The sequence below is a fragment of the Lynx canadensis genome, chromosome D1 (genome assembly GCF_007474595.2).
Source record: "Lynx canadensis isolate LIC74 chromosome D1, mLynCan4.pri.v2, whole genome shotgun sequence".
Classification (NCBI taxonomy): domain Eukaryota; kingdom Metazoa; phylum Chordata; class Mammalia; order Carnivora; family Felidae; genus Lynx; species Lynx canadensis.
The window spans coordinates 30,996,815-31,121,414 of NC_044312.2; the positions used below are offsets into that span (position 1 = coordinate 30,996,815).

Here is a 124,600-nt window from a genome sequence, read left to right on the forward strand (position 1 = left end):
GAAGTTAAGCTTTCACTTTTTGCCGATGACATGATATTATACATGGAAAACTCGAGAGACTCCACCAAAAGTCTGCTAGAACTGATACATGACTTCAGCAAAGTCGCAGGATACAAAATTAATGTACAGAAATCAGGTGCATTTTTATACACTCATAATGAAGCAACAGAAAGACAAATAAAGAAACTGATCCCATTCACAACTGCACCAAGAATCATAAAATATCTAGGAATAAACAAAGATGTAAAAGATCTGTATGCTGAAAACTATAGAAATTTTATGAAGGAATTTGAAGAAGAGACAAAGAAATGGAAAAACATTCCGTGCTCATGGATTGGAAGAATAAATATTGTTAAAGTGCCAGTACTACCCAAAGCTATCTACACATTCAATGCAATCCCAATCAAAATTGCACCAGCATTCTCTTCGAAGCCAGAACAAGCAATCCTAAAATTATATGGAACCACAAAAGGCCCCGAATAGCCAACGTAATATTGAAGAAGAAGACCAACGCGGGAGGCATCACAATCCCAGACTTTAGTCTCTACTACAAAGCTGTAATCATCAAGGCAGCATGGTATTGGCACAAAAACAGACACATCGACCAATGGAATAGAATAGAGAGACTCCAGAAATGTATGACCCACAAATGTATGACCAACTAATCTTTGACAAAGCAGGAAAGAATATCCAATGGAAAAATGTCTCTTTAACAAATGGTGCTAGGAGAATTGGACAACAACATGCAGAAGGATGAACCTAGACCACTTTCTTACACCATTCACATAAACAAACTCAAAATGGATAAAGGACCTGAATGTGAGACAGGAAACCATCAAAACCCTAGAGGAGAAAGCAGGAAAAAAACTCTCTGACCTCAGCCGCAGCAATTTCTTACTTGACACATCCCCAAAGGCAAGGGAATTAAAAGCAACAATGAACTTTTGGGACCTCATGAAGATAAAAAGCTTCCTCACTGCAAAGGAAACAATCAACAAAACTAAAAGGCAACCAACGGAATGGGAAAAGATATTTGCAAATGACATGTCGGACAAAAAGCTAGTATCCAAAATCTATAAAGGACTCACCAAACTCCACACCCGAAAAACAAAGAATCCAGTGAAGAAATGGACAGAAAACATGAATAGACACTTCTCTAAAGAAGACATCCAGATGGCCAACAGGCACATGAAAAGATGCTCAACGTCACTCCTCATCAGGGAAATACAAATCAAAACCACACTGAGATACCACCTCACGCCAGTCAGAGTGGCTAAAATGAACAAATCAGGTGACTATTGATGCTGGCGAGGGTGTGGAGATATGGGAACCCTCTTGCACTGTTGGTGGGAATGCAAATTGGTGCAGCCACTCTGGAAAACAATGTGGAGGTTTCTCAAAAAATTAAAACTAGATCTACCCTGTGACCCTGCAATAGCACTGCTAGGAATTTACCCAAGGGATACTGGAGTGCTGATGCATAGGAGCACTTGTACCCCAATGTTTATATCAGCACTTTCAACAATAGCCAAATTATGGAAAGAGCCTAAATGTCCATCAACTGATGAATGGTAAAAAAGTTGTGGTTTATATACACAATGGAATACTACGTGGCAACGAGAAAGAATGAAATATGGCCTTTTGTAGCAACGTGGATGGTACTGGAGAGTGTTATGCTAAGTGAAATAAGTCATACAGAGAAAGACAGATACCATATGTTTTCACTCTTCTGTGGATCCTAAGAAACTTAACAGAAGACCATGGGGGAGGGGCAGGGGGAAAAGTTAGAGAGGGAGGGAGCCAAACCGTAAGAGACTCTTAAAAACTGAGAATAAACTGAGGGTTGATGGGGAGTGGGAGGGAGGGGATGGTAATGGGCATTGAGGAGGGCACCTGTTGGGATGAGCACTGAGTGTTGTATGGAAACCAATTTGACAATAAATTTCATATTAAAAAATAATAAAATATAAAATAAAATAAATAAAATACAGTAAAGTAAGATAGACACAAATAGGTGTCAATGCTAATGTTTTGAGTCTGCACTAGGTACCTTTCAGCACCATGTTACTAGGAGGCCAGCATAAGAGCAATTTGGTCTCAGAGGGCTTCAGAGAAGATGAATATACCCCTGAAATAACTGATCCTAGAATCATTCTCATCCAGATTTCTTCTTTAGAGAAATAGCAAAATATTATTGTAAGGAACCTGAATTAAAACTTTCTGTACTGATTCGTACCTTTATCATGTTAAAGAATTTACACACTATTTCTAGTTTTCTGAAAGTATTAACTTTTTTGAAAGTATTATTAATTGTTTGTGTATTGACTGATTTTCTGCATGTATTGAGGTGATTAAATGACATTTATCCTTTGATTTTTTTAAAGATTATTTATTTATTTTGAGAGAGAGAGAGACAGAGAATCCCAAGCAGGCTGTATGCCACCAGAGCAGAGCCCAATACATGGCTCAATCCCACAAACTGTGAGATCATGACTTGAGCCAAAATCAAGAGTTGGAGGCTTAACTGACTGAACAACCCAGGCACCTCTCTTTTTATCTGTTAATGTGGTTAATCACATAGATTTTTCCCCATGCTGCAAATGAACAGTTACTTTGCTCAGATAAACCCTACTTACTATGTTTTAGCTTGGATTTGCTATATGTACTTAGAATTTTTGCATCTGTATTTATTAGCCATTTAGTATTATTTCATTTCATTATTATTATTTTATTATTATTCAGTATTATTTCATGGTATCATTTACTATGATTTTCTTTCTTTTCTTACATTCCCTTTGTTTGGTTGATTTGCCACACAAAATGGACTTGGTATATTTCCACCTTCTTCTATTGTCTGGAACCACTTGTATGAGATACAGGTAATTTATTTTGTAAACATCTGTAACCCTGTTTAGGCTCATAGTCTTGCAGCCTCAGAAACAGAAATTGGTTCACAGGGCATTTATCAGGAGTGCTTGGGATCAATACCTACCCTCACTCATGCGTAGGCAGTAGTGGAAAACTGCAAGACATCTGTCCTCCCAGAACATAGATAAAAACAGGGAATATTTGCTTCCTGTGTGTGGTCTGGCTCCAAAAATCTCCAAATGTTGATGTGTAGCACACCCAATTTCATTCACTTCTAAATACTTAAAAATATGTATTCTGATTAGTTTTTTAATGCATGGATTATTTTAAGGTATGATTTTCATTTCTAAATGCATGGTTTTTTAATATATTTTTAAAATATAAATAAAAGTTTATTGTACAAAATTAAAGTCTTCAAAGTATTCAAAGTATTTCAAAGTTCATTAAGGCTAAAAAAACTAGGTATTTTTTTAATATCATCCACACAAATTCACTTTCACTCCCCTTCAACTATTAAAATGGCCTGACCAAATGTCATCAAAACAAACACTATAAATTCCACCAAATCCTTTAAAGACAACTATCCAATAGGTTATATCTTGGCATAGGTAATCTTCACGGCATGGGATGGTATTTTTAAATGCCTGAAAGACAGGGAAGTTTCAGCTTTTCTATTGTTTTCAAATTCATCAAAAGCGTGTCATGCCTCCCAGGTACCAAACAATATCTATGACATGGCCAAGTTGAAAAAACAGGGCATATAGGAATCTCTTCAATTCTTTTTTAATCTTGTCGTTGATATTGTTGATATAAACCATATGATTTGGTCTGACATCCATGTTTTGGGTTAAACTGTTCAAATAACCTGAGGCCTACACTGGGTTTGGTTTTTAATCTTTTTTTTTTTTAATTTTATTTATTTATTTTTTTTTTGAGAGAGAGAACATGAGCAAGGGAGGGGCAGAGAGAGGGGGATAGAGGACCAGAAGTGGGCTCTGCACTGACAGCAGTGAGCCCAGTTTGAGGCCTGAGCTCAAGAACCTTGAGATAATGACGTGAGTCAAAGTCAGGTATTCAACTGAGCCACCCAGGTGCCCTGCTTTTTTAATGGTTTTGATGGTGATTTCCAATTCAGTGTTTGTGTGTGGAAAATACTTCTCATAAAATGTCAGTTAAAATTTTCTAACACTTCTTTGGAACCTAACATATATTCAAATGTGGAAAATAATTTGTATGTGTTTGTTGTACTTTTAAGAGACTCTATAATAATCTATTGGCTTAAGTTTAGTAAAAATGTTATTCAATGTATTTATTTTTGGTCTTCTTGCGAGTGTTTTCAGAGAAGTATATATATTAAAGTCCCCTGTATAACACTGAAGTTGTCAATTTATCTTTGTAGTTATGTTACTTTATACTTTATGTATTTTGAGATTACATTGTTAAATTTACACATGATCAGGATCGTTAGATTTTATTTGCAGATTTCTTTTCCTCATTTAACTACTCTTATTCCTTAATGTTATTAAATCCTTTTATCTTAAACCCTATTGTGTCACTTATTAAGTGTTACTATAACCACTATTTTGGGGATTTTATCTATAGCTATAACTATTTATTTATATATTTTTTCCTGAGATCAGTGAATTATGTCTGCTCTAACCTTAAATTTTTGTTCCCCTTTGCATAGCTTAACACCCTTACATCCAAGTCCCATACATGATCCCCAGACTCCTGTTTAAACAAATTGGTTTCATTTGTTTTCAATCCAAACAAAATCCTAACACTCTTTATAGGCCATTTCCTCCTGGACCAGGCCTTGTATTCTGCTAGTGGGCCATGGTGAAATGGGGGATGGCTGGCTTAAGGGAAGGTTGGAAGGATTTGTTCTCAGCCCCATCTGTGTCTGCTGGTACATGACTGAGTCCACTCTCACTGCACCAGTCTTCAACAAATTCTTTCTGATTTTCTTCCCTTTCCCTGAGTTGTACATTCAAAGCTTTTATGTTGTCTTTTCTCCACTTTTCTTGAGCAGTGTACACACCCTACCTACTTCACAGTTTTTGTAACCACCATTGTTGCCATGGGAACCAGTGCCCAGCCTCTTGATCTCCTAGTGCCTGTCTTCCACCTGCACTCCACCCATGCCTGTCATGGTGACAATTTGCATAGTTATGCCACCCACCAACTCCACCAAGAAGGTTATCTTTGTGTTTACTAAACGTCTTTGTAATTAGTCCCCAAACCTCATTTTAAAGATCTATTTTCTGGGGCCACTTCTTGTATCAATTACTCTACCAGTTAGGTTTTCAGCAGGGAAGAGGAGGTACACTCAGAAGGGGTAACTGAGGTAACGGGTGAAGTTAAAGAAAACCAGTGAGGGATAATGAAGCACTTTGGGGCTTGCCTTCAGCAGGAAATAGGAAAACCACTTCCACACCTACACCTGAGGACCAAAGGGAGTGAACTACTACCAGAGCTGGCAAAATATGCAGTTGGGTCAAATCACTCTCTCTGTAGTCTGACCCTGCGCCTCCTGTAATTCCTGGATTTAACCATGCTAAACTTGGGGCTCCCACAGATTTCTCCCTTCTTTTGTGAGGTTAGGCCCTCACCATGGCCATTCTAAGTGGTTATGCTCTTTTATAGAATCCCATTTGTTTTTGTTTCCATGATATTCCTATTTTTTTAAACTCTGAGCTTTTTCCCCCTTGATTTTGAGTTTAGTTACTGTACACTTATTGAAAATAACATCTGTCTTCTCATTCATTTCCACTGTTGATCCTAGGAGGAAGACTGCAGGAAATGTCCATATAGCTAGTTTGAAACTAGAACTCTATGTACATTCCAATAATGTCAAAATTTTCAAGTTTACAATCTCTTATCCATAATTTTGCCATTCAAAAAATTATGTAAAACTTTTTTTTTTCACTAACCAATTTGGCAGCAAATCTTGACTCAATGTGAGTTAATATGACAAAATTTACAAAATTAATTAACAAAACCTTTTATGAATTGACCTGACACTTTTTAATCGTCTTTATTTATCCTCCTTAATATGAATGTTCAGATGTTTCACTGGAGAAATATTAACATATTTTATACAACTGATATAGATTTATTCTGTTAAAATACTCTTTTTCTATTATTTCATCTTGGTGCAGGTGGGGGAGTTGAGCTGGTACTCTTGGTACTTTGTGGATTCAGCTCCAGGCTCTCCCACTTTGGGCAAGTTGTTCATGCAAAGCCTTCATTCTTCAGATAGAAAATGGCGGCCATATTTTCACTGGTATCAGTTGGTTACTGTGAAGCAAAAGTGAGATAACAGCACATTTTGTCTATTATTTAGCACAATGCCTGAAGCACAGTGAGCTCTCGAAATTTAGAAGCTATTACTGTTATAATGATCTTGTTCATTTTAGCAAGCAACTCATACATGAATGGGACTGTACTGTGCATACTGTTCTGTAATTTGCTTTTTAAACTAAACACTATGTTGTCAACGTGTTTCCATGTCATTAATTTGATCTTTGTGTTTTAATGGTTTTATAGGGCAATCTCTACTTCCCCCTACAATGCATTCTGTCTGCTACCACCTAAAAGTGCTTGCTGAAATATGAATTTGAGTACATGTATCTCTGTTCCAAACCTTAACTGACTCCTCTTTCCCTAAAGTGTCAAGTCTAAACTCCTAGCATAGTCTGAACACTGCTTCTGTAGCCTCAATTGCCAGGCCCATCACCTTTTACGTTCTGCTTTAGGAATTCCAAAGACCTGTATTTCTCTACTTCTGATGTGTTATGGCCTAAAAGTCCTTCCACATTTATACACCTGGAGAATTTCTCACCCTTCAAGAGCCTATTCAGGTGAATAAACCCTTTCCTGACAGAATGAATCCCTTTCTCCTTGTAATGCCTTATGCAGGGCTCTCTCCATTGTGGTGCTTAACTTATGGCCTTGACACTTGAACTTCTCTTTACATGATTACCACCTCCTCAAGTCTAAAATGGCCTGAGAATAGGAAACATATGATTGGTCTTTGAGTCTAGCACACAGTATCACCCAGGAGACACACACACATATTTTTGAACAAATTTAAAAAAAATGATTATTTCTATACTTTGCACATACTTCTCTAATTCTATATTTCAGAAAGTAAGGTGATATTTTTGGAAACATATCTATTTCCTCTGGTTAAAGGTACTCTGTGGAGGATTATGCCAGATCTCATTTGTTACTGCTTCCTCATTGTCTTGTACACTACCTGACACAACAATAGTGGGAAAGTGGGAAATAGTACTAAATTTAACCATGAGAAGACACATCTCAGAGAATTAAGTAAATTATCTGAAGTCATGCATTTAGCCAGTTGAGGAGCTGAGGTTAAAGTTCTGGTCTTCACATTCTGTGGATATACTTTTTCTTCTCTTTGAAAATATCCTTTCTTTAGTTCCCATCTCCTTGCTGACCAGTTGATGTGCTTCTCCTATACCCACTAGAGGTATTCAGTTCTTTAGGGATCCTCATGTAGCTTTTAGTATCAAAGAGGACTTTGTTTGTCTTTAGTCAACATAAATTTGTCTATCAGGTTGCTTGCAGGGGTTCATTTTTTGTAGTAGTCACATCAAGGAGCTTTGGTAACATCTCTGTACTCATTCAGTAAGTAGACAAAGAACATAATCTAAAGTCTTATACTGGGTTTATTCTCACCAGAGAGTCTGACTTCCACATGGTCAGGACTGCTGTGCAGGTTGCCAGATTGCTTGTAAAGAAAACAGTAGGGAATATGAGTCTTCTTTAGTTTTCTCTTTCTTTGTTTTCTCTGGATATATTTAAAGTAGGGGGGGCCTGGAATTAAGGGATGGCCAGGGGAGAGTCTCCTCCATATTCATTTGCTTCCTTTCTATAAGCCAGGAACCTTGCACCTGGGCTCTCTTTATCACAATCCCTGAGCATTTTCTATTCCCGCTCACTCTTTATTTTACAGCCCACACACTTCCAGCATCCTTTAGATTTAGTCTCTGTTATCTATCCCCACCTCACCTCACTGAAACCTGAGATCAGTTTTACTTGTCTATATCCCCATATCCTGATTTATTTTGCCCCTTGGCTGTATCATACATCACTTTCTTTTTTAACCAAAGGGAACTTTCCAGACCCCGTCCTAGAGCTGTTCTACTTGAAAGGCCTCTTGGCAGAAAATCAGACTTCTCTTTTTCATTTATCAGTGTTTTTAGGATCAATTATTTGGGTCCTTCCATGGATCAGAGTGATTTGTCTCTAGCTGGAACTGTTTCCAATCTACCATGGATTAAGACTCTTTCTTAGAGTTACTGGACAGGAAGCTACTTCATCAAGAACAGCCATTGGATATTTTCTTGACTTTGGGTATCCCTTTCCTATATTATTGGAAAGCCGGTTTATGGATCATACTTAAAACATAACCATTCAGCTTTTCAGTAACAGCTTCTGTTCCTGAAAGCTGTTCCCACCCTGGCCACAAACTCTCTGATGGGTTTCCCTAGGCTACACTCTCCACTTCTGATAATATGGATGTCAGTCCCATTTGTGGGTAGAGCTGCAGGTGTGTACTGGTTCCTACTGAGTTAAGTTTGGATTTTAAAAAGCACTAACTTCAGATCACAGAATTAGCTATAGAGATATGTGAAATTAGAGTTATTTGTTTTATAGATATTTTTATTAATTTCACCCTCCCTCATAAAATTAGAGTGCACATTTATTTTGGTGTTGAAAGATTGCTGCAAAGCCAAGACAACATTGGCAACTCAGTTCTAATAGCATTCATATTAAGTCATGCATGTTTTTTTCCCCAGTAGAAGTGTAGTTGGCATAATTTGACTAAAGCAGTTTCACAAAGACCAATGACATGCTGTCTTTTTATCTCAAAGGATGGCCAGTCCTGTCCTCTCTGCCTCCTGCTACCAAAACTCATTCCCAAGCCTCCAGAGGCTTTCCTCCTTCTGAGCCTGTACTCCACACCTCAGGCTAGCATTTCTTTCATATTAGGAAGATCCAAACCTCCTCCTGTAGCTGCCTAATTTATTTATGTAATCAACAAGCACTTACTGAGGGTTTGCTATATGCCAGGAAGTTTTTAGGTGTTAAGATCCAACAGTGAACTGGACACTCACAGTCTCTGCCCTCATAGAGCAGAAATTTGTGGTGTTAAAAATGATACAACAGGCCCCAAATGGAGTCACTTGTGCTAAGCCCATGTCACCAAACTAAAACTTAATACCCAACCTAATTGTAGTTTCAACCTCTCGCAGGAAGGTAATCTTACACCAGTAAATCTGGAATTTCCTGGTCAACACTACTGAAATAATTCAGTTGACAAACCGCTTCCATTCCCAAAAGAAAGATGAGATACTCTGCTCTTTCCTTGTCCCTGCCCCTTTATGTCTATAAAAGTCTCCTGTTGTGTTCAGCACTTTGCGTTCCTTTTCATTTGCTAGATGAGATGCTGCCTGATTCATGAAAAAAGCCAATGAAATCTTGAAATTTATTCAGTTGAATTTTGCTTCTTGAGATAGCATGGCTTTATTGAAATGTTTTAGTAGAACGTTGGAAGATCCTAGAATCCTATATTCTCACCAATGTGAGCGCTGTAAATGACATATTCCTGAATTTAGTTGGCATGATATCGAACCAAGGAAAGTTTTAATATGATTATCTAGTGGTACTAGTAAACTAATATAATTTAAGTTGGAGGCTAAATAATTTGGGCATATTATGCTTATTTATGTTTCTCTGGCTTCCCTTTATGTCTGGACATACTCCAAGTCTATCTCCATTCAGCTGAGTTGGAAAGGGCCAATATATTTAGTGGTCTCACTTAAAAGTCCTCACACCACCAGTAGCAAGGAATATGAAAGTTCTGGCATTAAGACACAGTCAATGTATGCCACACAATTCCTCTACCAGGCTACAATGTCATTCTTTCTCAAAAACCATTTTAAGATACAGTAGAATGCTAGTTTCTATAACAACTAAAATGATATTTTTAAACTTCAATCCAAACTCTGCATATGATAAAATTTAAAGTTTTAAAAATTGCTGTTCAAGTTTGTTAATGACATAAATAGATTTGGTTTTCTACCCACAGAATTTAGATCAGAGAATTTATTCTCTACCAATTTTAAGATTCAATAGAAAGGAGAGATTGTTGTTTGTTATCAGTCCTCCATTTTTGGGGTTGAAGAAATCAGTTGGTTGTCAACAAATGTGCATACAATAAAATTCACAGAGTCCGTGCTTGACTTAGACCAAATGCAATGACTTTCCTCACTTAAAAGAATGTTGTCCAGAGCCATCTTAAGAATAATGAATACTCATTGAATTTCCCCTCCATGGTTGCTTTTGGGCCACTTTTTGAACATTATCTTATTAGAGCAACTATTGTTTACTTATTTGTACTTTTTTCACAGTCCTCTCCTACCCACACTTTTCATGTAACATTTTTAGTTAAAATGATCAGTTGCCTTGAGACTTGCTACTTCTGATTAAAAAAGGCAAAAGAACACAATCAAAATAAATGTTCAAATATGTATTCAGTGGCACTCATAAAAATTCACCTTTTTATTTATGTTAAAAGCAAAAAATGATCAGACTGGTAAATTTGAGGAGATTTATGGGAGGCTTTATTTTGATGAAAATCCAAACCATAAAATTATTAGAGAAATGCAAAGTAAAAGAGAAAGCTAAAAATATGTAAAATAGCAAGATCATAGGACTTGGGCTACATCTAAAGAACTGTCCATCTGGAAAGAACAGAGAGGAGGATTAGTGGGATGGTGACCTCAGAGACACTGTCTAAATAAAATCTTTTGTTAAATGTAGTTTTGGATTTTAGGACATAACATTTCAGGTAAGTGATAGGTAACCAAACTTAAGTTTGTCTGTCTGATGTGCAGCAAAGCCGATCACTGAGAGATGGAATATGCAGCAAGGAAAGGGTTTATGCTAGAGGCAGCCAAATGAAGAGACATGAGACTAATCCACATCTGGCTCCTCAACTTAGGTTAGAACAAGTTTTTAATAATCGTAGGGGTTGGGGGGTGCCTGGATGGCTCAGTTTAAGCATCTGACTCTTGATTTTGACTGATGGTTGTGAGATTGAGCATCACCTTGGGCTCCACGCTCAATGTGAAGCCTTCTTGGGATTCTCTCTCTCTGCCCTTCCTCCCCTCTCAAAATAAATAAGTAAACATTTAAACAAAAATAACCATAAGGGTTGGGATTACATACATATTGATGAAAGGGTGGAGAAATTTATGATTATCCATGAGGAAAGATGGAGCATGTGCATTGAACAAAGACATATGTAACATACTGTGTGTTCACTATGGGGTGAAGACCTAGCATTTACATGAGGCAAATTTGGTCCCTGACATCATAATGGAATCTTTCAGACACAAAGAGGAACTATGTGCAAGTTCCCAGATCCAGTATAAACAGAATGGAATCCTGAGCTCCTTGTCTCCAGTAGGGAGTGCAGGGCTTTCCTTGTTCACAGGCTAGAACCATATCAGTGACCTTGATTTGTCTCAGCCCAAGCATCTGTGGAGACAGCTAGTGCATTAGTTGGTGGGCTAATTTTAACATGCCCTACTTCATAAACCATGACATGGGGTGTTAAAAGATAAACTGAGTCATAATAAAACTTTTAAAGTTTATTTGAGCAAAAATAAATTCAAATTGGGCAGTATTCAATCTTGCAGAGAAAAAGAAGCTCTGAGGAGCCATACAAAATGGAAGACTTTTAATAGCTTGAAAGGAGAGGGTTTAAGGAAATTATACTGGCAAAAGAGTGGCTTGCTTTGTGTAAACGTACTTTCCTTTAGGGGTTTGCAGTGGGTGTATCAGGCAGATTACATCACTAGTGTTGATCAGATGATTCCTAATTGACTGCTTTAAGATTCCATTTCTGGGAGAGCTGAACCTGTAAGTAAGTCTTGGTTTGGGAACATAAAGCTTAGCTTAAGTGACTCCATTTGAGGTCTGTTGTCTTGTTGGATATCTTTTAGTTTCAAAGAACATGTAAATGTGCATTTTTCTCTTTCATTTCCTTGTCAGTTTAAGATTATTTCCAAGAGGATGAGGGGAGAACCACAGGCTTTGCTTTACCATTTAAACAATGGAAATTCTCCTTATTTTATTTGTTAATCCAATCTTTGCAATAGCTCTTTTCTTTTAGCATTTAAATTGACTTAAGGATTTGTCAAGTTCTTGGGGTGCCAGGGTGGCTTAAGTGTCTGACTCTTGATTTTGGCTCAGGTCATCTCATGGTCGTGGGATCAAGCCCCATGTTGGGCTCTGCACTGAGCATGGAGCCTGCTTGGAATTCTCTTTCTCCCTCTCTCTACCTTTCCCCCGCTTCTCAAAATAAATAAATAAACATTAACAAAAAGGATTTGGCAAGTTCTTGGGAAAGACCATGAGAAACCTCTTTCTGAACAATTTCATGTATAAAAATGAGTATCTTTTTAATGTTATCAGATAGAAATGTTATCAGATAGGATATCAAGATTTGATTTTTAACTGCAATAGGTTTTATTTTGAGTGAATTCTTCATTTAAGGAACTCAGATTCTGGAAGGGGGGCAGGATAAAAAGCATATTTAAAACAGGCTTTCTGCTTTCAAAGGGTTTATAATTTAATGGGGAAGTTATAAGACATTCAGCTACAATGTTAGCTCATGATTTATACAAGTTAGAGGGAGAAAGCATTTCAGACTGGAAGGATTTGAAACAACAGGATTCATGAAAGAGGTGTAGATTTAAGTTGGGTCTACAAATAAATAGGTCTGAAGTGAATGAGAAAAGTGGATCCCAGCCAAAATAGGGGCGGGAGAAGAGTCAAAATGTGTGTTTGGGGAGGCTCCTTATTTTTCAGCTTAAGGTGGTCTGGGGAAGTATGGTGAAGAAAGTCAAATAAAATTGAAAAGGTATGCTGAGCTTGAATTTAGAGGGTCATAAATGCCAGGCTAAGAAGTTTGAAATTTTACTTGATCAGCAAAATACACAAGATGTTTTTAAACAGTAGATATATTGAGGGTAATGCATTCACAGGAGAATTTGAAGGGGCAGTAACTAACACAACCAGAAGGTGATGGTAGTAGTCAAATGTGTAGTAATTGGAGTCTGAACATGACTGCAGGTGAGAATGGGCAGATGCGAGGGACCAGAGGGCTGTACTTAAAATGACCTCCAGTGTGACTATCTCTGGGAGTTCATATGCTAAGAGATCTTACACAGTCTTACACAGGATTAAGGGACTCACTGGATGTCATTTCTTTCATGGCTTCCCTCCTCTTTCAAGACATTTGGTGAAATTGTAGCATTAAAAAATTATTTATTTAAATTCATGTTAGTTAACATACAGTGTAGTATTGGCTTTAGGAGTAGAACCCAGTGATTCATCACTTACATATAACACCCAGTGCTCATCACAACAAGTGCCCTCCTTAGTACCTATCATCAATTCAGCACATCCCCCCACCCAGCTCCCCTCCAGCAACCCTCAGTTTGTTCTCTGTATTTAAGAGTCTCTTATGGTTTGCCTCCCTCTCTGTTTTTATCTCATTCTTCCCTCCTTTCCCCTATGTTCATCTGTTTTCTTAAATTCCACATATGAGTGAAATCATATGATACTGCCTTTCTCTGACTGATCTCAATTTGTTCCAAAAAATAGAAATGGAAGGAAAGGTTCCAAATGCATTCTATGAAGTCAGAATTACTTTGATTCCAAAACCAGACAAAGACCCCAATAAAAAGGACAACTACAAGCCAATTACCCCGATGAGCATGGTTGTAAAAAATCTCAACAAGATACTAGTAAATCCAATTCAACAGTACATTAAAAGAATTATTCACTACGATAAAGTGGGGTTTATTCCTGGGATGGAGAGCTGGTTCAATATTCAGAAATCAATTAACATGATGCAGCACATTAATAAAAGAAAGGGTAAGAACCATATGATCCTTTCAATAGATACAGAAAAAGAAAGCATTTGACAAAATACACATACTTTCTTGATAAAAACCCTCAAGAAAGTAGGGATAGAAGGAACATACCTCAACATCCTAAAGGCCATATATGAAAGGCCCACAGCTAATATCATTCTCAATGGGGAAAAACTGAGAGCTTTCCCCCTGAGCTCAGGAACACGACAGGGCTGTCCACTCTCACCACTGTTGTTCAACATACTGGAAGTCCTAGCCTCAGCAATCAGACAACAAAAAGAAATAAAAGGCATCCAAATTGGCAAAAAAGAAGTCAAACACTCACTCTTCACAGATAACATGATATTTTAGATGGAAAACCTGAAAGGCTCCACCAAAAAACTGCTAGAACTGCTACATTAATTCAGTATGGTTGCAGGATATAAAATCAACGTACAGAAATAAACTGCATTTCTATACACCAATAATGAAGCAACAGAAAGAAAAATCAAGGAATTGATCCCATTTACAATTGTACCAAAAGCCATAAGATACCTAGGAATAAACTTAACCAAAGAGGTAAAGCATCTGTATGCTGAAAACTATGGAAAACTTATGAAAGAAATTGAAGAAGACACAAAGAAATGGAAAAACATCTCATGCTCATGGATTGTAAGAACAAATGTTAAAATGTTGATACTACCCAAAGCAATCTACACATTCAATGAAATCCCTACCATAATAACACCAGCATTCTTCACAGAGCTAGAAAAATCAGTTCTAAAATTTGTAGGGAACCAGAAAAGACCTTGAATAGCCAAAGCAATCCTGAAAAAGAAAACCAAAGTTGGAAGCATCACAATTCCGGACATCAAGCTGTATTACAAAGCTGTTATCATCAAGACAGTATGGCACTGGCACAAAAACAGATACATAGATCAATGAAACAGAATAGAGAACCCAGAAATGGACCCACAAATATATGGGCAACTAATCTTTGACAAAGCAGGAAAGAGTATCCAATGGAAAAAAGACAGTCTCTTCAGCAAATGGTGCTGGGAAAGTTGGGCAGCAGTATGCAGAAGAATGAATCTGGACCACTTTCTTATGCCTTACACAAAAATAAATTCAAAATGGATGAAAGGCCTAAATGTGAGACAGGAATCCACCAAAATTCTAGAAAAGAAAACAAGAAGCTACCTCTTTGACCTTGGCTGCAGAAACTTCTTACTAGACATGTCTCTGGAGGCAAAGGAAATAAAAACAGAAATGAACTATTGGGACCTCACCATGATAAAAAGCTTCTGCACAGTGAAGGAAACAATCAACAAACTAAAAGGCAACCAACAGAATGAGAGAAGATATTTGCAAATGACACATCAAATACAGGGCTGGTATCCAAAATTGATAAAGAACTTATCAAACTCAACACCCCAAAATCAAATAGTCCAGTGAAGAAATGGGCAGAAGACATGAATAGACATTTTTTCCAAAGACAACATCTAGATGGCTAACAGACAGGTGAAAAGATGCTCAACATCACTCATTATCAGGGAAATACAATTCACAACCATAATGAAATACCACCTCATACCTGTCAGGATGGCAAAAATTAACAACACAGGAAACAAGAGATGTTGGCGAGGATGTGGAGAAAGGAGAACACTTTTGCACTGCTGGTGGGAATGCAAACTGGTGCAGCCCCTCTGGAAATCAATATGGAGATTCCTCAAAAAGGTAAAAATAGGATTACGCTATGACTCAGCAATTGCACTACTAGGTATTTATCCAAAGGATACAAAAATGTTGACTCAAAGGGGTACATGCATCCCAATGTTTATTTATAGCAATGCTATCAACAATAGTAAAATTATGGAAAAAGCCCAAATGCTCATCAACTGATTAATGGATAAAGATGTGGTGTGTGTGTGTGTGTGTGTGTGTGTGTGTGTGTGTGTGATGGAATATTACTAGGTGATAGAAAAGAATGAAATCTTACCATTTACAACAATGCGGTTGGAACCAGAGTGTATTATGCTTAGAAAAATGAGTCAGAGAAATTGTAGCGTTATTAAATGGCAATTTCTCACAAATACTTTCAATATCATTTTCTGAAAAAGTTCCCAAATGGTGTCTACAGCTGACAAGGATGTGACGCTTACTGCAGAACACCAGAAAGATTTGAGCTATTGTCTGTCATTTTCCAGCTATGCACAGAAACAAAAAATAAAATGCTGGTCAACAAACTTTTACTGAAGGATGTCTTCATGTGACTGGAACCATACTAAGTTCTGGGGGCACACACGACCAGAAGACAAACTTTACTCTCCCAGGAGCTCATTGTTCTAGGAGGGTGGACGGACACAAACACACAGTTCCAATGTAATGGCAGAAACAAAGATAGAAATGTATTGGGTGATACAAGAAATGTTTCCAATAACTAGATAGTGACTCGAATTGGATTTTTTAAAAATTTCTCTTCAGCTCTTCGAACTGAATTCTATTTTAGTATGACTAAATTGGGTAACATCAGATTGCTTTAATAATAAAACATGAGATTTTTCAAGCCTTCTCTTATTCTAATAAAGCTTTCCATGTTCACCATAATTTATTTTGTAGATCTGTTAGTTTAGAAGCATTTTATGATCCGTTTTACTAGTCACATAGTTACACTTTCATTTTAAATACATTCATGTTTTTCCTAAAGCACTTTACTGTGGTTTATGTCACTTGGTTTGTACAAGGCAGTGCTTTGTTTGTGGGTGCCAATTCATAGATAGCAGCTGAGCCAAATCCAGCTGAACGGCATTGAATTGTGGGCACTAGTGCAGCCTGAGACCAAACTTCACTACTAATAAGGCCATTTAGATCCCAGCTGTCACCAGCCTGCTGTGTGACTTTATACAAGTCACTGAAACCTCTGTGCCCCAGCGTCCTCATTTGATAAAGCAGGGATCATGATGGTACTTGCTTTATGAGAGTGTGAGAGTTAAGATACAATAAACGTGAAGTACTTAGAATAGTGTCTGGCACATGTGAGTACTTGGTAAATGCTAGCTCTTGTTAACAGAGAAAAAAATGTGATGAAAATGAATCACTTTCAGACAAAGCTTTTAGTATTCTTACAGATAATTCCCAGTGGATCTGATTATCGTCTTCAAGGAGAGCAGCCTGCTGAAGAGGTACTCCATCAGGGAGACAGTAATTCTTCCTGCATTCTTCTATTGTTTAAAGACCTGGCACTTTTCCGTACTTGAACCTGCACTGGAGCAGGGCATGAAGCCCTTTGCATCTCTGCCTGACCACAATGACTGACTTCAAGTCAGAGGGGAAAATACTCTTGATAGAACCTTTTAACCAAGGATTCTTACCTAGAACTTTTCATGATTTTCCATTCCTTAACTAATAAATGCATCTAGCAGATTTAGTAAAAGACACATTTGTGTGACACTAAATCAGAGGCAGCAGTCAAGATAGGCTGCCTGCCACTGGAAACCTTGTTTGGAGACTCCTGAATCTGATTATTAGCCCACTGAGGGACAGTGCTAGAGTTGTCTACTGCATTTCCCCTTTCTAGGAGCTACCCTGGGTGATGGCAGCATATCCATTTATTTATATCTAAATTTGTTGGAGTGGTTATCAATTTACTTGAAGCTTGAATGTCTATAAGGAGAAAATTTAAAACTAAGTTCTTAATATTCTCACTAGTAAAAATATGTCTGTCATCTATCCCTCTGTCTGTCTTTCTCTATTAACTACATATCATCCATCATAGGTGATATTAATTACTGGGGAACTCCTGAGTCTATTTGAATCCAAAAGCTCAAATGAGTGCTTTTGACTTCCTATAATAAACATCTTAAAACTTAAGTAAGCAAATAGTTTTCTAAAACAAGCATGGTTTATAAGGAAAAGTGGCTAAATTTTCACTTTTACAAATTTTGCTGCTTTTCATTAACTATCAGTAAACCTAGTGTCTTAGTCTGCTCAGGCTGTCTTAACAAAATACCATATACCAGGTGGTTTAAGCAATAGACACATTTCTTACAGTTCTGGAGGCTGTAAATGCAAGATTAGGATGCCAGTATGGTTGGGTCTGATGAAAATTCTCCTCCTGGATCTCAGAGAGTCACCTTCTTGATGTATCCTCCCATGGCCAATACATAGCAAGCTCTGTGGTCTCTTCTTGTAGGGCCACTAATCTCATCATGAGGTCCTCACCCTCATGACCTCATCTAAACCTAATTACCTTCCAAAGGCCCCACCTCATAATACCATCACTTTGGAGGTTAGAACGTTAATATAGGAATTTGGAGAGGACAAAATTCAGCACCTAGGAGGATAGACAACAGATTTTGCATGATTTAGTCTTTTTTTTTTAATATATGAAATTTATTGTCAAATTGGTTTCCATACAACACCCAGTGCTCATCCCAAAAGGTGCCCTCCTCAATACCCATCCCCCACCCTCCCCTCCCTCCCACCCCCCATCAACCCTCAGTTTGTTCTCAGTTTTTTTTTTTTGTTTTTTTTTTTAAATTTTTTTTTTCAACGTTTATTTATTTTTGGGACAGAGAGAGACAGAGCATGAACGGGGGAGGGGCAGAGAGAGAGGGAGACAGAATCGGAAGCAGGCTCCAGGCTCTGAGCCATCAGCCCAGAGCCTGACGCGGGGCTCGAACTCACGGACCGAGATCGTGACCTGGCTGAAGTCGGACGCTTAACCGACTGTGCCACCCAGGCGCCCCTGTTCTCAGTTTTTAACAGTCTCTTATGCTTTGGCTCTCTCCCACTCTAACCTCTTTTTTTTTTCCTTCCCCTCCCCCATGGGTTTCTGTTAAGTTTCTCAAGATCCTATAAGAGTGAAACCATATGGTATCTGTCTTTCTCTGTATGGCTTATTTCACTTAGCATCACACTCTCCAGTTCCATTCACGTTGCTACAAAAGGCCATATTTCATTCTTTCTCATTGCCACGTAGTATTCCATTGTGTATATAAACCACAATTTCTTTATCCATTCATCAGTTGATGGACATTTAGGCTCTTTCCATAATTTGGCTATTGTTGAGAGTGCTGCTATAAACATTGGGGTACAAGTGCCCCTATGCATCAGGACTCCTGTATCCCTTGGATAAATTCCTAGCAGTGCTATTGCTGGGTCATAGGGTAGGTCTATTTTTAATTTTCTGAGGAACCTCCACACTGGTATCCAGAGTGGCTGCACCAATTTGCATTCCCACCAACAGTGCAAGAGGGTTCCCGTTTCTCCACATCCTCTCCAGCATCTATAGTCTCCTGATTTATTCATTTTGGCTACTCTGACTGGCGTGAGGTGACATCTGAGTGTGGTTTTGATTTGTATTTCCCTGATAAGGAGCGACGTTGAACATCTTTTCATGTGCCTGTTGGCCATCTGGATGTCTTCTTTACAGAAGTGTCTATTCATGTTTTCTGCCCATTTCTTCACTGGGTTATTTGTTTTTCGGGTGTGGAGTTTGGTGAGCTCTTTATAGATTTTAGATACTAGCCCTTTGTCTGATATGTCATTTGCAAATATCTTTTCCCATTCCGTTGGTTGCCTTTTAGTTTTGTTGGTTGTTTCCTTTGCTGTGCAGAAGCTTTTTATCTTCACAAGGTCCCAGTAATTCACTTTTGCTTTTAATTCCCTTGCCTTTGGGGATGTGTCGAGTAAGAGATTGCTACGGCTGAGGTCAGAGAGGTCTTTTCCTGCTTTCTCCTCTAAGGTTTTGATGGTTTCCTGTCTCACATTCAGGTCCTTTATCCATTTTGAGTTTATTTTTGTAAATGGTGTGAGAAAGTGGTCTAGTTTCAACCTTCTGCATGTTGCTGTCCAGTTCTCCCAGCACCATTTGTTAGAGACTGTCTTTTTTCCATTGGATGTTCTTTCCTGCTTTGTCAAAGATGAGTTGGCCATACGTTTGTGGGTCTAGTTCTGGGGTTTCTATTCTATTCCATTGGTCTATGTGTCTGTTTTTGTGCCAATACCATGCTGTCTTGATGATTACAACTTTGTAGTAGAGGCTAAAGTCTGGGATTGTGATGCCTCCTGTTTTGGTCTTCTTCTTCAAAATTCCTTTGGCTATTCGGGGCCTTTTGTGGTTCCATATGAATTTTAGGATTGCTTGTTCTAGTTTCGAGAAGAATGCTGGTGCAATTTTGATTGGGATTGCATTGAATGTGTAGATAGCTTTGGGTAGTATTGACATTTTGACAATATTTATTCTTCCAATCCATGAGCAGGGAATGTCTTTCCATTTCTTTAAATCTTCTTCAATTACCTTCATAAGTTTTCTATAGTTTTCAGCATACAGATCTTTTACATCTTTGGTTAGATTTATTCCTAGGTATTTTATGCTTCTTGGTGCAATTGTGAATGGGATCAGTTTCTTTATTTGTCTTTCTGTTGCTTCATTGTTAGTGTATAAGAATGCAACTGATTTCTGTACATTGATTTTGTATCCTGCAACTTTGCTGAATTCATGTATCAGTTCTAGCAGACTTTTGGTGGAGTCTATCGGGTTTTCCATGTATAATATCATGTCATCTGCAAAAAGCGAAAGCTTGACTTCATCTTTGCCAATTTTGATGCTTTTGATTTCCTTTTGTTGTCTGATTGCTGATGCTAGAACTTCCAGCACTATGTTAAACAACAGCAGTGAGAGTGGGCATCCCTGTCGTGTTCCTGATCTCAGGGAAAAAGCTCTCAGTTTTTCCCCGTTGAGGATGATGTTAGCTGTGGGCTTTTCATAAATGGCTTTTATGATGTGTAAGTATGTTCCTTCTATCCCGACTTTCTCAAGGGTTTTTATTAAGAAAGGTGCTGGATTTTGTCAAAGGCCTTTTCTGCATCGATTGACAGGATCATATGGTTCTTATCTTTTCTTTTATTAATGTGATGTATCACGTTGATTGATTTGCGGATGTTGAACCAGCCCTGCATCCCAGGAATGAATCCCACTTGATCATGGTGAATAATTCTTTTTATATGACGTTGAATTCGATTTGCTAGTATCTTATTGAGAATTTTTGCATCCATATTCATCAGGGATATTGGCCTGTAGTTCTCTTTTTTTACTGGGTCTCTGTCTGGTTTAGGAATCAAAGTAATACTGGCTTCATAGAATGAGTCTGGAAGTTTTCCTTCCCTTTCTATTTTTTGGAACAGCTTGAGAAGGATAGGTATTATCTCTGCTTTAAATGTCTGGTAGAACTCCCCTGGAAGCCATCTGGTCCTGGACTCTTATTTGTTGGGAGATTTTTGATAACCGATTCAATTTCTTTGCTGGTCTGTTCAAGCTTTCTCTTTCCTCCTGATTGAGTTTTGGAAGAGTGTGGGTGTTTAGGAATTTGTCCATTTCTTCCAGGTAGTCCAATTTGTTGGCATATAATTTTTCATAGTATTCCCTGATAATTGTTTGTATCTTTGAGGGATTGGTTGTAATAATTCCATTTTCATTCATAATTTTATCTATTTGGGTCATCTCCCTTTTCTTTTTGAGAAGCCTGGCTAGAGGGTTGTCAATTTTGCTTATTTTTTCAAAAAACCAACTCTTGGTTTCGTTGATCTGCTCTACAGTTTTTTTAGATTCCTTATTGTTTATTTCTGCTCTGATCTTTATTATTTCTCTTCTTCTGCTGGGTTTAGGCTGCCTTTGCTGTTCTGCTTCTATTTCCTTTAGGTGTGCTGTTAGATTTTGTATTTGGGATTTTTCTTGTTTCTTGAGATAGGCCTGGATTGCGATGTATTTTCCTCTCAGGACTGCCTTCGCTGCATCCCAAAGCGTCTGGATTGTTGTATTTTCATTTTCGTTTGTTTACATGTATTTTTTAATTTCTTCTCTAATTGCCTGCTTGACCCACTCATTCTTTAGTAGGGTGTTCTTTAACCTCCATGCTTTTGGAGGTTTTCCAGACTTTTTTCTGTGGTTGATTTCAAGCTTCATAGCATTGTGGTCTGAAAGTATGCATGGTATGATCTCCATTCTTGTATAGTTATGAAGGGCTGTTTTGTGACCCAGTATATGATCTATCTTGGAGAATGTTCCATGTGCACTCGAGAAGAAAGTATATTCAGTTGCTTTGGGATGCAGAGTTCTAGATATATTTGTCAGTGCATCTGATCCAATGTATCATTCAGGGCCCTTGTTTCTTTATTGACCATGTGTCTAGATGATCTATCCATTTTTGTAAGTGGAGTGTTAAAGTCCCCAGCAATTACCACATTCTTATCAATAAGGTTGCTTATGTTTATGAGTAATTGTTTTATATATTTGGGGGCTCCCGTATTTGGCGCATAGACATTTATAATTGTTAGCTCTTCCTGATGGATAGACCTTGTAATTATTATATACTGCCCTTCTTCATCTCTTGTTACAGCCTTTAATTTAAAGTCTAGTTTGTCTGATATAAGTATGGCTACTCCAGGTTTCTTTTGGCTTCCAGTGGCATGATAAATAGTTCTCCATCCCCTCACTCTCAATCTAAAGGTGTCGTCAGATCTAAAATGAGTGTCTTGTAGACAGCAAATAGATGGGTCTTGTTTTTTTATCCATTCTGATACCCTATGTCTTTTGGTTGGCGCATTTAATCCATTTACATTCAGTGTTATTATAGAAAGATTCGGGTTTAGAGTCATTGTGATGTCTGTATGTTTTATGCTTGTAGTGATGTCTCTGGTACTTTGTCTCACAGGATCCCCCTTAGGATATCTTGTAGGGCTGGTTTAGTGGTGACAAATTCTTTCAGTTTTTGTTTGGTTGGGAAGACCTTTATTTCTCCTTCTATTCTAAATGACAGACTTGCTGGATAAAGGATTCTCGGCTGCATATTTTTTCTGTTAAGCACACTGAAGATCTCGTGCCAATCCTTTCTGGCCTGCCAGGTTTCAAAAGAGAGATCAGTCTCGAGTCTTATAGGTCTCCCTTTATATGTGAGGGCACGTTTATCCCTTGCAGCTTTCAGAAATTTTCTCTTTATCCTTGTATTTTGTCCGTTTCACTATGATATGTCGTGCAGAAGATAGATTCAAGTTACATCTGAAGGGAGTTGTCTGTGCCTCTTGGATTTCAATGCCTTTTTCCTTCCCCAGTTCAGGGAAGTTCTCAGCTATTATTTCTTCAAGTACCCCTTCAGCACCTTTCCCTCTCTCTTCCTCCTCTGGGATACCAATTATGCGTATATTATTTCTTTTTAGTGTATCACTTAGTTCTCTAATTTTCCCCTCATACTCCTGGATTTTTTTATCTCTCTTTTTCTCAGCTTCCTCTTTTTCCATAACTTTATCTTCTAGTTCACCTATTCTCTCCTCTGCCTCTTCAATCCGTGCCGTCGTGGTTTCTATTTTGTTTTGCATTTCGTTTAAAGCGTTTTTCAGCTCCTCCTGACTGTTCCTTAGTCCCTTGATCTCTGTAGCAAGAGATTCTCAGCTGTCCTCTATACTGTTTTCAAGCCCAGTGATTAATTTTATGACTATTATTCTAAATTCACTTTCTGTTATATTATTTAAATCCTTTTTGATCAGTTCATTAGCTGTTGTTATTTTCTGGAGATTCTTCTTAGGGGAATTCTTACGTTTGGTCATTTTGGATAGTCCCTGAAGTGGTGAGGACCTGCAGGGCACTTCCCCTGTGCTGTGGTGTATAACTGGAGTTGGTGGGCGGGGCCACAGTCAGACCTGATGTCTGCCCCCAGCCCACCACTAGGGTTGCAGTCAGACTGGTGTGTGCCTTCTTTTCCCCTCTCCTAGGGGTGGGATTCACTGTGGGGTGGCGTGGCCCTCTGGGCTACTTGCACACTGCCAGGCTTGTGGTGCTGGGGATCTGGCATATTAGCTGGGGTGGGTAGGCAAGGTGCACGGGGGCAGGAGGGGCAGGCTTAACTAGCTTCTCCTTAGGTGATCCACTGCAGGAGGGGCCCTGTGGCAGCGGGAGGGAGTCAGATCTGCTGCCAGAGGTTTGGCTCCACAGAAGCACAGAGTTGGGTGTTTGCGGGGAGCTAGCAAGTTCCCTGGCAGGAACTGGTTCCCTTTGGGATTTTGGCTGGGGGATGGGCCAGGGAGATGGCGCTGGTGAGCGCCTTTGTTCCCCACCAAACTGAGCTCTGTCGTCCGGGTGCTCAGCAGCTCTCCCTCCCTTTGTCCTCCAGCCTTCCCGCTTTCCAAGCAGAGCTGTTAACTTATGACCTCCCAGAAGCTAAGTCGTGCTTGCTGTCAGAACACAGTCCTTCGGGCCCCTCCGCTTTTGCCAGCCAGACTCAGGGGCTCTGCTTGGCCGGCAGGCTGCCCCTCTGCCCCGGCTCTCTCCCGCCAGTCTGTGGAGCGCGCACTGCCTCGCCGCCCTTCCTACCCTCTTCCATGGGCCTCTCGTCTGCACTTGGCTCCAGAGACTCCGTTCTGCTAATCCTCTGGCAGTTTTCTGGGTTATTTAGGCAAGTGTAGGTGGAATCTAAGTGATCAGCAGGACACGTGGTGAGCCCAGCGTCCTCCTATGCCACCATCTTCCCAGTCTAGAAACTCCACACTGTTTTCTGAGTGGCTACACCAGTTTGCATTCCCACCAACAGTGCAAGAGGGTTCCCATTTCTTCACATGCTGGCCAGCATCTGTAGTTTCCTGATTTGTTCATTTTAGCCATTCTGACCAGTGTGAGGTGATATCTCAGTTTGGTTTTGATTTGTATTTCTCTGATATTGAGTGACATTGAGCATCTTTTCACATGTCTGTTGGCCATCTGTATGTTTTCTCGGGACGTGTCTATTGATATCTTCTGTCCATTTCTTCACTGGGTTATTTGTTTTTTGGTTGTTGAGTTTGGTAAGTTTTTCATAGATTTTGGATACTAGCCCTTTATTCGATATGTCGTTTGCAAATATCTTTTCCCATTCCATCAGTTGCCTTTTATTTTTGTTGATTGTTTCCTTTGCAGTGTGGAAGATTTTTATCTTGATGAGGTCCTAATACTTCATTTTTGCTTTTAATTCCCTTGCCTTTGGAGATGTGTCAAGTAAGAAATTACTGCGGCTGAAGTCAAAGAGATTGTTGCCTGCTTTTTCCTCTAGGATTTTAATGGTTTCCTATCTCACAGTTAGCTCTTTCATCCCTTTTGAGTTTATTTTGTGTATGGTGTAGGAAAGTGATCTATTTTCATTCTCCTGATGGTCACTGTCCAGTTCTCCCAGCACCATTTGCTAAAGAGACTGTCTTTTTTTCCATTGGATGCTATTTCCTGCTTTGTCAAAGGTTAGTTGGCCATATGTTTGTGGGTCCAATTCTTGGTTTTCCATTCTATTCCATTAGTCTATGTGTCTGGTTTTCTTGTTTGTTTGTTTTGTTTTTTTACCAATAACATACTGTCTTGATAATTACAGCTTTGTAGTAGAGGCTAACATCTGGGATTGTGATGCCTCCCACTTTGGTTTTCTTTTTCTACATTACTTTGGCTATTTGAGGTATTTTTTGGTTCTGTAAATATTTCAGGACTGTTTGCTCAAATCTTGAGAAGAATGCTGGTGAAATTTTGATTGGGATTGCATTGAATGTGTAGATTGCTTTGGGCAGTAATGACATTTTAACAACATTTATTCTTCCAATCCATGAGCATGGAATGTTTTTCCATTTCTTTGTGTCTTCCTCAAATTTCCTTCATAAGCTTTCTATAGTTTTCAGCATACAGATATTTTATATCTTTGGCTAGGTTTATTCCTAGGTATTTTATGGTTCTTGGTACAATTGTAATTGGGATCAGTTTCTTTAAAAAACTTTTTTTTAATGTTTATTTTTGAGACAGAGAGAGACAGAGCAGGAACGGGGGAGGATCAGAGAGAGAGGGAGACACAGAATCTGAAACAGGCTCTAGGCTCTGAGCTGTCAGCACAGACCCCGACGTGGGGCTCTAACTCACAAACTGTGAGATCATGACCTGAGCTGAAGTCGACGCTTAACCAACTGAGCCACCCAGGCACCCCGGGATCAGTTTCTTTATTTCTCTTTCTGTTGCTTTATTATTGGTGTATAAAAATGCAACTGATTTTTGTACATTGATTTTGTACCCTTAAACTTTACTGAGTTCATGTATCAGTTCTAGGAATCTTTTGTTGGAGTCTTTCAGGTTTTCCATGTAGAGTATCATGTCATCTGCAAAAAGTGAAAGTTTGACGTTTCTTTCCCAATTTTGATGCCTGTTATTTCATTTTGTTGTCTGATTGCTGAGGCTAGGACTTCCAACACTATGTTTAACAACAGTGGTGAGAATGGACATCACTGTCATTTTACTGATCTCAGAGGAAGCTCTCAGTTTTTCCACATTGAGGATGATATTAGCTGTAGGCTTTTCATATATGGCTTTAATAATGTTTAGGTATATTCCTTCTATCCAGACTTTTTTGAGGGTTTTTATTAGGAAAATATGTTGTATTTTGTCAAATGCTTTTTCTGCATCTATTGACAGGATCATATGGTTCGTATCCTTCTTTTATTAATGTGATGTATCACATTGATTGATTTGAGAATATGGAACCAGTCCTGTAGCTCAGGAATGAAACCATTTGATCCACCCACTTGATCATGGTGAATAATTCTTTTTATACACTGTTGAATTTGAATTGCTAGACCTTGTTGAGAATTTTTGCATCTAAGTTCATCAGGGATATTGGCCTGTAGTTTTCCTTTTTTGTAGGATCTCTATCTGGTTTAGCAACAAAGGTAACACTGGCTTCATAGAAGGAGACTGCAAGTTTTCCTTCCATTTCTATTTTTTGGAACAGCTTGAGAAAGATAGGTATTAAGTCTGCTTTAAATGTTTGGTAGAATTACCCAGGGAAGCCATCTGGTCGAGGATTCTTATTTGTTGGGAGATTTTCTATTCAATTTTTTCACTAGTTATGGGTCTGTTCAAATTTTCTATTTCTTCCCACTTGGTAGTGTGTGGGTGTCTAGGAATTTGTCCATTTCTTCCAGGTTGTCCTGTTTGCTGGCAAATAATTTTTCATGGTATTCCATGATAATTATTTGTATTTCTGAGGGATTGGTTGTGATAAATTCATTTTCACTTTATTTTATCTATTTGGGTCTTCTCTCTTTTGTTTTTGAGAAGTCAGACTAGGGGTTTATTAATTTTATTTATTTTTTAAAAAAATCAACTCTGAGTTTCATTGATCTGTTCTACTGGTTTGTTTGTTTGTATTCTATATTGTTTATTTCTGCTCTGATCTTTATTTCTCTTCTTCTGCTGGGTTTGGGGTTTCTTTGTTGTTCTGCTTCTAGTTCCTTTAGGTGTGCTGTTAGATTTTGTATTTGGGATTTTTCTAATTTATGGATTAATTTATGGATTGCAATGTATTTTCCTTTGAGGACTACTTTCCTGCATACCAAAGGGTTTGGGTTGTTGTGTTTTCATTTCATTAGTTTCCATATGTTTTTTAGTTTCTTCTTATATGTCTGTTTGACTCATTTGTTCTTTAGTAGGATGTTCTTTAACCTCCATGCATTTGGAAGTTTTCCAAACTTTTTCCTGTGGTTGATTTCCAGTTTCATAGCATTGTGATCTGAAAATGTGCATGATATGATCTCAATTCTTTTACATTTATTGAGTGATGTTTTGTGACCCATTACGTAATCTATCTTGGAGAATGTTCCACGTGCACTCGAGAAGAATGTATATTCTGCTGCTTTTGGATGAAAAGTTCTAAATATATCTGTTAAGTCCATATGTTCCAGTGTATCATTCAGAGCCATTGTTTCTTTATTGATTTTCTCTCTAGATGATTTGTCCATTGTTGTAAGTGGAGTATTAAAGTCCCTGCAATCACATTTTTACCAATAAGATTGCTTAGCTTTGTGATTAATTGTTTTATATATTTAGTTCCCCTGAATTTGGTGCATAATCATTTATAATTATTAGCTCTTCTTGATGGATAGATACTGTAATTATTACATAATACCCTTCTTCATATCTTGTTACAGTCTTCAGTTTAAAATCTAGTTTGTCTGATATATGTATGGCTACTCCAGGTTTCTTTTGACTTCCAGTAGCATGATAGATGGTTCTCCATCCCTTCACTTTCAATCTGAAGGTGTTCTCAGGTCTAAAATGGGTCTCTTGTAGACAGCAAATAGATGGGTCTTGTTTTTTTTATCCATTCTGATACCCTGAATCTTTTGATTGGAGAATTTAGTCCATTTACATTCAGTGTTATTATTGAAAGATATGTGTTTAGAATCATTGTGTTACTTGTAGGTTTCATGCTTGTAATGGTGTCTCTGGTCCTTCATAGTGTTTACAATACTCACAGATTCCCCCTTAGTTTCTCTTGTAGGGCTGGTTTAGTGGTGATAAATTCCCTCAATTTTTGTTTGTTTGGGAAAATCTTTATCTCTCCTTCTATTCTGAATGACAAGCTTGCTGTACAAAGGATTCTTGGCTGTCTATTTTTCTATTCATTACATTGAAAATGTCCTGCCACTCCTTTCTGGACTGCCAAGTTTCAGTAGATAGGCCTGTTATTTCCCTTATGTGTCTACTCCTGTAGGTTAAGGCCCATTTATTTCTGGCTGCTTTCAGAATTCACTCTTTATCTTTGTATTTTGCCAGTTTCACTATGATATGTCATGCAGGAGATCAATTCATGTTACATCTGAAGGGAGTTCTCTGTTCCTCTTGGATTTCAATGTCTGTTTCCTTCCCCAGATTGGGGAAGTTCTCAGCTATGATTTGTTCAAGCAAACCTTCAGCCCTTTTCTCTCTCTCTTCTACTTTTGTAACTCCTATGATATGGATATTGTTTCATTTCATTGAGTCACATAGTTCTCTAATTCTCCCCTTTGATCCAGAATTTTTTTCTCTCTTTTTCTTAGCTTCATCTTTTCCATATTTTTATTTTCTACTTCCTATTCTCCCCTCTGCCTCTTCAATTCTGGCTCTCACCACCTCTAGCTTATTTTGCACCTCACTTATAGCATTTTTAATTCCTCATTACTCTTTTTTAGCTCCTTGATCTCTGTAACAATAGATTCTCTGCTGTCTTCTATGCTTTTTTTCAAGTCCAGCAATTAACATTACGACTATTATTCTAAATTCTTGTTCAGTTATATTTTTATATGTTTTTATATAAAACATTTGCCATTTCTTCCTGGAATTTCTTTTGAGGAGAATTCTTCCATTTCATCATTTTGGCTAGCTTTCTGTCCCTTATGTGTTTGAAAAGCTTGTTATGTGTCCTTCACCTGCGAGCACCACTATATTAAAGAGGGGTCATAACTGTCTTGTGTCTGGCCCTTTAGGAGGTTTTTGGTTTTTTTTTTTTTTTTTGGAAAGTGTTACTTGTTCTCTGTTGTTGTGAGTTCGGTTACTTTATCTCCCTACTCGATATTTTGAACCCTCTACTAGGTGTGCTTTCATTTGTTCCTTTAAGTAGCCCTGAAAAGGAAAACAAACAAACAAACCAACAAAAAAGAAACAGAAAACCAAAACACTCAAACACACACACACACAAAACCAGAAACACCAGCTACAAGTAAACAACAGGGTGGAGGTGGTGATGATGGAAGAGGCATTATCCTATAAGGAGAGAAATTACAGCATGGGGGGGGGGAGAATAAAAATTGACCAGAGAAACTATACAGCTTAATCCAGAGAGAGAGAAAGGAATATAAAAAGGTGGGGAAAAAGAAAAAGAAAGAAAGTTATCTAGACAGATAAACTATATGGCTTAATCCAGAGAGAAAGGAGGATAAAGAAGGAGGTGTGGAACATGCATCAAGAGAATGAATTAAATATGTCTGCTTAAACAAACTAACAACCAGAGTAACGAGACTAGAGGAGGGAAGAGATAAGAAGGAGAAAAGGAAGGAAGAATATATCTATATAATAACTGTCTGAGGATTAAATCAGGCAATGCAACAGCGCTGGTCTGGAGGACAGGCCATCTGGTTCATCAGCATCAATCCTGCTCCAGTAGATACACAGTTACCAGGTGAGGAGGGGCGTGTTTTGGTGTAGGTGGGTGCTGCCTCCACTGTGGGCCCTGTTGTCACTCCTTGTTGGTGATGGGGAGAAAAATGGCGACACCCCAGTCTCTCCTCCATGGACAAGGCATCCCAAACCACTTTGTTCGAGCTGTCCTCACTCTGCCACAGGTGCAAACAAGGCGGTTTGTCCTGCTCTGCTGACTCCCATGCCCTGGTGCTTGGCTGGGATTCAAACTCTTGCTCTTGCGTGCCCCTGTACTGGGGAAGCACCGCCTTGCACTGCCCAATATGTGTTTCCTGGCTGGCAGGCATAGGCAGGCTTTGTCATGTTCCACAGCACCATAGGGAGGGAATCACTGTCTCCTACTGCAGACTACACCCCTGACCCAGTCACTGAGCAGGGCCTGGCTCCCCTCCTCCTCAGGTGCGCGATCCAGGCAGCTGGCCTCAGTCTGGAGAAAGCCCCTCAGTTAGAGATTGGCTCTTTCTCTGACCCTGTCCGTGGCTTTTCTCTTGTCCAGATACAGTCCTATGTTTCCCCAGTATCTCTTTCTCTTCCTTTTGTCTCTCTGCAGAAGGGGATCCCTCCCCTCCTTTCATTTTATTTCTCCCAGTTCTCATTTTATCTCTCCCAGTTTGCAATAATGCCTGTCAGGTTGTCCCAGTGGGTCCCTGGAAGCGCTACTGTCTCTTTTCTTCCAAGACTCTCAGAGTTCAAAGTCCTTTAGTTTCAACACTGCTTTGTTTGTGAGATGAGAGAACTTTGGATCCCCCTACTTCTCTGCCATGTTGGCCCCTCTTCCAATGCTGAACAACTTCTTACAAATCTGCTAGGACGTGCTTTCAAGGCAAGGTGGCCACGGTCAGGTGCAGCTGCACCTGCAGCAGGGCACTCTGGGGGTCAGCTCACAGCTTGGGATCAGTCCTTTTTAAAAAAAATTTTTTAAACGTTTATTCATTTTTGAGAGACAGAGAGAGACAGAGCATGAGCAGGGAGGGGGCAGAGAGAGGGAGACACAGAATCTGAAACAGGCTCCAGGCTCTGAACTTTCAGCACAGAGCCCAACGCGGGGCTCTAACTCACAAACTGCGAGATCCTGACCTGAGCCGAAGTCGGGCGCTCAACCGACTGAGCCATCCAGGTGCCCCAGGGATCAGTCCTTCTTAAAATGAACTAATAATTCAGTTTATGAGCCCTCCACTCTTGGAAAATCTCTCATCTGACTCCACAGAAAATACTGGGTGCTGGCATATTGGTTATTTCTTTACGTAAGGCACATCAACATTACAGGTGTCTGTGGACGCAGACATCAGATAAGTGGCTGTGATACTCAGTGTTCAGCTCAGGTAGAAGCCAACCTCACCAATATTGTCTATGAAAGATACAAAGATGGAAAAGAATAGTGTAATTCTCTCTTGTTTTTTAAAACTATTTAACAAAATTTAAACCACATACAAAAACATAAGAAAGAAGTAAATCATTCAAAATTCCACCATCCAGAGAAAAGCATTCTTAAAATAGTGGTAATCAGTATCCCACACATATTCTATTTTATATAATTGGATTATTTCTCTTTATCTATTCTTTAATGTCTAATTTCCACAGAAAAATGAGAGGTTGATAAACTTCATGTCAATCAATATAGATCTGCAAACTTTTAAACACTTGCATCATATTTTATTGTATATATGTGTTCTTGTTTTTAAATTTTTTTAATGTTTATTTATTTTTGAAAGAAAGAGACAGAGAGTGTGAGCAGGGAGGGGCAGAGAGAGGGGGAAGTACAGAATCTGAAGCAGCTTCCAGGCTCTAAGCTGTCAGCACAAAGCCCAGTGCGAGGCTCAAACTCATGAGCTGTGAAATCATGACTTGTGCTGAAGTTGGTCGCTCAACTGACTGAGTCACCCAGGTGCCCCTGTATATATGTATTCTTAACCATGGGCACACTGATGATCATTTGGATCATCTCCAAAGTTGTATTATGATAAGCAATACTTTGATGATTATCCTTGGATATTAATGTCTTTTCACATTTATGTGACTAACATTTTAAAGTAAATTTCTACAGAGAGATGAATCAAAAAGAGCATATGACAATTAACTCATATTCTCAAAAAACTGTTGTCAGCATGTAGAAACTTTTCATGTAAATGATATTTAATTTTTATTTCTTTGTTACTGGTGAGGCTAACTTCTCCACATATTTTGAACCCTTTTATTTCTTCTTTTGTGAATTTACTATCTATCATCTTTCAGTTTTTGTTGCATTTTTTTTCTTATAGTATTTCTATGATTTTGTTTTTTACTCATGAATCTGTGATACATGTGAAACTTATGATGTTGTAAGGAATGAGTTTGGGATCAAGTCTTAGTAACATTTCTTGAATAGGCCATTTTCTACCACACTTCTTTCAAAGGAAAGACATTTTGGTGTTTAAGAACATGGACTTTGTTGTTAGATATACTTGGGTTTGGGTCCCAAGTTGGGTTCCCTATAGGCTGTGTGACTTAAGGTAAGTTACTTTTCCTTTCTATGTTTCCATTTCTTCATGTAAAGTTGGGATGATATTAATAGCTACCTCATATAGTTGTGAGGTTAAAATTGCAAATTCATATGAAGCACTCATCAAAATGTCCAATAACAAATGATCAGTAAGTTTATTAATTAGTAATAGTTATTTTTATCATAAGTGTCTAAATTTTCAAATATAGTTAAATCGCTGGCACAGTGATTAAAAACATGGACTCTGAAACAGAATACCAGAGTTCCAAAACCTATCTCCAACTTATCTCCAGGCAAAAGCCATGGAGTTACAGAGCAAGGGGCAGAACAAGAGCCTAGCAGGGAGTCACCTGGAACTCTGGGATAGCCACCAGGTTGCTAGGGTTCAGCAGGGGCTAAGTATGGCCTGGATGTGCTGTCACTTATCACAGTGTTCCTCCCTTTATTTTAAGGGAATCACAGCAGACATTTCTTTTTGCATTTAACTGAACATATTCATACCTGATTATAGTTCCTTTTGTTCTGGACGTGGAATCAATTGATTTTCTGTCTGTTACTATAGTTTTGCATTTTCTAGAATGTATATACACAGAATGATACAATATGTTTTCTTTTACATCTGAATTTTTGCATTTAACAAAGTGCCTTGAGATGTATTCATATTATGTATATCAGTAAATTTTAATCTTTTTTCTAAGTTTTTATTTCAATTTCAGCTGGTTAACATACAATGCAGTATTAGTTTCAGGTGTAGAATTTAGTGATTCATCACTTACATACAATACCCAGTGTACTTCACAATCAGTGCCCTCCTTAATACCCATCACCTGTTTAACCCATCCCCCCAAATACCTCCCATCTGGTAGCCATCAATTTGTTTTATATACTTGACAGTGTGTTTCTTGATCTGCCTCTCTTTTTTTCCCCCATGTTCATTTTTTTTTTATTTCTTAACTTCCATATAGGAGTGAAATCATATGGTATTTTTCTCTGACTGAGTTATTTTTAAGCTTAGCATAATACTCTGTAGCTCCATCCACATCATTGCAAATGGCAAGATTTCATTCATTTTTTTATGGATGAGTAGTATTCCGATATATATTCTGATATATATATATATATATATATATACACACACACACATATATAATACTATATATAGTATTCCAATATGTATACATATTCCTATATATATATATATATATATCAAGTAATTTAAAAACTTTTGTTGTTACATAGAATTCTATTATCTGAAGCTACCACAATTTGTTTACTCATTCACCAGCTAATAGGTTTTCAGTTTGTGTCCTGTTATTTGGCTATTGTTTATTAAACTGCTCTGAACAGGTCCACCTGGGCAACTCACTTAAGCATTGCAGTCTTGATTTTGGTTCTGGTCATGATCGCACAGTTGTGAGATTGAGCCCTGCTTTGGACTCTGTGCTGACAGTTCAGACCCAGCTTGGGATTCTCTCTCTCTCCCTCTCTACCCCTCCCCTGATCATGCTTCCTTCTCTCTCCTTAAGACAAACACACAAACAAACAAACATTTAAACTGCTCTGAACAAACAAGTACAAATTTTTATCAGTGATTTAGGCAAACTGATCTTTTTTTGTTAATGTTTATTTATTTTTGAGAGAGAGAGAGTGCAGGGGAGGGACAGAGAGAGAAAGAGAGAGACATCTGGAGTGGGCTCTGTGATGACAGCAGAGAGCCCAATGTAGGGCTTAAACTCACAAACCATGAGATCATGACCTGGGATGAAGTTGGACTCTTAACCAACTGAGCCACCCAGATGCCCCTAGGCAATTTGATCTTGATGCAGTTTTCTTTATGATTTTTTTTCCTTAGAGGTTATTAAACATCTTGAATCTGAGGTAAACACCTTATGCCAAATATGAAATATTTTGGCCATTATTTCTTCAAGTAAAATATTTTTCTGTTTCCCTTCTTCTGGGACTCCAATTACACATATACTGGACCACTTGGTATTGTCCCAAAGGATACTAATGCTTTGTTCAGTTTTTTTTTTTTTCTGTGTCCTTCATTTTGGATAATTTCTCTTGCTATTCAGGTTCACTGATATATTCTGTAGTGTTGTTCATTTACCCAGTGTATTTTTAATTTCATATATTGTATTTTTATTGCTGGACATTACATTTAGATCTATTCAAATTTTTATTTTATCTCTTTATCATGCTCATGTTTTCCTCAACCATCTTGACCACATGGAGTATAACTGTATTAGCTATTTTAACATCCTTTTCTGCTAGCTCCTTTATCTATGTCACATGTAAGTATGTTTCTACTGATTAGATGTTCTCCTGGTTATGCATCATACTTTCCTTATTCTTGTATGGCTGGTAATTTTTTATTGTATGCTGGACATTGTCAATTTCATGTTGTTTGCTGGATTTGCTGTAATTCTTTAGATATTTTTAGATTTTGTTATGGGATACCACTATGTTACTTGGGATTAATTCAATCCTTTCAAGGATTGTTTATAAGCTTTGTTAGAGGAAGTATATATTGCAATATCTTTATTAGGACTTTACCAGGTTCTCCAGGCATTAAGAGACTGTCTTCCCACACTGGTTGGTGAAATGTGAACTATTCCTAACCCTATGCAAACCTGAGGATTTTTTTTTTCCTGCTTAATCCTTTTTAGTGGTTCTTTCCGTGGCCTTGGTAGTTTTTGCATATATATTCCCAGTTCAGAACTCAGTCAAAGACCCATGGGATCATTTCTGTAGATCTCTGGAACACCCTGTTGCAGATTTCTCTTCAGTACTTTGTTCTATAAAGTATTTGCCTTAGTAAAATTTAGCTGCCTTGGTCCTCCTGAATTTGGATCTCTATCTCTTCAACTTAGCAAGGATACTGGGCTCTATTTGTATTGCTCTCACTGTGCTATACCCTGGAAACTGATTTTAGGCAGTAAGCTCATGCAGTCATAGGGCTTATCTTTTTGGCTTCCCTTATCTCAAGGATCACATCCTGTGCTGTCTTCTGTCCAAATCTGAAAAACACTGAAATATTTTTGTCTGGTCTGTTTTTCTAGATTTTTAAGGCAAGAGGGTAAGTCTGTTCCATTACGTGTTACATCTTGTTGGATATAGTCCTCTATTTAGATTTTAAGATTATGGAAACTAATTTTTATTTTACTTAAATGCCCAAATTTACTGAAGGATATGTATGAAAAACTGAATAATATATTTTTTGCTATAGTAGAGATAATTAAGAGTGCTGTATTAATTTATAAGAAGTTTTCAGAAATTGGAAAAAAATATATAAATATAAGAACCAGGCAAAAAGCCTGAATTTTTCTAGAATGTTAAGTAATAACGTTAAATAAAAGTTGTATGATCAGCATAGTCAATATAATATATATAATGCAATATAATATAATTTGTTAGTTATGATTTTGATGCTTCAGGTACTAATGTATTTTTATCCAGAAAAACAAATACCGTAGATCTTTTATTGTATTTAAATTTTTTCTTGCAGGTATTAGTAGCATAGTGAGAGAAACTATGCCCTAGATTCATTATAGGTATTCTACTCTAATATTTTCCCGCCAATACAAAGGCATTTGGCACATTTTCTATTACAGATTATTTCCATTTCTTATTTCTTAAGATCATTATAACATTTTATTCCTTCTATCTATCTTTTCCTCCTGAATACAACCTGAATAAGCTAAAAATCTACTTTCTTTTCTGCAACCAAATACATGAGTTTCACTTTTGAGACATCACCAGATGTTATAATCTGTTCTAGAAGTTATGGTTTTAAATATTTTTATTATCCTTGCTTATAACTTGGTGTAACTACTTTTTAATTTATTTTTTCTTCTAATGTTTATTTTTGAGAGTGAGAGACAGACAGAGTGTGAGTAGGGGAGGGGCAGAGAGAGAGGGAGACACAGAATCTGAAGGAGGCTCCAGGCTCTGAGCTGTCAGTACAGAGCCCTATGCAGGGCTTGAACTCACAACCATGAGATCATGACTTGAGCCAAAGTTGAATGGTTAACCAGGTACCCTATTACTTTTTAATTTCTATGTGCAGGATAGTTCTTTCAAAATTTAAAGTGTGACAGGTTGTGTACACATTTCTTTTACGTTTAGGTTTCAATACTAATACTCCAAATAAAATACCAAGCTGTCATTTAGAACATGGACTCCCTTTCCTCACCCAGTGACACCAAGGCAGGCACAATAGCAACAGCTTCCAACCACAGGGGCCACTTTGGGGAGTCTCTCTCTCTTTGCAGTCCTGAGACACTCCTCTTCTGTTCAAGGACACAAAAGACACCAAAGCAGGCAGGAATATAATCACAACAGGGGATAGAGGGAAAGATCCAAGAACCTGAGAATAAAAGATTTCACCCAATATTAACAGCAGAGAGCAAATAAGTTAAATAACAAAAACAAAACCAAATAAAACACAGAAACTCAGGGGCCTGTGGGAAACAAATAATAAAAAACATCTAACATTTATATCATTTGGAGTCCCAGAAGGAGAGGAAAAAGAAAGTTGGACTGTTGGGGAACCTGGTGGCTCAGTTAGATAAGTGTCTGACTCTTTGTTTTGGCTCAGGTCATGATCTCATGGTTTATGAGATCAAGCCCTGCATGGGGTTCTGTCCTGACAGTGCAGAGCCTGCTTGGGATACTCTCTCTCCCTCTCTCTCTGCCTCTCCCCTGCTTGTGCTCTCTCTCCTTCTCTCAAAATAAATAAACTTAAAAAGAAAAAGAAAGTTGGGTTGAAAGAGTTTTTGAAACAATAATGTTTATACAATCCAAGGAATATACCCCACAAGTAAAGGGCTCAGTCTCACATGATTGTCCTCCACTCACCCCATTTCAGATGCCAGTCCCAGGATGTCACTTGTTCTTCTGATTGGCTATAAATCAGAATTCTTCATGACTTTCTCCTATGCTTGTTAATTTGCTAGAACTACTCACAGAACTCCAGGAAACACTTAGGTTTACCAGTTTATTATAAAGGATACACTTCAAAAACAGCCAGGTGGAAAAGATGCATAGGGATAGATATGGGGAAGGAGGATCAAGCTTCCATGCTTTTTCTGAGGCTACCACCCTTCCAGCACCTCGATGTGTTCATCAATGTGGAAGCTCTCTGAACCCCTTCAGTTAAGGTTTCTATGCAGGCTTCATTATATGGGCATGGTTGATTAAATCATTGGCTATTGGTAGTTAAGTCAACCTTTGCCTCCTCCCCTACCTTTTCCTCAGAGGTTAGAGTTGGGTGGGTGGGTGGATTCTGAAATTCCCAACTCTCTAATCAGATGGATTGGTCTGCTGGTAACCAGTTCCTTACCCTTAGGGGCTTTCCAAAAGTTGCTTCATTAACATAAATTCAGACATGTTTGAAAAAGGCTTGCTATGAGTAACAAAAATTGCTCTTCTTATCTTTTTCATTTAGGAAATTCTAAGTGTTTAGGAGTTTTGTGGCAGGAACTGGGAATGAAGACCAAACATATTTTTCTCATTATATCATATAATATCATACATCTGCACATTCTATATCTGGCAAAAATATGTTTTGGGAGAAAATTAAGATAGTAATGTTATAGAAAATGAAGACAGGATCCAAGTAATTCACAAAATCCAACACCATTCATAATAAATACTCTCAGCAAATTAGGAATAGAGAGAACTACTTTAACTTGATAAACAACATATACACAAACCCCACATCTAACATCATATTTAATGGTGAAAGACTGGACATTTTTTGCCCAAGTCTGGGAACAAAGTACAATTCAACATAGTACTCGAAATTCTAGCTGCCACAATAAGATAAGAAAAAGAAATAAAAGACATACAGATTGGAAAGAAAGAAATAAAACTTTCTGTATTTGCAGATGGCATGATTGCGTCTGCAGAAGATCCCAATGAATTGGATTTTCAATTCCTCAAACTGCCTGTTAGAATTAGTAAGTGAGTTTACCAAGGTCACAAAATCCAGCATCAATACAAGAAACCTAATAGAATGTCTAGATGCTAAGAATAAACATGTTGAAACCAAAGTTAAAAATATAATATCATTTAAAATCACTCAAAATAAGTTGCTACACTGAGGTATAAACCTGACAAAACATGCAGAGGATCTGTGTGAAAAAAAAAAAATCACAAAATTCTTACTTAAAAAAGCAAAAGAAGACCAAAAGAAATGGAGACACATACCACGTTCAAGGATTTGAAGGCTAAACATTGTAAAGATGCCAAATCTCCATAACTGGATCTGTAGGTTGATTGAAATTCCTATCTGTGTTTTAGTATGGCTTTTTGTAGAAATAGACAAGCTTTTCCTACATTTTATATGGAAAGGCACAAGCCTTAGAATAGTTATGTAAGGGATGAATCACGGGAATCTACTCCCAAAGCCCAAAACACACTGTATACACTGTATGTTAGCTAACTTGTCAATAAATGATATAAAAAAATAAATTAATGTAGCTTAAAAAAGATCTTGGCAAAGAAGAATAAAGGTTTGTAGCTGTTAAAACCACATTTATAAAACAGGATATATTCAAGGAAGTTGAATATCATGCTTCTGTGTAAGATGTAGGAAGTCCCAAGAGTCCATTGCTTCCAACCTAAGAATGTGAAAAAATGGATAATCTACAAAGTTGCTGACAAATTATACCTGTAAAGAGTGAGGTGTCTCCCTCTCTCTCTGCCCCTCCCCCATTCATGCTCTGTCTCTCTCTGTCCCAAAAATAAATAAACGTTGAAGAGTGAGACAAGAGAGGAAAACCCATAATATTCTCTGAAAACTATAGTCTGATTTCAACCTAATGCCACAGGTTTTGTTCTTTCAAATGGGAGAGAAAAAGCAACGGCTTCAAAGAGAAAACTCAGCAGACTTCTCTTCATTACAGGGACTTCAAATCTGGCAGGTTTCAAATTGGGCTCATCAACTCAAACTTTTGCCACTTCCTGTGTTTCTTATCTCAATAAATGTCACCACCACCTACCCTTAGGCTGTCACCTGTCACTTAGGCTGACACACAGTGTCATCCCAGACTCCTCTCTGTATCATCTGCCTCATTCAATCACTTAATAAAACCTACCAGTTTTACTTCCCCAAATTTTCTTAAATCAACTCCATCCTCTTGCTTACCCCCAGCTCTTATCCTGCGATCACCAGGTCTATGCGGGTGACTTGTCTGTTTCCCATCTAGCCTACATCTTGCAATCACCTAATCTCAAGAAAATTAATATCTGACTTAGTTTCTGAGAAGAGATTGAGCTGCTTAGCATTTGCTTCCACTGCCCTTCCTGGCCTGCTTCCTCCCAATCTGATCTCTTCAGCCCTGTCTCCTGCTGGTTTGTAACCAAGGAATTCCAAGCTGTAGTTCTTGCTTATCCTATGTAGACACTTTCAAGCTGACCCACTGGTAGGAACAGCACTCCCTTCTTTGCTCTAGATAATACTCTCATTTTACAGATTCGGTTTGGTTAAACTATACTCCAGTGTAGCTGGTGTCCCTCACCTAGACAAGTACCCAGGGGAACCTGTATTTTGGCATTTGCCCATCATTTTGAAACTATTCCTCTGTGCTCACATCCCACCCATTACTCTGAACGCGCTGTCTGCAGCCACAGGGACACTCACCACAGTCCCTGAGCCCGTGGAACACGCGTAGGCTAACTTGTCCTCTTTTCCTCCCACTTACCTCTGCCTTTCCGTCCCGTCAGTCTGGTGACGCACAGTATAGGAAAACCAAGGTCATGGCGATAACTCAAGACCCTCCCACGTTACTTGCACAGGCTGAAAGGCATCTGCGCCCACAGGCAGTTCGGACTCACTGGGTCCGATGCGGAGCTCTGCCCCTCCCGCCACCCAGAGCCTGAGACTTACTGGGCACTGCCTGGCAGGCTCCCTGGCCCCGGTGCGCGGCGTCTGGGTCCGCGGAGATGCGGCGGGAGCAGGGCTGGACTAGGCTCTCTGAGCGGCGCGTGATGGGCTCCCTGCAGCGCTTCAGGTGACCTTCGGCACCATTGCTCTGGCCGGCCCACAGTCCCGCCTGCAGTTCCAGGCGCCAGGGATTTCGCGCCCAGCTCGCCTGCCGGATCGCCCTGAGCGCACAACCCGGGAGGCCTCCTGGACCTCCCTCTTCGTTCTGTTAGTCAGCCAGTCATCCACAGGCATTTATTTCGCTGGGCACTGGGGGCAATACGTGGAGCAAGGGCCCCTTTGGACTGGGACGCCCCCGTGGGTCCTCCTATCTACTTGAGCCTCTCCTCATCGACTCCCCTTTCAAACTTTCTCTCTTCCAGTTCTTTCTTCTGCCCACACCTTAGATAAGCCGGTCCTGGTGAGAGTCTATCCATTGCCCAAGAGAGAAAAGAATCAGCGTGTGGATGGTGACATAGTCCTCCAGTGATCAGGCCCTGCAGCCTTTCTGAACTTGGTGGATGGAGTGCTTCCCCCTGTCCCTGAGCTTTTCCTTACCCTTCCTCCCTTACTTTTCTTCCAGCTTTTCCCAGGATCCCCTCGCCCAGGTGCCATGCCTGTCCTGTCCTGTTCCTGGCTGCAGGCTTCTAGGACTCAGTCTATCCTCAGCTTTCTAGATGTACTGAGGTGGGCTCTGGGACAGCCCTGGTGGTGCAGGGGACCTCAGTGGACTCAGATAAAGCCCCAGCCTCCCTGCACATTAGGCTAACCTCAGAGACCTGCCTTGATGTGAGCCTCTGTGGCTTTTGCCTCTAACTTGCCTCTAGAGTGGCATTTTGGTCCTTACAGCTTGGTGAGTCCAGTGTTTTCCCCTTTTCATCATCATTTTTTCTCTTTCAGTCTGTGTTTCTCCTGGAAAAGAATCCTGTGCATCTTTTTCCTGCCAGTTATCTTATCAGGTTTTGCTCCTCGAGTGAAAGATAAAGAGGATCTTATATTTGCAAATGCACAGCTACAGCCAGCCCAGTACAGGTTTGCCTGAGTGGGGAGGGAGGGGAGCCTTTTCTCCTTTTTTGGAGAGAATTATATCAGAAGCATGCCCACAGCAACTTCTGCTACAAGAACTTCCTTCTCTGGCAAGGCTATGGCAGCCTCTCCTCTCTTTCTCTGTCTCTCAGCATGTTTAATTGGTCTCACCTGACCCCCCTCAAGCTGACGGACAGATCTGTGGGACTTCAGACTGAAAGCAGAGTTGGAAGTAAGCCGTACTTCACCCTCGGGGGTCACAAGTTCCTGATTTTCGGGGGCTCCATCCACTATTTCCAGGTGCCCAGGGAGTACTGGAGGGACCGCTTGCTGAAGCTGAAGGCCTGTGGCTTCAACACCCTTACCACGTGAGTGCTGGCCCCCTAGCTCTCTGTGACCTTTCTACCCCACAGGGACTCCTGATGTCTGCATCCAGGCTCCGAGCCTCTGGTTTTGGGATTGCCTGTCTGAGAATTTACCTTCTGAATAGTCATTTCTAGCATGTGCCCTTTAAGTGTCACATCTCACAGTCTGCTGTGGTCACAGCCTTGGATAAGGGTTAATGAGAGAAACAGAAGGAATAAGTGATTTCCACAGTAATCTCTCTAATAGGAGAGTCACTGGGTCCGTTAGAAGCACTCAGCTTAATGACAAATGCTTAAAGTATATTTACAGATAAATATGTGGTATTTTAAAAACAATTTTTATGTAATTAAAGTGATCTTGTAAAGGAATAATAGCATGAATAAAATGAACATGTAAGGAAATACCAGTATCACTCAAGTGAAGTTTAATGTCATTAATAATTAAAAGCATAGAGATTCAGAAAGACCTGTCTTCAGTCCCAGCTCTGCCTCAAACCATTGCCTCCCAGAGCCCTGATGTCCTCTTCATCCATAAGTAAACAAAATAAAAATTGCTTCAAGTTTGTCTTGATGATTAAATGAGATAAAGCGCTTACCTTACATATGTGAAAAATGCCTATCACATTGCCTGTACTCATTATGATGGCAAAAAGAAATACAAACCTAGTTTAGTCAATCAGAAGAATTTAAACATAAATGTAAAATGATTAAATGTACATTTAACATGATAAATTTAGCGTGATCTTTAAAATGATTAGGTGTATAGTGACAAAACGTAACATGCATTTAGGGTGGATTGATGGCTGGGCATTTGTAATCATTTTCACAAAATCATTTAATCCTCCAACTAGCTGTCCTGTGGACTGGATAGTGTCATTCTTACTGTGTGGGGGACAATAACAGAAGAATAGAGGGCTTAACTAGCTTGCTCAGGGTGAGTCTCCTCCCACAATCGCCTCAAGGTGTGACCATGCAGTTGTGAATGAGGATGTCACCAAAGTCATACCTAGGCATAGACTCCTGCCTGTGCACAGATGGCCAGTCACATAAAAACTAGCCCAAAATAAAAATCACATTTGAATTAGGAACAGTGGAGATCCTTTCATAACAGACCTATTTACAGAAAAGTCTTGAGACTCAAAAAATTGGGAGTCAAGAAAGGTGTGTTGAAGGGTGAGCCCAAAGAAACAATTCCGTGGAAGGCAGAACTGTGACAGGTGTATGGGAATGGTGTTTCTGAAGTCAGAGAAAAGGCGGGAACACCCACCCTTAGTGTAAGGATACCACCTTTGATAGAGGATGGAAATTCTGACTTAAATATATCTACACTATAAAGTAAGTCAACCAGTTTTAGTTATTCAGAGAACATGTATATAGTATTTACACTCAGTTGGGCATATTCTAAACCCTGGAAGATATTAACTCACTTCATCACTATAGCAGTACTATGTGGTTCATAGTATTATCACTATCTTTTGTAGGTGAGAAAACTCAGGCAGAGAGAGGTTAAGGCACTTTCTTGAAGACACAGGGTTAGTAATTGTGGAGCTATGCTTTGAGTTCAGCCCAGCACCTGGCTCCAGCTGCTAAGCAATTCAACTGTCTTTCATAAATGTGGACTTTACTTAGAGATTGAGGAGGACATTCACAGAGCTTTGCAACCCTGCTTGTAAACTCTTGTAAAGTCTAAGTCCCCTTTGCAGGGCATTTTATCATTTTACGATGCAGAATGTATTTTTCTGTTTTTTGTTTGTTTTTTTTTAATTTTTTTTAACGTTTTTTTTTTATTTATTTTTGAGACAGAGAGAGACAGAGCATGAACGGGGGAGGGGCAGAGAGAGAGGGAGACACAGAATCGGAAACAGGCTCTAGGCTCTGAGCCATCAGCCCAGAGCCCGACGCGGGGCTCGAACTCACGGACCGCGAGATCTTGACCTGGCTGAAGTCGGACGCTTAACCGACTGCGCCACCCAGGCGCCCCTATTTTTCTGTTTTTTGATGAGACGTTTGGTTTGTCACCAGCGATTAGAAGGGTCTGTTGTCTTCATGGTCAAGCTGTGGGGTTTTATTAGTTAACATCAGGAAAAAATAAAGGCAGTTCTGAAAGGCTTAAAATTAAATTATATGAAGGGAAAGAGCAGAAAAGTGTTAGCAAAATGCTATGGGCTATGTAATTTAATGTTTTACATCTGTAGCTATATTAATTACGTTAATTCCAAAATAGTTGAGTTCCCTTCCCTTTCTGGGTTAATTCTACATTGTTTGTTACAAACCATACTTACGATGCATTGATTTTTTTAAAAAGAAAGAACCACCAGATGTCCTCACACACCTACACCACTGACCAGATATATAGCAGGACCACAGTAATACAAAAACTGCACTGGAGATCACAGAAGCCCCTTTCCTCCTGAATGTCTCTCCACCGCCCTCTTGTGGCAAAGCTAAAGGTGGTACTCACTATAAAGAAAAATGCTTCAAGGGCTGGCTCCATTATCGCAAAGCTGATACTAAAGAGTGAATATGAAGCTGGGAGGCACTAAATTAATAATTGCCTTATCTAATATACAAATAATTTAATAATAAATAATCGAGTTTTATTTAGAGGCTTTTCTGCATCTATTGAAGAAATTATATGGTTTTTCTTCACTCATCTATTGAAATAGTAAATTATATGGACATCTTTTTCTATATTCAACCAATCCATGGCTCTGCAATAAGTTCTATTTGATTAGGAGACATGAACATGTGAATGTGCAAACACACATACACACACATAGATTGCTAGACTTGACATACTCATGTTTTATTTCAGATATGTGTGTTTATGATTATAACTGAAATGGATTTAAAATTGTATTTCTGTTAGTATCTTGCCCACTTTTGATATCAATCTTATAATAAACTCATCAAGTGACTATATATGTATATATTTCTCTTCTCTGAAACTATCTTGCAAAAGAATTATCTTTACCGTGAATGTTTCTTAAAATTCACCTATAAAACCTCTGTGATTACTGTCTTTTGTGGTTGTGAGGTGAAGTTTTGGGGGGTAGTATAACTTTGTTGAATGGTTATTGCTTTTTATCCTAGTGTATATACTATTTTTATTCTATATATCGTTTTTTTCTTTTTCTTTCTTCTTCTTGTGGATTGACTGGGACTTTTAAAAATTCTTTCTTTCTTGCACATCATATGGTGTATCAGCCTTTTTTTCCCCTTTAATCTTTTAATGTTTAATCTTTTCAAAGAACTAGCTTGTAACTTTATTAATATTCTCTGTATCTTTTTGTTTTCTATTTGATAGTTCCTGAATTATGTATAATTTCCTTTCTTCTACCTTGTTTGGTTTAGCATTTTTTCCCCTCTCCTCTTCTCTTCCTTCTCCACCTCCTCTTTTCCTCCTTCTCCTTCTCTTTCTTCTTCTTTTCTTCTTGTCTCCTGAGTTGAATAGTTGAGCTCACTTTCTTTCCAGGATTTTGCTTTTTCTAATATATTTATTCAGAGATATGAGTGTACCTCTAATTATTGCTTTGGTCACATATCCCATACATTTTGCTGTGTAATACTTTGAATGTCATTTGTTTTCAAACACTTCAGCTATTTGGGAATATGCTTTCTGGTTTATTTATTTATTTAAATTTTTATCATTTTCAAGCATAATTTTCTAGTGTAGCAATTGCCTTGGGATCACGGACATTTTTGAAATTTGTTGAGATTTATTTTGTATTTTACAACTGTTGCGTGTGTTTTTTAAGAATGTATGTACTCCACCTGTTGGCTACTGAGGTTTCTATGTATTTCTTAGATTGGGCTTTTCATTTGTGTTATTCAAATATATATCCTTACAACTTTTTGCTATTATCTTTATTTCTTAGGTAAGTATTTTAAATCTTCCCTCTATGACTATGGATTTGTCCCCTTCTCTGATTCAGTAAACTCCTCCCTTACTTGAAGCCATATTTATGGAGCACGTAAGGCCATGATTACTATATCTTCTTGATGGATCATTTCCATTTTATTATTTGATGCCTCTCAACATCTATTTGTGAGGGATTTTTTTGCCTTAAAATCCATCTTGCCTCCTATTTAAGATTTGCTAGAATAATTTTGCCTCATATATATCTTTTTCCATCTTTTTGTTTTCAACTTTATCCAGCAATATTTTTTGAAGTAAGTCACTTGTAAGCCTCATTTAGCAAAATGTTTTCATTCTGCTCTTTCAGTGTACAGCTATAAACTTTATCATGCATATTTAAGTTTTTAGCAAACCAACTCTTCATTCCTCCTTACAACAGAAGATCTTGGAATACAGTCAGTTCTGCCATAATGCAACATATGCATTCTTACAAATCTGCATTGTGTACAATTGTGTAACAAGAACTACAGGGCTAATGGCAAACATGAGGTTAGGGGCACAACACTCAAGAAATTTGTTGGTGATGCACACAAAAAAGATAGTCACTAATAAAAATAGCACCTAACAAAAATTTTACACATGTCCCGTTGGCCCTATAGACTCAGCCCTATAGGGGAGGGGCCTGGATGGGTCCTTCTTGCCAAATCTAAATGTGCTATTTTTCTTTATTCTATCTCCATTATCTTTATAGAAAATCCTCCTCTATTCTTATTTTGATTAATTCTTAGCAAAAATTTATTGGGCCTATATAGACATTTGTGGGGTTTGTAATTTTCTTTATTTTCTTACTGGCTAGTACAGAGAATGGGGTGGTGAGTGGGATAATTAATGTATATAAATCCAAGGAACCTAGAATCATAGGATTATTGGCAGCGTGGATCACAACTGGTTAATAAAGAAAAGAACTATTGACAATAGTCATTGTTCATGTAATACAGATGTAATTGCCATTGGAAACTTCAGCTTATTCCCAAATAGAACTATCCCAGGTGTTAGCATGGATTTGGGACTGATCTAGAAATTTAGAAGAAAGAAATCGAAAGATTATTATTGTACTTCCCCCTTCCCTATTACAGCTATGTTCCATGGAACCTCCATGAGCCGCAAAGAGGCAAATTTGACTTCTCTGGAAACCTGGACCTGGAGTAAGTGCTGTCACTGCTTCTGTGGCCGGGTCCAGGGTGGGGAGACAGAGAGGAGTCCCCTTGGGTTTGATTAGGCCATCTTGGTTCCGCATTGAGAACCAGAGAGAGGCTGGGACCTGGAACCTTGTTCTCAAGACCCAAATGCTCTCTAGCCATGAACTTGTTACTCTCAGGGGTCTGGGTTTACCTCGTCTGAGCTCAGACCTTTTCACTGCTGCTCGGAGGTGCCTAATCCCCAGTGTCTGCCTTGCTTTGCAGTGTGGTCCAGCCATCTGGTCTGGGACAAGGCTTGCCTCTCTAGGGTAGTAAGGCACTTGGGGTCAGGTTCACTGTTAGGACCCCACCTCCACCCCTCCCCATATCCTGTCTGATGCCCTTGGTCCTCTTGCCCCCAGTGGAGGTATGCAGAAGGTACTGGGCTGGGAGCAGGGGAGAACCCAGCTCGCAGGGCATCTGAAGGCAGGGAGAGGAGGAACCAGGCAGATCCACCACCTTGTGATGTGTGTCAGACTCATCCCCACCCCTCCCCCCTGATGTCTTGAGAGCTGCTGACACTGACCTCCCTAGGGCCTTTGTGCTGATGGCTGCGGAGATCGGGTTGTGGGTGATTCTGCGTCCAGGGCCCTACATCTGCAGTGAGATGGACCTCGGGGGCTTGCCCAGGTGAGCGGTGCTGAATCCAGTGTAGTAAAGTTGTTGGCTTTACTAAACATAAAACTTCAGTCTAATAACAAATGAGCACATCCGCTGTGTCTTGCACTGTTATGTGCTTTATACACATTGTCTCAGACAATGGTTGCAGTAATAGGGTGAGGTATAGGTGCTCTTGTAATCCTCATTTTACAGATGACACATCTTCCTAGTGCTCTAGGCATGTGACCAAGAGTGTGCAGGGGAAGAGGAAGCATTGGGATGATCATAGTCTTCTTGCCCCACTGGAGAGAGCTATGCCCAACTCTGTCCAGTAGTGGGAAGAATGGGAACAGAAGCTTTAGACAGTGATGGGTGGGCTTGTTCTGATGATGTCTGATTGTTCTTTTATTTTGTCAGTGGAAGACCAAGTTCTCTTGTACTAAGTGCCTTCAGATTCCCTCCCCTCCCTCTCATTTTTCTTTGCCTTTTTCTCTCATCTGTGATGCATGCTTTTAATCCAAACAACTAAGGTTCAGGGTGAGAATTTAAGAATACTCTTCTGTTATCTCCACAAGCTGACAGGACTGCCCATTTAGTTCATGGCTTTGCCCCCAGGTGAGTACTTTTACTCCCCTTTGTCATGTAAAGGCATTGCTTTTCTCCAAGGTGAGCTAGTTTTCGCTTTCCAGCTCTGGAGCAGAAAATGCCTGACCCTTGCAAGAAGAGGGAGCTTTCGAGAAGCAGCAATTCATGGTGCAGTTAGCTGGAAGCCATGCCCAGCACCTTACAAGTTGACCTGGGGACAAGCTTACTTACTTGTAAGCTCCTCCTCTGTGCTGGAAATCTTAGGTCTTGGAGGAAATGTAACCATTTGCCTAAAGTACATACACTGTGTGCAAGAAAAATGTTTTAAATAAACTGAACAAGAATGGAGGAGGGTATTAAGATGTGGGTGTACAAATGTTGATGGTAAGTTGTAAAGTGTCATGTCGATGGAGGTGGTATCTTTTCTTCTAAATCTGTGGGATGGTCCAAAAAGCTGACATGGACACATCCCTTCAGGACCCCTGAGTTCTCCAGGATCATGGACATGATCAGAGGATGTAAAACTGCCCAAGAGAGATCTGGAAAGGGGCAGACTGTCATGCCTGGCCCAGCCCCCGCACCTCTGCATTCCCAACTCAGAACTGAGCTTGTCCTCTTTCACCCCCAGCTGGTTGCTGCAAGACCCTAAGATGATATTAAGAACAACCTACAAGGGCTTTGTTGAAGCAGTTAATAAGTATTTTGACCATCTCATTTCCAGAGTTGTTCCTCTCCAGGTAAAGCAAATTTCTCTTTCCTTCTTTCTTATCTTTGCTCTAGGAAAATAATTTTTATGGCTTGTTCACAGAATAGGCCATGCCTAGTCTCTGTGAGAATTTAAACTGATATTCTTGCAATTTTCAATTCTAGACCTTTGTCTTAAGTGCAGCCTTTACCTCAAGGTTTCTAGAAAGACACACATCTTACAAGGGACTGATGAAGGGTGTTCATTTGTGGTTGTCATTGTTCTGAATGTACTCAATATTCATTAAACTCACTGATATTCATACTGCTTATTTTTACCTTTAAATTATCTTTATTGTTTTAAATAGTTAATACAAGCCCTTGGTGATAAAGCTCAACAGAGTACAAAAGAGTTTATGGTGAAATAAGTCTCCCCTCTTACCCTGAACCAAAGCCATTCATTGTCTTTTCAGGAGACAATTTTGCTAGATTTTTGTGTCTTTCCAGAGGATTTCTACACATATAGAAACAAATTATTTATACACACACTTACACATGTGTATGTATGCATACTTTTTAATAAAAAATATGCAATTTCCACTGAAAATTTTTTTGTAACTTAAAAATATATTTTTGGAACCCATTCTTTTTAAGGACTGCATAGCATTCCACAAATGGATATATCATAATTCATTTAACTAGTACCTTGTCATGGACATTTGATTTTTTAAATTTATGCTATAATGCATAACTTGGTTCACATATCACTTTGTACCTGTGTGGATATATTTTCTCTTGCTCACATTCCAGTTTGTTTAAGTTTCATAAATGTAAAGAGTACAGACACCATGCATTTTCCTTTCTTCATGGAGTCTCCTCATCTTATGCAAGGTACCCACAGCCCAAAGACCAGTCTATAAAAACAAAGAACAAATATTATACTCTGAAGTTTATAAGGCAGCAATTATTTGGTCATTATGTTTTTTTTTTTTTTAAATACAGCTTTCTTACAAACAAGAGGAGACACATGGTTATTATTTAAATAAAAATATATCTTATTTTAAGAGTATATCTCTTGATATAACTTGAGTGGGGATAAAAACCAGTTATTATGTTTTTATAAATACCAATAAAGAGCTTATTAGAGTCTTCTTTTTGGGGGAAATGTGATACGGACCTAGCCCTTTATAACTACTTCTCAATTGTGAATTGTGAGTTACTATTGGAATAATTATTGAGAAAAGAAACAGGAGATTAGGAATAGAAATAAAGGGAAAGACAGATTAAGAATAATGTCTCTGTAGTATAGCTTTAGGAGAGATGAGCAATGCTGCAGGGAAGAAGGCATCATCTTTAGAATTAAACTCTGGGTCTGTTATGCAGAGTAAAGAAAGGCTGAAAGCCATATGTTTCTGGCATTTAGATGGGGCCTGATGTAGGAGCAAAAATCTCTGAGCCTTAAAATTAGAAAGACTTTGAATGTTTGGCTAGAAGTTCAAGCACAAGTACAAATGCCATGTAGCATTAGTGCAGATGCAGCAAGCAAAGCAAATATATAAATATCCCACTGAAATCATGAGGTGAGAAATCTTAGGAAATTTTTAAGAAGCAAGGAATTATAAGTGCAAATGAAATTTAAAAGGCTATTATTACTAAATTGTTAGTATTTTAATGTTTTCTATTTGGTTACCTTCATTGTTTTAATTACTATATTTAAATAATTTTTAGAGTGTATTTACTCTTTTATTTGGGACTTTCATTCTTCTCAACTGGTTTGTTTTGTAAGGTCAGCTGTGAATTCTCCTGTGACGGGGATTTTAGAAATCTCACACTTCATGTTGGGGAGAAGATATGGTTCAATAATACAAACAACTGTTCTCACTTCATCAATGAGGAATACTTAGGTTCACTCAACAAGTAATTATTGAGCACTTGCTATGTGCCAGCTGCTGTGTAGGAGCTTAGCTTCCAATGGAGAGAAGGACAGACATTGTCCCTGTCCCATGGAGGCAATGACCACTTACAAATTGAGGAATAGTTGCTTCAGTGGGAGAAGTGCAGGACACCCCTCATAGGGGTAAGCAGCCAAGGAGAAAGTAAGGTTCAGGGCATGCTTTCCAGAAAAAGTAACTTAAACAGTGACCTGAAGGGTGGGCAGACATTAGCAATGGTCAGGAGTCTCCATCACAGGTGAAGACCAGAGGACAAGAGATAGAATGAAGAGTCTGAAGAGCTGGAGGAAGTGCAGTTGGTGTGGAGCATAGAATCTGAGGTGGGAAGAGGCAAAAGGTGAAGCTGTAGAGGAAAACCCACTACACATACTCATTCTCTTCTGTTCCAACTCAGGGGCTAGGGTCCCATTGTACAAAAGGGAATATCACTGTAAAATTGGCATTTACTCCATAGGCAATAAGGAGCTATGTGGTGGGTGAAGTGGTCAGGCTGTCAAGAGCTCACTCTGCCTTCAGTATCAAGAGAGACTTCTGCACTTGCGTGTGGAAGAACATTGAAAGATTAAGTTAAACATTGCAAACTTATAATTTCAGTAGCACTAGGTCACTCTTGATGACAGGTGGCAAGATGATGTTGGAACACTTACCATTGTGGTTTGAGGAGTGGAGTCAAAGTGAGAAAGCAGAGAAAGTGAGTGTAGACAACTGGTAATTCTTTCAAGAAACAGGGTTCTTCAAAATGAGAAAGCAAGAGAACTGTGGGTGGGGGAACAGGATTGGGGTCCATGTTTACTCTCCCTCTCTCTAGTGTGATGGTTCAGAATAAATTTCCATGATGATGGAGGGCAGTTGGTTTGGAAGGAAAGGTTGAAAGTAGAGAAGGTAGAGGGAACAGGGCAGAGAGCCAAGTTCCCAAGCAGGTGGTAGGAGGCAGTGGGACTCCACACATGAGTGGTGGCATTATCCTAAGACAGGAGGAGGGAGGGATGCCCCTTTCATATGCTGGGGAAAGGGGATAGGGTAGGCATGGAAGCAGGGGAGTTTGTAGGTTTGGGATTCATATTTAAGCAGATAATTAGTATGAGAAAAAGAGGGAAAACTGTAGGAGTTGCTTATATCCAAAGACTAGGGAAGGTGGAACTCTGGCAACAGCTGAGGCAACTGGAGGTGACTGACTCTGGGCCCAGGAGGAGAGGGAGTACCGAGGGAACTTGAGGTAACTACTTGGACCAAAGCTTACTGCACCAGGTATGTGATCTTAGCAGGAAACCCAGAGACTCCAGGCTTTTTCCACCAGTAGCTTCACACTTTTCCTTGATCTGCTTGTCTCTCAGTATCGCAAGAGAGGCCCCATCATTGCAGTGCAGGTGGAGAATGAATATGGTTCATTTGCCGAGGATAAAGATTACATGCCTTATATTCAGAAGGTAAGAAACATTTGATTTGTCCCCATATTTACATGCTTTCTTCCTCACTCTGACACTTTTACAAGCATGCATTTCTGAGGCCCTGTTGCATGGGTGATCCTGTGGTAGGTGCTGTGGGTGATGAGAATATGTGAGATCAAGTTCAGTGTCTCTGTGAATCTTCAGTATTGCCTCAGCTGTCAGGGTTTCCTCAAATAACTTCATTAGGAGATAAAAATTGATGTGGAAAGTTGATTCTTTCCTGTTGCTATCTCTATGACCCACAGTTCTCCTTAAATCTGGGTGCTGGTGAATTTACATCCATAGTAAATAAATAATGCTTCATGAACTTAATAACATGGCTCTCATCTTGTGGCTTTCTGACCTGTAGTGCTAACACTCTTTCCTCAGAAATGCATGCTTGCCCTTGCTTCTCCATGGGGGGAATGTCTCAGGCCAGGGAATAACTGCAGTCCTGCCTGGTTGCCTTTCTGATGGTTCGGGCCCCTTCCTGTCCCTAACTTCCCACAGTGAAGAAGCTGATGAGTTTTATATAAACTGGACCTCCTCTCCAGGTTGGTGAGCAGAATTTGGGGTCACTTGTTGGCTGTGTCCACACAGAACCCCCTGGGTGGGATGGTCTGGAAAGCAGTGGGGAGGAGTTGCCAGCTGGGAAAGAAAGAACAAGAAGGTGACCAGAGAGGAAGGAAGGCAGGGTTGGGCTTCCCATACATCCTGGCTCTGGCCCTGCAGCTGTAGCCTCTGGTGCTGGACAAGTTCTGTGAGGGATTCCCCTCCCTAATTTTTCTCAGGGACATCACATCAGATCTCCCCAAATTAATCTCATTCAGCTAGCATTGCTTTTTCTTGATTTTCAGAATTTGCCACTTGACTTTTCTCCCAGGGCCAGGCATGAAGTTAACAAAGAAAACACAGAGTCCTTTTGCCCTCTGGCCACGTGTCTGCTCCTCTGCCTTTAGTAGATATAATTTGCAAATTAGATTCCCCCTTCTTTGAAGCCATGGCAGGCTTCCTTGCTTCCTTTTAGTGTCTGGGTAGGACCCAAACTTTACAAAATTTATCTGCGATCCCCACAGCCTTGGACTCTCCCCTTCAAGAGAAAGCCTTCTCTTTTTCTCTTGGATTTAGAGTTTCCCTCAAGTGTTTCCTCATAAAACTCAGCCTTTTGCTTTTCCCCTTGAGGCAGTGGCCATGGCTGTCAGAACCCATACTTAGCGCTCTTGTGGTTCCCGGGATCAACACAGGCTGAGACAGAGACCAAACAACATTCCCCTAATTTACTGAATTGCAGATGGTCAGACTCTAAACTCAAACCTTTCTCTAGCTCACATGCTGTCCAAGCGAGCCCAAGCTGTATTTGTTTCCTAATTTCCTTATGTTTCCTTCTTCCCATGGGAGCAAAGGAAGTAGATTCATTTTGTCAGTTTTCCCAACAGGCCCTGCTGGAAAGAGGGATTGTGGAACTGCTCATGACCTCGGATGATGCAAAACACATGCTAAAAGGCTACATAGAAGGAGGTATAAATTCAGACTCATTTTGAGTAAGAATTGAGGCTCTTCGCCAGCCAGCTTGAATATTCAACAAGCCTCAGAAAGAACCAACTATATCTCTGATGTCTCTCCCATGTTCATTGAAGTGGACTCCAGAAATTTGGTATTACAATGAATGAGGACTCAAGGTCCAAGTGAAGAGTCCACTTACCAACCCCAACACTCTCCCTTGCCCTTCTTGTCTTTAAACAGACAAGCTCTTCTGGCCTCAATACAATTTTTTGTCTTTCATAATTTTTCTGTGGGCTAAGAATTCATATTGGTATTGGGCATGGCTTAGAATCCAGGTCTTCTCCACTAATATGGAGAGCCACATGGAGAAACAGAAGATAGATGTGTGTCAGGAAGGCTGCCTAGGCCAAGCCCCAGTCTGGGATCTTGAAGTCCACTCACTGTGGACTTGGAGTAGAGTTCATACTAGAGAGTCAAGTAACAGAACAGTTCAGACCAGAATCATAAGATGATGATAGTGAGGGAAGTGAACAAGGTATTATAAACAGCCAGATGAGCCCAGGGGAGTATCTGTCAGGTAGTCCATAGTTCAAGACTAGCTACTTCTTTATACCACTGTTCTCCCCTCCTTTTTGGTGGCTCTTCCTCACATTACTTTTCTAAGAATTTATTTTTTAAGTTTATATATTTATTCTTAGAGAGACAGAGAGAGTGCAAGCAGGGGAAGGGCAAAGAGGGAGAATCCCAAGTAAGCTCTGCACTGTCAGCACAGAGCCCGATGTGGGCTCCAACTCACAGAATTGTGAGATCATGACCTGAGCCCAAATCAAGAGTTGCACACTTAACCAACTGAGCCCCTCTTCTCCACATTATTATAGTACACTGGGAAGTGTGCTGAACTTGGGTCAGCAAACCTGTGTTCAGTTCCTAGGTCTAATCAAGTTATATGATCTTGTCCTGTTCTAGTTTTCTACAAAAAATATGGTTAATTTTAACTGCCTTTAAAAAAATTAAGTGTATTTATTTATTTTGAGAGAGAAAGTGCAGGTGGGAGAGGGACAGTCAGAGACTCCTAAGCAGGCTCTGCACTGTCAGCATGGATCCCAAGTTGGGGCTCAAACCCACAAACTGTGAGATCATGACCTGAACTAAAGTTGGACGCTTAACTGACTGAGCCACCCAGGCACCCCTTACCTACCCTTCTTATCTTGCATTGTCCTTAAAAGTGTCCAGTGATATCAGGACATATGTGGCAGCCTTTTGTACTTTGCAAAGTGGAATAAAAGTAGTGTCTCATTCTTACTACTTGGCCCAACTTCCTTCTGTGTACAAGGTGTGGGCCTCCAACCATTCCCTGGTGGCACTGTCACAGTACCTCATTCAGCACCTGTCTCTTCTCTCTATAGTTCTGGCCACCATCAATATGAACACATTTCAGATAAATGATTTCAAGCAGCTTTCCCAGGTGCAGGTAAGGATGTCTTAAAGATGAAGAGTCTTTGCTCCTTTGCCTGCCCAAATCTCCGTAGCCTGTGCAGCTGGTACTGAGTGAGAACAGCAGGCTTGGCAAAAAGACTTCTGCTTCCCTTCTCCCCATCTCCCCAGAGCCTCAGTTGGGTTCCAAAGCAATTTGGGGAGCTTATGCCTTTTGTCATGGGGAATGAGGAGTAAGTCCTGCTTCTATCACCACTGTTAGTGAAGCACCTTATGGAGATGATCAGAGGGAGGAAGAGGGGATTATGTGACATAAGTCAGAGGGAGATGATGTTCTTTTTCCTCTCCAAAGACAGGCCTCAGAAATGGGCTAAATACATTGCTGACAGAGGGCTCATACATAGCTTTGTCAGAGTCAGCCTTTTTCAGCCAGACTCTGCAAATTATGGGAATGAATGACTATTGTACATGAATTCATTAACAACCATGGATTGAGTAGCTCCAGTTTCCTCTCAGTGGGTGGTCCCCTGTAATAGTTTCAAAGATGGACAAACCATAGTCCATGCCTTTGAGGATTATATCCTTTCTCCACATAATAGCTGGATTGAGCTCTTACAGACCAAACGTGATTATAGTTTCCTCTGCTTAACACACTTTCCTGGGTCTCCTTTTGTTCCCAGCATAATCCAAAACCCATGCCATGGCCTGCAAAGCCTGGTATGACCTGATGCAATCTTCCTTTCCAGGCCCAGCCCCCTCTGCTCTTCTCGCTTATACAGGAAATCCTTCTTCAGTCCTGCAGGGTATGGCACTTGGCCCCATGGTGCTTCCTCCAGTGCCCTATACCCTCCTACACAAGTTTTAATTAAAGAACAAATTGATCTTATTTCCTCTTCTCACTAATTTCTACACAGCTTTTGACCTAGTAAAAAGAAGGGACTCTGCCAGAGCTGGATCTATGGTTATCTAGTTTTTAATGGCTGTAATAAGTCTCTTTTTTGCTGTTGGTTCTTTTTCTCTTGTCACTTTTTTAAAAAGTAGCTTTGTTGAAATATAATTTATACACCATTAAATTCACCCATTATAAAGATACAATTCCATATATACATTTTTATAACCATTCCCACAATCTAAAGAATTTTCTCATCTTCATTTATGGTAAATCCCCTGTTGCCATCTCCAGCCCTAGGCAAACACTGGTCTGCTTTCCATCTCTATAAATTTGTCTTTTCTAGAAATTTAATATAAATGGAATCATACAGTTACTAGTCTTTTGCATCTGGCTTCTTGCTTGATGTTTTTGATTTTCATCTGTGCTGTAGCATGAATCAGTACCTGATTCCTTTTGATAGCCAAGTGGATCATGCTCTTGTATCCTATGTCTAAGGTCATAGACAAAGCTAAAGTAAAGTTCATGCAGTTTTTCTCATATGTCCTTCTTTGTAACTAATATGGCTAACATTAATTTTAAAGTTTGATTCAGTCTTGTATTCCTGGGAATAATCCTACTCAATTGTATTATCATTTTATATACTGCTGGATTCAATTCGTTCATGTCTTATTGAGAAGTTTTGCTTCCATGTTCACGAGGAATATTGGTTTTTGGTTTTCTTTTATTGAAATGTCTTTATTTTAGAATCAGAGTAACGGGTTCCTTTTCTATTTTCTGGAAGAAATTGTACAGAATTGATAGCATTTCTTATTTAATGTTTGGTAAAATCCACCTTTGAAACCGTCTGGACCGGAAGTTTCCTTTTTTTTTTTTTAATTTTTAAAATGTTATTTATCCGAGAGAGCAAGAGAGAGCGAGAGAATGAGTCAGGATGGGCAGAGAGAGAGGAATACACAGAATTTGAAGCAGGCTCCAGGGTCTGAGATGTCAGCACAGAGCTGGATGCGGGGCTTGAACCCACGAAACAGTAAGATCATGACCTATGCCAAAGTCAGATGCTTAACCAACTGAGCCACCCAGGCGCCTCTGAAGTTTTCTTTTTTAAAAGACTTTTAACTAGAAATTTCTTTTCTCTAATAGATGTAGCACCATTTAGATTATTTCTTCTTGAGCAAGTTTTAGTAGTTTATGTCTTTCAAGGATTTATTCTATTCTATTTCATCTAAGTTTGTGAATTAATGGTCACAGAATTGTTTGTGATATTCTGTTGATATCCTTGTATGTCTTTGTTGTTGGTAGTGGTGGCCTGTCTTTCATTCCCCATATTAGTAACTTCGTGTCTTCTCTCTTTTCATCTTTTTATCTTGGTCCGTGTAACTAGAAGTTTACCAGTTTTATTAGTCTCTTCAGAGAACTAGTTTTTTGGCTTTTTTAAATTTTTGCTTCATTTTTTCCTGTTTTCTGGTTCATTTATTTCTCTCATCTTTCACATTTTCTGTTTTGCATCCTTTGGACTGAATTGGCTTTACTGTTTCTAGGTGTTGTTTGTTTGTTTGTTTGTTTGTTTGTTTGTTTAGTGGAAGCTTAGATTGCTGATTTGGGACTTTTTTCTTTTCCAATATGAGCACTTATGGCTATAAATTTCCCTGAATACACTATTTTTGCTATATCCCACCAATTTTGATATGCTGTATTTTCATACTCAAAAATGTTTCAAAAAATTTTCAAAACATTTTAAAATTTCCCCTGAGGCTTAATCTTTATTGTATGTATCAGAAGTATGTTGCTTAATTTTTGAATCCTGGAGGATTTTCCAGGTATTATTCTGTTATTGATTTCTACTTTAATACTGTTAAAATCTGAGAGTATACTTCATATGATTTCTGTTCTTTTTACATTTCTTAAGGTTTGTTTTATGGCTCATAATATGGTCATTTTGGTGAATGTTCCATGTATATTTGAGAAGAATGTGTATTTTGCATTTGTTTGTAAATTTCCATTGACTCAAGTTGATTGATTTTACTGTTCAGGTAATTGCTATTCTTACTGATTTTCTACCCACTTTTTTATTAACTTTTTTATTAACTATTAAGAGTGTTGATATCTCTAAATATTATTGTAGATTTGTTTATTCGCCCTTTCAGATCTATCCATTTTTGTCTTCTATATTTTGAAGCTCTGTTTTTAGGTGTATGCACATTTAGAATTATATTTTTCTTGGAGAATTCACCCCTTTATTGTTATTTAATGGCTACCTTTGGTTTTTAAAAAATGTTTATTTTTAAGAGAGAGAGACCGAGAGAGCACAAGCAGGGGAGGGGTAGAGAGAGAGGGGACAGATGATCTGAAGAGAGCTCTGTGCTGACAGCAGAGAGTCCGAATTGGGGTTCGAACTCACAAACTATGAGATCATGACCTGAGCCGAAGACGGCTGCTTACCAACTGAGCCACCCAGGTGCACGCCTTCCTTGTTGTTTTTTTTTTTTTTTTTTTTTGTAAATTTATTTATTTATTTATTTATTTATTTATTTATATTTTATTGTCAAATTGGTTTCCATACAACACCCAGTGCTCATCCCAACAGGTGCCCTCCTCAATGCCCATTACCCACTTTCCCCTCCCTCCCACCCCCCATCAGCCCTCAGTTTATTCTCAGTATTTAAGAGTATCTTATGGTTTGCCTCCATCCCTCTCTGTAACATTTTTCCCCCCCTTGACCTCTCCCATGGTTCTCTGTTAAGTTTCTCAGGATCCACATAGGAGTCAAAACATATGGTATCTGTCTTTCTTTGCCTGATTCACTTAGCATAATACCCTCCAGTTCCATCCACATTGCTGCAAATGGCCTGATTTCATTCTTTCTCATTGCCAAGGAGTATTCCATTGTATATATAAACCACATCTTCTTTATCCATTGTCAGTTGATGGACATTTAGGCTTTTTCCATAATTTGGCTATTGTTGAAAGTGTTGCTGTAAACATTGGGGTGCAAGTGTCCCTATGCATCAGCACTCATGTATCTCTTGGGTGAATTCCTTTAATGTTGTTTTTAAAAAATGTTTATTTATTTATTTATTTATTTATTTTTTTATTTTTATTTTTTTAAATTTTTTTTTCAACGTTTATTTATTTTTGGGACAGAGAGAGACAGAGCATGAACGGGGGAGGGGCAGAGAGAGAGGGAGACACAGAATCGGAAACAGCCTCCAGGCTCTGAGCCATCAGCCCAGAGCCTGACGCGGGGCTCGAACTCACGGACCGTGAGATCGTGACCTGGCTGATGTCGGACGCTTAACCGGCTGCGCCACCCAGGCGCCCCTATTTATTTATTTTGAGAGAGAGTGAGTGGGGGACGGGCAGAGTGAGAGGGGAACAGAGAGAACCTCAAGCAGACTCCATGCTGTCAGTGCAAAGCTTGACACAGGCCTCAATCTCATGAACCATGAGATCATGACCTGAACTGAAATCAAGAGTTGGAGTCTTAACTGACTGAGCCACCCAAGCGTCCCTGTGTTCCTTGTTTTGAGGTCTGCTTTGGCTGATATAAATATAGCTATTCTACCTTTCTTTTGGTTAGTGTTTGCATTCTGTATCTTTCTTTATCCTTTTACTTTTTACCTTTTTTTAAGTATTTGTATTTAAAGTGGATTTCTTGTAGATAGCATATAATTATGTATTACATTTTTTTATTTTTTTTTTAATGTTTATTTATTTTTGAGACAGAGAGAGACAGAGCATGAGCAGGGAAGGGGCAGAGAGAGAGGGAGACGCAGAATGTGAAGCAGGCTCCAGGCTCCGAGCTGTCAGCACAAAGCCTGACGCGGGGCTCGAACTCACGAACTGCGAGATCATGACCTGAGCCGAAGTCGGATGCTTAACCGACTGAGCCACCCAGGCGCCTCTGTATTACATTTTTAAAGATTCAACCTGACAGTTTTTGTCTCTTAACTGATATGGTTAGATAATTCACATTTAAAGTGATTATTGATATAGTTGGATTAAAATCTATCATCTTGCTAATTCTTTTCTATTTGTCCCATTTGTTATGTTCCTTTTTTATCCCCCTTCAGTTAATTGAGCATTTTTTGATTAAATTTTATCTCTTCTATGGACTAATTTCTTTTCTCAGGTTTTAAGTTTTAGCTGTTGCCCAAGGATTTGAAATATACATGTTAAATTAATCTGAAAGTACTTTCAAATAGTGAACTGCTTCACATGTAGTAATAATATCTTACAATAATATATTCCTAAATACTCATTTTAAAGATGACATTCTATTGTGGGGTTTTTTTTGTCTGTTTGTTTTGTTTTTGTTTTTGTTTTCATGGTTTCTGATATTAATTCTTATCTGTGGCTTTTGCAGGTAATTTGTCTTTTAGTCTCTGACTGCCTTCAGAATTTTCTCATTGTCTGTAGCTTTTAGAAGCTTGAGTATAATATACTTAGGTGTGGTTTGCTTCTTAGAGTTTATCCTGCTTGATATTCTCACAGAATGGATCTGTGGTTTGGTGTCTGTAATTAATTTTAGAAAATTCTCAACCATTACTTATTCAAATATTTCCTCTCTTCTCTTTTTCTTCTTCTGCAGGTCCAATTATGTGTACATTAGATCATTTAATATTGTCTCAAACTGCTTGGATGCTGTTTTTCCCCCTACTCTTTTTCTCTTTATTTTTCAGTTCAGTTTGGTTGATTTCTATTAGCTTCTCTTTAAGTACACTGATTCATTCCTCTCCTTTGTTGACTTCACCAGTGAGCTCACTGAAGGACTTCCTCATTTCTGTTACTGTGTTTTTGATTTCTAGTTTTTCAATTCCATTCCTATAGCTTCCATCTCTCAGCTAAAATTACCCATATTATTTTGCATGGTATCTACCTGTTTCTATTGCAACTTTTATCATATTAACCATCATTATTTTTTTTTTTTACATTTTAAAAATTTGTTTAAATTTACATCCAAATTAGTTACCATATAGTGCAACATTGATTTCAGGAGTAGATTCCTTAGTGCCTCTTACCCATTTAGCCCATCCCCCCCTCCCACAACCCCTTCAGTAACCCTCAGTTTGTTCTCCATATTTATGAGTCTCTTCTGTTTTGTCCCCCTCCCTGTTTTTATATTATTTTTGTTTCCCTTCCCTTATGTTCATCTGTTTTGTCTCCTAAAGTCCTCATATGAGTGAAGTCATATGATTTTTGTCTTTCTCTGACTAATTTCACTTAGCCTAATACCCTCCAGTTCCATCCATGTAGTTGCAAATGGCAAGATTTCATTCTTTTTGATTGCCGAGTAATACTCCATTATATATATATATATATATATATATATATATATATATATACCACATTTTCTTTATCCATTCTTCCATTGATGGACATTTGGGCTCTTTCCATACTTTGGCTATTGTTGATAGTGCTGCTATAAACATGGGGGTGTATGTGTCCCTTCAAACCAGCACACCTGTCTCCCGTGGATAAATGCCTATTTTAAATTCACTGTTTAATTACAACATCTGGGTCCTATCTGATTCTGTTCTTGATTATTGCTTTGTCTCTTCAAAGTATGTTTTTTTCCTTGCCTTTTCGTATGGCTCATAGTTTTTTAATGAAAATGGAACATCTTGTGTGGGACATAGATATTGTCTTGGACATAAGCAGGTCTTTCTGCTAGGCTTTTTATTTTAAGTTTATTTATTTATTTTGAGAGAGAGGGAGAGAGAGAGAAAGAGAGTGAGAATGCATGGAGGAGGGGCAGAGAGAGAAGGAGAGAGAGAATCCCAAGCAGGCTGTGCACTGTCAGCGCAGAGCCGAACACGGGGCTTGAACTGATGAGCCATGAGATCATGACCTGCGCCAAAATCAAGAGTCCACCTGAGCCACCCAGGTGCCCCCTGCTAGGCTTTTAATGTGGGGATTTTGTGTAAATTTAGTCGGGAATTGGGCTAAATTTGAAGTTTGTTATTGCTAAGTTTATCCTCCTTGCATCACAGGCTTCAAATTCCTCTAGTACCATCTCTATGTCTGAGCTCCCCTTGGCTTTGGTTCTTCCCTTTGCATTGTACCCCAGAGAGAGTCTGTTCTTCTCAGCACTGCTAGCTCTACTGCATGTTATCTATTCTCTACACTGGTTAGCCTGATGGTGAGGGAAGGAATGCATTCCTTGATGTTCTAGTTGAGCCTTGGTCTTAGGCACCATGTGCCTGGTCTGAGGGGCTGACCTTTGCAAGTGCTCCTGTTTCTCCCTGAGCTGTAGTTCCAGTCCCCGCACTGTTTCTTACTCTTCTCCCAAGACTAGTGGTTTGTTTTGTAGTTTTTTTTTCCTGCTTCTGTTTCCAGGAAGCAGGTTTTCACCAGTGCCCTAAGATGACAGCTTTTCTTCTCTTGTCTCTGCAGATTAAGGCTTTTGTTCCCTAGAAATGAGGGCTGTGGGAGATTTGGCAGTGGCTGCTGCTCCCCTTCCCCAACCAGTACCAGGAATGAAATCAAAGTACTGCAGACTTGGTGGCTTAAACAACATTTATCTTCTCACAGTTCTGGAGGCTAGAATCTGAGATCAAGGTGTCAGAAGGATTTGTTTCTTCTGAGGCTGTTCTCCTTGGCCTGTAAGTGGGTGACTTCACCCTGCATCGCCACAAAGTTGTCCCTCTGTGTATGTCTGAATGCTAATCTCTTCGTATAAGGATACTAGTGGTATTGGATTAGGGCCCACCCTAATAATTTCATTTAATCTTAACTAAACATTTTCCAAAACATTTAACCTAAAATTAAACATTTTCCTGTTTAAATACACTTTTCCCAAATATAGTCATATTCCAAGGTACTAGGGATTAGAATTTCAGTATAAATGGGGGGAGGTGGTGGCACAATTCAGCCCATAACTTTCTGCCCTCACCCAGATTCAGGTCCTTCTGCATGCAAAATATATTAACCTCATCCCAGGAGACCCAACGTCCAATTTTTTTTTTCATTTCAGCATCAGTTCTGAGTCCAAAATCTCATCTAAATATCATCTAAATCAGGTAGAGATGATACTCCAGATATTATTCATCCTAGGTAAAGTGCTTCTTCAAGTGTGAACTTGTGGAACCAGGTAGCAAGTTATCTGCTTCTAAAATACAATGTAGGACAGACATAGGACAGACAATCTCATTTGAAAAGGGAGAAATTGAAAAGAAGAAAGGGGTCACGATTCCTAAACAAGTACAAAACCTTGTAGGGTCAATTACATTAGATTTTAAGGCTTCAGAATAATAATTAGATTTTAAGACAATAATAATTCTCTGTTCTCTGTGTCTACCAGGATGGGCCTCCTTTCAGGTCCACCTGGGTGGCAGCCCCACATCCTCAGCCCTGCGCAGTGGTCCTGACTCCTCTGGAACCAAGAAAAAGACATGACATCCTCATCCACTGAGCCTATGCCCTCTGTTCCCACAGTAGTAATGCTGGCCTGCTGACCTCTCAACCACCTTCAGGGTCATTCCTCTTTTTTCTTGAAGGGTAATGCATGTTTGTAGCCCCATAGCTCTTGTGGGAAATAAGTTTAAGAATTCTGTATGCCTGCACCAATGGGTTAACAAGGCTTACAGCAGAAAACTGCCACAGGGCAAAAGCCCCCAAGGTTAGTCATCAAGCAAAACAAGGCTTAGGGTGAAAAGCCGCCTCCCCAGGATGAAAATGTCCAAGAAAAATTAGAGGTAGAAAGCTATGGGGCAAAAGCACCCAAGATTAGCTAGTGAAAAGGGTGCCTTGTTAACCTTGAGGCAGCATGCTCCAGCAATCTTAAACTTTAGAGATAACAGCTACTTGGCTGTATCGCCCACAGAGAAACTGTCCATCTGGCATCTGGTGCCAATATATCATTGTGCTTTAATCTCAACTTCAAACACCACTCACCACCCGCCTGCCCCAAAACCCTTTGCTTCTTACACACACAAGTTAATAGTCACTATCTTATTTGTTTTCTTCTGTATGTTCACCACAAATGTAAAACCTTGAAAGCTCAATAAATACAGAGACAAAACCCCAGTTTGGGGCTCTTGTCTCCTCCCAGACATTAGCCTCTCTTGTATTCAATTCTGCATCTGCTCTCTTGCTGGACAAGAGAGAACTCCAGACTCAAAGTCTGTGACAAGCTCTGTTGACACATCCTGTAGAATCCCAGAAGTCTGACATCTTTCCTTCATTTTGTCTCAGCTCTGCCACCTTCAGTCCAAGCAAGTAGCATTTCTGCTAGAATGAAATTTTTAAAAATCTGTTGGCTTCCTGTACAATTCATGGGAGTCCAAGCCATTAGACAAGAGGGGTCATCCTTACATCTTTCCTAGATAGCTCCATCTCTATTTCTGGCTTCTGTTGATATGGCTGAATGGATCCATCAGCCATACACCAACAACCTCTGTAGCAAATGATTGTCCAGCCACATCCTCGATATTCTGTAATCACACTTTCTCAGTGTTTTACAATATACATAGGCCAAGAATTTTACAAATCTTCAGGTTCTGGTTCCTTTTAAAAAAATTTAATGTTTATTTATTTTTGAGAGAGAGAGGGAGAGAGAGAGACTGAGCATGAGTGGGGCAGAGGCAGAGAGACAAGGAGACACAGAATCCGAAGGAGGCTCCAGGCTCTGAGCTATCGGCACAGAGCCTGATGTGAGGCTTGAATCCATGGACTGTGAGATCATGACCTGAGCTTAACTGACTGAGCCACCCAGGTGCCTCATGTTCCTTTTTTGCTTAACAATTCCTTCCTCTTAGCCACTTTGACTGGTGTGAAGTGGTATCTGAGTGTGGTTTTGGTGTGTATTTCCCTGATAAGGAGTGACATTGAGCATCTTTTCATGTGCCTGTTGGCCATCTGGATGTCTTCTTTAGAGAAGTGTCTATTCATGTTTTCTGCCCATTTCTTCACTTGATTCTTTGTTTTTCAGGTGTTGGGTTTGGTAAGTTCTTCATAGATTTTGGATACTAGCCCTTTGTCCGATAGGTCATTTGCAAATATCTTTTCCCATCCCATTGGTTGCCTTTTAGTTTTGTTGATTGTTTCCTTTGCAGTGAGTAAGCTTTTTATCTTCATGAGGTCCCAATAGTTCATTTTTGCTTTTAATTCCCTTGCCTTTGGGGATGTGTCAAGTAAGAAATTTCTGCAGCTGAGGTCAGAGAGGTTTTTTCCTGCTTTCTCCTCTAGGGTTTTGATGGTTTCCTGTCTCACATTCAGGTCCTTTATCCATTTTGAGTATATTTCTGTGAAGGGTGTAAGAAAGTGGTCTAGTTTCATTCAGAGACTATAGATGCTGGTAAGGATGTGGAGAAACGGGAACCCTCTTGTACTGTTGGTGGGAATGCAAACTGGTGCAGCCACTCTGGAAAAGTGTGGAGGTTCCTCAAAAAATTAAAAATAGATCTACCCTATGGCCCACCAAAAGCACTGATAGGAATTTTCCCAAGGGATACAGGAGTGTTGATGCATAGGGGCGCTTGTACCCCAATGTTTATAGCAGCACTTTCAACAATAGCCAAATTATGAAAAGAGCCTAAATGTCCATCAACTGATGAATGGATAAAGAAATTGTGGTTTATATACACAATGGAATACTGCTTGGCAATGAGAAAGAATGAAATATGGCTTTTTTTAACAATGTGGATAGAACTGGAGAGTGTTATGCTAAGTGAAATAAGTCATACAGAGAAATATATATAGCATATGTTTTCACTCCTATGTGGATCCTGAGAAACTTAAGAGAAGACCATGGGGGAGGAGAAGAAAAAAAAAGGTTAGAGAGGGAGGGAGCCAAAACATAAGAGACTCTTAAAAACTGAGAATAAACTGAGGGTTGATGGGGGGTGGGAGGGAGGGGAGTGTGGGTGAGGGGTATTGAGGAGGGCATCTGTTGGGATGAGCACTGGGTGTTGTATGGAAACCAATTTGACAATAAATTTCATATTAAAAAAATCCTTCCTCAATTTATCTCTGTCTTCTTATATTTCACTATAAGGAACAGGGAGAAACCAGGCCATGCCCATCAACATTTTCTTAGGAATCTCCTCATCTAAATATTGAGGTTCATCAATTGCAAGTTCTGCTTTCCATAAAATATTAGAACTCTATTTATCCAAGTTATTTGCCATTTTATAAGAAGGATCAACTTTCCTTTCCATTTTCTAATAACATTTACTCATTTCCACCTGAGATCTCATCAGAAGCATCATTAACATTCATATTTCTAACAACAATCTGTTTATGATGACATTTTTATTCTCTATGATGATACAAGCTCTCTCTCCAGCTCTCCTCATATTTTTCTGAGCTCTCACCAAAATTGCCTTTAACTCCATATTTCTATTTACACTCCCTTCAAGGAAATCTAGGTTTGTTTTTTTTTTTAAGCATGTACTTCAAGGTTCATCCAGCCTCTACCCATTACCCAGTTCCAAAGCCACTTCCATATCTTTAAGTATTTGTTAACTAATAACAAGTCACTGCAGTACCCCATTTCTTGGTACCAAAATCTGTACTAGTTTCCTTGGCCTGCAATAATAGAACACGACAGACTAGGTGCTTAAACAATGGACATGTATCTTTTCAAAATTATAGAGGCTTAGATGTCAAAGATCAAGGTGCCCACAGAGTTGTTTCTATCTGAGATTCTCTCCTTGGCCTGTAGATGGTCATCTTCTCCTCCTTGTGTCTTCACATGGTCTTTCCTCTATTCTTGTATGTATTTAAATTTCCATTTTTTATAAACACCACTCATTTTGGATTATGGCTTACCCTACTGACCTCTTTTTCACTTAATTACTTCTTTAAAAATCCTGTCTCCAAATATAGTCACATTCTGAGGTCCTTGGAAGTTAGGACCTCAGTATATGAATTGGGGGATGGCAATTCACCTGTAACAGAAAGTTACTGAGGATTCTCCCCAATTTTCCCTCAGAACATGTGGTGGAATTTGTGTAGGTAAAACCTTCATAAAGGCCTAAGATCCACCAGGGTGCCTGGGTGGCTCAGTTGGTTAAGTGTCCGACTTCTGCTCAGGTCATGATCTCATGGTTTGTGAGTTGGAGCCCCACATTAGTCTCTGTGTTGACAGTTCAGAGCCAGGGGCTTGCTTCAGATTCTGTGTCTCCCTCTCTCTCTCTCTCTGCCCCTCCCCTACCTGTGCTCTCTCTCTCAAATATAAATAAAGATTACCAAAAAAAGGTGTAAGATCCACCCCACACAGGCCCCCAGGGATGTTAGCTCAATATGTTTCCCTATGTTCTTTTGAACATCTTTAAAAAGGCAATGAGAAATGACTGAAGATAAGAGAATAACCATACTCAGGATAAAACTATCATTGTATCAGTTTAGGATTTACCCATTTAGGGGTGCTCATAGATTTTTCTCCCCCTCTTTTTTTTCTAAGTGTTCATTATTATTTTTTGGTTGTTTTTTTCCTTTATGATTTCTTTTTTTTACTGAGGTATAATTGACATATAATATTATATTAGTTTCACGTATATAACATGGTTTGATATTTTTATATATTGTGAAAAAAATCACTATAATAAGTCTAGTTAACATGCGATACCACACTTAGTAACAATTTTTTTTCTTGTGATGAGAACTTTTAAGATCTACTGTCAGCAATGTTCATATATGAATACAGTATTATCAATTATAGTCACCATGCTGTGTGTTACATCCCCATGACTCATTTGTCTTGTAACTAGAAGTTTATACTTTTTGACCTCCTTTACCTATTTCACCCAACCCCCCAACTACATCCCCCCCTACAATCTGGCAACCAGCAGTATGTTCTCTGTATCTCTGAGCTTTGTTTTTTGTTGTTGGTTTTTAACTTTTTAAAAAAATATTCTACATATAAGTGAGATCATGTGGTGTTTGTCTTTCTCTATTTGACTTACTTCACTTTGTGCAATGCGCTCAGGTCCATCCATATTGTTACAAATGGCAAGATTTCATTTTTCTTTATGGCTGAAATATTTAAATTCTCTTATATATAGCACATCTTCTTTATCCATTCATCCATCAATGGACCCCTAGGTTGTTTTCATACATTGGCTGTTGCATAACGCTGCAATAAACATGGGGGTGTGTATATCTTTTTGAGTTAGTGTTTTAATTTTTTTATGATAAATACCCAGATGTGGAATTGCTAGATCATATGGTATTTCTATTATTAATGTTTTGAGGAACCTCTGCATTGTTTTCTATAGTGGTTCCACAGATATTACATTCCCATCAACACTGTGTTCCCTTGTCTCTACATAATCACGAACACTTATTTCTTGTTTTTCTGACAGGTGCAAGATGATATCTCATTGTGGTTCTGATTCACATTTCCCTGGATGATTAGTGATGTTGAGCATCTTTTCATGTATTTGTTCCCTATCTATATTTCTTCTCTGGAAAAATGTCTATTCAGAACTTCTGCCCAGTTTTTAATCAGCTATTTGGGGTTTTTTTTTTTGCTATTGAGTTGCATGAGTTCTTTAGGTATTTTGGATATTAAATCGTTATCAGATAGATGATTTGCAAGTATTTTATCCCATTAAGTAGGTTGCCTTTTCATTTTATTAATGGTTTTCTTTGCTGAACAGAAGCTGTTTAGTTTGATGTGATCTCACTTGTTTATTTTTGTGTTTGTTGCCTTTGCTTTTGATGTCAGATCAAAAAATCATTGCCAAGACCAATGTCAAGGAGCTTACTGCCTATGTTTTCTTTTAGGAATTCCATGGTTTTGGGTCTTACATTCAAGTATTTAATTTATTTTGAGTTACCCTTTGTATAAGTTATAAGATAGGGGTCCAGTTTCATTCTTCTACATGTGGGTGTCCTGTTTTCCTAACACCATTTATCAAAGGGACTATTCTTTCCCCGTTTTGTATTCTTGGCTCCTTTGTTATAAATTAATTGACCATATATGCATGGATTTATTTCTGGGCTCTCAATTCTATTCTACATTGTTTGATTTGTGGTTGTTAAACCTTCTTGCATTGTAGTGATAAATCCCAGTTGATCATGGTGAGTGATTCTTTTAATGTATTGTTGAACTCAGTTTGCTAATATTTTGTTGAAGATTTTTGGATATACGTTCTTCAAGTATATTGGCTTACTATTTTCTATTCTTGAAGTATGCTTGGTTTTGATATCAGGGTAATGTTGGCCTTGGAAAATGTTTTTAAAAATATTCCCTCCTTATATTTTTTGGAAGAGTTTGAAAAGGATTTGCATTAGTTATTCTTTAAATGTTTGGAAGTATTCACCAGTTAATCCATCTGGTTCTGGACTTTTGTTTATTGGGATGTATTAGATTCTGTATATCTTCATCATTCAGCCTTGGCAGGTTGTATGTTTCTAGACACTTATGTATTTCATCTTGGTTGTCCAATTTTTTAGCATATAATTGTTCATTGCAGTCTCTTGTTTTCCTTGTATATTTGTGCTATCAATTGTATGTCCTCTTTCATTTCTGATTTTATTTATATGAGTCCTCTATCTTCTTGGTAAGTTTAGCCAAAGGTTTTTCTATTTTGTCAATCTTGAAAAAGAAAACAGCTCTTAGTTTCATTGATCTTTTTATTGTGTTTTTAGTCTCTCATTTATTTCTACTCTGATCTTTAATATTTTCTTTCTTCTTTTTAAAAACGTTTAAAATGTTTTTATCTTATTTTTGAGAGAGAGAGAGAGAGAGAGAGAGAGAGAGAGAGAGAAGAGAATCAAATCTGAAGCAGGCTTCAGGCTCTGAGCTGTCAGTGCAGAACCCGATGAGAGGCTCAAACTCACAAACTGTGAGATCATGATCTGAGCTAAAGTCGGGCGCTTAACCGACTGAGCCACCCAGGCGCCCCAATATTGCCTTTCTTCTATTAACTTTGGGTTAATTTGTTCTTTTTTTAGTTCCTTGAGATATAATGTTAGGTTGTTGATTTGAGATCTTTCTTGGGTTTTTTTTTTCACTCTTTTATTTATTTTTTTTAATTTTTTTTATATATGAAATTTATTGACAAATTGTTTCCATACAACACCCAGTGCTCATCCCAAAAGGTGCCCTCCTCAATACCCATCCCCCACCCTCCCCTCCCTCCCACCCCCCATCAACCCTCAGTTTGTTCTCAGTTCTTAACAGTCTCTTATGCTTTGGCTCTCTCCCACTCTAACCTCTTTTTTTTTTTTTTTCCTTCCCCTCCCCCATGGGTTCCTGTTAAGTTTCTCAGGATCCACATAAGAGTGAAACCATATGGTATCTGTCTTTCTCTGTATGGCTTATTTCACTTAGCATAACACTCTCCAGTTCCATCCACGTTGCTACAAAAGGCCATATTTCATTTTTTCTCATTGCCAAGCAATATTCCATTGTGTATATAAACCACAATTTCTTTATCCATTCATCAGTTGATGGACATTTAGGCTCTTTCCATAATTTGGCTATTGTTGACAGTGCTGCTATGAACATTGGGGTACAAGTGCCCCTATGCATCAGGACTCCTGTATCCCTTGGATAAATTCCTAGCAGTGCTATTGCTGGGTCATAGGGTAGGTCTATTTTTAATTTTCTGAGGAACCTCCACACTGGTTTCCAGAGTGGCTGCACCAATTTGCATTCCCACCAACAGTGCAAGAGGGTTCCCGTTTCTCCACATCCTCTCCAGCATCTATAGTCTCCTGATTTGTTCATTTTGGCCACTCTGACTGGCGTGAGGTGATACCTGAGTGTGGTTTTGATTTGTATTTCCCTGATAAGGAGCGACGCTGAACATCTTTTCATGTGCCTGTTGGCCATCTGGATGTCTTCTTTACAGAAGTGTCTATTCATGTTTTCTGCCCATTTCTTCACTGGGTTATTTGTTTTTCGGGTGTGGAGTTCAGTGAGCTCTTTATAGATTTTAGATACTAGCCCTTTGTCCGATATGTCATTTGCAAATATCTTTTCCCATTCCGTTGGTTGCCTTTTAGTTTTGTTGGTTGTTTCCTTTGCTGTGCAGAAGCTTTTTATCTTCATAAGGTCCCAGTAATTCACTTTTGCTTTTACTTCCCTTGCCTTTGGGGATGTGTCGAGTAAGAGATTGCTACGGCTGAGGTCAGAGAGGTCTTTTCCTGCTTTCTCCTCTAAGGTTTTGATGGTTTCCTGTCTCACATTTAGGTCCTTTATCCATTTTGAGTTTATTTTTGTAAATGGTGTGAGAAAGTGGTCTAGTTTCAACCTTCTGCATGTTGCTGTCCAGTTCTCCCAGCACCATTTGTTAAAGAGGCTGTCTTTTTTCCATTGGATGTTCTCTCCTGCTTTGTCAAAGATGAGTTGGCCATACGTTTGTGGGTCTAGTTCTGGGGTTTCTATTCTATTCCATTGGTCTATGTGTCTGTTTTTGTGCCAATACCATGCTGTCTTGATGATTACAGCTTTGTAGTAGAGGCTAATGTCTGGGATTGTGATGCCTCCTGTTTTGGTCTTCTTCTTCAAAATTCCTTTGGCTATTCGGGGCCTTTTGTGGTTCCATATGAATTTTAGGATTGCTTGTTCTAGTTTCGAGAAGAATGCTGGTGCAATTTTGATTGGGATTGCATTGAATGTGTAGATAGCTTTGGGTAGTATTGACATTTTGACAATATTTATTCTTCCAATCCATGAGCATGGAATGTCTTTCCATTTCTTTAAATCTTCTTCAATTACCTTCATAAGTTTTCTATAGTTTTCAGCATACAAATCCTTTACATCTTTGGTTAGATTTATTCCTAGGTATTTTATGCTTCTTGGTGCAATTGTGAATGGGATCAGTTTCTTTATTTGTCTTTCTGTTGCTTCATTGTTAGTGTATAAGAATGCAACTGATTTCTGTACATTGATTTTGTATCCTGCAACTTTGCTGAATTCATGTATCAGTTCTAGCAGACTTTTGGTGGAGTCTATCGGATTTTCCATGTATAATATCATGTCATCTGCAAAAAGCGAAAGCTTGACTTCATCTTTGCCAATTTTGATGCTTTTGATTTCCTTTTGTTGTCTGATTGCTGATGCTAGAACTTCCAGCACTATGTTAAACAACAGCAGTGAGAGTGGGCATCCCTGTCGTGTTCCTGATCTCAGGGAAAAAGCTCTCAGTTTTTCCCCGTTGAGGATGATGTTAGCTGTGGGCTTTTCATAAATGGCTTTTATGATCTTTAAGTATGTTCCTTCTATCCCGACTTTCTCAAGGGTTTTTATTAAGAAACGTTGCTGAATTTTGTCAAAGTCCTTTTCTGCATCGATTGACAGGATCATATGGTTCTTCTCTTTTTTTTTGTTAATGTAATGTATCACGTTGATTGATTTGCGAATGTTGAACCAGCCCTGCATCCCAGGAATGAATCCCACTTGATCATGGTGAATAATTCTTTTTATATGCTGTTGAATTCGATTTGCTAGTATCTTATTGAGCATTTTGGCATCCATATTCATCAGGGATATTGGCCTGTAGTTCTCTTTTTTTTTTGCTGGGTCTCTCTCTGGTTTAGGAATCAAAGTAATACTGGCTTCATAGAATGAGTCTGGAAGTTTTCCTTCCCTTTCTATTTTTTGGAATAGCTTGAGAAGGATAGGTGTTATCTCTGCTTTAAACGTCTGGTAGAACTCCCCTGGGAAGCCATCTGGTCCTGGACTCTTATTTGTTGGGAGATTTTTGATAACCGATTCAATTTCTTCGCTGGTTATGGGTCTGTTCAAGCTTTCTATTTCCTCCTGATCGAGTTTTGGAAGAGTGTGGGTGTTCAGGAATTTGTCCATTTCTTCCAGGTTGTCCAATTTGTTGGCATATAATTTTTCATAGTATTCCCTGATAATTGCTTGTATCTCTGAGGGATTGGTTGTAATAATTCCATTTTCATTCATGATTTTATCTATTTGGGTCCTCTCCCTTTTCTTTTTGAGAAGCCTGGCTAGAGGTTTGTCAATTTTGTTTATTTTTTCAAAAAACCAACTCTTGGTTTCGTTGATCTGCTCTACAGTTTTTTTAGATTCTATATTGTTTATTTCTGCTCTGATCTTTATTATTTCTCTTCTTCTACTGGGTTTAGGCTGCCTTTGCTCTTCTGCTTCTAGTTCCTTTAGGTGTGCTGTTAGATTTTGTATTTGGGATTTTTCTTGTTTCTTGAGATAGGCCTGGATTGCAATGTATTTTCCTCTCAGGACTGCCTTCGCTGCGTCCCAAAGCGTTTGGATTGTTGTATTTTCATTTTCGTTTGTTTCCATATATTTTTTGATTTCTTCTCTAATTGCCTGGTTGACCCACTCATTCGTTAGTAGGGTGTTCTTTAACCTCCATGCTTTTGGAGGTTTTCCAGACTTTTTCCTGTGGTTGATTTCAAGCTTCATAGCATTGTGGTCTGAAAGTATGCATGGTATAATTTCAATTCTTGTAAATTTATGAAGGGCTGTTTTGTGACCCAGTATATGATCTATCTTGGAGAATGTTCCATGTGCACTCGAGAAGAAAGTATATTCTGTTGCTTTGGGATGTAGAGTTCCAAATATATCTGTCAAGTCCATCTGATCCAATGTCTCATTCAGGGCCCTTGTTTCTTTATTGACCGTGTGTCTAGATGATCTATCCATTTCTGTAAGTGGGGTGTTAAAGTCCCCTGCAATTACCACATTCTTATCAATAAGGTTGCTTCTGTTTATGAGTAATTGTTTTATATATTTGGGGGCTCCCGTATTCGGCGCATAGACATTTATAATTGTTAGCTCTTCCTGATGGATAGACCCTGTAACTATTATATAATGTCCTTCTTCATCTCTTGTTGCAGCCTTTAATTTAAAGTCTAGTTTGTCTGATATAAGTATGGCTACTCCAGCTTTCTTTTGGCTTCCAGTAGCATGATAAATAGTTCTCCATCCCCTCACTCTGAATCTAAAGGTGTCCTCAGGTCTAAAATGAGTCTCTTGTAGACAGCAAATAGATGGGTCTTGTTTTTTTATCCATTCTGATACCCTATGTCTTTTGGTTGGCGCATTTAATCTATTTACATTCAGTGTTATTATAGAAAGATACGGGTTTAGAGTCATTGTGATGTCTGTATGTTTTATGCTTGTAGTGATGTCTCTGGTACTTTGTCTCACAGGGTCCCCCTTAGGATCTCTTGTAGGGCTGGTTTAGTGGTGACAAATTCCTTCAGTTTTTGTTTGTTTGGGAAGACCTTTATCTCTCCTTCTATTCTAAATGACAGACTTGCTGGATAAAGGATTCTCGGCTGCATATTTTTGCTGTCTAGCACCCTGAAAATCTCGTGCCAATTCTTTCTGGCCTGCCAAGTTTCAAAAGAGAGATCAGTCACGAGTCTTATAGGTCTCCCTTTATATGTGAGGGCACGTTTACCCCTTGCTGCTTTCAGAATTTTCTCTTTATCCTTGTATTTTGCCAGTTTCACTATGATATGTCGTGCAGAAGATCGATTCAAGTTACGTCTGAAGGGAGTTCTCTGTGCCTCTTGGATTTCAATGCCTTTTTCCTTCCCCAGTTCAGGGAAGTTCTCAGCTATTATTTCTTCAAGGACCCCTTCAGCACCTTTCCCTCTCTCTTCCTCCTCTGGGATACCAATTATGCGTATATTATTTCTTTTTAGTGTATCACTTAGTTCTCTAATTTTCCCCTCATACTCCTGGATTTTTTTATCTCTCTTTTTCTCAGCTTCCTCTTTTTCCATAACTTTATCTTCTAGTTCACCTATTCTCTCCTCTGCCTCTTCCATCCGAGCCGTGGTGGTTTGCATTTTGTTTTGCATTTCCTTTAAAGCGTTTTTCAGCTCCTCGTGACTGTTCCTTAGTCCCTTGATCTCTGTTGCAAGAGATTCTCTGCTGTCCTGTATACTGTTTTCCAGCCCAGCGATTAATTTTATGACTATTATTCTAAATTCACTTTCTGTTATATTATTTAAATCCTTTTTGATCAGCTCATTAGCTGTTGTTATTTCCTGGAGATTCTTCTGAGGGGAGTTCTTCCACTTGGTCATTTTGGATAGTCCCTGGTGTGGTGAGGACCTGCAGGGCACTTCCCCTGTGCTGTGGTGTATAACTGGAGTTGGTGGGCGGGGCCGCAGTCAGTCCTGATGTCTGCCCCCAGCCCACCACTGGGGCCACAGTCAGACTGGTGTGTGCCTTCTCTTCCCCTCTCCTAGGGGCAGGATTCACTGTGGGGTGGCGTGGCCTGTCTGGGCTACTTGCACACTGCCAGGCTTGTGGTGCTGGGGATCTGGCGTATTAGCTGGGGTGGGTAGGCAAGGTGCACGGCGGCAGGGGGGGCAGGCTTAGCTCGCTTCTCCTTAGGTGATCCACTTCAGGAGGGGCCCTGTGGCAGCGGGAGGGAGTCAGATCCGCTGCTGGAGGTTTGGCTCCACAGAAGCACAGAGTTGGGTGTTTGCGCGGAGCAGCAATTTCCCTGGCAGGAACAGGTTCCCTTTGGGATTTTGGCTGGGGGATGGGCCAGGGAGATGGCGCTGGTGAGCGCCTTTGTTCCCCACCAAACTGAGGTCTGTCGTCCGGGGGCTCCGCAGCTCTCCCTCCCTTTGTCCTCCAGCCTTCCTGCTTTCAGAGCAGAGCTGTTAACTTATGACCTCCCAGACGCTAAGTCGCGCTTGCTGTTGGAACACAGTCCATCAGGCCCCTCCGCTTTTGCAAGCCGGACTCGGGGGCTCTGCTTGGCCGGCGAGCCGCCCCTCCGCCCCGGCTCCCTCCCTCCAGTCCGTGGAGTGCGCACCGCCTCGCCGCCCTTCCTACCCTCTTCCATGGGCCTCTCGTCTGCGCTTGGCTCCGGAGACTCCGTTCTGCTAATCCTCTGGCGGTTTTCTGGGTTATTTAGGCAGGTGTAGGTGGAATCTAAGTGATCAGCAGGACGCGCGGTGAGCCCAGCGTCCTCCTACGCTGCCATCTTCCCTTCACTCCCTCTATTCTATGATTTTTGATTGGAGAATTTAATCAATTTACTTTAAAAGTAATTATTGATTGTTATGCACTTATTGCCATTTTTTCATTGTTTTTGGCTGTTTTATAATTCCTTTGTTTCTTTCTTCTTTTCTTGTTCCCTTCTTTTGTGATTTGATTATTTTCTCTAATGCTACGCTCAGATTCCTTTCTCTTTATCTTTCATGTGCTCACCATAGGTTTTTGCTTTTTGATTACCACAAGGCTTACATAGAACAACTTATATTTATAACAGTCTTTTAAGTTGGTAACAACTTAAGTTTGAACGCATCCTAAAACTACATTTTTATTACCCTCCCCTACGTTTTGTGTTTTTGATGTCAGACTCTATTTCTTTTTATCTTGTGTAGGACTACTTTTTATCTTAAGGTAAGTTTCAATTGTTATTGATATTGCCATACCAGGTTTCTTTGTTTAATATATAGTGTATCATTTTTGTTTTGTCATTTTACTTTTAATTTTACTATAACTTTTTAAAACATGTCTCCTGTAAGCAGAGATTACTTGAATATTTTTTATCTCAGTCTGACACAATTAATATTTTATTTGGAGCTCTTAATCATTTATGTTTAATATAATTATTGATATATATTGAGTTTTCATTTACCATCTTACTTTGTGACTTGTTTTTGTCCTTTTTCATCTTTTTCGTTAAAATCTTGGCTTTTAAAAATAGATTTGACTATTTTTGAAAATCATATTCCTGTTTTTCCCTGTACCAAAATGGGAATTATCAGCTATAATTTTATGTTTTAAAAGCTATTCTTGAAAATTTAATGTAAGTATGTAACCTGCCACAATCTAAAATTAAGCAATATCTTTGTTCTCTACCTAGAATGTAAAAGTGTCTTAGAACACTTTGACTGAGTTTACTTCCTCAGACAGACATTCTATTTTATTTTATTTCATTTTTTGTTTTTATTTATTTTGAGATAGAGAGAGAGATAGAGAGCATGAGCAGGAGAGGGGCAGAGAGAAAGTGAGAGAGAGAGAATGCCAAGCAGGCTCTGCACTGTCAGTGCAGAACCCGACACAGTGCTTAAACTCACAAACCATGAGATCATGACCTGAACCAAAGTCAGATGTTAAACCAACTAAGCTACTCAGGTTACCCCACATGTTATGTTTTAATCTTGTATTTGACTTATATTTTTTGATAACTAAAAAGTATTATTATATATTTTGTATGCAATCAATATTCATTTGTATCATATTTTGCTATTTATGTTTTATATCCCAGATATTCCATTTAGGTTACTTTTTTTCTGTTTGAAGTATATCCTTTACAAATTTCTTTAGTGATATCTGCCTATGGCAAACTGTTGTTTTTGTTTTTGTTTCATTTTGTTTTGTTTTTTTAGCACCTCAGACTTTCATTGACTCTACAATTCTCATTTGGTAGTTGCTTTCTTTCAGGACATAGTCTGCTACGTTTATGGTTGCATTTGAGAAGTCCTCTGTCAGGCTTAATCCTCTGAAGGTAATCTTTCCTCTGTTGTCTGCTATTAAGATTTTTTTTTTTTTTGTCTTTGGTATTTTTTCACTTAAACTTACTTTATGGACTGAATATATTTATTTATTATTTTTCCAGTTTGGAACTTCTTGGACATATATATTCTCCACTAGTATCGCTTTAATATTGCTCCTGCCTTGTTGTCTCACTCTGTTCATTCTGGGATTCCAACTACAATTAGGTTACACCTTCTCATGTGTTCTCTGTATATATATTAGTTTGTGTATTTTTTCTTCTTATGTTGCCTATGGATACTTTCTTCTGATCTATCTTCACATTCTAATGTGTACTGATTCTCTTTTCAGCTGTATCTAAGATAATCTGTACTTTGTTTAAGTTTATTTATTTTGAGAGGGGGGAAGGGCCAGAGAGAGAGAGAGAGAGAGAGAGAGAGAGAGAGAAACCCAAGCAGGATCCCCGCTGTCAGGCGGCTTGATCTCAGGAACCATGATATCAGGACCTGAGCAGAAATCAAGAGTTGGTGGGTTGCTTAACTGACTAAGTCACCCAGGCACCCAAAGATCATCTGTTTTATCCAACATCATTTTGTCCTCAGTGAGAAGGTGAGTCCAAATAACATAGATCATCATTACTGGAGATTGAAATTCTTCTGTTATATCTTTTAGTATGTTTCTTAGTTTATTATTCGGTTTTTCAGTTCAGGGACACAAGTTGTGTATAGTGCAAAATTCTTCTGTCTTCCACATGTCTCTCATCCATTTCTCTAGAATCCTTTCTACTTTATGTTCATTTCCATTTACTTTTTTTTTTTTTTTTTTACTTTTCACTACTTTTATTTTCTTTTTAGCTGCTTTTGGCTTTGACTTAATATTTTTTATTTTACCTATATTTTTGTTTTTTTACTCCACCAGATTATATTTTATTTATTTAAATTTATTTATTATTTATTTAAATTTATTAATTGAAAGTTAAATTTATTAAATTTAAATTTATTTATTAAATTTATTTATTTAAACGTAAATTCAAATTAGTTAACATAAAGTGTAGTCCAGGCTTCAGGAGTAGAAACCAGCGATTCACCTCTTACACATGACACCCATGCTCATCCCAAAAAGTGCCCTCCCTGATGCCCATCACCCACTTAACACATATCCCTGCCCACCTCCCCTCCAGCAGCCCTCAGTTTCTTCTCTATATTTAAGATTCTTTTCTGGTTCGCTTTCCTATCTGTTTTATCTTATTTTTCCTTCCCTTCCTCCATGTTCATCTGTTGTGTTTCTCAAATTCCACATATGAGTGAAATCATATGATATCAATCTTTTCCAAACTAACTTATTTTGCTTAGCATAATACCTTCTAGTTCCATTCACATTGTTGCAAATGAAAATATTTCATTCTTTTTCATCACTGAGTAGTATTATATATATACATATATATGCATATATATGTATATATATAATTCTATATATAGAATAATATTATAGTAGTATTATAGTAGTATTCTATATATAATATATATGTATATATATTATATATATATGGAAATACATAAATATATGTATTATATATATATAGTATTATATATAGTATTATATATATATGTATATTATCCATTCATCAGTTGATGGATATTTGGGGCTCTTTCCATAGTTTGGCTATTGTTGATAGCATAGCTATAAGCACTGGAGTGCATGTGCCCCTTCAAATCAGCATTTTTGTACCATTTGACTAAATACCTAGTAGTGCAATTGCTGGGTTGTAGGACAATTATTTTTAATTTTTTGAGGAACTTCTATACTGTTTTCCAGAGTGGCTGCACCACTTTGCATTCCCACCAACAATACAAAAGTGTTCCCCTTTCTCTGCATCCTTGCCAACATCTGTTGTTTCCCGAGTTCCCGACTTGTTCATTTTAGCCATTCTGACAGGTGTGATGTGGTATCTCATTGCGGTTTTTGTATTTTCCTGATGATGAATGATGTTGAGCATCTTTTCATGTGTCTGTTAGCCATCTGGATGTCTTTGGAAAAGTCTGTATTCATGTCTTCTACCCATTTCTTCACTGGATTATTTGTTTTTTGGGGTGTTGAGTTTGGTAAGTTCTTTATAGATTTTGGATACTAACCCTTTATTCGATATTTTATGTGCAAATATCTTCTCCCATTTTGTTGGTTGCCTTTTAGTTTTGTTGATGTTTCCTTCACTGTGCAGAAGCTTTTTAGTTTGATGAAGTCCAAATAGTTCATTTTTGCTTTTATTTCCTTTGTCTTCTGAGACATATCAAGTAAGAAGTTGCTGTGACCAAGGTCAAAGAAGTTGCTGCTTGTCTTCTGTAGGATTTTGATATTTTCCTGTCTCACGTTCAGGCCTTTAATTCATTTTGAAATATTTTGTGTATGGTATAAGAAAGTGGCCCAGATTCATTCTGCATTTCGCTGTCCTTTTTTCCTAGAACCATTTGCTGAAAATACTGTCTTTATTCCATTGTATACTCCTTCCTGCTTTGTAAAATATTAGTTGACCATATATTTGTGGGTCCATTTCTGGGTTCTCTATTCTATTCCATTGATCTATGTGTCTCTTTTTGTGCCAGTACCATACTGTCTTAATGATTACAGCTTTGTAATACAGTTTAAAGTCTGGAATTGTGATGCCTCCAGCTTTGGTTTTCTTTTTCTTTTTCTTTTATTTTACAAATTTTTAAACTTTTATTTATTTATGTTATTACATTATGGTGTTTATTTAACTACCCAGGTGTCTCTGGTTTTCTTTTTCAACATTACTTTGGCTATTCAGGGGTCTTTTGTGGTTCCATATAAATTTTAGGATTGTTTGTTCTAGGTCTGTGAAGAATGCTGGTGTTATTTTGATACGGATTGCATTGAATGTGTAGATTGTTTTGGGTAGTATCAACATCTTAACAATATTTTTTCTTCTAATCCATGAGTATGGAATGTTTGCCCATTTCTTTGAGTCTTCTTCAATTTCTTCCATAAACTTTCTATAGTTTTCAGCATACAGATATTTTACCTTTTTGGTTAGGTTTATTCCTAGGTATTTTATGGGTTTTGGTGCAATTGTAAATGGGATTGATTCCTTGATATCTCTTGCTGCTGCTTCATTAGTGGTGTATAGAAATGCAGGCAATTTCTGTGCATTGGTTTTATATCTTGCAACTTTGCTGAATTCATGTGTCATCTCTAGCAATTTTTTGGTGAAATCTTTCAGGTATTCCAGATAGAGTATCATGTCATCTGCGAAGAGTTTTACTTCTTCCTTGCTGATTTGGATGCCTTTTTTCTTTTTGTTGTCTGATTGCTGAGGCTAGGACTTCCAATACTATGTCGAACAATAGTGGCGAAAGTAGATATCCCTGTTGTGTTTCTGACCTTAGGGGGAAAGCTCTCGGTTTTTCCCCATTGAGTATAATATTAGCTGTGGGCCTCTCATATATGGCTTTTATGATGTTAAGCTATGTTCCTTCTATCCCTACTTTCTTGAGGGTTTTTATCAAGAAAGGATGCTGTATTTTGTCAAATGCTTTTTCTGCATCTATTTAAAGGCACCAGGTTAATATTTTAGCTTCTTATGTTTTCTTATTCTGTCTTCCTTGAGCACTTTTAGTTGTGTTTAATGCCTGAGTTTATAGAGGTAACTGTTTCATTGAGATTCTTAACTTCACAGCAATATTTTTGGGCCACAATTTTGACTGTCCCATGGCAAATGTTTGATGTTTATCCTTTGTAATTTCTTTCCTTTTTTTTTCTCCCTGTTTTTATGGTAATTAAATGTATTCTGTTCTTATTCCTTTTTTATTATTACTCTTTAGTTAAGATCAGTTTTTATTGGTTCAAAAACTTAAGTGACGTTCTATGAGAGTACATGACTGTATCTCAGGCTAACAATCTTAATGACACATTGTTTTATGTAGGGATGAATTCTTTTCTTTACCTACCTCCTTTTTCCCATTTTTGGCTGACCAAGGGAAGCAGTTGAAATCTGCTCTCAGATGCCTCACAAGCAGACTTCTTTCCACTAATAGTTTTTATCTGTGATTCTGCGATAATTGCTTTCTTTCAAGCTTCTGATACATTTTGTTATGCAGAGTGTACTCCTTTTGCCAGCTCATGTGCCCCATTTTGTAATTAAAAATAAAAAACTTTTGATATTTCACTATAGGATATGCTTTATATTTGGGAGAAATTTGTGCTGGCACCCTTTCCTAAAATCATCAACAAAAAGCATCTTCTTTCTTCATTTGTTTAATACGTGATAGAACTTCAGTACTTTGGCACTCGTTCTTTTTAATTTATATTTTGAAGTTTCAGATGTCTGCTAGGTTCATGGAAGATGTTGTTTGTGTTTCCATTTCTCATTCTTCATTTTGGTTTTGAGGATATCCAAGAGGAGAATATCAAATGCACCAATAGCACAGTACCACTTTAATACCAGAAATCAGTCTTCCCTCTTTAATACAAATGGCATTTGTGTAGTAAAAGTTTCCAATGAAAAAGTAATTAAACTACCAAAAAGGAAGAAAATGGAAGCCAGGTAATATGGATTTAATTCAGGAAACAGAATATAATATAAAAATTCTTATTAATATTCATAAATATACGGATAATATTATTTATACATGAGACAAGAGTAAGATATTAAGAAAAAGGGATACTCAGAGAACCAAAAGAAACCTTTGAAATAATTTTATCATTTATTGTGTTGACCATTTGAGGGGCATTTTCAATCTAGAGATACATATCCTTCAGTTAAAGGAAGTTTTCATGTTAGTTATTTGTAATTTCCTTTCCTCTGTGTTCTTTGTCCTCTTTTCATAACTTTTATTAGTAAGGTGTTGGGCATCCTAAATTGATCTTATAAGATATTTAAGTTGTCTCATATTTTATATCCTGTTGACTTTTACTATTTATAGGAAATTTCCTCAATTTTACCTCCAACTCATTTTTAACTTTTTATTTAAAGTTTTTATCTTGTATTCAATTTTTCTGATATTCTTTTTACATCTTCTCAGGCTTGGTATTTGCTTTTGTTTGTTTTTAGAGGAATAAGCCCATTATGGTCATGGAATTCTGGGTTGGCTGGTTTGACACATGGGGAGGTAAACATATGATTAAAAATGCTGAAGGTAAGTGTTTTGCAGTGTTTGACCCCAAGTAGAGGTGTCCCTGAGTCATGGATCATTCACACATTTCTTTGTTAATTAATTAGCTCATTCAACCACAAATATTATTCAATACCTATTAGGTACAGGGATTTGGGTAAGCTTGAGGGTGCATTGATGACCTGGTTCCTATCCTCAGGGTAGAGATGAAAGATACTTAAGAGTTTAGTATAATTGACAAGAAATGATCAAGAGTTCCATATATGAAAAGTGCTTTGAAGCAAACAAACAGGTGCAGTGATAGAAAAGACAGGGACAGGCCTGCAGACATAAGGCGAGGTGGTCATGGAAAGGGTCTTGGAAAGATAACATCTCTGAAGAAGGGGATGCATTTGCTAAAAGTCTTAATCCTCTCTGGTAAATGCACAGGCCATTGCCATGGTGTTGTCAACTACATGGTAGTAATTATCAGAAGACAATATGTGATGATAGTTGAAAGCATGGATCCTGGAACCAAAGAGATAAGGATTTCAGTCTTAACTCTGCTAGTCTGCATAACTAGCTGCATGACCCAAGGCAGCTTTCCTTGTAAGCTAAGTCTCAGTGCCCTCACCTGAAACAGGAATTATCAAGTAACCTACCTCATAGGCTTGTTGTGAGGATTTAATTAGATAAACCACTCAGAACAGTGCCTGGCAGAACAGTGCCTTGTTGACTTAATAAAAGTATTTTGCTACTAAAGATATTTTGCTGTTGATATGAAAACAAGCTCACTTGTACCAGAAGTAAAGCAAACCAATAAAAAATACCAGGTAACTGAGGAAAGCCCACTTGGACCGAAACAACCAAAACAAAACAAAAAAACCCACCACCACCACCAAATTTTTCTGATCACTTTCATGTCAGGCACTATGCCATGTTTCTTATGTATATTCTGTCATCAATACTATGAGGTAGTAGGAATTAGGACCTTCATTTAGGAGATAAAGAAGGAGGCTCTGAGAGAAAAATAGACTGTCCAATTCATGCAAATATTAAAAAGCACAGCCAGGATTGAATTCCACATGTTCCCCATCATGGCCAGTAGAAAGATGATCATACCTTTTAAATCATGGTGACAAAATAAGAGTTTCTGTGGCTAAATATTGGGAATAGCCACTTGTGGACTATTGCAGTGGTTTTAAATGAGTGTCTCAAGAGATAGTAATCCTGGAATGGAGTAATGAGGTTAATTTATTTGTACAATTTCAAAAAATTTAATGAACATTAGATACTTAAGTGACATAAAGGTTCTTGGGCCATTATTAAATATATATAATATACAGCCAAATTATGTCCACACTCTGAGAAAAATAATTTTTTAAAAGTCTTTTGGTATTGATAAGACTTGGTTTCCTGGAATAGTTGTGGTCAATTCCACCTATTTTCTGGTTAGAACCTTAGTGGAGGTTGGAGAACAAAATAATTAAGTTGATTATGTGGGGGAGGGGTTTGAGAATGATAAGATTTTATCAGAGACTTCTGTCTTAATTTTTAATTTTCTCTGTGTTCTTATCTTCCTCCTTTACAGATGTTGAGGATACTGTGTCCAAATTTATCACATCTGAAATCTCCTTCAATGTATATATGTTCCATGGTGGAACCAACTTTGGTTTCATGAATGGGGCCACATATTTTGGGAAACACAGAGGTGTTGTCACTAGTTATGGCAAGTGCTTACTGGTATGGTCACCTCTTGGCATAGTGGTACTGGAGCTCTACAGAGGAGGTTCCAAAAGCATGCCCTGAGCATCAATGAATTCTTGACCTATAATTTATGCTGAGCATTGAGGATTTTCCTGTCTAATTTCCTTTCTTTTGTGATGTTCATAATGCCCCCAACAGGCTGTAATTGAATAGATGCGGTGCCTCAGACCTAGAGCCCTGTTTCACTCATCATATATACTGATCCCTTGACTTGAACCTTCTAAAACACACAGAATACAAATAGTGACTGCTGTGTGGGCACTGATAGACACACCAAGGCAATCCAGATTGAGGGAAGAAGGGAGTGTCCATTAGAAAGTAAAACAGAAAGATGAGTCCAGTGTCTTGGCAGCCTCAGATCCTCAGGAAGTGTTGTGTGGAATGCTCCCAAAGTGGCATTACTTGCACCCTCCCACCCCGCCCCAGCCTGGGATGGACTGGTCCAGGGGGTGGAGAAGATGTATCTTCTGTCTCCCTCTGGTAGTCCTGACCTGTCTCATGACAGAAGTGCTGAAACAGGGTCTATTATGGAGGGTTTCCTGCCAATGACAATATCCTGGTGTCTTGCAGACTATGATGCTGTGCTGACAGAGGCTGGGGATTACACACAAAAATATTTCAAGCTTCGAAAACTCTTTGGATCTGTTGTAGGTACTCAGCAACATTTTTAACTTGAGGGAGGTTCTCCTGATGAAGTGGAAGGGTAAGGCAAGGGAAGGTTCCCTCATGGGCAGAAACTTGGAGACTTAAGACCTATGGCAAACTTAAGTTCAAATCCCGGTTTTCCCACTTAAAAGATAAGTGGCTTTGCATGAGTATTTTAAGCCCATAAACCTGTTTCCTCATTGAAACATAAAGACAATGATATTTGACTCCTATAGTGACTGTGAAAATTAAGTTACTATTTGTAGAGCTCTTAATATGATGACATAGTACCCTCACATACAATAGCAAAAGCTATCTTACTTCATTTTACTTGTTTAAATAAAGTCAATCATCTACTATGTTCTAGAAAGTAAGTGAGCACTGGCATTGCCAGAAGGCATAAGGTACAGTTCTTGTTCCCTGAGAGCCCTTAGTCTATATGACCAACATTACCCTGTAGAGGTGTGTGTCTATCAGCTATCTGTGCATACAAAATAGTTCCAACTGTTATTTACAGTTTCTCATCACTCTTGGAGAAGTATCACATATGCTAGGATAGGACCCATTTCTCTTGTTGGCTCTGGGGTACAAGAGTTCTTGGGTAGGGCTGAGGAAGTTTGGAGAAGGCAGTAGTTATTTCAGGCACTTCTTGCCCCATGACTCATTTTCATTTCAGCAGTGCATCTGCCCCCTTTACCCAAGCTCTCTCCCAAGGCTGAGTATCCCGCTGTGAAACCATCCCTTTATTTGCCACTGTGGGATGTTCTACAGTACTTAAATAAGGTGAGTACTGCCTGGCACTGGAATGGAGGGGTGACCATTGGAGGCATGGGGACAAGGCCTTAGGCCACAGAGTAGAGAATCCTTTAAGAACTTTTTATTGGGAAGGGTGAAAATAAATCCTTTGGATGCCCATATTTAGAATTATGGGGTAAGAACCACAAACTTTCTGGGTAGACTGTGAAGAGGCTTCAACCTGAAGAATGAATGAGGGTGGGGGAGAGGCAAGATATTGGAGGATTCTCTTTGCCAGCTCAGATGAACCCATCTGATAGATGCTCTTGTGTGGGACTACATGATCCCTATGGGAAAGAATAAGAGCCAGGAACCCATGACACCGAGTTTGACTCTACAATCAAATAGGCCAAATCACTGAACTTTTATGGGTTCATACTCTCCCTTTAAAATTATATTACTTGGACTATTTTGAAGAAAAGGTTAAAATTATTTGAAAAATTTTAACTCTTGAATTCATATTAGTTTCACCTCTGCTATCACTGTTTTAGATAAAAAGTCATGATCGGCACATTGTAGATGCTAACTAAATGTTTGCTTTAGTGCATAATTCTTTACTTAACTTAGTTTATGTTGAAATACAACTTATTCACTCCATTAATTGCATGATTGCAGTAATTTTTCCCTCTACCATGCTCCCACCATCCCTTGAGTTTTTCAGACAGTGAAGATGTGGAGATGATGCAAAAGAGCATTATCACATTGCATTGGTTTTAGTATTTCTCATCCAAATATCTGTTGGGGACAATTAAGAGGTACAACAAAAAATGACAAGAGCCTGTGGAAGAAGGATCCCAACTTCTCATCATCCTGGTTCCTGTTTCTGCAATGTTTCTCTCACAGCCTGTTATATCTCATACACCAGTCAACATGGAGAGCCTCCCTATAAACAATGGGAATGGCCAGTCCTATGGATTAGTGCTTTATGAGACTTTTATCTGCTGTGGAGGTTCTCTCCATGCTAATGTTCAAGATACAGCACAGGTAGGGGTCAGCAGGCTGTCTATGGAGGTAAGCAGAACATTTAGCCTGACTTATTGGGAAGGATTGTCAATGGTCACTTTACTGTTAGATAATATTTTCAAGCACCTACTATCTGTGAGGCATTGGGAATATAAAGTCAAACCAAAGAAACTTGCTTTCTGCTTTATCACAAATTAAGTGTATGAAAGCCTCCTGGTCAGCTTCTATCCATCTGTGATCACCAAAGCCAGTCCCTTACTTCATAATGATCTGTTCCCTAAACCAGAGCCTCTCTTTTCCTTTCTTCAGGTACACCTACCAGTCTGATGCTAGCTCTTCTTTTGCAGGTGTTTTTGAATGAGAAAAATATAGGACTTCTGGGTGATGGTATTAAGAAGTTGAACATTCCTAAAATCAGGGTATGTGATTCAAGAGTCTGGGTGCTTCCTTAGACCTCTGACTCAAATGTAGTCATAGCCTGGTCCTGAGATAGACTACCTCCTTCTTATGCCACTGCCCTTTGGTATTGTTCCTCATTTGGGTTTCCAGCAGCAAGTATTTAGGGCTATAAGCATAAATGCATCTCCTAGGTCCAAGTTTAGCAGAGCTGCAGCATACACGCTTCAGTGTGAATGGAACTTCCCCATTAGGCTCTGAGTCAATCATCTGCCCCTGGTTAGGTCTCTGATCAAAGGCACACAGTTGAGTCAAGGCAAATTCTTTCCCAAGGCAAGTCAGCAGGGAAAACGGAAGATTGAGTTTGGAACAGGAACACAAAGAGTCCTCATGAGAGAGGAGGATTGTTGGGCTCTAGAGTAGAGCCCATTTTCTCCCATTTACTTGTACTTCCATCTGGGACTCAGAGAATAGAATGGGTTCTAGAGTAAAAACTCTACGTAGCCATGTAGTCTCTGTGAACTGGTCTATCCCAAGCAGGAATGTCAACAACTACTTCTCCTCCTCCTCTTCCTCTTTCTCCTCCTCCTTTTCCCTCCGCCTCCTCACCCTCTCCTTTCTCTCTCCCTGTCCCTCTGCTTCTTCTTAGGAATGTCAACTTCTAAGAATCCTGGTGGAGAATCAAGGACGAGTCAATTTTTCATGGAAAATTCAAGATCAGCGGAAAGGTGGGAAACAGGCTGTAATCTCTCTTTATGGTTAATTGGATCCTATACTGAAGCAGTATTGCACTTGGGAGGAAAAAATGAAACCCTTGAGCAGTGGGATACCTAGGTCCCAGAACCAAGGACTCAAATTCCTTCCCTCTCCCTGGTCCTGCCTTCTCCTGGTAGGAAAGCACAGCAGTTAGGTTGGGTCTTGGCCTATTGTGGAGCAAGGCCCAGTCTCCCATTGGGAATTTCAGAGAAAGTTCTGATACTAAGTGGGACGTTTTCTTGGTAATATGGAAACATACAAGAAACTTTCAGTTATAGCAGGCCAGACAAGTGTTTGCCCTCCTGTCTGAGCCATTGTCACAGGCATATACAGTCTGCATTTCTTTTCCAGACACTGAAGAATGTCTAGTCCCTGTCCACATTCTTTCCTACCCCCACTTGCAGGATTAACTGGATCTGTCACTATTGATAACATTCCCTTGAACGGTTTTATTATCTACTCTCTGGAGATGACCATGAGCTTCTTTGAAAGGTATGTTCCTACTTATGCCCAAAAAACACTTGGAGGGATCAGGGGGCTTACAGATGTCAAACTCTTCACTTTGTAGATGACGAGCCAAGATTCAGAAAAGTGAAATGATTTACCCCTGATTATAGAGTGCTTTAAGGTCAGGACTAGAACCCCAGAACTAGTCTCCTGACTCCTGATTTAATGCTTCTAATATATCTCCCTGATATCAGAATTCTGGGCTCTGAGTGGGGAAACGTTGGCACTAGAAAGAGGAGGGGGTCTTCTTCAAGTCTCTGCTCTTTCTCTAGGCTCCGCTCTGCCACCTGGAAGCCTGTCCGAAAAAACTATTCAGGCCCTGCCTTCTACCTTGGTACCTTGAAGGCTGGCTCTTCACCCAAGGACACTTTCCTGAGACTACTTGTAAGTAAGCTGAACTAATCTCTTCTGGTGTCCCAACCACCTATTCTTTTCAAAAGAGTTTTGAAGCAAAGCTATAGTGTTCCTGGAAGGAATACCTCCCTATTCTATTTGTTTTTCTCTTTCTCATTTGGAACAAGACTTCTGACATTTCTCAATCTTCCTAATTTATCATTATTAAAAAAATAATAAATCAGAACACAATGGAAAATTCAAAATAATAGGAAGCTATAGAATGAAAATGATGAAATTTCTCCTTCTAATCTATTCCCTATTCCAATTCCTTTCTACTTCTCAGGACTAAACATTACCCATGTCACTGGACCAAAATGGGCCACTCCTTGGTGAGTTATGGATAGAGACTATACCAAGTGGAGTTGCCTACAAGGAGATCATGAAAAATAATTTCCAAAGCCTGTCCCCTTAAAGATGGGAAAGCAGACTCCTTTTAGTAGGGCTTGGAATGGATATTCAGAAGGGGTTTTAGCATTATCATGAGGTTGAGGTCACTTCTGGCAATTTTTGGTTCCTCTGCACAGGTGTGGTCCTCAAATATTTCTTTTTCTATTCCAGCAGTACCTTAGTTTCTTTCTAAAGGTAAGATTGACAGCTAGGTAGAAGCTTCTAGGAGTTTAGTTCCTAAAAGGAAATATTTACAGACAGAAACTTCTATAAGAAATTTCCTGAGTTCAGGGGATTAGGCTGGTGATATCAACAGTTTGTGCGATTTCATATATAACTTTGCCAAAACATATACACAATTATTCCATTAATAGGAAGGGGATCATTCCCTAAATTATATTCTGCAACTTCGGGGGGGCAGTAATTTTTACCTAGTATAGCTTTATATGTACACATAATGACAAATGCATGAAATATTATGCACAAAATAAATGAACAGTTCAATAAATTATCACAAAGTGAACACCATGTAATTTATTTGAAATAAAAAATAAAATATTGTCAGCACCCTTCCCAATCACTGCCTCTCCTCTCTAACTATTATCTTGACTTCTAACACTCCAATTCAGTGCTTCTTCTTTAGACTTCATGTAAGTTGAACTGCCTTCCCCCCCCACCCCCGCGTGGCTTTTTTTGTTGCTGAGATTCAGCCATTAAATGATGTTGTGGGGCTTTATTCATTTTCATAGTTGTATAGGATTCCATTTTATAAAATACCATACTTTATTTAATCTTCAACCATCATTCTACTGTTGATAGACATTTATATTATTTCTAGTGTTTGGCTACTATATATATATATATATATATATATATATATATATATTTTTTTTTTTTTTATTTTTTAATATGAAATTTATTGTCAAATTGGTTCCCATAGAACACCCAGTGCTCCTCCCAACAGGTTCTCTCCTCAATGCCCATCACCCATTTTCCCCTCCCACCACCCCCACCAACCCTCAGTTTGTTCTCAGTTTTTAAGGGTCTCTTATGGTTTTACTCCTTCCCTCTCTGTCTTTTTTTCCCCCCTTCTACTCCCCCATGGTCTTCTGTTAAGTTTCTCAGGATCCACATAAGAGTGAAAACATCAGGTAACTGTCTTTCTCTGTATGACTTATTTCACTTAGCATAACACTCTCCATATTTCATTCTTTCTCTTTGCCACGTAGTATTCCATTGTGTATGTAAACCACAACTTCTTTATCCATTCATCAGTTGATGGACATGTAGGCTCTTTCCACAATTTGGCTATTGTTGAAAGTGCTGCTATAAACATTGGGGTACAAGTGTCCCTATGCATCAGTACTCCTGTATCCCTTGGGAAAATTCCTAGCAGTGCTATTGCTGGGTCACAGGGTAGATTGACTTTTAATGTTTTGAGGAACCTCCACACTGTTTTCCAGAGTGGCTGCACCAGTTTGCATTCCCGCCAACAGTGCAAGAGGGTTCCCATTTCTCCACATCCTCTCCAGCATCTATAGTCTCCTGACTTGTTCATTTTGGCCACCCTGACTGGCATGAGGTGGTATCTGAGTGTGGTTTTGATTTGTATTTCCCTGATGAGGAGCGACATTGAGCATCTTTTCATGTGCCTGTTGGCCATCTGGATGTCTTCTTTAGAGAAGTGTCTATTCATGTTTTCTGCCCATTTCTTCACTGGATTCTTTGTTTTTCGGGTGTGGAGTTTGGTGAGTTTCTTTATAGATTTTGGATACTAGCCCTTTGTCCGATATGTCATTTGCAAATATCTTTTCCCATTCCATTGGTTGCCTTTTAGTTTTGTTGATTGTTTCCTTTGCAGTGCAGAAGCTTTTTATCTTCATGAGGTTCCAATAGTTCATTTTTGCTTTTAATTCTTTGCCTTTGGAGATGTGTCAAGTAAGAAATTTCTGTGGCTGAGGTCAGAGAGGTTTTTTCCTGCTTTCTCCTCTAGGGTTTTGATGGTTTCCTGTCTCACATTCAGGTCCTTCATCCATTTTGAGTTTACATTTGTGAATGTGTAAGAAAGTGGTCTAGTTTCAGTCTTCTGCATGTTGCTGTCCAGTTCTCCCAGCACCATTTTTTAAAGAGACTGTCTTTTTTCCATTGGATATTCTTTCCTGCTTTGTCAAAGATTAGTTGGCCACACATTTGTGGGTCCAATTCTGGAGTCTCTATTCAATTCCATTGGTCTATGTGTCTGTTTTTGTGCCAATACCATACTGTCTTGATGACTACAGCTTTGTAGTAGAGGCTAAAGTCTGGGATTTTGATGCCTCCTGCTTTGGTCTTCTTCTTCAATATTACTTTGGCTATTCAGAGTCTTTTGTGGTTCCATACAAATTTTAGGATTGCTTTTTCTTTTTTTTAATTTTTTTTAAAGTTTATCTATTTTTGAGACAGAGAGAGACAGAGCATGAACGGGGGAGGGGCAGAGAGAGAGGGAGACACAGAATTGGAAGTAGGCTCCAGGCTCTGAGCTATCAGCCCAGAGCCCAAGCGGGGCTCGAATTGACGGACCGTGAGATCGTGACCTGAGCTGAAGTCGGACGCTTAACCAACTGAGCCACCCAGGCGCCCCTAGGATTGCTTTTTCTAGCTTTGAGAAGAATTCTGGTGCAATTTTTATTGGGATTGCATTGAATGTGTAGATAGCTTTGGGTAGTATTGACATTTTGACAATATTTATTCTTCCAATCCATGAGCACAGAATGTTTTTTCCATTTCTTTGTATCCTCTTCAATTTCCTTCATAAGCTTTCTATAGTTTTCAGCATACTGAGCTTTTACATCTTTGGTTAGGTTTATTCCTAGGTATTTTATGACTCTTGGTGCAGTTGTGAATGGGATCAGTTTCTTTAATTGTCTTTCTGTTGCTTCATTATTGGTGTATAAGAATGCAACTGATTTCTGTACATTAATTTTGTATCCAGTGACTTTGCTGAATTCATTTATCGGTTCTAGCAGACTTTTGGTGGAGTCTGTCGGGTTTTCCATGTAGAGTATCATGTCATCTGAAAAAAGGAAAAGCTTTACTTCATCTTCGCCAATTTTGATGCCTTTGATTGCCTTTTGTTGTCTGATTGCTGATGCTAGCACTTCCAACATTATGTTAAACAACAGCAGTGAGAGTGGGCATCCCTGTCGTGTTCCTGATCTCAGGGAAAAAGCTCTCAGTTTTTCCCCATTGAGGATGATGTTAGCTGTGGGCTTTTCATAAATGGCTTTTATGATCTTTAAGTATGTTCCTTCTATCTGACTCTCACTCAAGTGTCTTTATGAAGAAAGATGCTGAGTTTTGTCAAATGCTTTTTCTGCATCGATTGAGAGGATCATATGGTTCTTATCTTTTCTTTTATTAATGTGATGTATCACATTGATTGATTTGTGAATGTTGAACCAGCCCTGCATCCCAGGAATGAATACCACTTGATCATGGTGAATAATTCTTTTTATATGCTGTTGAATTCGATTTGCTAGTATCTTATTGAGAATTTTTGCATCCATATTCATCAGGGATATTGGCCTGTAGTTCTCTTTTTTTTTTGCTGGGTTTCTCTCTGGTTTAGGAATCAAAGTAATACTGGCTTCAGAGAATGAGTCTGGAAGTTTTCCTTCCCTTTCTATTTCTTGGAATAGCTTGAGAAGGATAGGTATTATCTCTGCTTTAAACGTCTGGTAGAACTCCCCTGGAAGCCATCTGGTCCTGGACTCTTATTTGTTGGGAGATTTTGGATAACTGATTCAATTTCTTCGCTGGTTATGGGTCTGTTCAAGTTTTCTATTCCTTCCTGTTTCAGTTTTGGAAGTGTGTGGGTGCTTAGGAATGTGTCCATTTCTTCCAGGTTGTCCGGTTTGTTGGCATATAATTTTTCATAGTATTCCCTGATAATTGTTTGTATCTCTGAGGGATTGGTTGTAGTAACTCCATTTTCATTCATGATTTTATCTATTTGGGTTCTCTCCCTTTTCTTTTTGAGAAACCTAGCTAGAGGTTTCTCCATTTTGTTTTGTTTTGTTTTGTTTTGTTTTGTTTTTTCCAAAAAACCAACTCTTGGTATCATTGATCTTCCTACTGTTTTTTAGGTTCTATATTGTTTATTTCTGCTCCGATATTTATTATTTCTCTTCTGCTGGGTTTGGGGTGTCTTTGCTCTTCTGATTCTATTTCCTTTAAGTGTGCTGTTAGATTTTATATTTGTGATTTATCTTGTTTCTTGAGATAGGCCTGGATTGCAATGTATTTTCCTCTCAGGACTGCCTTTCCTGCATCCTAAGCTTTTATATTGCTGTATTTTCATCTTCATTTGTTCCCATGTATTTTCAAATTTCTTCTGTAATTGCCTGGTTGACCCATTCATTCTTTAGTAGGGTGTTCTTTAACCTCCATGCTTTTGGAAGTTTTCCAGGCTTTTTCCTGTGGTTGGTATCAAGTTTGATAGCATTGTGGTCTGAAAGTGTGCATGGTATGATCTCAACTCTTTTATACTTATGAAGGGCTGTTTTGTGACCCAGTATGGGATCTATCTTAGAGAATGCTCCATGTGCACTCGAGAAGAAAGTATATTCAGTTGCTTTTGGATGCAGAGTTCTAAATATATCTGTCAAGTCTATCTGATCCAATGTATATTTCAGGGCCTTTGTTTCTTTACTGATCCTGTGTCTAGATGATCTATCCATTGTTGTAAGTGGAGTATTAAAGTCCCCTGCAATTACCACATTCTTATCAATAAGTTGCTTATGTTTGTGATTGTTTTATATATTTGGGGGCTCCTGCATTCCACGCATAGACATTTATAATAGTTAGCTTTTCCTGATGGATAGACCCTGTAATTCTTATATAAAGCCCTTCTTCATCGCTTGGTACAGCCTTTAATTTAAAGTCTAGTTTGTCTGATATGAGTATGGCTACTCCAGCTTTCTTTTGACTTCCAGTAGCATGATAGATAGTTCTCCATCCCCTCCTTCGCAATCTGAAGGTGTCCTGGGGTCTAAAATGAGTCTCCTGTAGACAGTAAATAGAGGGGTGTTGTTTTTTTTATCCATTCTAATGCCCTATGTCTTTTGGTTGGAGCATTCAGTCCCTTTACATCCACTGTTATTAGTGAAAGATATGGGTTTAGAGTCATTGTGATATCTGTAGGGCTCATGCTTGTACTGATGTCTCTGGTACTTTGTGGTCCTTGCAACATTTCACACACAGAGTTCCCCTTAGGATCTCTTGTAGGGCTGGTTTAGTGGTGATGAATTCCTTCAGTTTTTGTTTGTGAAAACCTTTATCTCTCCTTGTATTCTGAATCACAGACTTTCTGGGTAAAGGATTCTTCGCTGCATATTTTTTTCTGTTCATCATTTTGAAGATTTCCTGCCATTCCTTTCTGGCCTGCCAAGTTTCAGTAGATAGGTCTGCTACTACCGTTATGTGTCTACCTTTGTATGTTAGGGCCCATTTATCCATACCTGCTTTCATTTTTTTTTCAATATATGAAGTTTATTGTCAAATTGGTTTCCATGCAACACCCAGTGCTCATCCCAAAAGGTGCCCTCCTCAATACCCATCACCCACCCTCCCCTCCCTCCCACCCCCATCAACCCTCAGTTTGTTCTCAGTTTTTAACAGTCTCTTATGCTTTGGCTCTCTCCCACTCTAACCTCTTTTTCTTTTGGTTTATTACCTTCCCCTCCCCCATGGGTTTCTGTTAAGTTTCTCAGGATCCACATAAGAGTGAAACCATATGGTATCTGTCTTTCTCTGTATGGCTTATTTCACTTAGCATAACACTCTCCACTTCCATCCACGTTGCTATAAAGGGCCATATTTCATTCTTTCTCATTGCCACATAGTATTCCATTGTGTATATAAACCACAATTTCTTTATCCATTCATCAGTTGATGGACATTTAGGCTCTTTCCATAATTTGGCTATTGTTGAGAGTGCTGCTATAAACATTGGGGTACAAGTGTCCCTATGCATCAGGACTCCTCTATCCCTTGGATAAATTCCTAGCAGTGCTATTGCTGGGTCATAGGGTAGGTCTATTTTTACTTTTTTGAGGAACCTCCACACTGTTTTCCAGAGTGGCTGCACCAGTTTGCATTCCCACCAACAGTGCAAGAGGGTTCCCGTTTCTCCACATCCTCTCCAGCATCTATAGTCTCCTGATTTGTTCATTTTGGCCACTCTGACTGGAGTGAGGTGATATCTGAGTGTGGTTTTGATTTGTATTTCCTTGATGAGGAGTGACATTGAGCATCTTTTCATGTGCCTGTTAGCCATCTGGATGTCTTCTTTAGAGAAGTGTCTATTCATGTTTTCTGCCCATTTCTTCACTGGATTCTTTGTTTTTCGGGTGTGGAGTTTGGTGAGTTTCTTTATAGGTTTTGGATACTAGCCCTTTGTCTGATATGTCATTTGCAAATATCTTTTCCCATTCCATTGGTTGCCTTTTAGTTTTGTTGGTTGTTTCCTTTGCTGTGCAGAAGCCTTTTATCTTCATAAGGTCCCAGTAGTTCATTTTTGCTTTTAATTCCCTTGCCTTTAGGGATCTGTCAAGTAAGAAATTTCTGTGGCTGAGGTCAGAGAGGTCTTTTCCTGCTTTCTCCTCTCAGGTTTTGATGGTTTCCCGTCTCACATTCAGGTCCTTTATCCATTTTGAGTTTATTTTTGTGAATGGTGTGAGAAAGTGGTCTAGTTTCAACCTTCTGCATGTTGCTGTCCAGTTCTCCCAGCACTATTTTTTAAAGAGACTGTCTTTTTTCCATTGGATATTCTTTCCTGCTTTGTCAAAGATTAGTTGGCCATACGTTTGTGGATCTAGTTCTGGGGTTTCTATTCTATTGCATTGGTCTATGTGTCTGTTTTTGTGCCAATACCATGCTGTCTTGATGATTACAGCTTTGTAGTAGAGGCTAATGTCTGGGATTGTGATGCCTCCTGCTTTGGTCTTCTTCTTCAAAATTCCTTTGGCTATTCAGGGCCTTTTGTGGTTCCGTATGAATTTTAGGATTGCTTGTTCTAGTTTCGAGAAGAATGCTGGTGCAATTTTGATTGGGATTGCATTGAATGTGTAGATAGTTTTGGGTAGTATTGACATTTTGACAATATTTATTTTTCCAATATATGAGCATGGAATGTTTTCCCATTTCTTTATATCTTCTTCAATTTCCTTCATGAGCTTTCTATAGTTTTCAGCATACAGAGCTTTTACATCTTTGGTTAGGTTTCTTCCTAGGTATTTTATGCTTCTTGGAGCAATTGTGAATGGGATCAGTTTCTTAATTTGTCTTTCTTTTGCTTCATTATTAGCGTATAAGAATGCAACTAATTTGTACATTGATTTTGTATGCTGCAACTTTGCTAAATTCATGTATCAGTTCTAGCAGACTTTTGGTGGAGTCTATCGGATTTTCCATGTATAATATCATGTCATCCACAAAAAGTGAAAGCTTAACTTCATCTTTGCCAATTTTGATGCCTTTGATTGCCTTTTGTTGTCTGATTGCTGATGCTAGCACTTCCAACACTATGTTAAACAACATTGGTGAGAGTGGACATCCCTGTCGTGTTCCTGATCTCAGGGAAAAAGCTCTCAGTTTTTCCCCGTTGAGGATGATGTTAGCTGTGGGCTTTTCATAAATGGCTTTTATGATCTTTAAGTATGTTCCTTCTATCCCAACTTTCTCAAGGGTTTTTATTAAGAAACGTTGCTGAATTTTGTCAAAGTCCTTTTCTGCATCGATTGACAGGATCATATGGTTCTTATCTTTTCTTTTATTAATGTGATGTATCACATTGATTGATTTACGAATGTTGAACCAGCCCTGCATCCCAGGAATGAATCCCACTTGATCATGGTGAATAATTCTTTTTATATGCTGTTGAATTCAATTTGCTAGTATCTTGTTGTGAATTTTTGCATCCATATTCATCAGGGATATTGGCCTGTAGTTCTCTTTTTTTGTTGGGTCTCTCTCTGGTTTAGGAATCAAAGTAATGCTCGCTTCAGAGAATGAGTCTGTAAGTTTTCCTTCCCTTTCTATTTCTTGGAATACTTTGAGAAGGATAGTTATTATCTCTGCTTTAAACGTCTGGTAGAACTCCCCTGGGAAGCCATCTGGTCCTGGACTCTTATTTGTTGGGAGATTTTTGATGACTGATTCAATTTGTTCGCTGGTTATGGGTCTGTTCAAGCTTTCTATTTCCTCCTGATTGAGTTTTGGAAGCTTGTGGGTTTTTAGGAATTTGTGCATTTCTTCCAGGTTGTCCAGTTTGTTGGCATATAATTTTTCATAGTATTCCCTGATAATTGCTTGTATCTCTGAGGGATTGGTTGTAATAATTCCATTTTCATTCATGATTTTATCTATTTGGGTCATCTCCCTTTTCTTTTTGAGAAGCCTGGCTAGAGGTTTATCAATTTTGTTTATTTTTTCAAAAAACCAACTCATGGTTTCGTTGATCTGCTCTACAGTTTTTTTAGATTCCTTATTGTTTATTTCTGCTCTGATCTTTATTATTTCTCTTCTTCTGCTGGGTTTAGGCTGCCTTTGCTGTTCTGCTTCTAGTTCCTTTAGGTGTGCTGTTAGAGTTTGTATTTGGGATTTTTCTTGTTTCTGGAGATAGGCCTGGATTGCAATGTATTTTCCTCTCAGGACTGCCTTTCCTGCATCCCAAAGCGTTTGGATTGTTGTATTTTCATTTTCATTTGTTTCCATATATTTTTTAATTTCTTCTCTAATTGCCTGGTTGACCCACTCATTCTTTAGTAGGGTGTTCTTTAACCTCCATGCTTTTGGGGGTTTTCCAGACTTTTTCCTGTGGTTGATTTCAAGCTTCATAGCATTGTGGTCTGAAAGTATGCATGGTATGATTTCAATTCTTGTATACATATGAATGGCTGTTTTGTGACCCAATAGGTGATCTATCTTGGAGAATGTTCCATGTGCACTCGAGAAAAAAGTATATTGTGTTGCTTTGGGACGCAGAGTTCTAAATATATCTGTCAAGTCCATCTGATCCAATGTATCATTCTGGGCCCTTGTTTCTTTATTGACCGTGTGTCTAGATGATCTATCCATTTCTGTAAGTGGAGTGTTAAAGTCCCCTGCAGTTACCACATTCTTATCAATATGGTTGCTTATGTTTGTGAGTAATTGTTTTATATATTTGGGGGCTCCTGTATTAGGCGCATAGACGTTTATAATTGTTAGCTCTTCCTGATGGATAGACCCTGTGATTATTATATAATGCCCTTCTTCATCTCTTGTTATAGCCTTTAATTTAAAGTCTAGTTTGTCTGATATAAGTATGGCTACTCCAGCTTTCTTTTGACTTTCAGTGGCATGATAAATAGTTCTCCATCCCCTCCCTCTCAATCTGAAGGTGTCCTCAGGTCTAAAATGAGTCTCTTGTAGACAGCAAATGGATGGGTCTTGGTTTTTTATCCATTCTGATACCCTTGTCTTTTAGTTGGCGCATTTAATCCATTTACATTCAGTGTTATTATAGAAAGATATGGGTGTAGATTCATTGTGATGTCCCTAGGTTTCATGCTTGTAGTGATGTGTCTAGAACTTTGTCTCACAGGATCCCCCTTACGATCTCTTGTAGGGCCCGTTTAGTGGTGACGAATTCCTTCAGTTTTTTGGGGGGAAGACCTTTATCTCTCCTTCTATTCTAAATGACAGATTTGCTGGATAAAGGATTCTCATCTGCATATTTTTTCTGTTCATCACATTAAAGATCTCCTGCCATTCCTTTCTGGCCCTCCAAGTTTCAGTAGAGAGATTGGTCACGAGTCTTATAGGTCTCCCTTTATATGTTATAGCACGTTTATCTCTAGCTGCTTTCAGAATTTTCTCTTTATCCTTGTATTTTGCCAGTTTCACTATGGTATGTCGTCCAGATCGATTCAAATTACGTCTGAAGGGAGTTGTCTGTGCCTCTTGGATTTCAATGCCTTTTTCCTTCCCCAGATCCGGGAAGTTCTCAGCTATTATTTCTTCAAGTACACCTTCAGCACCTTTCCCTCTCTCTTCCTCCTCTGGAATACCAATTATGCGTAGATTATTTCTCTTTAGTGCATCACTTAGTTCTCTAATTTTCCTCTCCTACTCCTGGATTTTTTTATCTCTCTTTTTCTCGGCTTCTTCTTTTTCCATAATTTTATCTTCTAGTTCACCTATTCTCTCCTCTGCCTCTTCAATCCGAGCCGTAGTCGTCTCCATTTTATTTTGCAGTTCATTGGTAGCATTTTTTAGCTCCTCCTGGCTGTTCCTTAGCCCCTTGATCTCTGTAGCAAGAGATTCTCTGCTGTCCTTTATACTGTTTTCAAGCCCAGTGATTAATTTTATGACTATTTTTCTAAATTCACCTTCTGTTATATTGTTTAAATCATTTTTGATCGGTTCGTTAGCTGTTGTTATTTCCTAGACGTTTTTCTGAGGAGAATTATTCCGTTTTGTCATTTTGCATAGTCCCTGGAGTGGTGCAGGACTGCAGGGCCCTTCCCCTGTGCTGTCTTCAATAACTTGTGATGGTGGGCAGGGCCACAGTCTGACCTGATGTCTGCCCCCAGCCCACCACTGGGGTCACAGTCAGATGCTCCTAAGGGCGTGATTCACTGTGGGGTGGTGTGGCCTGTCTGGGCTACTTGCACACTGCCAGGCTTGTGGTGCTGGGGATCTGGCGTATTAGCTGGGGTGGATCGGCATGGTGCACAGGGGCGGGAGGGGTAGGCGAGGGCATGGTGCACAGGGGCTGAGGGGCAGGCTCAGCTCGCTTTTCCTTCGGAGATCCACTTCAGTAGGGGCCCTGGGGCACCGGGAGGGAGTCAGACCCGCTGGAGGGGTAGATCTGCAGAAGCACAGCGTTGGATGTTTGTGCGGTGCAAGCAAGTTCCCTGGCAAGAACTGGTTCCCTTTGGGATTTTGGCTGGGGGAAGGGCAAGGGAGATGGCGCTGGCAAGCGCCTTTGTTCCCTGCCAAGCTGTGCTCTGTCATCAGGGCTCAACAACTCTCTCTCCTGTTGTCCTCCAGCCCTCCCTTCTCTGAGCAGAGCTGTTAGCTTATAACCTTCCAGATGTCAAGTCCCGCTTGCTGTCGGAACACACTCCGTCTGGCCACTCCACTTTTGCAAGCCAGACTTGGGGGCTCTGCTTGGCTGGCGGGCCACTCCTCCACCCCGGCTCCCTCCCGCCAGTCCGTGGAGCACGCACCACCTCACCGCTCTTCCTACCCTCTTCCGTGGGCCTCTCGTCTGTGCTTGGCTCCGGAGATTCCATTCTGCTAGTCTTCTGGTGGTTTTCTGGGTTATTTAGGCAGGTGTAGGTGGAATCTAAGTGATAAGCAGGACGTGTAGTGAGCCCAGCGTCCTCCTACGCCGCCATCTTCCCAGGATCCCCCATACCTGCTTTCAGAATTTTCTCTTTATCCTTGTATTTTGCCAGTTTCACTATGATATGTCATGCAGAAGATCGATTCAAGTTATGTCTGAAGGATGTTCTCTGCGCCTCTTGGATTTCAATGCCTGTTTCCTTCCCCAGATAGGGAAGTTCTCAGCTATGATTTTTTTTGAGTACACCTTCAGCCCCTTTCTGTCTTCTTCTGGAATTCGTATGATATGGATATTGTTCCATTTGATTGCATCACTTAGTTCTCTAGTTCTCCCCTCATACTCTGGGTTTTTTTGTCTCTCTTTTTCTCAGCTTCCTTTTTTCCATAATTTTATCTTCTAATTCACCTATTCTCTCCTCTGCCTCTTCAATCCATGCTATGGCTGCCTCCATTTTATTTTGCATCTCATTTATAGCATTTTTTAGCTCCTCATGACTATTTCTTAGTCCCTTGATCTCTGTAGTAATAGACTCTCTGCTGTCCTCTGTGCTTTTTTCAAGCCCAGCGATTAATTTTATGACTATTATTCTAAATTTTTGTTCTGTTATATTGCCTAAATCGTTTTTTTTTTCAATTCATTAGCTGTCGCTACTTCCTGGAGTTTCTTTTTAGGAGAATTCTTCCGTTTCACTATTTGGGGTAGTCCCTGCTGTGGCTCTGAACTGCTGGGCACTTCTCCTGTGCTGTCCAGAGTAACTTGTGTTGGTGGGTGGGGCACAGTCAGATCCGATGTCTGCCCCCAGCCCACCGCTGGGTCCACAGTCAGACTGGTGTGTACCTTATCTTCCCCTCTCCCAGGGGCAAGGACTCACTGTGGAGTGGTGTAGCTCCTGTCTGAGCCACTTGCCCACTGCCAGGCTTGTGGTGCTGCTTCTATGGGATCTGGCGTATTAGCCGGGGTGGGTCCGCAAGGTGCACAGGGGTGGGAGGGGCAGGCACAGCTGGCTTTGCTGTTGGTGGTCCCCTGCGTGAAGAGCCCTGCAGCATTGGGAGAGAGGCAGGCTGGTCGGAGGGATGGATCCACAGAAGCACAGTGTTGGGCATTTTTGCAGTGCAAGCAAGTTCAGTAATGGGAACTGGTTCCCTTTGGAATTTAGGCTGAGGGATGGGAGAGGGAGATTGCACTTGCCAGCGCCTTTGTTCACCTGCCAAACTGAGCTCTGTCTTCCAGGACTCAACAACTTTCCCTCCTGGTGTCCTCTCGCCCTCCCCACTCTCTGAGAGCAGAGCTATTGACTTTTAACATTCCAGATGTTAAGTCCCACTGGCTGTCAGACCCACAGAATCCAGCCCCTCCACCTTTGTGAGCCAGACTTTGGGGCTCTGCCTTGCTGGGCAGGCTGCCCCTCCACTGCCCTGGTTCCCTACTGCCAGTCTGTGTAGCATACACTGCCTCTCTGCCCTTCCTACCCTCTTCTGTGGGCCTCTTGGCTCAGGGGAGTCCGTTCTGCTAGTGTTCTGGCGATTTTCTGGGTTATTTAGGCCGATGTGGGTGGAATCTAAGTGATCAGCTGGACGAGGTGAGCCCAGCGTCTTCCTATGCCTCCATCTTCTATCTCTGACTACTATAAATATTAAGACTACTTTTGTGTTTATATTCGTGACTGAAATATCTTAGTCATATTTTGGTACCAAGTTTTAAGACCCCCAGAAATGATTGTGTGTAAGCCTGGTATTATTTATTACATGTTTGGTAGATTTCCTTAGTTGAACCATGTAGGGCTAACATTTTTTTGTGTGTGTGGTAAGGTTTGTAAGTGTGAATTAAAATCCTTCAAGATTAAAGTACTATTCAGATTTTGTTTCTTTAAAAGTTGGCTTTCATAAAATTTGTTTTTCTGGGAATTTTTCCATTTCATCTGAATTTTCAATGTATTATGTTTGTTCCTTTTTATGTTTCACTGGAATATTACCAATTTATTAATCTTTCAAAGAATCAATGATTGGCTGTGACTTTTACTGTATTATATAGTTCTTTTCTGTTTCATTTCTTCCATTGCCTTTGTTATTATTATTATTATTATTATTATTATTATTTTGTTCTTTTGTGAAATCCTGTACTATCTTTGCAAATTTCTTATAGATCTGAAACTATTTAATTTTTTAATTTTTGTTAATGTTTATTTATTTTTGAGAGAGAGAGAGAGAGAGAGCATGAGTGGGGGAAGAGCAGAGAGGAAGACACAGAATCTGAAGCAGGCTCCAGGCTCTGAGCTGTCAGCACAGAGCCTAATGTGGGGCTCAAACTCACGAACCATGAGATCATGACCTGAGCCAAAGTCAGACATTTAACCGATGGAGCCACCCAGGCAACCAATCTGAAACTATTTTAAAATAAAAATATATTGGGGCATCTAGGTGGCTCAGTCAGTTAAGCATCTGACTTTGGCTCAGGTCATGATCTTGCAGTTCATGGGTTCAAGCCCCATGTCAGGATGTCTGCTGTCAACACAGAGCCCACTTTGGATTGTCTTCCCCCTCTCACTCTGCCTCTCCCCCACTCACATGATAAAAATAAATAAACCTTAAAATAAAATAAAATAAAATATTAAGCATTTAAAAATATTTTTCTAACATATATTACTTTAATGGTCCAAATTCTAAATACTAATAATTTCCCATCACCTAGTTCTATTGTTTTGCTTTTTAAAGATTTTTATTCAAGTATAATTAACATCCAGTGTTATGTTAGTTTTAGATGTACAATATAATGATTCACCAATTAGATACATTTCTCAGTGCTCATGAAGATGAGAGTACTCTCAGTCCCCATCACCTATTTCACCCATTCCTCCACTCACCTTCCTTCTGGCAACCACTAGTTTGTTCTCTGTATGTAAGAGTCTGTTTTCTCACTTGTATCTATTTTTCTTTGTTAATTTGTTTTGTTATTTAAATTTCACGTATGAACGACATCATATGGTATCTTTCTGTATGACTTATTTCACTTGGAATTAATACCTCTAGGTCCATCCATGTTGATGCAAATTGTAAGATCTCATTCTTTTTTATGGCTGAGTAATATTCCATTTACTCAACTTCCTTATCCATTCACCTATCCATGGGTACTTGGGTTGCTATCATATCTTGACTATTATAAATAATGCTGTAATAAACATAGAGATGCATGTATTTTTTTTAATTAATGTTTTGTTTTCTTTGGGTAAATACCTAGTAGTGCAATTACTGGATCATATAGTAATTCTATTTTATTTATTTATTTATTTATTTATTTTTTCAACGTTTATTCATTTCTGGGACAGAGAGAGACAGAGCATGAACGGGGGAGGGGCAGAGAGAGAGGGAGACACAGAATCGGAAGCAGGCTCCAGGCTCTGAGCCATCAGCCCAGAGCCTGACGCGGGGCTCAAACTCACGGACCGCGAGATCGTGACCTGGCTGAAGTCGGATGCTTAACCGACTGCGCCACCCAGGCGCCCCTAGTAATTCTATTTTAAATCTTTTTAAAAAAAGTTTATTTATTTATTTTGAGAGAGACAGACAGTGCAAGTGGGAGAGGGGCAGAGAGAGAGAGGGAAGAGAGAGAATCCTAAGCAGGTTCCATACTGCCAACACTGAACCAGACAGGGAACTTATACCCACAAAGTGTGAGATCATGACCTGAGTCAATATCGAGAGCTGTATGCTTAACCCACTGAGCCACCCAGGTGCCCCTCCATTTTAAATTTTTGGAGGAAACTCCATACTGATTTCCAGAGTAGCTATACCAATTTACATTCCCACCAACAGTGCATGAGGGTTTTGTTTTATCCACATCCTTGGCAACACTTGCTATTTCTTGTTTATTTGTTTTTTAAAGTTTTTGATAATAGCCATTCTGGAAGTGTAAAGTGTTTTGTTTGTTCTACTTTTTATCTTAGTAGTTATCTTCTTTCTTTTTATTCTTTTTTAACATATGAATTGAAATTATTTTTCATTTAAATATGAATTTGGCTGTATCCCATAAGTTTAAAACATTTATTGATGTGAAATTCACATTAACATAAAATTAACCATTTTAAAAGTTATTTTAAGTTTATTTATTTTCAGAGATAGATAAATGAGTGCATGTGTGTAAGCAGGGGAGGGGCAAGGAGAGAGGGTTAGAGAGAATCCCAAGCAGGCTCCACACTGTCAGTGCAGAGCCTGATGCAGAGATTGAACTCACAAACCATGAGATCATGACCTGAGCCAAAATCAAGAGTCAGACAACCAACTGAGCCAACCAGGTGCCCCTAAAATTAACCATTTTAAAGTGCACAATTCAGAGGCATTTAGTGCATTTACAATGAATGCAACCATTCCTCATCTAGTTCCAAAACACTTTTATAACCCTAAAAGGAAACCCTGTACCCATTAAGCAGTTACTTCCCCATCTTCCCCTCCCCTCAGCCCCTGAAAAACAATTATCTCCTTGTGTCAATGGATTTGTCTATTCTGGATATATGTGCTTTAAGTTTTTATACGTTTTATTTTCAACACCAATGAATTCAAATATGTTCTAATTTCCCTCATGATTTTTGTTTTGGCCTCTGTGTTACTTACAAGTGTACATGTTTCATAATTTCCAAATATTTGGCTACTTTATACTATTTTTTGTTATCAATTGTTTTTTGGTTTTTTTTTTTTTTTTTTGCATTGTGGTCTGAGAACTTTAAAATACAAAACTTGTTTAGTCCACCATGGGGTAAAATTTATAAAGATTATTATGTATACTTGAAAGAACAGGTATATTCTGCATGTATTTTAGATCAATTTTCTACATGTGTCAATTAGTTCAACTTTATTAATCACCTTATTTTAAATATTGTGTCTTTATTGATTCCTGTGTACTTTACCTATTAGCTATTGAAACATTGTGTGAATGTTTTAGACTATGGTTGTGAATTTTATTTCTCCTGTTATTTCATCAATTTTGCTTATATATTCTGAATCTATACTTTTACCTTCTTAATATATCATTATCATTCAGAGTAGATTAAGATTTTTATCATCAGGAGGTGTTTCACTTTACCTCTAGTAGTGCTCCTTACCTTAAACGTCAACATTTTCTGACATAGCAACTTCATTTTGCTTATGGTTTATCTAGTCTATCTTTTTATGTTTTTTCTTTTATTTTGTTTGATGTCTTTATAGTTTAGATTGTTTTCTTATAAATATCATATAACTGCTTTATTTAACATGCAATCCAGAAATCTTAGGTTTTTTAACTGGAGCATTTCGGAGGCCCTAATTTTATATGTTGGACCATTTTGCCATATACCTTGTGCCTCTTCCTGTCTTGTGTGCTTCTCATTCTTCTTTCCTCTCAGCTTAATTTTGAAAACTTTCTCTCCTATTATTCAGTTTAGTAATTCTATATTTAGCTATATTCTCTATTTACTGTATCTAATCTGCTATTCAAAACATCTGGTAAATCCTTAATTTTAATTATTATAATTTTTAGTTCTAGAATTTTCATTATATAATTTTAGATGTTTTTTATAGCTTCCTTTTTTTACAAAATTCTAGGTCGTTTCTTTGAACTCTACGAAAATACTAATTTAATAAGCATAATTATTTTAAAGACTATGACTTGTAAATCCATTATCTGCATCACCTGTGCATCTATTCTTATTGTCTTTTGTTCCTCTTTTGTATTGTATTGTGTTGTATTTATAGTATTTTATTTTATTTTATTTTATTTTATTTTATTTTATTGTCTTCCCCACATCATCTGCTTGATTATTTTTTGTTGAGTTCCAGAAATTATATATGAAAAATGCTAAAAATAATTCAAAGCCTAAAATGATGTTAGAGGGTTTACATCCACCTCTGTATTGATTAGTTACACTAGTAATCACCTTACTACAATTATGAGGACTGAAATGATTTGAATCAAGGCTTCCATCCAATGGCCGGACTATTTCTTGTTTATTCTTCTCCTCAGGTGTAGCCCCTCAGGATCACAACCCAGAGTGTAAATTACTTAGTAAGATTCCATGGTATCTAGCTTTTGTTCCCCTAAACTTGTGAGGCTGTGAAAGGTTCTGCTCAGCTTCTCAGCCACCTCTTTCTAAATAAGCAGATGCCTCTAGTGGAAAAATTGTCTCAATATCTTCTTGTCTCTCAGTTTTCTTTTCCTAGATGTTAGTTCTGTCATTCATCATTGTATTGCAAGCCGATTTTAAAAAAATGTGTAGCTTTTATAACTGTTCTTAGCATTAGTATTCATCTTTACGACCTAGTAGTTACCTCTGGAAACAGAACAACAGCTTTAAAAAAAGCCTGCAGCAAAATATATCATGGGGCATTAAAGGGTTGGTTCGTGTTTTTCTCTGTCATCCCTAAACTAGTTACAGCTTGGTAGAACATATCCCAGTCTAAACTCACTTCCACTTTCAGTGCCACAAAGCACTGAGTCTTGCTCTCGCTCCCAAAAGTGCCTTAGGTTTTCCCTTGCCGGTGTGAATCTGTTCCTATGTCTCAAGATTCCATCCTTTTCAGAACTGGAATTATGGGTTTGTGTTCATCAATGGACGTAACCTTGGGCGATATTCAATTATTGGACCTCAGGAAACACTTTACCTCCCTGGTACCTGGCTTCATCCAAGAGACAATGAGGTGAGTCCCCCCATCCCTACTTTTATGTTTTATAAACATTAAAATCTGCCTTCATGCCCAGAATGCAATTCAGGGTTTTTTTCCATTCTGTACTGAATAGGCTTACCCTTTCTTACTGTCAACATTTCTTTTCTTCATAGATCATCCTGTTTGAGAAAAGGAAGAGTGGTTCATACATCCAAACTATAGATGAACCCAAGCTGTAATACTGTGTTATGACACATTTCTTAGATTGTTGGAACTCATCTACAAGCAGTTTTTTTGTAGGAAGATTTATGTTGAGAAAATCAGTGTTGCCTACAATAGCAGAAATGTAAAAAGAACCTAAAAACTCAACAGGGAAATTATTATAAGTATTATACTATATCCATGTCATGCCTATTTTAGGCTTTAACAAGTCTTCAACATCTTCAATGACTGATTTACCCAGTTAGATGCCTAATCCTTAGCATATTCTTATTCTCTGATCAAGTGTGCTTTTAGGCATATATGAATAAAATAGCACCAAATTTTATTTATGTTTGTTCCTACTCAGGTGGGAGGGAAAAAAAAGAGTCTCTGGCCTAAGAGAGAATAAGGATTACTGCTCTATGTCAGAGAAAGTACTGTATATGCTGATGGGCAAATTCCTGGTGTGTGTGTGTGTGTGTGTGTAGGTGGGAGGAATACAAGGCACCAGGAACAATGTCTTCAGGCATTTCCCTACACTCTGTGTGTCTCCAAGGTGATATGGTAGATCACATCCAACCAGAGAAGGTATAGCAATTTGGTTGCTGGGTACTGATGGGTATGACAGCAAAGCCTGGAATTGAGTACTCTGTGTCTTTTTATTCCTCAGCCATATGTATATAGTCAAACCTCTTACTCATAGTGAACAAATATTAGTCCAGTGAATTTCCTCAAATGATACCATTGGAAACTAATCACATTTTTTATAATCAACTTATAGCACTTAACCTAAATTCGAACCATTGCACTATAATAATATCTGATCACTTAGTTAGATATGGTGCCTAAGGCCTCTAAGAAATTTAGCAAATAATCTGGTGTCAAAAGGAAGAAAGGAACCTGCCTACTTGGGATGAGGACAGAGGAGCCAGATGATTTTCTTTCTCAATAATCTGACTGGCTGGCTCACTGAAGGAGAATTCTATCATGCACCCACACAATTTCTACATAAAAATTTATTCTCTGGGCTGTCAACTCAAACTCATAAAATCTATGGATATACTATAGACCAAGAGAGAAAAACAGAAATAATAATCATGAAGATCATAGTATGTGTTATATTTCAAATGAGATATATACATTATTTCTAATCTTAGCAACCATGTAGCTTTTCCACTTTGTAGATGGAGAAACCAAGGTTCAAAGAAGTGTTTGAATACATGTCTATTTACATCTGTTCTTCTGTTATACCTCAGCTTCATACCTACATCAGTCTTTTCCAAATATTAATGCAACAATACTATCCAGAAGATGTAATCTTTTCAGTGTGCTTACAGAAAAGTGCTCACAGCTTAGAACACTACCCAGCAAAACTGTCCAAGAAAAACAAAACAGAATTTAAATCTTTTAGACAAGTGCCAAAAGGTTTTATCATCAAAAGATCCATTTGGGCACCAGAATGGCTCAGTGGGTTAATCATTCTACTTCGGCTTAGGTCATGATCTCACGGTTTGTGAGTTTGAGCCCTGCATCAGACTCTGTGCTGACAGCTCATAGCCTGGAGCCTGTTCCAGATTCTGTGTGTGTCTCTCTCTGCCCCTCCCCTGCTCACACTCTGTCTCTCCCTCACTCAAGAAAAAATAAACATAAAAAAAAAAAGAAAAACCCATGTTCTAAAGGGAATTCTGAGGCAGATTTTCTCAATTGGGGTTCCATAACACCTTACAGAAAATGTTTTCAATGACTAGTTTCTAATCGTTTCTTATTTCCTATCGATGCATGTTAGGAAAGTTAATTCTTTACAGACCACAGGTGCCTTAGGGCATTACAGCTTAAGTCTCTCTGGGAACCTCAGCTAAGAAAAGATATTCTAAGGCCTGTTCTGTCAGCAGAAAGAAAATAACCCCAGTGGGAATGTTTGAGGTTCAAGAAAAAATGTGAAGTAAGGAAGGATGTTGACAAATATTCAAATACATGTAAACAAACATTAATTGAATAAAAAATATACTAATGTCTAATTTGAGGGCAAAATCTATATAAATTATAAGACCAGGAGAAAATATCTAAGGTGAGATGCTGTGACTGCAAAAAGAGAGAGAGAGAGAGAGCGCTAAAGTTTCTGTAATGCTCAGATCTTAACTTTAGACTTTATTATCTAGGGGCTGCCTGGCTGGCTTAGTCAGTAAAGCATGTGACTCTTGGTCTCAGAGTCATGAGTTTAAGCCCCATATTGGACATGGACCCTACTTAAAAAAAAAAAAATCTAAAGGGTATAAATAGAATGAGGGGGAAAAAAAAACAACTAAAAATGTAACCAATAAAAGGTAAAAAGGAGTGAATAAAGTTAAAAATGAGTACGAGGGACACCTGCGTGGCTCAGTGGGTTAAGCATCCAACTTCAGCTCAGGTCATGATCCCATGGTTTGTGAGCTCCACACAGGGCTCTCTGCTGTCAGTGCAGAGCCCACTTAGGATTCTCTGTCTCCCTCTCTCTCTCTCTGCCCCTCCCCTGCTTGTCCTCTGTCTCTCTCTCTCCCAAAGATAAACAAAAATGAACAAAATAGGTACAAATAGAAAGTACATATTAAGATAGTAGAAATAAATACAAATATATTAGCAACCATAGCAAATTTTGTAAATGTACTAAATCCTCTAACTAAAAGGTAAAAGTTGTAAGACACGATAAAAATGAAATAGACTTATAAGAGATATACCTTTAATCTGGTACACAAAATGATAGAAAGTTAAGATAAAAATATACCATGCATGAATTAGCAGAGAGAAAAATTAAATGATCCCATTTACAATGACATTGAAAAGAATAAAATACCAAGAATATATTTAACCATGGAAACAAAAATCCTGAACTTTGAAAACTATAAGACATTGATGAAAGAAATTGAAGACAACACAAATAAATGGAAAAATATACCATGCTCATGAATTGGAAGAATTAATATTAAATGTCCTTACTACCCAAAGCAATCTACAAATTCAATGCAGTCCCTATCAAAATACCGATAGCACTTGTCACAAAACTAGAACCAAGAATCCCAAAATTTTTATGAAACCACAAAGACCCCCAACTAGCCAAAACAATCTTGAGAAAGAAGAACAAAGATGGAGGTATCACAATCCAAGATTTCAAACTATATTACAAAGCTATAGTAATCTGAATGGAACTGACACAAAAATAAACACACAGACCAATAGAATAAAATAGAGAGCCCAGAGATAAACTCAAGCTTGTATGGAGAATTAATTTACAACAAAGGTAACAAAAATATACAATGGGGAAAAGACAGTCTCTTCTATAAATGATGTTGGAAAAGTTGGACAGCTTCTTGCAAAAGAATGAAACTGGACCATTGTCTTACACCACATATAAAAGTAAACGCAAAATGGATTAAAGATGTAAATGTAAGACCTGAAATCATAAAACTAAAAGAAAACATAGGTTGTAAACTTTTGGAATCAGCCTTAGCAATATTTTCTAGATATGTCTCCCCAGGTGAGGGAAACAAAAGCAAACATAAACAACCAGGACTTTACCAAACTAAACAATTTTGCACAACAAAGGAAACGACAAAAAAAAAAGGGCAACCTACTAAATGGGAGAAAGTATTTGCAAATGATATAGCTGATAAGGAATTAATTTCAAAATATATAAAGAACTCACACAACTTAACACCAAGAAACCAAATGATCTGATTTAAAAATGGGCAGACGACCATAAATGTTTTGCCGAAAAAAGATACAGATGGCCAACAGACACATGAAAAGATGCTCAATATCACTAATCACAAGGGAAATGCAAATCAAAATCATGAGATATAACTTTACAACAGTCAGAATGGCTAGCATCGAAAACAAACAAAACAAGAAGTACCAAGGGTCAGTGAGGATGTGGAGAAAAGGGAACCTTCGTGCATTTTTGGTGGGAGGGTAAATTTCTTGCAGCTACTATGAAAACAGTATGGAGGTTCCTCAAAAAAAATTTAAAATAGAAATACCATATGATCCAGCAGTTCCACTACTTGGTATTTACCTGAAGAAAACAAAAACAGTAATTTGAAAAAATATGTGCACCTTTGCGTTTATTGCAACACTATTTACAACAGCCAGGATATGGAAGCAACACATGTCCATGGATAGATGAATGTATAAAGAAGAAGTGGTGTAAATATACAATGGAGTATTATGCAGCCATAAAAGGTTGAAATCTTGCCAGTCACAATGTCATAGATAGACCTAGAGGGTATTATGCTAAGTGAAATAAGACAAAGAAAGACAAATGCCATATGATTTCATGTACATGTGGAATCTAAAAAACAAAATAAGTGCACAAACAGAAACAGACTCATAAATACAGAGAACAAATTGGTAGTTGCTAGAGGAGAGGGGGCTGAAGGTATAGGGTAAAATAGGTAAAAGGGATTAAGAGGCACAAACTTCTAGTCACAAAATAAATAAAACATAGGGATGAAAAGCACAGCATAGGGAATATAGTCAATGATATTGTAATAACTTTGTATGATGGATGGTTAACTATATTTATTGTGGTGAGCATTTTGTAATGTATATAATTGCTGAATTACTGTGTTGTCCACCTGAAACTAATACAAAATATGTCAACTATACTTCAACTAGGAATAAAAATGTATACATACCATGCAAATTCTTATAAAAAAAAACTAGAGTAACCATATTAATATCAGGCAAGCAGACTGAATGGCAATAGGTGTTACTAGGTATCGAGGATTACTAAGAGTAATAAAAGATTAAATTCATGAGAAAGATATGTTTCTAGAGTTGTATGTTCCTAAAAATTTAGCCTCAGAATATATAAAGCAAAAATTTCTAGTTCTATACATAAAAAAACACAAATAGAAGTACTTTACACTTGAGAAAATTTTTGAAATTGAGATATGGTTCATATACTAGAATATCTACCCTTTTAAAATTTACAGCTCCGTAGTTTTTAGTGTAATATGTAGTAAGTTCATAGTGTAGTGTGTTGTGAAACCATCATCTAAATCCAGAATATTTCATCATTCTGAACATGTACCCATTGTTACCCCCCTGCCCTCATCCCCAGCTCCTAGCAACACTAATCTACTTTCTATCTCTATGTGCTCACCTATTCTGAACATTTCACTTACATAGAATCATATAATATGTGGCCCTCTGTGACTGGCTTCTTTCATTTGGCATAAGGCTTATAAAAATCATTCATGTCATAGCATGTATCCGTACTTCATTCCTTAGGGATTAATTAAAATTTCGTTATATGGATACCACATTTGTTTATCCATCCATCAGTGGGTGAATATTTGAGTTATTTCCACTTATTTGGCTATTGTGAGTAATACTGCTATGAACATGCACACACAAATTTGTGTGTGAACATATCTTTTCAGTTCTCTTGGGTATACCCTTAGGGGTGGAATTGCTGGAACACATGGTAACTCTATGTTTAATTTTTTAAGGGAACACCAAATTGTTTTCCTAAGTGGCTATACCACTTTACATTCCCACCAACAATGTATGAGGGTTCTAATTTGTCCACATCCTCACTAACACTTGTTTTAATCTCTTTTTTTTCTCTTATTACTATAGCCATACTAGTAGGTGCAAAATGGGATCTCATTGAGGCTTTGATTTTCAGCTCCTTAAAAATGTATCCTCTTAAATGCTGAATGTAACAATGTAGCAAAGGAGTAATGCAATTGTACTTTAGGAAAACAAAAAGAATCTGAAATTTCTTGGGCATGTCATCTTTCGTTCCCACAGGACACCAGTATTCTTCAGCAAGTGTCATGGTAGGGTAACTCTGTCGCAAGGTAATCAACATGTTACTTCTTCAGTAGGTTCATGCAATAAAAAAATCATTCACTGTTTGTATGCCCTCCTATGTTGCTATTATTGTCTATAAAGTATGGTAATAAGGCTTTCTTTTGCTAAAGCTTAAAAAATATTTAAAAACATGTATTAGCTGCTATTCAAGCTTTCTGAACATCTTGCATAAAGAGACAAGAGTTTCAAAATATCTTGTATGTCATGGAATTTGTTTCTGGTTGAAAAATGCTCACTTTAGAATATCTGAGAGAGGAATTAAGATGGTGGAGCAGCATGGAGACTCTGAGCTTGCCTTGTCCCTGAAATGCAGCTAGATCAGCACCAAGTCATTTTGAACATGTAGGAAATTGATCTGAGGATTAACACAACAATCTGCATAACCTGAACCACAGAGCTCGACAGGTACATGGCGTGGAGAGATGAACTGGGGGAGATAAAAACCATGGAGGATAGGCAGCTGTTTTTGCAGAGAGACAACAGAGAAAGAGAAAGGAGGAGAGTGCAGCACATGGGGATCATTCAAGAAAAGCACTCCCCCGAAAGTAGCTAGAGAAAAAGATAGAGAGGAAGTGAAAACACTGGGAGGGGGCTGAACAACAAATCTGTTCCTTAAAACCACTGACAGGAAGAAAGGAGGGGGCTTCAATACCACCAAGATCCTATAAACAGTAGAGTGCAGAGTCTGAAGTTTCTGAGCTCAGTGCCTAGTTCTCTGGTAAGGAAGCAGCATGAATCCCCAGAAACAGAGAGGTCTGAGGGGTACGTGTGTCACATGGGGAGAAGCAGTTCCCCTGCTTGGAGTGCATTTGGTAGAGGCAATATGGCCTCCCCACAGGCAAAAAGTCCCAGGGGACCTCAGAGAGCAGCCATGTTTGCTGGTATTGGGACAAAGATGCCAGAGTGTGGTGAAAGCTGGAACCAGCTGTGTTTTGTGAACACAGCAGTTTCTCTGAAACTGCTGCTGTGGGATCACACAAACATTTTCTGTGGCAAGCTGGCACCTGACCATTGCTCAGCAGGACCCTCCCCCAGAGAGCTAGTGTGGGTCCAAGCTGCAAGAGTCTCTGAAGCATGGGGTTTTAAAACACAGCCCCATCTGAGATAAAACTCTAGAGGGAGGTGCCACCTGGCAGTCAGCTTGGACACCAATAGGGTAGAAGTGAGGAGTGGATGGAGGTCTGAGACAAAGGAGGGGTGCTTGATCATGGGTCAGGGAGAGCATGAAGTTCCTGTGCCAGAGACTAGGGAGCTGGGTGAAGCCATTTCCACTTCTACTGCACATGTGCATGTGTGCACATGCACACCACACTGAACCACCCTAGTAAGCTAAGCAGTGCCACATACTGGAGAATGGAGCCATTACACGAAGCCCTGCCCAACCCCACCCTCCAAGCACGTCCCACAGAAGACCAGCACAAGTTACTCCAGCTGCTTAGTGTACATATTATCCAGGGCTTCATAATACCAGTTCTAGGGGAACCTGGATGTAACATCATTTGGGATTCATTTGGGATTCATTTGGGCTTCATTCTGTTAGCTTCTGTTAGATTCATTCTGTTAGGTTCATTTATTTGTTTGTTTTGCTTCTGTTTTTCACTTAAATTGTGTACTTCTTCCTTCCTTTCTTTTCTTCCTCTTTGGATACAGAAAGAGGAAAATTTATTTTTATTTTACATTTTTTACTTTATTTTTATTAAAAAATTTAATTCTACTTTACTATTTTATTTTATTGTATAAATTTTTATAATTTATTTTTTTCTTATCTTTTTTCTTTTCTTTCTCTTTTTTTCTCTATTCTAGCAAGCTTCTTTCTTTTAAAGATTGTTTTTAATGGTTATTTATTTTTGATAGAGAGTGCAAGCAGGAGAGGGGGCGACATAGAGGGAAAGAGAGAATCCCAAGCAAGCTCTGCACTGTCAGCGCAAGGCCTGATGCAAGGCTCAAACTCATGAACTGTGAGATCATGACATGAGCTGAAATCAAGAGTCAGACACTTAACTGACTGGCACCCCTTGCAAGCGTCTTTCAACAAACAGATCAAAGCACACCTAAGATATAGGTTCCTTTATTTCATTTTTTGTTTTGTTTTTAATTTTTAATTTTTAATTTTTTATTTAATTAAGTTTTTTCTTCCTCCACAATGACTAAACAATGGAATTCACCCCAAAAAAGAAAGAACAGGAAGAAATTACAGCCAGGGACTTAATCAACACAGACATAAGCAAGATATTTGAACTAGAATTTAGAACCATGATAATAAGAATACTAGCTGGGGTTGAAAAAAAAGCATAGAATCCCTTTCTGTGGAGATAAAAGAAACAAAATCTACTCAGGAAGAAATTAAAAATGCTATAACCAAGATGCAATATTGAATGGATGCCACTACAGCAAAAATGGAAGAAGCAGAATAGAGAATCAGCGATATAAAAGATAAAATTATGGAGAATAATGAAGCAGAAAAAAGGAATGAGACAAAGGCAAAAGACATGAGACAAGAATTAGAGAATTCCATGACTTATTAAAATGGAATAACATTGAAATCATAGAAGTCCCAGAAGATGAAGGGACAGAAAAAGGGCAGAAGGTTTGTGTGAGTGAATTATAGTGGAAAATTTTCCTAATCTGGAGAAGGACACGGACATCAAAATGTAAGAAATACAAAACAACTCCCATTAGATTCAACAAAACCAACCATAACCAAAGCATATCATAGTCAGATTCACAATATGCACAAACAAGGAAACAATTATGAAAGCAGCAAGGAGAAAAAAGTCCTTAGCCAATATGGGAAGATAGATCAGGTTCGCAGCAGAACTATCTACAGAAACTTGGCAGGACAAAAAAAGGAGTGGCAGGATATATTAAACGTGCTGAATTATAAAAATATGCAGCCAGGAATTCTTTATCCAGCAAGGCTCATTCAAAATAGAAGGACAAAGAGTTTGCCAGACAGGGGCACCTGGATGGCTCAGTTGGTTAAACATCTAAGCATTGGACCTCGGCTCAGCCATGATCTCATGGTTTGTGGGTTTGAGCCTCACAACAGGTTCTGTGCTGACAGCTCAGAGCCTGGAGCCTGTATGAGATTCTCTGCCTCCCTCTCTTTCTCTCTGCCTCTCTCCTGCTCGTAGTCTGTCTATCTTTCTCAAAAATAAATAATAAACATAAAAAAGTTTCCCATACAAATAAAACTTAAAGGAGTTCATGACCACTAAACCAACTCTGCAAGAAATTTTAAGGGGGACTCTTTGAGTGGATAAATGACAAAACAAAGCAAAAAAAAAACAAAAACAAAAACAAAACAAACAAACAAAAAAACAACAACCCAAAAGCAACAAAGACTAGAAAAGACCAGACAACATCACCAGACACACCAACTCTACAGGCAACACAATGGCACTAAATTCATATCTTTCAGTACTCATTCTAAATGTTTATGGACTAAATGCACCCAAAAGACATAGGATATCAGAATGGATAAGAAAACAAGACCCATCTATATGCTGCTTACAAGAAACTCATTTTAGACCTAAAGATATCTGAAGATTGAAAGTAACAAGATGGAGAACCATCTATCATGCTAATGGTCATCAGAAGAAAGCTGGACTAGCCATACTTATATCAGACAAACTAGAGTTTAAAATAAAGACTGTAACAAGAGATGAAGAAGGGCATTATATTATAATTAAGAGGTCTATCCACCAAGAAGATCTAACAATTGTAAATATTTATGCCCCCAATGTGGAACACACAAATACAAAAATCAATTAATCAGAAATGTAAAGAAACTCACTGATAACAATACCATAATAGTAAAAGACTTCAATACCCTACTTACAGTGATGGACAGATCATCTAAGCAGAAAATCAACAAAGAAACAATGAATGACACACTGGACCAGACAGATATATTCAGAATATTTTATCCTAAAGCATCAGAATACATATTCTTCTCGAGTGCACAGGAGCACTCTCCAGAATAGCTCACATACCGGGTCACAAGTCAGACTTCAACAAGTACAAAAAGATTGAGAGTATACCTTGCATATTTTCAGACCACAATGCTATGACACTCAAAATCAACCACAAGAAAAAATTTGGAAAGACCATGAATACTTGGAGATTAAAGAGAATTCTACTAACGAATAAATAGGTTAACCAAGAAATTGAAGAAGAAATGAAAAAGTACACGGAGGCCAATGAAAATTAAAACATGACAGCCCCAAACCTCTGGGATGCAGCAAATAAGAGGGACATATATAGCAATCCAGGCCTTCCTAAAGAAGGAAGAAAGGTCTCAAATATATAACCTAAACTTACACCCAAAAGAGCTGGAAAAAGAATAGCAAATAAAGCCCAAAGCCAGCAGAAGAAGGGAAATAATAAAGATTAGAACAGAAATCAATAATAATAATAATAATAATAAAAAGCAGTAGAACAGATCTATGAAACCAGGAGCTGGTTCTTTTAAAGAATTAACAAAATTGATAACCCCCTAGCCATATTGATCAAAAAGCAAAAGGAAAGGACACAAATAAATAAAATCATGAATGAAAGAGGAGAGACCAAAATCAACACCACAGAAATACAAACAATAATAAGAGGATATTATGAGAAATTATATGCCAAAAAATGGGCAATCTGGAAGACATGGACAAATTCCTAACAACATATAAACTAACAAAACTGAAACAGGAAGAAATAGAAAATTTGAACATACCTTAGCCAATAAAGAATTGAATCAGTAATCAAAAATCTCTCAAAAAACAAGAGTCCAGGGCTGGATAGCTTTCCAGGGGAATTCTACCAAACATTTAAAGAAGAGTTAACATCTATTCTTTTGAAGCTGTTCCAAAAAAATAGAAATGGAAGGAAAACTTCCAAACTCATTCTACAAGGCCAGCATTACCTTGATTCCAAAACCAGACAAAGACCTCACTAAAAAGGAGAACTACCGACCAATTTCCCTGATGAACATGGATGCAAAAATTCTCAACAAATACTAGCCAACCATATCCAGCAAAACATTAAAAGAATTATTCACCATGATCCAGTGGGATTTATTCCTGTGATGCAGGGCTGGTTCAATATCCACAAACCAATCAATGTGATACATCACATTAATAAAAGAAAGGATAAGAACCACATGAACTTCTCAATAGATGCAGAAAAAGCATTTGACAAAATACCACATCCTTTCTTGATAAAAACCCTTAAGAAAATAAGAACAGGAGGATCATACCTCAAGGTCATAAAGGCCATATGTGAAAGACCCAAAGTTAATATCATCCTGAAAACTGAGAAAGCTTTCCCCCTAAGATCAGAAACATGACAAGGATGTACACTCTCACCACTGTTGTTCAACAGAGTGTTGGAAGTCCTAGTTTCAGCAATCAGACAATAAAAAGAAATAAAAGGTATTCAAATTGGCAAGGAGAAAGTCAAACTTTCACTCTTCATAGACGACATGATTATATGGAAAACCCAAAAGACTCCACCAAAAAAAAAACCTGCTAGAACTGATAAATTAATTCAGTAAAGTCACAGGTATAAAATCAATGTAAAGAAATTGGTTGTATTTCTATATACCAATAATGAAGCAGCAGAAAGAGAAATCAAGAAATCAATCCCATTTATAATCGAACCAAACCCCATAAAATATCTTACCAAAGAGGTGAAAAGTATATACCCTGAAAACTCTAGAAAGATTATGAAAGAAATTGAAGAAGACACCAAACACACACACACAACAACAACAACAACAACAACAACAACAACAACAAAAACATTCCATGCTCATGGATTGGAAGAACAAATGTTGTTAAAATGTCAATCCTACCCAAAGCAATCTACAAATTCAATGCAATCACTATCAAAATGACATCAGCATTCTTCACAGAGCTAGAAAAAACAGTCCTAATCTTGTATGGAACCAGAAAAGACCCTGAAAAGCCAAAACAATCCTGAAAAAGAAAACCAAAGCTGGAGGCACCATGCTTTGAGACTTCAAGCTATATTACAAAGCTTTAATCATCGACAGTATGATACTGACACATAGGTCAATGGAACAGAATAGAAAACCCAGAAATGGGCCCACAAACATATGGCTAATGAATCTTTGACAAAGCAGGAAAGAATGTCTAATGGAAAAAAAGTCTCTTCAGCAGTGTTGGGAAAACTGGATAGTGACATGCAGAAGAATGAATCTGGACCACTTTATTAAACCACACACAAAAACAAACTCAAAATGGATGAAAGACATAAATGTGAGACAGGAAACCATCAAAATACTAGAAGAGAAAACAGGCAACAACCTCTTTGACCTGGGCTGCAGCAACTTCTTACTTGACATGGGAAACAAAAGCAAAAATGAGCTATTGGGACCTCATCAAGATAAAAACCCTCTGCACAGTGAGGGAAACAATCAGAAAAACTAAAAAGCAACTGACAGAATGGGAGAAGATATTTACAAGTGACATATAAAATAAAGGGTTAGTATCCAAAATCGATAAAGAACTTATCAAACTCAACACCCAAAAAACAAATAATCCAGTGAAGAAACAGGCAGAAGACATGAATAGACACTTTTCCAAAGAAGACATCCAGATGGCTAACAGACACATGAAAAGATGCTCAACATCACTTATTATCTGGTAAATACAAATTAAAACCATGATGTGATACCACCTCACACCTGTCAGAGTGGCTAAAATGAACAACTCGGGAAACAACAGATGTTGACGAGGATGTGGAGTAGAACCCTTTTGCACTGCTGGTGGGAATGAAAACTGGTGCAACTCTGGAAAACAGTATGGAGTTTCCTCAAAAATTTTAAAATAGGACTACCCTACAACCCAGCAATTGTACTACTAGATATTTATCTAAAGAATGCAGGAATGCTGATTCAAAGGGGCACATGCACCCCAATGTTTAAAGCTGCATTATCGACAATAGCCAAAGTATGGGAAGAACGCAAATGTCCATCAACTGATTAATGGATAACGAAGATGTGGTACACACACACACACACACACACACACACACACACACACAAAATGGAATATCTTGGCGATCAGAAAGAATGAAATCTTGCCATCTGCAACAAATGTGGATGGAACTAGAGGTTATTATTATGCTAAGCAAAATACGTCAGTCAGAAAAAGACAAGTATATGATTTCATTCATTTGTGGCATTTAAGAAACAAAACAGATGAACATAAGGAAAGGAAAGGTAAAATAAGATAAAAAAAAATAAAAGAGGGAAGCAAACCATAAGAGACTGAGAACAAACTGAGGGGTTGCTGGAGGGGAGAACAAACTGAGAACAAATACTGAGAACAAACTGAGGGGTTGCTGGAGGGGTGTTGGGTGAGGGGAAGGACTGAAAGGGCAAGGGGCATTAAGGAGGACACTTGCTGGGATGAGCCCTGGTGTTATATGTAAGTGAAGAGTCACTAAATTCTATTCCTGATCATTGTTACAGTATATGTTAACTAACTTTGACTTAAATTTTTAAAAATAGTAGCTAAAAAAATATCTGAAAAAAGTGCTCACTTTGTAATATGCCAAAATTGCTTTCTAAATATGGATCTGAAGGTCATGAATGAAACCATATGTTTGTAATTTTTAAATCATTTATGGCCTTACCTATGTTTGTCCTTTGCCAATGACAAATACATGACACTTTTATTTCCTAATTTTTCATTTTATAAATATTTCTTAGTTTGCAGTGCTACACTAAGAAATCATGGTAACAAAATAAAGGAGAAGCATAGCTAACTTCATTGTTAGTTTATTATGCTGTCAAGTTTTAACAAAATTTCTATTTGTTTCTATATGTCCAGATATCTGATATACAAAATGTGGGTATTTCATATCACTAACTGGTGCATAGCAAAATATAATTTGTGGAAAATGTTTTCAGTAACATATTTTGTAGAAGGAAATTTGCACCTGGGAATCATAAGTTGGACAGATTTTTAAAAATCTTTTGGCAGCCTACCAGATACAAAAGTGCTGATTCAAAGGGGCACGTGCACCCTAGTGTTTATAGCAGTGCTATCAACGATAGCCAAACTATGGAAAGAGCCCAAATGTCCATCAACTGATGAATGGATTAAGAATATGTGTTATACATAAACAATGGAATACTACCTGGTGATGAAAAGATGAAATCTTACCATTTGCAAGAATGTGGATGGAACTAGAGGGTATTATGCTAAGCAAAATAAGTAAGAGAAAAACATATCACATGATTTCACTCATATGTGGAATTTGAGAAACTTAAAAGATGATCATAGGGGAGGGGAAGGAAAAAAATGATAAAAACAGAGAGGGAGGCAAACCATAAGAGACTCTTAAATACAGAGAACAAACTGAGGGTTGATGTGGGTGGGGTAAATGGGTGATGAGCATTAAGGAGGGCACTTGTTGGGATAAACACTGGGTGTTATGTGTAAGCGATGAATCACTGGGTTCTACTCTGGAAGCCAAGACTACACTGTATGTATGTTACTTGAGAAAAAACAACAACAACAACAAAAACAAAAACAACTAGCACACAAACACACATACAGAGACACATACACAATCCTTTGTCAGTTGAAAACAACTGAAAGTGGCAAGATAGACCAATTATTTTGAGGAACTTTTTTTTAACCTCCATTGACTCAAATCCATAAGAAATTGTCTTTTTAAATTATTATTATAAGTCTGTCCTTTTGAAGTTTTGTAGTGAGAACAAAGTGTGCCTCATTTTTATTTAATGCTTTTATCTTTTCTTCATGTGTTGTTCATTCTTTATTCCATCCGGATCAAACATGATTTATCATAGATGTAGCTGCACATCATGTTGTAGCGTTTCCTCCTTATGAAATTTCAAGGTAGCAAGAATTCCCAAAGACAACTTTTTTTCCAAGACTCATGGCTGCAATGAAATTGTTATACAATTAAATTCAGTTTATAAAAAGTATGTTGTTTAATGCTATGAATGGTAGACATCAAACAATTCTAAAATGATAAAAGTTGTGACATAATAATATTGATATCTCTTAATTATTATTTATATTTCTAAATTTTTATACTGTATAAATATATAATGTCTATCTTTTTTTTATTTTTAAAGGTCATCTATTTACATTCATTTGTTGGCTCAAAAAAGATATCATATTCTTCCTTAGAACTTATAAAACTAATGTACTCTCTTAATATTCTTACTGGCTTTCAATGTATTTCTCCATGTTCTTAACGATTTGTAAGTTCTTAATAACTACTTCTGTACATAATGGTAATAATTTCCACAATAATCATTAATCACTGTTTTATTTTGCTTTAACTTATCAATAAAATTTTAAGGTTTCACTTCATGTCACATCTCATGTATCCCTGCATCTGAAAGTGAATATTCAAATGTTAACAACAAATTCAAATGACAAGCCCAGTTCTTATTTCTGACAGTGTTGCACTGTCGGTATTTGAAATTAACCTAGGTGATCATTTTATTGCAGAGAATGCAGTGATGCCTTAAATGATCTTATATGTTCACACCTAAATGATCCTACATGGGGTCACCAGCCCCCATCCGTTTCACCTACTCAAGGGTATTGCTCCAGAGATTTCTCCCAGGCTCTCCTACTTCATGATTTTCACCCCCTTTTGATCATGATCACTATTCACATACAAGCATATGTTAGTTTCTAACTAAAATAGAAATGAAAATAGAACACTAGCTCTGACTCAGAGTCAAGAACCACCAGCTCCATTTATTGATTCCACTTTAATTCTTAGATTCCTCTTCACCCTTTCTAAACCTATCCAGTCAGCTTCCCCAATCCTACCCCCAACCCACCTAAACTCCCTGTATCCTAGTCACCAAAACCCTCCATGTACTGAATACATTGATTTGATTCATTTTCCTTAACTTGACTTGTAACATGTAACACAGGTCATCACTGCTTCCTCTTTGGTAATGTCTCTCTGTTGGAGTTCAGGATTCCATCTTTTCTGAGTTTTCTTTCCACCTCACTGACTGCTCCTTCTACTTCAACTTTGCTGTTCCTCCTCTTTTCTCAGGGTCAAGTGTCCCAAGGCTCATCCTTGGTCCTCTTTCTCTGCACTTACTTCTTTGGTGATCTCACCCAGGTTCATGCCTTTAAATACCAACTCTCTGCCAATGCCTACATTTATAACCCCATCCTAGACCTCTCGGCTGAACCTCAGCCTATACATTCAACAGCTTACATGATATCTCCACTAGCACATCTCATAGATATCTCAAACTCAACCAGCCCAAGCTGTGCTTCTGATATTCCCACAGCCCTCTCCATCATTGGTAAGAGCAACTCCAGTTCTTCCAGTTTCTTAGGCCCAACATGTTGAAGTCATTCTTCAATCCCCTTTACTTCTCGCACCCCACAAATGACCCTGGAATCACAACAATTCTCCTGTCTCTGCTTTCATACTATTTACAGAAATCCAACACTTCCCACCACCTCCATTCGTATCATCCTGAGCCAGCATCATCTCTCACTGGGATTGCTGCCTCCTGGCTGGTCTGCTTTCTTCTGCTCTTGCCCATTGCTGGTGAGTCTCAGCACAGCAGCCAGAGGAGTCTTTTAAAGCATAATTGATGTCATGTCCAAAGCCTGCAATGACTCCCATTTCATTGAGTCAGAACTCCGCTCTGAAAGGCCTTCTGTTGTTAGGCCCCTGTGCTTCTCTGGCCTCACTGCCTGCAGTTCTCCACCTCACCCCCACCCCCCAGCCCCCTCCCCCGACAACTTCACTTCCCACAGGGACCTTGCAGTTCCCAGAACACCCTGTCATGCGCCTGCCTGAAAGCCTTTGCACTGTGGGTTCTTTCTGCTTGCATAGCCCTTCCTCCAGATATCTGCATGCATGGTTAACTATCACCTCTTTCAAGATCATTGTCTCAGTAAGGCCTCTGTGCATGCCCCTCCCCACCACGCTCACAATCTCCTTCCTTTATCTACTTTCTTTCTGCTATGAAATGTACTACCTTTGAACAGACTCTATGATTTATTTATTCATTTGTTAATTTTTGGTGTCTTTTGTCCTCAGCTAGAATATAAATTTCAAATGGAAGAATCCTCATCTGTATTGTCCACTGTTGTACTGCAAGCATCTAAGTGTTCAGCACATAGTAGTCATTAAACATGTTGTTTACTTCTTAATGGATGAAATGTGGAATTAGGTCTTTGGCTTTTCTGCCTTCCAAAAGGCTGAGGCTGAAAAGTGATATTTTTAGACTACAAAGGCCAAGGATGAAGTTCAGTGCATCCCTTCCCAATGTATACAGGTCTCTTCCAGTCCCACTGACACATCTCTTGAGGTAAGAAGCCTTGACAACTTATCTTAACTTGGATCTGTTTTCTTTTTCTTTTTCCAAGGCCAAAATCACGTTCCTGAGACTTTCTATTTTCTTTTTGTCTATGGTTGAAATTGCCCTCCTCTAGTCCCAGAAATTCCCACATGTTCTTAATTTCTTTGCTCAAGACTCTTTGTCAATTTGACAGCATAGCTGGTCTTGTCATGTAACCTGAAGCAAAAGAACTGGAGAGGGTGGGTG

At 38.6% G+C, this 124,600-nt stretch overlaps 1 protein-coding gene across 1 annotated transcript; it reads left to right on the forward strand.

The window, feature by feature from the left end:
- Positions 1-40,267: 40,267 nt before the first annotated feature.
- Positions 40,268-107,192, forward strand: LOC115525462 (beta-galactosidase-1-like protein 3). Its single transcript, XM_030332664.1, has 20 exons — positions 40,268-40,335; positions 41,148-41,279; positions 41,426-41,641; positions 46,634-46,702; positions 47,270-47,365; positions 48,549-48,657; positions 51,891-51,983; positions 53,420-53,501; positions 54,893-54,957; positions 82,299-82,383; positions 83,930-84,067; positions 84,676-84,756; positions 85,427-85,533; positions 86,389-86,529; positions 86,856-86,927; positions 87,554-87,632; positions 88,065-88,152; positions 88,440-88,551; positions 106,870-106,986; positions 107,127-107,192. The coding sequence occupies exons 1-20, from the start codon at positions 40,268-40,270 to the stop codon at positions 107,190-107,192; spliced, it is 2,016 nt and encodes a 671-aa protein (XP_030188524.1).
- The last annotated feature ends 17,408 nt before the right edge of the window (positions 107,193-124,600 follow it).

What these genes read in the sequence shown, in the direction of transcription:
- LOC115525462 (XM_030332664.1), top strand. Translation starts at nt 40,268, where the DNA reads ATGCGGCGGGAGCAGGGCTGGACTAGGCTCTCTGAGCGGCGCGTGATG. An exon ending in CTACAGCCAGCCCAGTACAG is followed by an intron (nt 41,280 to 41,425) that starts GTTTGCCTGAGT and finishes TCTGTCTCTCAG; the next exon opens with CATGTTTAATTGGTCTCACC. An exon ending in ACTCTTTGGATCTGTTGTAG is followed by an intron (nt 84,757 to 85,426) that starts GTACTCAGCAAC and finishes TTTTCATTTCAG; the next exon opens with CAGTGCATCTGCCCCCTTTA.